This window comes from Cottoperca gobio, chromosome 23, assembly GCF_900634415.1.
Source record: "Cottoperca gobio chromosome 23, fCotGob3.1, whole genome shotgun sequence".
In the NCBI taxonomy this organism is placed as follows: domain Eukaryota; kingdom Metazoa; phylum Chordata; class Actinopteri; order Perciformes; family Bovichtidae; genus Cottoperca; species Cottoperca gobio.
In genome coordinates, this window is record NC_041377.1 from 849094 (window position 1) to 993272 (window position 144179).

At 42.1% G+C, this 144179-nt stretch overlaps 8 protein-coding genes and 1 long non-coding RNA gene across 18 annotated transcripts in view; 4 read left to right on the top strand and 5 right to left on the bottom strand.

Moving 5' to 3' along the window:
* Positions 1 to 18274: 18274 nt before the first annotated feature.
* On the bottom strand, positions 18275 to 21987 carry atp5f1c (ATP synthase F1 subunit gamma). Of its 2 annotated transcripts, XM_029462100.1 has the most exons (9): positions 21872 to 21987; positions 21284 to 21318; positions 20432 to 20563; positions 20094 to 20301; positions 19662 to 19805; positions 19482 to 19546; positions 19226 to 19381; positions 18800 to 18896; positions 18275 to 18399 (listed from the first exon to the last, which is right to left on the bottom strand). In XM_029462100.1, the coding sequence occupies exons 1-9, from the start codon at positions 21910 to 21912 to the stop codon at positions 18396 to 18398; spliced, it is 882 nt and encodes a 293-aa protein (XP_029317960.1). In that variant the 5' UTR covers positions 21913 to 21987; the 3' UTR covers positions 18275 to 18395. The 2 variants fall into 2 exon arrangements, with proteins under 2 accessions (XP_029317960.1, XP_029317961.1); XM_029462101.1 differs by lacking the exon at positions 18275 to 18399 and having other exon boundaries at positions 18796 to 18896.
* A 736-nt stretch (positions 21988 to 22723) lies between these two features.
* kin (Kin17 DNA and RNA binding protein) lies at positions 22724 to 26788 on the top strand. The gene is made up of 12 exons (XM_029461919.1): positions 22724 to 22989; positions 23069 to 23163; positions 23245 to 23288; positions 23364 to 23486; positions 23629 to 23813; positions 23910 to 23958; positions 24090 to 24141; positions 24825 to 24945; positions 25024 to 25143; positions 25243 to 25342; positions 25462 to 25562; positions 26458 to 26788. The coding sequence occupies exons 1-12, from the start codon at positions 22876 to 22878 to the stop codon at positions 26515 to 26517; spliced, it is 1164 nt and encodes a 387-aa protein (XP_029317779.1). The 5' UTR covers positions 22724 to 22875; the 3' UTR covers positions 26518 to 26788.
* Positions 26638 to 35412, bottom strand: itih2 (inter-alpha-trypsin inhibitor heavy chain 2). Its single transcript, XM_029461918.1, has 21 exons — positions 34536 to 35412; positions 34056 to 34088; positions 33740 to 33778; positions 32895 to 33067; positions 32709 to 32813; positions 32060 to 32222; positions 31878 to 31985; positions 31178 to 31306; positions 30977 to 31093; positions 30721 to 30889; positions 30511 to 30636; positions 30181 to 30362; positions 29101 to 29286; positions 28842 to 28981; positions 28573 to 28745; positions 28200 to 28355; positions 27910 to 28023; positions 27594 to 27792; positions 27339 to 27511; positions 27116 to 27227; positions 26638 to 27041 (listed from the first exon to the last, which is right to left on the bottom strand). The coding sequence occupies exons 1-21, from the start codon at positions 34629 to 34631 to the stop codon at positions 26894 to 26896; spliced, it is 2841 nt and encodes a 946-aa protein (XP_029317778.1). The 5' UTR covers positions 34632 to 35412; the 3' UTR covers positions 26638 to 26893.
* Positions 35413 to 35613: 201 nt separating this feature from the next.
* itih5 (inter-alpha-trypsin inhibitor heavy chain 5) lies at positions 35614 to 49101 on the top strand. The gene is given in 15 exon segments (XM_029461917.1): positions 35614 to 35904; positions 35984 to 36028; positions 36580 to 36743; positions 37982 to 38083; positions 38983 to 39242; positions 39601 to 39770; positions 40089 to 40205; positions 42083 to 42254; positions 42624 to 42933; positions 44742 to 45288; positions 45290 to 45416; positions 46269 to 46322; positions 47231 to 47347; positions 47434 to 47811; positions 48655 to 49101. Coding segments are annotated over 15 exon segments (2934 nt in total). The 5' UTR covers positions 35614 to 35793; the 3' UTR covers positions 48915 to 49101.
* On the bottom strand, positions 38331 to 40834 carry LOC115028270 (uncharacterized). Its single transcript, XR_003834552.1, has 3 exons — positions 40363 to 40834; positions 39581 to 40191; positions 38331 to 39221 (listed from the first exon to the last, which is right to left on the bottom strand). It is a non-coding gene; the product is annotated as an uncharacterized LOC115028270 (long non-coding RNA).
* A 479-nt stretch (positions 49102 to 49580) lies between the features above and the next one.
* tmem110l (transmembrane protein 110, like) lies at positions 49581 to 58723 on the bottom strand. Its single transcript, XM_029461674.1, has 8 exons — positions 58297 to 58723; positions 55896 to 55944; positions 55656 to 55751; positions 55447 to 55568; positions 54107 to 54219; positions 52971 to 53054; positions 52758 to 52886; positions 49581 to 51297 (listed from the first exon to the last, which is right to left on the bottom strand). The coding sequence occupies exons 1-8, from the start codon at positions 58484 to 58486 to the stop codon at positions 51169 to 51171; spliced, it is 912 nt and encodes a 303-aa protein (XP_029317534.1). The 5' UTR covers positions 58487 to 58723; the 3' UTR covers positions 49581 to 51168.
* On the top strand, positions 56938 to 96524 carry sfmbt2 (Scm like with four mbt domains 2). Of its 5 annotated transcripts, XM_029461671.1 has the most exons (22): positions 56938 to 57047; positions 57703 to 57830; positions 67802 to 67982; positions 68285 to 68379; positions 73284 to 73524; positions 75798 to 75818; positions 81736 to 81824; positions 82405 to 82654; positions 82848 to 82945; positions 83506 to 83607; positions 84105 to 84335; positions 85898 to 86024; positions 86160 to 86273; positions 86386 to 86428; positions 88548 to 88615; positions 90686 to 90819; positions 91283 to 91392; positions 92914 to 93089; positions 93247 to 93416; positions 94388 to 94636; positions 95059 to 95190; positions 95710 to 96524. In XM_029461671.1, the coding sequence occupies exons 3-22, from the start codon at positions 67892 to 67894 to the stop codon at positions 95848 to 95850; spliced, it is 2682 nt and encodes an 893-aa protein (XP_029317531.1). In that variant the 5' UTR covers positions 56938 to 57047; positions 57703 to 57830; positions 67802 to 67891; the 3' UTR covers positions 95851 to 96524. The 5 variants fall into 5 exon arrangements, with proteins under 5 accessions (XP_029317531.1, XP_029317529.1, XP_029317532.1 ...); XM_029461669.1 differs by lacking the exons at positions 56938 to 57047; positions 57703 to 57830 and adding an exon at positions 62157 to 62289; XM_029461670.1 differs by lacking the exons at positions 56938 to 57047; positions 57703 to 57830 and adding an exon at positions 62415 to 62565.
* A 24809-nt stretch (positions 96525 to 121333) lies between these two features.
* prkcq (protein kinase C, theta) lies at positions 121334 to 137554 on the top strand. Of its 2 annotated transcripts, none has more exons than XM_029462111.1 (18): positions 121334 to 121384; positions 124249 to 124592; positions 127739 to 127938; positions 128518 to 128578; positions 131080 to 131260; positions 131350 to 131381; positions 131474 to 131559; positions 132863 to 132992; positions 133372 to 133481; positions 133621 to 133747; positions 133850 to 134010; positions 134588 to 134761; positions 134844 to 134935; positions 135402 to 135464; positions 135544 to 135682; positions 135880 to 136068; positions 136265 to 136393; positions 136705 to 137554. In XM_029462111.1, the coding sequence occupies exons 2-18, from the start codon at positions 124475 to 124477 to the stop codon at positions 136861 to 136863; spliced, it is 2151 nt and encodes a 716-aa protein (XP_029317971.1). In that variant the 5' UTR covers positions 121334 to 121384; positions 124249 to 124474; the 3' UTR covers positions 136864 to 137554. The 2 variants fall into 2 exon arrangements, with proteins under 2 accessions (XP_029317971.1, XP_029317969.1); XM_029462109.1 differs by lacking the exon at positions 121334 to 121384 and adding an exon at positions 123937 to 124043.
* A 3264-nt stretch (positions 137555 to 140818) lies between these two features.
* Positions 140819 to 144179, bottom strand: part of tbc1d30 (TBC1 domain family, member 30) — a 19022-nt gene continuing 15661 nt past the window's right edge. For 2 of the 4 annotated variants that reach the window (XM_029461847.1, XM_029461849.1), the window contains 2 exons: positions 144127 to 144179; positions 140819 to 142651 (listed from right to left, as the gene is read on the bottom strand). The exon at positions 144127 to 144179 is cut by the window's right edge and continues 34 nt beyond it. In XM_029461847.1, the coding sequence (XP_029317707.1) occupies positions 141450 to 142651; positions 144127 to 144179 (1255 nt within the window). In that variant the 3' untranslated portion in view covers positions 140819 to 141449. The remainder of the gene's footprint in view (positions 142652 to 144126) is intronic. The other 2 variants (XM_029461848.1, XM_029461851.1) reach the window with 1 other exon arrangement.

Genomic DNA, 144179 nt, shown 5'->3' on the forward strand with positions numbered 1-144179 from the left:
ATTCCTTTTTAAAACTTATAAATATGAATATCTTGGGCAGTGAGACATACTGCAGGTGACTGTGTGGAGGTGTAACCTGCTGAAGTGGACCGGACGGAGCTTTCCTTGCATGTTTTCCTACAGGTCGGGACACGGAGGCCAAACCAACACACTGAGGCCCCTCCGACGCTCAGAGCCAACACCACCTCGGGGTCACGACCCCGGCCAGAGTGTCTCAAAGGTCGCGGGGTCGGGTCAATCAGAGGGGAATGTTATCCGAAGCATCGCAGTTTATTTGTTTAATTTTCTTTCAAACCCTGGAGTCTGCCTCTGATCAAGATGAACGTGGATTACTTGGAAGAGGAGGAGGAGAGTGAGAGCGGGAGAAAGCTGGAGGAGAGAGAGCCTACTGCTTCAAATTAGGCTGCAATAATAATCCTGCCTTACCTCAACTAAACATCGTACTTTAAACTTATTGTCAAAAGTCAAATAAGCTTTACAAACCACAAAAACAGAGCGAGGCTGTGCAGCCGGAGGAGGCTGCGCTTCACATGAAGGTCACTCCAAGTGTCAGGAACATTTCCCACTTTTCTATTTTCTCGCTCGTTCAATCTGCTAAAGCGCTTTCGCACAAGACAAGTGTCCGATTCATAAACACCGATCTGATCGTACGCTCCAAAGGAAAAGCTCGGAGAAAGACGAGTCGTACAGGATTTCACTTTTTAATGTCTTTAAGAGGGTTTTCCACTTCACGTAAGGTTTGAATACTTGTTTTTATTATATAAACTATTACCTGCTAATAAAAAGTTTAATCGCCTCTGCAGCTGTTTTAGTGATTTTATCAGATTGAAAACATTTGTTCCGTATTTGTTTTAACAATGTATCAAGTTAATTAAATAAATATCTCTATAAAGATGCAAAGTTCTCCATTACAAGTAACAATACTACATTCATTCATTCATCTTCATACGTCTGTGAATTAAACGCATTCAAACGTGTCTGTGTTAAAACACGGAAGGATAAGGAACCTTCTGGAAGTCAAACTCTTTACACGTGTATTTCACTTTTAATAAGAAAATAAAATATTAAGGACTCAAATCTCTTCAAAATAAAGATTTATATTGTGCACAATGTGTAAATGAACCAAATGAAGCACACAGTAGTTTATGCAACACATATTAAATCAGGAGTGTTTAATAAATCATTTTAATGTGAAGTTAAAGTTTCATGCACTGCTCAATTTTATTGCTTTACTGCTTTATTTTACTAACTTTGTCCATTTGCATCAAAGGAAAAGTAAGTAATCCACTGGGTAAGTGTCCTGGTGGGATCTGTTAATACCTTTCTCACTAATAACTGATGAATTGTGAGTACAACACATTTCTCTCTCTCGTTATTGTCACTTTAACCAAACCGGTAAACTTCCCAGACCTCGGCACAAAGAGAAATAAGTCCTGGTGGCATGAACTCTGTGTGCTGCGCTGACAAAACCTCTGAATGACTTTTCACCCCCTCGACGCTGGAGGCAACGCAACAATGCGCTTAATTTGCTGTGTGAGTACCTGTGTACCTGCTGAGGTGAGTGTGTGTCTGTTTGTGTGTGTCTGTGTGTGTGTGTGTGTGTGTGTGTCGAGATACAGCAAGAGCCCAAACAGTGCGGCGCCAGCAGTCTGCCCTTCCCTTGAGAACGTAACGGCTGAGTGCCATCGGAAAGAGAGACGGGGAGGAGGGGGAGGGTTGCTTAATATCTGTACCAAGGGAAGCAGCAGGTAAAGGCTTTCAGGTGAGGCTGGTGATGCCGCTTTGTCCTCATCAACACGCCAATGAAGCAGTTGAAATAGTTTAAAGTGTCGCCGTGACTCAGGTTGACAAACACCACTTAACCGCAGTTACTCACCGGGTATGCAAAGTTCATTCTCGAAAAACCAGCCACTTCCTGTCGTTTCCCTCGTCTAAAAGAAACACGATTCTTTGATCTCGTACGAGAGAATGTCCAGCACTTCAAAAATGAATTCACTCCACATTTCTACTTCCAAAAAACCCCTCCATATGATAATCCTACTGTGCAATGCCAACGCAGAAACGCTGTCTAAATTCTCATTTTAATCTGTAGAGAGAATATGAAAATAGGGTGAACTCCAAAGCCCCCTGTGCTTACTCCTTCAGAAATACATTTCTGCTGCGCTCGGCACAAACCTAATGCCAAAAACATTTACCCGCAGTCCTGCCGGCCTCCCCCGACCAGGTTCCACTTCACTTCATTCGTTTTTAAATCAAAGGTTTGTATGTCATGTTTTAAAAACAAAAGAACCGTAACGGGCCGAGTTCGGCGAGCAGGAGGACTGGGGGGGAAACGTGGTGGAGGAGCCAAAGATGACTGAAACTCAATCTGGTTATGGAGCGCTCTTTGTTTTCGTTGACTCACGACTGACTCTTAAACACTTCTCGTGCACTAACGAGTTACACAAATACCAAAACCTTTAACAAGATGGACGACCGCTGCAGCTCTCTCCACAGGGGGTTAAAGTTTCTGCTCTTTCAGTATCAAGACTGTCAAACTCAATTTTTAAAGGGGGGGGGGGGGGGTTGGATAACTTAGCGTGGCCCGTCGCCGTCCTCCCCCTTTCTCAAAGCTACGCCTGTCAATATGATTTTTCCCCGTTAGATGGAAGAAGAATCCATGTCAAACCTTTCTGATTCAAACACACAACCCTAATAAAAACAAAAGCTCCGTTCAGACGGCTCTAATTCCCTTGACAGCCTTCCAGCCAGTCCCACTTAAGGTTATTATGGGCTATAAATACGTCGGTTACCAGGGCTAGAATGTCAACGCTGTTTGCCCTCGTTAAGACACATAATTACCTCATTTACATCTCGTTTCCTCCCCAAAATTGGAAGCCATTATGCGCCTCCGCACTCGGCTTCCCCTCCTCCTCCTCCTCCGCCGACGATTAGCGCCGTCATCCAATCAGCTTCCGAGCTGCGCTTTGGGAGAGGAAAGGCTCCCATGAGTCGCGCTGGGACAGAAAACCGACTCATGGGAGAGGAGAGGAGATGCTCAGACAGGAAGTGCAAGTAGAGGATGTTTCCTGTCTCAGTGGAGCCTCCACACAGTTCAGGGACGGAGGACTTCTTTTCGAGAGTAAAATGAGCAGATTGCCGGTTAGCTTAGCATAAAGCCTGGCTCTGTCCAAAGCCTACAAAATCTGCGACTCGCACCTTTATGAGCACATTAAGCTTTCTTTGTTTAAGGTGTTCAGTACATTCCTTTAACAAATGGCTAAGCTAACCGGCCGCTAGCTACAGGTTGTTGCTGTTTACGAGCATCATGACCTCTCACTTACATATTTCAGTTTTCGAGACATCGAGTCTCAGTACAGAATGTGCCACCGTGAGCTTCATACCACATGCATCAGGATAAATCAGACGTTATGACCCGGCAGTAACCTTCAGCTCCGAGCACGGAGACACACAGACACAAAAAACCTTCATATTTAAAGACACCACAGACAAAACAACACGATGTGGAGCGTGCAGGGAGAGATATATGTGTCAGAGGACACAATAATCTGCAGAGGAGATCAGAGGGACTTCATTCCTCACATCGTTGACAGGTTCCAGCCTCTGTCGGTCCACATCAGCCGGCAAAATCAACAACAACGAAAACAGCAGTGAGATAGAGGCTGCTTCCCTCTTCCTTCTTATCCCTCTCTCAATGCTTTCCTCCCTTTGCTGTTGCCTCCTTTCTCTCCTTTACTCCTTCATTCTCCCTCCCACAAACTATCTTTACCGGCTTACCGTTATATGGTGGGAGTCTGGTATATTGTGTGTGTGTGTGTGTGTGTGTGTGTGTGTGTGTGTGTGTGTGTCTGTGTGTGTCTGTGTGTGTGTGTTATAACAGTATTACAGCAGTTGTGTATGAAAACAGCAGATAAGAGCGCAGGATGATGAAATGTGAAGCAACAACACATGACCCAGCTTAAAGATCTCTGATAAAAACAAACACGCTATATGCTGTATACACACACACACACACACACACACACATAGCCGCAAGAGCACACACGTCTGAATACACGTGTACACACACAAGGTATACATACATTTTAACAGATAAATACACAGTATGAAGCGTTCACGAGGACAGAAAGCCTCAGTGTTTGTGATCGTGTGTGTTTCTCTGCATGTGTGTGTGCAGTAATGACACATGGAGGCCAGTTCAGCATTGTAAATGAAAAAGACTTGATAAGATCGGAGAGACGGGCAGAGTGACTTGGGTTTATGTGGTGGGCAGAGGGCGGGGAGGGGTTAAAGCAAGGGATCATGGGAAGATGTGCACTAATTTTCACTGCTGCAAACTGCTTAGAGTCCCAACCTCCAGTGTCGAGAGCTTTCGTTACAGGTGGAGAAGAACGAGAGGTTTTACAGCAAGCAAAGAGCGGAGGAGGACGGTAGTGTGCTGCAACATCATATACATCATATAAGCATATAGTAACTATAAATGTAGTCAAGTAAACATATTATAGAAGAACGAAGTTTGTCGTCATGCGACGTTTGTCTTTGTTTTTTGCTTCCTGCAGACGGAGAAGCGAAGGATGAGTGAAGATGAGCAGAGATGCAGCACTGACAGATCCTCGTCAAGTTTCAGGTATTTACAGCAGGACGCACCTTGTGTGGTTATTATCAGCTGAGTCACAGCGACACCAGTCCGTCTTCTTCATCCCAAAGTGGTATTTTGCATGTTTCTATCTGCTTTTCTTTGAATCATCTGATACTTTTTGTAGTCGAGTCTTCTGACACACACGGTCCACGCTGCACCTTCACCAAAGGTTGACTTCAAACTCGGCCAGTTTGTTATCAGCGCGTTTATCAAAACTGTTTTCATCCTGCTTCCCTTTTGTCTCCACAATGTTCTGTATCAGAGTGAGGAAAACACACACACACACACACACACACACACACACACACACACACACACACCAATCAGTGGCTAGTTCTCTATCTGATGTGGACTTGATCATGGTGCCATATTGAGGGTCGCCAATGAATTCCCGCACGCATCCACACACACTCAGCCATTCGGTCTGATAACAGCGGTTTGGGGGGGAAAGGGGAAGTAGAGGGACAGATATGTTTTTTCCGGATGGACAGGTATGGTTTAGGCCACGCTCCGCTACTCCGGGACACCTCTGTGATTGGCATGGAGGCTGGGTCGCCTCCTCCACTGACAGATTATTCATATCACCTAGTTAGGTTTCATGAAGCAATTATATGTCTTCACACTCCGCCAACTTTGGGAATGGCAGACTATAGAAACACACACTATACGGCCTCTGATGGTGGGAAACGCCTGTCACTGAGGAAGAGGGCGGTGCTTTGACGGGGTTCAAGCTCACATCAGGGCATTAAAGTTAAGAGTTATTTTAATACGAATAAACGTCTGTTTTCATTCTCTTCGTCGCACATTTCTGTGATTTGAACTAAGATTTTCTATTTCCTGCTTGAACCGATATTTATTGGGTCTTTTATGGGGAAGAATAAACAGGGAAGTGCTGTACAGCTCCAAGATCTTTGAAATGAACTGAACACGATCAGGGTGAAGCAATAACCAGAAAACAAACTTGTTGAACCGGAATTATAAGAAAGTTGTCACATTTATTTGGTCAGTGGTTCTTAGTAAGTGAAGCGCAGAAGAACCGTGTGAATCATTTGTCACACTGTACACATTTCACTTTTCTATTCATTGTTGTAGTAGCAGCACTGTAGGGAGGGACGTCGCTTAGCTACTTGAAACTGCTGTAAGTAAGTACTTTCTTAATTCAAATTCAAGGCTTTAAATTACTTTAACACGTTGAGTTCCCCTGAACCAGTGGTCCCCAACCACCGGGTCATTTGGTACCGGGCCGCACAGAAAGAAAATATTTTATTTTGAAAGAGGTTTTATTTTGAAAAATCACCGGATGCATCTGTCTGTGCGTCTGTGTGACATATGTCAAGACACTCGTCTGTCACGTCATACTTTACTTAAAAAAAAATTAAGCCCACAAGCAACAATGAGTCTAAACAAACGTCTTTAAGGAGCTTTGAAAAGGGAAAAGACCCAACGAGGAGACGACATCAGGAGTCCACCTGTAGCGATAGACACCTCGATACGTGTTTATCTCTACAGGTGATTCTCATGCACCGCTCTGCATAATACGCAGGCAACGAAGCCTTCATAACGCCGGCACCTGGCATTAAAAGACAAGCACTTGGAGTAGTTTGAAAAAAACAAACATGAACAAGAAGGACATAAAGAATGACTGATGGTCACATCAACACATGCGAGTGCACGGAGAACGTCATACTTTTATGCACTTTATATTTGTTTTTATGCCGGTCGTATCATTTTATTCCATCATATTTAATCCCCCGCTGCACTAAACATCACCACAAGGTTCATTTAATAATTGTTCTGGAGGTCGAATCACAGTTTAGTTGTCATGGAATTAGAGAGTTGTTTCTCCCCCTGTGCTCTTCAGGGACGTCTCGTGCACGTAGGTTTAAGAGCTGTGGTTTGAAATTCCTTCTTGACATTGGAAACTGGACTTGAGAAAATAAGATCCATTTAGTGGCTTTTGGATTCTTGTTCCAACTCTTCATTAAAACTATAAACTGACAGCACTGAGGGAAATCTATCGAACCAAAGACGTCTTATCGTTAGTTTTTAAGGCGATCAAATAAAATGTATTTCATACAGTATATCCCCGAATTCAGCCTAACGTAGTCACCAGACGGTTAGCTTAGCTTAGCATAAAGACTGTAACCCTAACCCTAACCTTAACCCTAACCCTAACCCTAACAAGGGGGGAAAAACCTTCAACGTCAAATGGTTCGGTGTTTAACCTGTACAAAAACAAAAGTGTAAAAACAACTAGTTATGGTTCTGTGCCGTGCCGTGCCGTGCCGTGCCGTGCCGTGCCATACCCTGCCCAGGCACAGTAACTTCCTGGAGTGGTTTCCTACCAACCCAACGTCATGAAAATACTTCATTTCCTAAAACTGTTCAAGTTCACAAAGCCCAAATTGTTTTGATAGAGCAAGAGTAAAACAAGTTTGAATTTGCAACAGCTGCGACGGCGTACATGCATCCATCCACTCGTTCATGCATTAACACACACACAACCTCACACACACTTGACCTCCGTGCCAAAGTTCAGCTTATTAGGGCGAAAACTGGTGGGGCGCCAGAGGGTGGGGTCGTTTGTGCCTACAACAATGACTATAGTAGCTATAGCTGCAAAAGAAAAAGAAGAAATGATTAACACGAATAAGATATTATAATGAAGAACCAACCCTAAGGAACCTTAACAATAATTAAATATTAATTACATTTCCATCTTGCTAAAGAGGGTGCTGCAAGTTACACTAAAAATAAAATACGGTCAGTTTCCACTGAAGTTGCCAAAAATAGACTTAACTCCCTGTGAATGCCCTATTACCCGTCACACGCAAGTGAAAAAGTTAAACAGTTATAACTTGCCTTCATATGTGTCAGCGTTAGGAGGGCGTGAATCAACAGAATTGAGCTCTGATTACTCAAGCACTCCAGCAGAAGATCAGTGGAGCCTGACTGCCTCTGAAAACAGAAGCAGACGCTGCTGAAAGACGTGAACGCATCGACAGGACCAGCACGTACGCCATGCCGCTCCGACCTAAGACACATACAAAATAAACTAAATAAACACGCAGAAACGCTGCACCTCTGCACCTCTGCAAACTGTCAGTGACTTCACGGGAAAACTGTCAGGTAGCAGGTTGTTATTTTGGTAGCAGGTTGTTATTTTGGTAGCAGGTTGTTATTTTGGCAACACACCTCAATAAGCACTGATATGTGGAAGGTTCAACGTGGTTTGAGCTTTTTCTCTCTTCTTCTCACACACACACACACACACACACACACACACACTAAACTGTGCACAGCACCGGTTCTCACACCATCAGCTGTGACCTGGTTAGCTTTAAGCCGCTGTTTGAGCCTGGCCCTTAGTTGAGGTTGGCTGCTCAGACAGGGCAATAGTTTGCACTCACACACACACACAGGGAAACACACACACACTGGCCACTGTGGCTAATTGAATGGCCAGGGCAGGAGGTCCAGGTCTTTATGCTCATGGAGAGGAGCCATGAATATCTCTGTTTCATTTGGACTTCACACACGGAGGCAGTGGGAAAAGGTAATGAGTGTGTGGGAACGAACGGCTTCAGGCTCTGAATATTTACCTTCCTGTGTGGGGCGAGAGGACGGAGACTACTTGTGTTCCCGAAAACAAGATGAAGGCGATACATTTAGTCTGTGGGAAGCTCTTAAGACGTGATGTTTTTATTATTATCATCATCACTGTTGTATTTCTTCTGCTTTCTTTGACCGATGACATTATACCCAAAAAATCGATACCAAGTCCACCATCTTACGTTAGCGTGTTAGCATGCTAATTAGCACTCAAAGAACAGCTGAGGCTGATGGGAAAGTCAGTCGTGTTGCAGGCCCTTGGTCATATTTAAATGGATTTAATCAGAGTTTGTGTTTCACAGTCGATTTATACAATTCCAGCAAATTCATGATTCTACAAAAAAAAAAAAAACTACATTTTGGTCAACATTTAAAAAAGGTTGTTCCCCTTGTAGTTCTCAAACAGCTGACATTTTAAAGAAAAAAATTCTCACCAAGCCGTGACAATATGCAAGTGAATGTGAAAAATGTAATGGGTTTTCATGTCAGGCCTCGAGGCGATCCATAGCTTCAATCGAAAGAAATGTCGCATCTATGTTCTGGTTCAACGCCACTATCGGTTCATGTACAGTATACATCTTTTAATCATGGCCGTGCATGTGTATGTTTTGTGTCTGTAAATGATTATGCACGTGGTGTCGTCACTTAATCTGCATAAGGAAAGGAAGTCAGGGAGAAAATGGAGTCTTATAGAAGGAAAATGAAACCTCGGAGCAGGAGTTGAGGCCGAGGTGAGAGGACGGCGGCAGAGAGACGGCGCACAAGAGGAGCGGGAAGGAGATTGAAAACGGAGGGGAAAGGGACGAGTCGGCCTTTTTTGATGCAATAATGTGTTTGCTGAAGTTCAGCATTCACACAAGTCAAGTCACGTAGTGTAAAATCAATGGATGAGTCCCTGCATCACACACACACACACACACACACACACACACACACACACACACACACACACACACACACACACACTTGTGTAAAGGGTACATGTCAGATAATGTGCAGTAATGTTGAGCTTTTATTCTGAAAAGAATTTCATCAATAAAGGTTTGAGTAGAGTCACGTTTACACCTCAACAAGGATTCAAACTGGATCGAGTTAAAAGTGATAGAAAACATTTACACTTCCTTGTAAGGAAGATATCAGCACTTGTTTCTAAGCAGCAGGATGACTTCTAACCTCATGTCCGATCACCTTTCTTATTTCATGGTGCGGCAATACTTTGGAAACAGACGAGCGACAACTTTACGCGTCATTTACGTAACAAACTTATTTTAGCCCAAAGCGTGGCGTTAAATGAAAAAGCTTTAAATGCGCAGACATGACTCGCAAAATGTCCTTAAATGGTAGCCGTACTATTTGTACAACTTCCCATGAGATCACATTGTCTGTCAACACACACACACACACACACACACACACACACACACACACACACACACACACACACACACACACACACACACACACACATTCTACCAGCTCGGAAGAAAAACACTCAACTCTGTGTCACACACAAACTCATTCCATTATGATGAGACATGGCTCATTATTACACCAAAACCAGTCGTGTTTGTCTCCGCACACACACACACACACACACACACACACACACACACACACACACACACACACACACACACACACACACAAATAAATATCTGCTCAAATACCTTTGTACATACTGTATAATGGCTCTTATAAGGGCAAGGAGGGGCCACAGCTTCAATTATGGCATAAACACTGATGGGAAAACACACACACACACACACACACACACACACACACACACACACACACAGAGTCACATATAAACAAACACACACTCAAATAAGGGGGAAGTGAGCATCATTAGCGCAGGACTCCACTGGAGCCATGCTTGAACATGGTCCGTTTGCACTGTCTGTGTGTAGTTGCTCTGTGTTACTCAGCCGCCTCTGGTGTTATGAGACGATGGCGTTTATCTGATATGGACATCACGGTAGCGTTGGGATTGTAATATACGTACATTAATGCACAGCGACCAAATGCAGGCTTTTAAAAGATAAGAATACATACACAGACTGCAGGTGTGGGAAGAATATTGTTTCTCTTTCAGCGATGCTTTAATACCTTAAAAACTTCAGTTAGCAGTATTTTGTATTAGCAGTCTTAAATGAATAGAACTATGACGGTGACTATTGTTGTAGTATTAGTATTGCAATAACTATTATACTAATATGTATACGTTTAACTGTATAAGCAACATTAGCGTAATAACCTTTGTATTACTATTAATATTAGCGTTACCATTGGTAGTACAGGACTTGTTTAGCGTTAGCGTTAGCTTTAGCGTTAGCGTTAGCATTAGCGTTAGCATCAATATCGATGGGAGTTGCTTTTCTAAAGATATTGATGTTATTTAACAAACTATAGTACATGTACAAGTCACGTATTAGAGAAATGCAACTGCTTTATTTGAGCTGAATTTAGTCTCTTGTGTGTTTGATGATTGTATTTCCTGTTTTATTTCTATTTTAGGATTTTATAGTCCTGTGGCCAAAATGTTTTTATATCAATATTAAATATATAGCATAGCAGCACACCATATATATGTTGTTATGCTATATGTTTAATATATATATATATATATTTAATATGTTTTAATTTCAGCAGCTTCAGTCCAAAACATATCAGCATCATATGAGTCCTCAAACACTTCATCACGTGTTCGACAATACGCACATGCAACACATGTCATTTTAAATGACGGTCTGGTTGAGGGTGACAGACTGCATGAATAGTACATATATGAGGGTGACATCAGTTAGGAGGGTATAAAAGGGGTGAGAGAGGGTGAGCTAGAAGGGTGAGACAGCTGTGAGGAGGGTGAGACGGAGGTTGGGAGGGTTAAAATTGTTAGTTTAGCCCCTTATGGCTATATTTTCCCTCCCCTGGGCCTATTATACGTACTTTTCTTTTGGACCCAATAAACAAACATGGAGCACAATTAGTGTGTTTGTGTGTGTGTGTGTGTGTGTGTGTGTGTGTGTGTGTGTGTGTGTGTGTGTGTGTGTGTGTGTGTGTGTGTGTGTGTGTGTGCGCACATGAATTAAGAGCGTGGGAGCAAACTAAAATGATTTTCTGTCTAAAAAATTGAGTTATGTGGACATGCACACACACGTTTAGGGCAATGCATGTCCTCTCACACACACACACACACACACACACTAAACATAATTTTTCATAACACTCTAATATGGTTCATTTTCAGCTATCAAAACACACATGAAAAGAGCGTTAACGCTGTCAACAAGCGAGCATGGGATGTGGAACCGTCGTTTTCATTCTCAATATGTCAAGGTTAGGGTGTATTCCAGCAGAGAGCGAGGGAGAGGGGGGAGAGAGGGAGAGAGAGAGAGAGAGAGAGAGAGGGTTAGAGGGGGAAGGAGTGTCGTTCTCCATCCTCTGCTCTCCAGAGAATCCCATCATGAAACGCCAAAGCACAAAGAGCTCAGAGCCTTCGACTGAAACCGAGGGACCTTTAATCCAAAAGCGGGAGCATGGCTGGGGCAACAGCGCCACCCAGCACGCCACCGCCCGAACTACACCTCCTCTTCCTCGTCTTCTGAATCCTGACCTGCCTGTCTCCATATTGGAGGGAGAAAAAAAAGGAAAAACAAAGGGACGTTTTTGCCATCCCACATTAATTCAATGATCAAAATGAGCGACTGTGAAACAATTCAAGTCAAATCCACGCCCGGTTTTGAGCAAACCGTCCCCCCCCCCCTCTCCTCCTTCAACACATGAGAGGTAATCAAAGCCACCGTCTTCTTTCTGTGTGGGAATCTAACCCTTAATGGGCTTCACCAACCTCACAGCCAAGCACACACACACACACACACACACACACACACACACACACACACACACACACACACACACACACACACATAAAATCAAACTAATTACAATTTGTCCTTTCTCTTTTGTCCTCTTCACAGTGCTCCCTTTTAATTCCCACCAAGAACACACAAAAAAAAAAAAAAAAAAAAACAGAGCGAGAAGGGGGTCCTGGGTGTGTGTGAGGAGTATAGTGGGGGGGGGGGGGGTGTACTGAGGGATTTTCCAAAGTGGCACAGTAAAATAACACACTGGAGTGTATATCGGCTTCCACTCTCCCTCATTTAAATAAGCGCCAACACTGATTTTCTAACAAAAATATGGTACTAGTATAATAACAATGAAATAAGACCCTGTGAAAACTCGCAGCCTGCAGCAAGTATTTAAAATATCATTTAAAAGGGGCTGATCTGTAATTCAGAGCGGATATGGTATCAGACGGCGTGCTTGTCATTCCCGGCTATAATCTCCAGTACGCTGAGAAACACACTGTCTGCTGGCAGCACTGGAGAGAGGGAGGAAGAATAGGGAGGAAGGGGAGGGGGGGGGGGCAAGCGGGATTTGACTACTTATTTCTCCTCCTCCTCCTCTAGGTGCCGTTTGTCTCATATCTGCGGCGAAATCTCAGAAACCTATTTTAAGAAAAATCATAGATTGTGGAGAGAAGTTGGAGCGAAAAGAAGTTTTTTTTAGAATTAAATTATTAAAGACAAAAAGGTTTTTAATCTTTAGTGTGGAAAGTCTGCTCATTCTTCACCGCCTGGCCGTTCTGGAGCTGTCGATCACATCACATGGTCTTCCTCGAATTTCCCTTTTGTGAGAACTTTCCATCCATATTAGTTCAACAAATTAGGATTGAAAGTTAATTCTTGACTTTTCTAAATGAACTCAAACTAATCGCACCACAAGGACCGTTTAGTAGCTGTTCTGGAGCTTTCAGTCGAGTCCCAGGATGTAGTCCAGCATGTGCTGAGGCACGGATCATAAAGAAACAATTAGTTGAAAATACATCAACAATTCGGACAATTAATTATAAAAATCCTGAATTTATTCCCGCAAAAAAACACTTAATATTAAAAACGTTCAGATTTATAAACCTGATGGTTTACAAAAAGAAATCTTAAACAAGGAGTTTTGGGATTAAAAGTTCATTCAGTTGACAAACAAAATCCCTAAAAGGTCCATTGAGTAGCTGTTCTGGAGCTTTCAACTGTTTTACACAATCCAATAAATGTTTTGTTTTTAAGTTAATAAATGTAAAATATGAAGATTTACTGCTTTTGTTCAGATAAAACTCACAATTTAAAGATTTAATTTCAGAATAAGTTCTGGGAAATTGTTAATGAATTAATCAAAGTCATTTGTTTGTTGGTCGAAACAAAACAAAGAATTTAAAAGCATCACTTTCACAGATCTTTAGCTTTTAAAGATTCAATGATGAATCAAATGATCAGGAAGAAATAAGATGAGTCATGAGAATCATGAGTCTCAAATGGAATTATGAATGATTAAGACTGTCCTGGTCACACACACACACACACACACACACACACACACACACACACACACACACACACACACACACACACACACACACACACATACACGTAAACACACATTGGGTTTTGGTTAGACGTGTGGTCTGGACAGGAAAGGGCTGGGGCCGCCACACTCAGCAGGACACGGACCTCAGGCAGTTCACACTACACACACACACACACACACACACATGCAAACACACTGCCAGGCCATAGCTTACCCACCTATCCTGTTGCAGTGGGGGGTCGGAACTGGCCAGACACACACACACACACACACACACACACACACACACACACACACAGAATCATAGACATCCTCATATTCAAACACACACACTCAGTCGGCGGAAACTGGCAGTGACATGCTGTCCGGCAGCTCAGGCTCGTGGCTCGGAGGTTGGGCTGAGCCATCTATCACACAGCCAGAAACACAGTAACCCAAGACATGAGTGGCAGGGGATCACACACACACACACACACACACACACACACACACACACACACACAGTGAACAAACACTTGCTCACACAAAGCCGGCGACACGCTACATCATGAGAAGCTGAATCTAATGAGACGTTCTGATCAGATTCCACACACGTACACGTTTCAGCATCAGCGTTAACCTGGAGAGTTTCGATGTTCTGTGCTCTCCATGAGAAGGACTATTTCTGCTCTGACAAGATAAAAAAACACACTATCCTTGTCATTTTGGGGATTTTTGGTCAATATTTAGGACTCAGATTCTGCAACGTGAGCTGAAAGTATTCGCTGATCGACGGAAAATAAATGGGAAACTGTTTTGATAATCGTTTCGGTACAAAGATGCTAAAGATCTACTGGATGCAGCTCCTGAAATGTTCATGATCATGATGGTAGATGGAATATCAATGAATGAGTTACGTCAGTTGCACTTTGACCTTTTGATTCCCCTTGAGTTCCATATTTATTTATTTATTGCGACATTGTTTCTTCTGCCACGCAGGAAATGATACATTTGATGTTGCAACTTGTTTGCTATAAAGAATGATGATGTTAGCATTAGCATTTATAGCTAGGTGGACTCTCGATGTACCAGCGAGCTGGTCACATGACCCGTAGTTTGCTTATTGATGGTGAATGATCATTTCCTTCCTAAATATTAAGATTGTTATGATGTCGAACCTTCAGCTAACTCTGTGCTAACAGTGTAGTAACACCAGGCGCTACTTAGCTTAGCTTCCACTGTCGGTTGTTCTCTTGATGGCTAAACAGACTAAAAGCACGTCAGCAGACACTCTGAATAAAAGCAGATTACCGTATAACAGACGCTAAACAGTCGCACTAAACATCAGCTATCAGCAGCTTTGACCCTAAATATCCGGCTCTTTATTGGCCTTTGAAAAACCCCCATGTTCTTCTGTCCCACTTCCCAGCCCACTTCACAATCAAGCCTTCAGCCTGAGTAAGTGCCCCACTTCATTTGTAAAACACCCCTGTGAATGATACAAACCGCCACTTCCCCCGTCTAAATCTCTTCCCCTCTCTCTCTCTCTCTCTCAACAGGCCTCACCATTCACGCTGATCTGAAACCCGAGCCGCTCAGATTGATGGGAGGGGGGGAGGGGGGGGGGGGGCTCTCATTTGGACCGGGAGAAAAGTGGCCAGTTTAAGAGCTGCTACTGTATTTTAAACGCCACGGGTGTTAAAGAGACTGATGAGCCTTGGTGGCGTCTGCGGCAATGGTGACCCTCCTGCCTGAAAACCCCATCGAGAGAGAGAAGAAGGGGGGAGTGTGGGGTGGGGGGGGGGGGGGGTGTGGCGGGGAATAAATCTGCGTGGTGGCGGGAATCGATCGTTTCCCCCTCTTTCCCGCGCTATCTCATCTGCAGGGGCTGAGAGAGGCAGAGCGGTTTAAACGATCCTGACCTTGTCCGACATAAATAGTCAGAAAAGTCCACAGAGCTGATAGCTTTGTGTAAGGCTTGGGGGGGGGGAGGGGAACGCATTGAGATAAGAAGGGGGGGTTGAATGAGATAATGCCCTGGCGTTACTACATCAGAGTCCATGTCGCTCACGCGCACAGACGTCGCCGCGGGAAACAGCCTCGGCCTCGCTTCCTGTCTCCCCTCCCTCGTCGCTATCTCTCCCTCCTTTTTCCTCTCGGATCAGACAGAAAAGAAGGGAGCTGAGAGCGAAGAGGAGGAGTGGGAAGTCCTTCCTCTCAGAGCCCTCATCTTTCCCTCTGTGATTACCTGAGAGAAGGATGGAGGAAGTCAATTGGCTCCCATGAAGAAGACGTGAGTGTTTTAAAGTAAGAAAGGAGCTCTTTTGTGCGGCGCCCATCTTCCTTTTCTTTTGAGTGTAATGCCGCTGTACCTGACAGGAGCGTTGCCCCGGGTAAAGGCAGAAATCTCTCCCTCCATTGTCACCTGTTCCTCTAATCATTTCCCGCCCTTCATGCCACAATGGAGGAGGGCGATAACGATAACGAGGTGAAGCTAATACAGAGCGGGGCGCCCGAACACAATGTTCAGATGTCTTCGTTCTGCACACTCACACACCTTTATACCTCTATACAGCCCTTAATGCACACACACACACACACACACACACACACACACATTTAGTCTTTTTTCTTCAGTCAGTCACACGCAGACGTTGGAGCCTCACACTCCAGCTCCACGCTCTACACACAGTTTAATTGTAAAACATAATGACAGAAGAATAAGCGTGTGTGTTGGCTCATAAGTCGCTGGGTTGAGTCTTAGTATTGGGTAATTTGTCCAAGTTGTGGCCATCGTTCCTTTGGGTTGTGATAACATTATACTCACAAAGTTAATTGCAGCAACATTACTGGATTGTGACTGGTGGAAAAAGAAAATTATTAAACATTAATCAAATTTACTTGGAAGAGAAAACAAAGGCAAAACGTAAAACTATTACCCAAACTGTTCTAAACATCCATCACGCTCCGCACACAGTTACAGGAACACAGCAACACAGATGGAGCAGATACGATGATGATGACGGTTCTTTATTAATGATCATCAGTGTGTTGTTGTTGTGGGCAAGACATTAAAACCAGCTGTGATACCAGGTGGAATACACGAGTCCATCGGGCCTCCCGCCTCAAAGAGAACACACCCCTGTGTGTGTGACGACCCTTTTAACTGCACTTCCTGGTTCCTATTTCTCTTCCCCTGCACCGACATTCCACACATTAAACATTAAAAAAGACAGAGAGACGCTTCGCTCTCAGCTTTCACTGTGATTGTGACCTAGGCTCTGCAGAATTCCCAAAATGATAAAAAACCTCACCCCCCCCCCCACCCCGATCCCTCACCCTTCCTCACCCACATCAATGTGATGTTGGATTGCGGGGCCTCGGCAGCGAGGGGGAGATGAGAAGGCTGCTGCTCTCCGACTGTGTTTATCAGAGTCTGGCATCGCTGTAATTTCAGTGTTCAGATGCAATCGCTCCCCACTCCCCTCAGGAGTAAACAATAACAAGCACAAATACAATAGACAAACAAGGCCTGCAGGACATGTATGCACACACACACACACACACACACACACACACACACACACACAATTGCACGAATGCATACGCTTTGGACGATGCAAACCACAAGCCTTGCTTTCTTAATTTAACAGTAAGTGTTGTCAGAAACCTTAAATCATTAATATTTGTGCGTGCGTTGGAAAGAGAGGAGAATATTTATCCAGGAGAAGCTCAGAAGAGATATCTCAACGCAGAGGATCAATTGACCAGAACTAAACCCTTTGTCATACACAAGACTGTGTTGTGTTTCACGCCGCTGGTCCCTTTGAGTTGTACTTACATGCTGCTGCAACACTGACAGCCCTGCGTTCCTGAGCAGACAGCGCCGCCTGGTGGACACGTGATGAACTGACTTTAACTGATGAATACAGTCATGTCGTTGATCCCTGTGTTGAAATGTGATGACTTTCCATTTGCACAACAGTCAGAAGTCATGATCAACTGCCCTGTTTTACTTTTAAAGACAACACGTGTGCTGCAGAGCAGCTCAGACACTGGACACAGTATTTCAGTGATTGTCTGATTTAAAGGAGTTCTCCTCCTCACATCCTGCGCGTGACATCCGGGTCATTTTGTTTTTAGAAAGCTAAGTTAACGTTTCAATACAGGGGGGCAAGCGCTAACAGGTCAACTGTTTATTTTATGAGTTACAAAGTTTTTATGCTAAACTATAAGTTTGTATACGATTGCATGCAGCAGCTTCACTCGTCCTCCCCCAACACTGACGTTAAAGATTCTTCCAGGAGATTTGTTTTCATTATTTTGTGGTCAATAAAGTGCTTTATGTCCTAAAATAAGTCGTATATAGTATATCTTTATAACGTTATAGTATATGTAAAAACAGGCAGAAAAGTTTCAGTATAGGACATTAAAAAAATTAATTATATAGAATTTAATTTATATCATGCCATAACAAAAGATATAGTATATTATGTCAAACACAGGCATAGTAAGCGTGTAATAAAGTCATTTCCCCAAAGGTTAAAGGTGAAGAGCCAGCGCTGCTCAGTGGCTTCACATTTCTTTATTGTGAGACGGATACAAGGACTGACGGAGAGCATGAAGGTTCTGTAAGAGGTTTATTTTTCTCCATATGTTACAAATATAAGCACAAATGTTCATAGACTGTCGACAACCACGTCTGAAGTACTTTGAAGAGCTCGGAAACGAAGATCTGGCTCGTTTATCTGCAATGAAAGAAGAGAACAGTAAGGACGCTGAACATACACTCGTCTGAGGACGGGGTGAAACTCTGACACTAGAAGCTAAAGGTCATCTAGACTATCACACTAACTAGCCCAGGAGGGATCCTCACGTTACACCTACAGCGTTACCTCCTCTGTTCAAACAAGCCTCAAGTCCTGAGTTCAGCCGAGGGAGAGGAGGAGCAAGAGGAGGAGCAAGAGGAGGTCAGAGACCAGAATTAGTCACACGAATGGGACGGCTTTCAGAAATGTAAAAGAGACATGAGCGAGCGAAGCTTCAGCGGGAGTCTCCAAAAAGGTCAGAACGGTTAGTGAAGTGGAAGAATATAAAGAGTCGGTGACGGGAGGGAGACACAAAGACGCAGACGGGGAAGAGACTTACAGAGCGGCGGCTCCAGAGATGATCTCAATGAGCTCCTTGGTGATGACGGCCTGTCTGGTGCGGTTGAAGGTGAGGGTCAGCCTGTCAATCATCTCAGCTGAAAGGAAATACGTCAAGACATGAAAACTTATCACAATCATTTTTAAATACCAAACTGTTCAATAAGATTAAACACTATTAAATAAAGCTATTGTTCTTATGAACAAAAGAAATCCAAACATTTGGATAATAAAAAGGTTTAAGACATTAAAACTGTTTTTATTTCCTAACACGACAAAGTTAATATATTACAATGCGTTTCTCTTGATGGGACTAATAATAATAATAATAATAATAATAATAATAAAATAATAATAATAATAATAAATCAGAGCTGAAACAATGAGTTGATTCTGCTTGCAGCTTCTCAAACATCAGAAGTCTTACAGGCGTTCTTGCTGGCGCTGTCCATCGCAGTCATCCTGGCGCTCTGCTCGGCAGTAGTGGACTCCTTCATGGCCAGGTAGATGATGTTGACCATGGCGAACTCCTGGTAGTTCCTCAGCACGTCGGCGTCGATGTCATCATAGACGCTCATGCTCTCTGATGGCGAGGAACACAAACGTTCAGTTTCTCTTTTGGGGGGGGGGGGGGGGACCTGAGCAGAACTTTTATTTTGAAATATAAAAAACACCAACAATACCTGCATTAGCAACGGTGTCCGTGGTAAACAACGGCTTCTTGTCCGTCTTGTACGAGATGACAGACCTGCATCACAGGAAGGTATGTTTAGCACGTGTGTGTGTGTGTGTGTGTGTGTGTGTGTGTGTGTGTGTGTGTGTGCGTGTGTGTGTGTGTGTGTGTGTGTGTGTGTGTGTCGTACTTGAAGCGGTTGAAGATGACGGTGCCTTTGTCAAATTCATATCCCAGGTTGAGCAGCTCGGAGGCGATGATTGAGGCGTCACCAAAGCTGGGGGGCCTGCGGCCGACCTCCTTGCAGCTTAGGATGACGTGTTTTGCATGAGTTCTGAGGAGGAAGAGTGAGCGTCACTTACCCAGTAAAACAAATCCCTTATTCTTTGATCTACATTCAGATTGTTAAGAGTCCCCTGTTGGTCTGAATCAGGCGTTCAGGCCCAGAACCACATTAAATGTTAAAGTGCTTCAACGTATCAGTATTAAAGTAAACGCTGCTTTACATATGAAGGGAACTGAATAATAAACACAGAGTAGTTACAAAACAGCTGCTGAGAACAGGTCAACACTGACTCACGTCTTCCATCGATGTTATGAAGGTTAACATTTCCATGCGTACCTGGCCAGCAGGGCTCTCAGCTTGTCTCCCACGTTGATCACCACGACCTCCTTGCCAGCCTCGGTCATAGTGGCGATCTCGCTCTTAATGGCCTTGCCCACGTTGGAGTGGACGGCCCCGCAGAGTCCACGGTCGGAACTCACACCAATAATCAAATGCTTGTTGACCTTGTCGTCATCCACTTGGATGTTGGCCTTCTCATAGAGGGCTGGAGAGCAGACAGGGAACAGTTCAAACTTAAGTCACCGGGGTCATAATTAACTTGAAACACACCATCAAGAGTACAATCCTTTTCATACAGAGTGTGAGATCACGTGGAAGAGGCAAGGTGTACGTACCCAGAGCACCAGCACCGTAGATTCTGGATGGCTTCAGCTGCCTCTCAGCGCGGGCATACTTGGCAGCAGCCACCATTTTCATGGACTTGGTGATTTTCTGGATGTTCTTGATGGACTTCAACCGAATGGTGACTAAAGAGGAGAGGACATTACTCAGTCAGGGCTCGTACAGCTTTTTAAGAGTACAATTCAAGCACTTTCAAGCACTTTCAAGCACTTTCAAGGTACATAAACCAACATTTTCCAGACTCTCAAAGCTTGTATAATCACATCTAAAATTGTCACTAAAAATCCAATTGCACTTTGTTCATTTTACCAAGTATTAATTTGACCTTTGACTGTTTTGATCATGATTATTTAAAGCTTAGCTAATAAATACAGGACACTTTCATTTAAAATATTTAAAATGTTTTGATTTTATAGATTAAATAGAATAAAATGTATTTGAATTCAAGCATATAAACGTGTGATTCACCAGGATGGGTTGTGCACTTCAGCATGTTTAATTGTAAAGTTGTTTAATGTGTGTAATAAATGAGTTGTGCTCCTGTTGCCTTCATAATAACCTTCAACCAAAATAGACCACACACAGTGGGCATGATAGAGTTACAATCTTTTTAGCTGTAAACTAATATAATGCATGTAAAGAGACTCATTCCAAATATATACAAAAACATATTTTGCAGCTTGTGTTTTACAGCAAACTTGTGAATTTACACAATTTAATCTGACACTTCCCTCATAATGTATGAGACTATTCAGATGTTGCATCTGGAGTGTCAGTGTGAGATATTAGTCTGTAATATGTTGTTGTTTTTGAATATTAAGGGAGAAGTATACTAAAGTACTTACTGTCCTTCAAGGTAGCCATGTTCCTGACCTGCCCACTGTGAACACAAATAGTGCATGTGAGCTTAAGCTGCAATCAGTATCAACATGGATCAGCGTTAGTAACAACGTTTAACATCAACTGTAGCTTCTTGTCATGTTAGCATACACTCATTTCAACTGATACTTGTAGGACATGCACTTTGTTGATTGCTAGCGCTGCACTGGTGCTAGCAATGGTGCTAGCATCAGTTAGCTTGACATTTGCTTGAGTTAAGCTCAGACAGTTAATCCTAGCTAACAATATCACTGTTTAGGTCATTCATTGGTGAAATGTTTACTCTCTTTGCTAGTTTCTGGCACAATGTCAGAATGTTTAAGCTAGTAAATGTCAGCTTAGTTAGCATTAGCTTGTCTGAACTTGTCCATTCAGTCTCTTCGCTGTCATTCATTAGCCGCGGCCTCCACGTTAGCACGTCCTTGCATTCAATAACTGCTTGTATTACAGACCAGAAACTACACACTCTCTCTAATCACACATCACATATAGCATATACAAAGAAGATAACATTAAATATTGTTGTGAAATGACTTAAATAGCTTTGACTTTACCATTGTGGGGAGAACACCAACGCGCTAGTCCTGGCGAACATGGTTACTGCTATGAAGGTCAGACACACAGGACTGCGCAGGCGCAGGCTATAGGCAAAATGGATGAATGCTGCCTTCACGGACTGCCAGAAATATCGTTAAAATGCGATCCACACACATGCGCACACCTTTTTTGAGAGTTGGAAGAAGTATTTAGAGAATTTACATAAGTAAAAGTAGCAGTGTAGAATATTCATATTGTAGAAATACTCTTTTACATGTAAAAGTCCTGCATTGGTCAACATATACTTACCTACTGAACGTAAAAGTACTCATTTCTGGGCCATAAAAAATAATAAATTATGGTAAATCCGTAAAATAAGAAAATAAATGTGCAATAAATAAATAAATATACGGAAATATTTTAAACAAACAAATGTGTAAAATAATTTTAAATGCTTATAGTAATTATTTTATATTTGTCTGTATATTCCCACATTTTTAATTTACTTATTATATATTTTATTTATTACTCTTTATATTTCAATATTTATTTATTCTTTTACGGCGTCAATCTTTTGCTATGGCACTCCTGTTACTCCATACGCATTATATAGAATTGCCAGAATCCTATATATTATATTACCGAATTCTAATTATTGATGTTCATCACTTAAATGTTGCAGCTCGTAAGGAATAAGCTAATTTTAATATTATTTAATAACCTAAATTTGCACAGTAACTAAAGCTCTCAAAATAAATGTAGTGGAGTGAAACGTACAATAATTCTCTCTGAGTTGTAAGTGGAGTAGAAGTAGTCCCTGAACGCAGCTGCAGTTATCGCGTGTTTTCATCTTTATCGCGAGGTTATGACGTTAACATGCGGAAACTGTTTACGTTAGCGGCGAGCAGTTGTTGATGGTTTAGCTGCGATTCGAGCGGACTTTGTTTTGTCAGTTTGAGAGATATTAATCGATATTAATCGATAAGAAGCGAGTGTTTTATGTTTATTGTTGCTGATCACAATGGGGAAGGCAGATTTTCTCTCCCCCAAGGCGATAGCCAACCGGATAAAATCCAAAGGTCTCCAAAAGTTGAGATGGTATTGTCAGATGTGTCAGAAACAATGCCGAGATGAGGTGAGATGACCGTTTAATCCGGGTTATTTAGTGTATTACTTTAGTTTGATTTCAACATACTGTATTTTAATCTTTCCAGAATGGCTTCAAATGCCACTGCATGGCTGAGTCCCACCAGAGGCAGCTGCTGCTCGCCTCAGAGGACCCCAACAAGTTCATGGACTACTTCTCTGAGTAAGTTCCTTTTGCATATACATTTAGCATGTTAGTGTTCTTCAGATGGTTGGACTTCATTCTTGTTTCCTTTCTTCACAGTGAGTTCAGAAGCGACTTCGTGGAGCTGCTCAGCAGACGTTTTGGTGAGTCCAAACAGATGATCCAGATGTTTGCAGCTGTTTAATGTCAGACAACTGATTTTAAATGTTCATCCGCAGGGACCAAGCGAGTGCACAACAACATCATCTACAATGAGTACATCAACGACAGAGAGCACGTCCACATGAACTCCACACAGTGGGAGACGCTCACTGACTTCACTAAGTGGCTGGGCAGAGAAGGTAATGTGTGTGTGTGTGTGTTCTACATCCTACACACACCTTGGAACATTTAGGAACAACATATGAACACTAGCTTCCATCTTTACAGAGTAGAAAGAAGTTGCAGCGGACTGTGTAATAATAAGCTGAACGTTACTGCTAGGTTTCTGCAAGGTGGACGAGACCCCTAAAGGCTGGTACATCCAGTACATCGACCGTGACCCGGAGACCATCCGCCGCCAAGAGGAGCAGGCCAGGAAGAAGAAGCAGGACCTGGACGACGAGGAGAGGAGCGCCCGGTTCATCGAGGAGCAGGTCCGCCGAGGCCGAGATGGCAAAGAGATCGAGGTGAGGACGGAGCGAGGACGGACTTCAGCTTCGCACATGCTCAGATCGGCGTTTCAAAATCAAAATAATATTTTGTTCCTGTGTTTTCCTCTGTAGGAAACTCCCGTTTTCACAGAGCTGAAACGTGAGAGTGAAGAAGAAAAAGGTGTGTGTGTGTGTGTGTGTGTGTGTGTGTGTGTGTGTGTGTGTGTGTGTGTGTGTGTGTGTGTTTGTTTGTGTCGGTTTACATTTCCTTTATGCATTTCTTTCCACTCACGCGCACTCGTTTTTCTGCAGTTGCTTTCAACCTGGGCGCCTCCTCGTCTGTAGCCGGTCCTTCCAAATCAAGGTACAGAGATGTTCACGTTGCTTATTCTGCTGCCTAATGTCTTAGGAAACAATAACTCTGGGTGTACACAAAACAATTATACATTTTCTTTTACAGAAAGTATGGTATTTAATATTCTCTTTTACTGTAAATGGTATTTTTATTTGATGTTGATTTTTTATTTTACTTATATTTGTATATATATATTTTCTTAATGTTTAGTTGTATTTATTTATTTCCAATCTATTTATTTTTATTTAATTTAAATTGTATTATTATTTATTTATTTCCCATCTATTTATTTTTATTTTATTTAAATTGTATTATTATTTATTTATTTCCCATCTATTTATTTTATTTAATTTAAATTGTATTATTATTTATTTATTTCCCATCTATTTATTTTTATTTATTTAAATATTATTATTATTTATTTATTTCCCATCCATTTAATTTAATTTAAATAATATTTATTTATTTATTTTAATGTTTTTTAGTTAATATTTATTATCACTATTACTTTCTCCATGTTTCTCCGTATTTACCTACGTATATTTAAATGTGCAGTAAAGCTTTAAAACTGAACTGCTGATCGATGCCCTGAAGATTTCAGTAAACGAAACAGTGACAAATAAATTCTGCTGCCTAATTATGAAGCTCGTATAATTTAATAATATTAATGATCTGAAACTGTCTCCCTGTAGTTCTACTTTGGGTGTTAGTGCCCTCAAAGCAGCAGCATCATCCTCAACCAAGAGAAAAGACACCAGTTCAGACACCAGGGGGGAGAAGAAGAAGAAATCTGCTCTGGAGGAGATCATGGAGGTAGAGGAGAAGACGTCGTCTCTTCTTCTACACGTGTTTGCTTTCAGTCTGTATTTAATGCGATGCTTTTTTGTTTAGATGGAGGAGAAGAAGAAGCAGTCAGTCCGAACAGATAACTGGCTGAGGCCCAACATTGTGGTCAAAGTGATCACCAAGAGGCTGGGAGAGAAGTACCACAAGAAGAAGGCGGTCATCACGGTAACAGCGCTCGTGTTGCGTGAGAGTCTGTCTGTGTGCGTGTGGAGCGAATCAAAAAAAGATATCCTTAAAGAGAAACTGTGGATCCGTTTGTTGTAGGAGGTGCGAGACAAATATGGAGCTGTGGTGAAGATGATCGACTCTGGAGACAAACTGAAGTTAGACCAGAATCACGTGGAGACGGTGATACCTGCACCAGGTAAAGCAGCACACGCTTTAACCCCGAGCTCTGCAGATCAGTGAGTTCTACAGTAACTGCGTGTTCCTCAGCTGAACGTCTCGATCCTCCTCAGCATCATGTTGTCAAACTCCCTGCAGGTAAACAGGTGTTGATCCTGAACGGCCCGTACAGAGACACGGAGGCTCTGCTGGACGGGATCGACGAGAAGAACTTCAGCGCGACGCTCACACTCGCCTCTGTGAGTAATTCTTCTTCAGGCTTCTTCTGTACCCGGCACACGTCAGTCGTCGGTCGATCATCGTTCGTCCGTTTCTCCTGGAAAGTGCGACACGTATCCAGCTTTCTCTGTTTTACACTCGCCACGCTGCGTTCACTGACGTTAACAGTCTCGTTTAATATTGAAGTTTTGCATGACGCGACCACGTGATGACACGTTCTGCTCGTGTTGTGTTCAGGGACCCTGACCGTGGCCAGGAAAAACAGTCAGTCGCCCGTTTAAAATATTACCGTCTAGTTTCTTTTGCTCGTGGATTCCACCAACCCAGAACTAAATGTAGTGTTCACAGCGTGTTTTATATCCTGCAGCGTGTTTAATAACCTGCAGCGTGTTTTATATCCTGCAGCGTGTTTAATAACCTGCAGCGTGTTTTATACCCTGCAGCGTGTTTTATACCCTGCAGCGTGTTTTATATCCTGCAGCGTGTTTTATAACCTGCAGCGTGTTTTATATCCTGCAGCGTGTTTTATAACCTGCAGCGTGTTTTATATCCTGCAGCGTGTTTTATAACCTGCAGCGTGTTTTATACCCTGCACCGTGTTTTATACCCTGCAGCGTGTTTTATAACCTGCAGCGTGTTTTATAACCTGCAGCGTGTTTTATATCCTGCAGCGTGTTTTATAACCTGCAGCGCGTGTTTTATAACCTGCAGCGTGTTTTATAACCTGCAGCGCGTGTTTTATAACCTGCAGCGTGTTTTATAACCTGCAGCGTGTTTTATAACCTGCAGCGTGTTTTATATCCTGCAGCGTGTTTTATATCCTGCAGCGTGTTTTATACCCTGCAGCGTGTTTTATACTCTGCAGCGTGTTTTATATCCTGCAGCCGTCAGTGAAGTGTCCTCTTGTCTCCCCAGGGTCAACAGAAGGGGAAGAGAGTGAACGTCGCCTATGAGGATTTCTCAAAACTGGCCTGAACCAACGACCTTCCTGTTGTAACCTTAGGGACTCTACTGTGTCAGAGATATTTCCCCAAGATTCACACACACACACACACACACACACACACACACACACACACACACACACACACACACACACACACACACACACACACACACACACACACACACACACACACACAGAAACTCAGAGCAATGTGTTCAATTTGGTTTTTATTTTGTATTCAAGTTGATCTTAACATTGCACATGTACATTTTTGTTCAAATAAATTCAGCACAAAGTGACTTTCTGGTGTTCTTTGTAAAATGATTTGGACACAAACACCGGTGAGGGGTAAAGGTCGTTTCCCCTTCGTCCTTCTCTGTGAAATGTGTGTGAATGTCTCGCCGCTCAGAGCGCCTGCAGGAAGCTGTTGAGATTTGGGACGATGTAGTCGGTGTAGTGGCCGTCGATGAAGCCCTTCCCACTGTTGTGTATGAACCAGCAGTAGACGTTTGAGCCGTGCTTCTTATCGTGCCTGTAATCCTTCTGCCAGCCCCTACACACACACACACACGAAGTTATGAGTTTGAATAAGAAACGTGTCCGTTGTCCACACGAGTTGAGACGTACCTGGTGACCGGCAGCTTGTTGCCCTTCACCTCCATGGTGGCCTCCTTCTTCAGAGGGTCCGGTCCTTCGTGCACGTTGTACACGCTCACCTCAGGCTCTCTGGAAAACTGCCCTGAGAGATCACACACACATTTTGGAGATTTAGGAATTAGGAAAGGCTGCCCCCTATAGACTGGTATCCACACACACACACACATACACACACACACACACACACACGTACCGATGAGCCCGTGGACCAGAGGGGAGTACTGGTTGTCGTTGGGGATGTAAAGACCGAGGAAGTCCACATTGGCCGGATTCTTCTTCCACACTCGGTGAAGAAGCACCGTCACCTGGACGTTGTTATTTATGACGATGGAGACGTGAGAGTCCTTCACGATGGAGATCCTCACCCTGAGACAGAAACATGAGGTCAAAACAAGCGATGTCAAGACGATGCAATGAAGGACGACGACGGGGGGGGGGCGAAGGTTACCCATCCTGCGTGATGTGAGCCGTGGCCCCCCAGGTGAAGGTGTGGTTGTTTGTGCCGTCCATCAGGGCGATGCTGTCGGTGCCGACGGTCACGCTGACTCCGTCGGGCTGGTAGTACACGGAGATGGTGCCGAAGTAGGTGCTCAGTTTGCCTGCGTGCGCCTGCTTAGAGCCGACCAACTGACCGTTCACCACCAAACCTTTGAGGGGGGGGGTCACACTTCAGTTAGACAGTCCCACACCAAATGTGCTGTTTAAATAAACACGCCTGATCTCTGGTACTAAAATGCTGCACATCTGAATGAAGCACACGCCACCTGTCCCACTGTCGTCCACCAGGCTGAGGATGTGTCCCGGCGTGGAGTCGATGTTGAAGCAGACGTCCATGTTGCTTCTGGGCAGGTGGATGATGAAGTGAGGGTCGCTGTCCACTGGAGGAGAAACACTGAACACTGAGTACCGTTCACATCCAACACTGCAGCTGGAGAGCGTTTAGGATTTCATGGAAGTCATCAGAAGTGTGTGTGTGTGTGTGTGTGTGTGTGTGTGTGTGTGTGTGTGTGTGTGTGTGTGTGTGTGTGTGTGTGTGTGTGTGTGTGTGTGTTACCTAAGGTGATCTGCTGTGGCAGGGTCCACTCCTCTGGGCCCTTCGCAGCCTGGCTCGGAGGGGCCTCAGTGGTCATCTGGACCCAGGGTGGAGGCTGGTAGACCACGCGCACCGGAGCCAGGCCTGAGGAAGCCGAGCCCCCCCCGACTCCTGCTCCTACACACACACACAGACAGACAGACAGACAGACAGACAGAGCGTTGTGATTTTGAAAGCATTCGATCAAAGTTTCTGATTTGGTGTCCAACATAAAGTTCTGAATATGATTTGGAGCAGAAATCTGAAGAAAAATGTAAAGAAATTATTAAGATTTCATATAAAATCTAAATCTCGTTGAAGATCTGCGAGTGCGAGTGCATCTCCCGGCACGCACCTGAGCAGCAGCCGTGCTTGGGATCCTTCGGGGAGTCGGCCAGCAGCCTCTCGTTGGTGTCCTCGCTCTCCACCAGCAGGGCGGTGAGCGGAGTAACAAACTGATGCTCCACGGCCAGCGTCATGATCCGCTGCGTGATCTTCCTCTTCTTCACGGCCGTGGGAGCCAGAGACCTGCAGGAGAGCCACACGGCGGCCGTCAAACACCGACTCATGCGACAACATTACCTCGTTTATTTGCATTTATGCACTTGTTCATTCTCCGCTCACCTTTCAGAGATCAGCTGTTTGATGGTGATGTAGGCCCACATTTGTCTGGCGAAGCCCGTGAACGAGTGCTGCTGCTTGGCCAGCGCCGTGTCCAGCTCCGTGAAGTCCCCCTCTGTGTGCAGGGTGATGTCCAGACGGGCCTGCAGGACGAGACGGGACACTAATGGTACTAGTTTCCCTTTGCTTCGCTTCACCCACGACCTTGAACCCTGATCTTCTGCGTGAGTGTTAACTCCTCTCATCGTGTTATTCTACTCACGGCAGACGCCGTGGTGAAGCTGGTCAGGGTGTTGCTCTCAGACGGCAGCACCTTCCCGGCCACCACCAGCTCCGACCCGCTGAAGTATTTATCAAAGCGGTTCTGGGTGACGTCTGACACGGAGTCCTCCAGGAACTGAACCGTGATCCTCCTCAGCAGAGGAGAGGAGACCTGGCTGTAAAACATCTGCAGGGGGGAGAGGAGGGAGGAGAGGAGGTGAGAGGAGAGGAGACCTGGCTGTAAAACATCTGCAGGGGGGAGAGGAGGGAGGAGAGGAGGTGAGAGGAGAGGAGGTTGAGAGGAGGTGGGGAGAGAGGAGGGGTAGAGCTGGAGTTCTCCGTAGGATGTTAGATTAGATGAGGGGAGGCAGGAGGTTGGCGGGATAGGAGGAGAGAGGAGGAGGAAGTGAGACCTGGCTGTAAAACATCTGCAGGTGGAGAGGATGGAGGAGAGGATGTGAAGAGAAGTGGGAGGAGTGAGGGAGTGGAGAGAGGAGGGAGAGAGGAGGTGAGAGGAGGTGGAGGAGGAGGGGGGGAGGAGGGTGGAGGGAGAGAGGAGGAGGGGAGAGAGGGGAGAGAGCAGGAGGGGAGGGAGAGAGGGGAGAGGATGTGGGAGGGAGAGGGAGGGGGGAGAGGGAGGGAGAGAGGGAGGAGGGAGAGAGGAGGGAGGAGGAGAGGGGGGGAGAGGAGAGGAGGAGGTTGAGAGGAGGAGGGATGTAAGAAGCTGCTGGACAGCTTCAGGAGCATCAGGAACAGAACCCTGGGCTCCTGCATGTCACAGTAAAAAGTTCATCTTGTATCCTGACTTTGTCTTCTAGTTATCGAACAGCTCGTTCAGCGACACTAAACTAAAGACTGTAGTATTATATTTATATATATAGTATAATATATATAATATATAATTATATATTTATTATATTATATTATATATATCTAGATAATTTATATATATATATATATTATATTATATTATATATTATAATTATATATATATAATATATATATTATATTATTATATAGAGGTTTTCACTTTGAACTTTTAGGACTTTTATGAATTCGTTAAGCGAGTCGTCTCGTGTACCCGGAGCTGTTCTGCAGCATCGTGGTTGGCGTAGATCCTCTGAGCCATGCCCCTGTTCTCCATGGCGATACGCTCCAGGAAGTCGTAGTCCACGTCGAAGCCGATGCCCAGCGAGAAGAGAGAAAACTCCTCCCTCATCACTCGCTTCACGTTCTTCTGGATGGTGCTCAGCTTGATCTCACCTGCAGAGATCAGCATGTCACGTTATTGTACCCACCTCCGTCTTCCATTGGAGAATGCTCATTTGTATCTCAGTTACTCGCCACGTTTGCACATTCCTTCACTACTTCTTAAACTCAGGCATTTCCTTGCTCGTATTTTGCACCTTACCCACAGTGGGGTCTCCATCAGACACCAGGATGATCATGGAGACGGAGCGAGGGTCGATGAGCCCCTGATTGGACGCCTTCACCAGCATCTGGACGGCTCTCATCAGAGCCTCGTTGATGTTGGTGCCTGTGGTCAGTGATGTTTAAGTTCAGCAGGTTATAAAAGCTTTTTAAAACCCTTCCTACTCGATTACAGAATATTCTCTCACACCTCCGTTGGGTTTGATGTTCTGGATGTATCTCTTGGCATCTGCGACCTGAATGGTGGAGCCAGACACCAGCTCCTCGCTCCAGCAACGCACGTTGTGGTTGAAGTCGATGACGCTGAAGTGATCGTCTATGGTCAGGTCGTCCAGAATAGCCTGCATGGCCTCCACCGTCTGTGAGGAAGGGTTGGCGTTAGCTGCAGCTCTGCAGAACGCCCACATGGTGGCAGTGTTTCACAAAGAATAAGCAGGATAACTCACCTGCTTCATCTTCACGCCCCACATGGATCCACTGACGTCAATGACGAACACGATATTTTTAGGGAGAGGCGAGAGGTTGGAGGGAGCGAAGAATTGGATAAAATGGCCGTCTGAGACCTGGAAACAAGTACGTATTTAGCCGTACGTGACATTAAACAAGTTACTAAATGAGGCTTTTTGAAGAGTAGACGTGGACGATACCTGTAGTTCTCCTGCATTGCTGTCCCGGGTCACGTCGTATTTGACAGTGAAGACGCCGTCTATGGCGCTTCCGGTGCAGTTGTCACACTTTCTCTGCTTCTGGAGGTTCGGCTTGAAGACGATATGAGCCTGGGGACAAAGACAGCGCCTCAGATTAAGATTCCTGCCTCCACATAACAAATACACTCTTATAATCTCTGCCAAGCAAGGGTTGGTCTTGTGTGTTCTTTAAATATTTCTTCATTTTCCTGATACCTTAAATAACTAGTGACTAGTGAAAATGATGCGTCCAAAAGTCCCCACATTGAATTGATTGTCTGATGTGTATATGTGTATTTTATAAACATATTCCATACTTTACCTCACAGCACAGTCTACTATAAACTCTCCCATAACTTTTGAATTCGCTGCATAAGTACAAATTCAGCTGTATTTCACAGTTTGCACGACTGCAAAATGATAATATTTATTTAATTTTGGAGATTCATTCTTGACTTTTGGGATAAGTAGACTGTGCATTAGGAATATTGGACTTTGCTTTTTGAATAAACACAACAGATACGATTACTTTCGCTGAATACAAAGCTCTAATAGTCCCAGACAGGCTTCAGGTTCTCTTCAACAATCATGGCCCCATCCTCCCAACCTCTAAACATTTTCTATCCCTGGTTCCGCCTCTCTGGGTGTTTTCCAGTCTCACCTTTTCTTTGGACGATGTGACTTTGATAACATCTGCAAACTTCTCTCCAAGCGTGTTTGGTGTTTGTACCGTGGAAATCCCCTTCGGCTCAAAGATGTACACATCCACCTAAAGAGAGACGAGGTCAGACGTGACTGGTAGATGACATACAGACACACTGACATATCTCACGATGATCTCACCTGGAACTGTGGCACCAGCCTCCCAGGCTGCAGGTACAGCGAGTGCTCGTAGAAGCCCAGCTTCCTGTGCATCATCTCCTGGTAGTGGAGCTCAAACTCAATGTTACTGCCGGGAGGAACATGGACTTCTGTCTTAAACGTCTCCATGTCCTGGGAATTCGCCCTGTAAAGCAGAAGCATTTCAGTTTGGACAATCATGGATTGTCGGCCTTCACCTACAAAATGTCACTCAAAGAGACACGTACGGACCGGGAAGAGAATCAAAATGACCAAAAGAAACATTAAAGAACTACAAATAGAGAGTAAAAGACTACAAGGAGATGCAAAACAACACAGAGGCATAAAATGACTTCAAGGCAACGACAAAGAGACTTAAAATGACAACAAAGAGACACATTCACTACAAAGAGACAGAAAACAAGTACAAAAGATGCAAACAGAACAAAACAATTATAAAAAGACACAAACTGACTACAAAGAGACAAAAGAACAACAAAAAGAGGCTGAACAACTATAAAGTGTGTGTGTCTTGCTCCTATGTAAGAGACGTGGTGGGGCCCTGTTGCATGCCTGTGCCCGGGGGCCCCACAGTCTCACAGTCCGCCCGTGTGTAAGACGCTGTGGAGCTCTACAGAGGCCGGTCCAGTACCTGACGATGCCGGCCGCCTTGCCTCTGGCTCGGGCCTGGGCGTACAGGTTCCTGGCCACTGTCTTCTCCTTCACTGAGCCCACAAATATAATCCCGTTCACGTTCCTGCAACAAAAAGAGCGAAAGGTTCAAACTCTCCACGCTCTGCTCGAGAGGATGTTTGGACGGATGTGAAACTGGCCTCACATGGTGAAGTTGGTGATGAAAGCTCGTTTGGGGATCTGGACGTTAAAGCCGATGCTTTGGGCTTTGGAGCCCGAATTGACCACCGAGCTCCTGACGGTGGTGTGGGCGAAGCGCGACGTGATGCGGCTCTCCACCTTGTAGCTCTTGACGGTGATGTCTTCTCCGCGGATGGCCTGTGGAGGCAAAGTGAGGAGGGATATTAAGCAGAGAGAAGGCTCTGGGAGTCTGGGAGGACGTTTTCTGACCTCTGTTTACTTTGTGCCAGAACTTTATGAGATATCTTTCTGATTTTATTTTGAAAATCTAATCTACACCATTGACATAGAAAAGACAAGAACACTTTTGTTTATTGGGTACTGATTTTAATACTTATTTTATCAAGTGTGTTTTTTATATTGGGTCTATTTTCTCTCCTTATGAAGCATGTTGTGCTGCACAAATAAAGTTTATTGTTATTATTATTATTAATCTCGAAAGTGTCCAACTGTGCACGATACACAACTAAAGATTTTACTGTTATTCCTCCTTAAACATGCGACCACGTTTGTTTAAATTGAGTTTAGGAATGAGGCTTAGAACAGGTCAAATGTCCAAACACAAGACTCCACATGAGGATGTGCATTATATTTCACACACTTCCCCGAACACACGACTGTCCCACTGATGAGATTTCTTTAGGAAGAGAAAGACAGACAGAAAAAGGGAACGAGAGCAGGATTAGTGCGGAACAAAGTCAATAACCCGTCAGTCATGGGAATCTCTTCAAACAGCAGCATGTTGACTATCAGATAAGAGTAAACTCTGTCACAGTGCAGAGGGCTCCAACAACAAGCGGGGAGTCATACCTCAAAGTCTTCCTGCTCCTCGCTGGTCAATATCGCTCTCTGAAACACACACACACACACACACATCAGATCCCTGCTCTCTGAGAGAAGATTATAAATAACAAACTGCTGTTATTAAGACACAGATGACGCAGGATTACAATCAGGATCACAGTTTGTTTGACGATGCCGTGGAACATTTTTTGCGTAATCAGTGAAATGCACACGGTGGATCAATGATTGCACTTATTGCAACATCAGCGAGAAAAGTCTGTGTTCGACATGTTCGACATGTACGTAAATGAGAAAAGTCGGGTTGTGTGGGAGAAGATCTCACCTTGTGTCTCTCCCGATGATCCCGCGGATCCGACTGGTGGCAGGAAGAAAATCGGATTATTTATTATAAATGATGTATTTTGGTGCAATTATTCAAGATTGAGTTGCTTGTATTTATTTTTTATTTGTTTTCATAAATCACATTCAAATGTTTTACTTTTTAAAGGTCAAAGGTCAGGGCAGACAATCTGCAAAATATATAATATTAGCTAAAATAAGTGCTGTAACTGCTATATAAAGGGGAGTTTTTAAAGTCAAAGGTCAGGGAAAATATTTAGATTACATTTTTAACAATTCATATATACCCAATTTAAAAACAAAATACAATTCACTACTCTGGAAAGAGATTAAAAAAAAACAATTCCCTGTAAATTGAGTCTTGATTTCAATTCTCATTTTATTTTGTGATTAAATCATAAAATCCCATTCCCCTCTACTCAGTATAGTTAAAGTCTTCTCCCTGTTAACCCTCACAACTCACCGTCTCTTCCTCCCATTCTCCATCGATCACAAACTCAAAGCTGCGGCCCTGTTGGAGGAGCAGGAGCCCCAGGAGCAGCAGCAGCAGACGCCTCATGTTTCCCGGCCTGTGGGCTTCAAACACACATTCCCTCAAAAAGTAAAACAACGCTGCGAGACAGACGGTCCTTCTGGAGAAACCCTGGAGGAGACACAGCTAGGCTGAAACTGAAGGTTAAAATCCACTGACCTGATCGACTCCCAGCTCCGGTCAATATTTGTTGTGTTTGGTGAGCCAGAGAGGAGAAGGAAACTTTGAAACTTGACCTGCAGTGTGTGCTGGGTAAACACCACGAATGTGACTTATTCTTAGATTAAACAGAAGTTTCTCATCAGATAGATTGTTTTTAAGATATGGGACTCTGTGATACTTTTGTCCAAAAGCTTTTTAAACAATATAAAAAGGAGGTTAACGTTTTAATGGCACACATGAGAAATGTGTAATGTTGCATTGTGCCCACAAGGTGGCGCCAAAGTAGCACTTTGTGTCTCGTTACTTTAAAATGCTAAAAGTTTTTATTCTCAATTAGAATTTGACTAAATGTTTTTGTTACAGTAACTGAAACAATAACGTAAAGGCAAAGTGAATAAATAAAAACAGTCAATTAAAGATTATAACTCGCTAACAATGACTAAAGATTTGTCCTGCTGTGTTTCAGTGACATTTAGTTCTTCTAATTAAATAACACATACAAATAAAACCTTTTACTGTTGTGGACTTCATTGTTTATCTTTTGCCATGGATTTTTAATTACATATTTGTTTTACATTCATGCTACCATGAAATCATAATTGTTTTAATTGTGAACTGGCAACTGAATTTTGTGTTTTCCACTGGAAATTGGTGCATAAAGTTCACCAAAATGCAGGAAATTGAGTGATTGACACTCAAGTTTTCTAGCCCCTTTGCTTAAATGTGTGTGCCCCCCCCCCCCCATATGTTGAAAAGAAACCTACGCCCTTGCTCTGCTCCTCCCAGGGTTTAACTTCTAATTGCAAAAACTCCAACAGTCCCTGAAGGCATCAGTAGCAGCACATTTGCCGCTCCTTCAGTCCGCATCCCTCTCCTCCGCGGGGTGGGCGTGTCCTTCTCCTCCACCGCGCGGTGTCCCCGCTCCGTCCGGTCACTCTCATCCGGACACACGGAGACTCGGAGGCGCCGCGCGCTGGAAATAATGCCCCATTCATCTCGCTGAGTTTTACTGGAGAAGGACTGCAAGATGCTGCTGCTGACTTTACTGATAACATGCTTCAGCCCGAGTGTCCTGGGGCAACTGGGGGGATTTGGAGATGACATTGATTCTGACCTCGCAGACTTCGATTTAGACATTGTAAGACATTTAAAAGTCGAAGGTGTTGCATATTCTGGAGTTTGGATTTCTTTATTTGACTCGTTTTCCGTTCCCACAGGCGCCACGCAGAGTCCCACGGCAGGTGAAAACTATACTAACTAAGGTAAAGCCACATTTACTACACAGATATGAAGAGATTTGAATATTTGTATTGCTCAAATTGAGCTTTTACATATCATTTAATCGAACTTTTAAGTTGGTGGCACATCAACTAAATATTGATGCACCTGTGCGTCAGTTCACCATAAACTCCGAAACTCCCAGACATTAGGAAAACTTTTGATTAAACACAACTTTATATTTCGTTTGAGTTTTTTAGAAGCATATTTTCTCATCCTAAACTTGTGCGCTTTGGGCGTGACCAACAGGAGATCAGCCAAGCGCGCAGATGTGCCAGACTGCCTGTAATGCACTTAGCTCATGGGAACAAATTCCTCTGCCTCTGTTTGGTTCTTGTAACTTTGGGGGATTTCAGGTTTTCTTGGGATGAGATATCTTTGCTAATCAAAAATAAAGCTGGGAGGTTTCAACACGGACAGCAGGGATGCGTAAAATGTGCCAAATTAGCTTTTTTTAACAGTGACGTGGAAGTCCAGCTGATATTTACGGTGTTGGAGCTTCTGCAGTAATTGTGTTTTAACGTTACCTCTGCAGGAGACTAAACCTCACATCCAGGAACTCTCCATCAAGACCACCATCATCTCGCGCTACGCCTTCACCGCGGTGTACTGCGCCATGCTCAACCGGCACTCCGCCGCTGCAGAGGGCGTCTTCCACTTTCAGATCCCCGCTGGAGCCTACGTCTCCAACTTCACCATGTAAGAGTCGAGCAGGTCACCTGAGCTGCGACAATAACGCACAGAGAGGTGCAGCTGGAAATCATAACAACGTGATTAAAGATTTGTTAAGATAAAGGTTCATAAAACTCGCAGAAGAAATCGGATCTTCTTGGCTTCATCACAGGCTTGGCCTCAGTGTTGACATGAGTTGTGAGTAGTTCACCCAAAGGAGCAATCTGTCCTTCTTGAGGATTTCTAAAGACATAAGGAGGCAAAAAAGCAACCAGTACTTTCTTTCTTATCCCTTTAACCCTCTTGTAAGCTCTCAGTTTTAACTCGGGACTCCTAGAAAGGGCCTGACCTCCTTCTTATGAATTTAACCAACAGTCTAATGTTTGCCAAGGTTTAGTAAGTAGTTGTCACTCAAAGCCCGTCACTAAGAACCAGTGGCGGGCCGTCAGGGCCAGCAAGGCCTTCTCTGCTGGCCTAAACATCATCAGAATATACATTTAATTTTTAGATATTCTTTCCACAAGTATTAAATTATTCCCCATAGTCTATTCTCTTCATTTCATAGCTTTCCTCTTGGTTGCGCTGCTTCCAGCCTCAGATGGAGATTTGGAGGTCTGGCCTTTATGTTAGAGCTTTTATCCAATCATATTTCAGCCATGATGTGTTGCCAGGGTCCAAGAGATCTGCCCTGAGGCCTTCAGAAGCAACAGTGCGGGCGCCTGTAGCTTAAAGTGAACGGAGATAAAACTGTGGTGTTAGCCAATCAGATGTCGAGTTGGGGACACCGGGGCCAGCTAGTAGGCGTACGATAACGTCAGCACGTCCACGTCCTTTGATTGGATACGCACTATTGAGAGGCAGAGCTATGCAGAGCTAGCAAACTTTGAACGAGCTAATTTGTGTAGATTTCTACAAGCTGTTTGTTTTCAACCCACAATGGCTGAAGCCGTAAAAAATTCTTATCCGCATAAAATTAAGCACCAAAGTTACAACTTTAGAGCTAAAACCCCAAATAATAGCATCAACCTGTCCGGCTGGAAGGATTTATGACGCGTCGGATTCTATGGAGACGAGAAACTTTTATACCGCCGTTAACACACACAGGGACCAGAGTTCATTCACATGCACCCGTAAATAGGTAAAAACAGGATTCCACCCCCGAATTCTGTCTTTTGTGTGAGAAAGCCCGGCTGAAACGTGACAATAGGTGGTCCGCCGGAATATGAGCGGCAATCTAATCCTCGACCTTTGACCCCGTGAACCAGGATCATCGGAGGGCGCGTCTACCAGAGCGAGGTCAGGCCGAAGGCAAAGAGGGTCAAGCAGGAGAACGGAAAAGCCAGGAACAAAGAGTCAGGTGATGCAAGGTAAGAGAAACCTGAGAGTGTGTGTGTGTGTGTGTGTGTGTGTGTGTGTGTGTGTGTGTGTGTGTGTGTGTGTGTGTGTGTGTGTGTGTGTGTGGCCCCTCCCATGGTCTGGTGTCTCCTCCTAATTACACAGCAGGCACTCCCTCTAATGTTCCGATTTTGCAAACAGAGATTAATAACATCCCAACTAAAACCACAACTACACGGCCACAAAGGGCGTGTGTGTGTCCCGTGTGTGTGTGTGTGTGTGTGTGCGTGTGTGTGTAATAAGATAATTTCTCCAGAGACGAGGATTGTCGTATAAATCTGTGACCCAAGAGGTGACATATGGAAGAAGTGACTTCACGTTTCCAGCTGTCATATGAAAAGTGACATTTTATTAAATGAGATTTGGTGATTCACCGAGGGAGGGAGGATGTGAGACTCATGAAGTCACCACTCAGACTCTTTACTAATGTTTGCTTCTTCTTCTCGCTTTATATCGAATGTTTTTCTGTTTACGGCTGATTTGTTTTATCTGGTGACGCGATACATTAATGAGTAATGTCATTAAAAAAGCTCTAAAATGTATAATTCAACCAGAAGAGTCACCAGAGTAAACAAAAACAACTTCTCAATGTTTTTAAGTTTACATTTCTAATATTAAAGTTACGATGTGAAGAATTTGAATATTTCCAACTCTGGCGCCCCCTAGTGGAAGAATCAAATAAGATGCTGTGGCAGAAAGTAATAGCGACAAACTCTGGAAAAACTACAACGATGTTCACACAGAATGTCAAATCTTTGATGGAACAATATAAATATAATAAATACATTGAAAAATAAAGTGCAAAAACAACAAGGTTACATTAAAATTATAAGTAGAGTACACCGTGTCCACCTCTGTCCTCGACCTCCAGCCCAGAGCCGGAGGCCGAGGTGTTCAGGATGGCGGCCAGCATCCCGGGTCGGAACCGGGCCGTGTTCCTTCTGACCTACGAGGAGCTCCTGCAGCGGCGGCTGGGACGCTACGAGCACGTGACCAGCCTGCGGCCGCTGCAGCTGGTCAGCCGCCTCAGCCTGGACGTCACTATCGTCGACCACTCGCCCATCACGGACCTCCAGGTGCTGCCGCTCCGCAACGGCAGGAGCTCTGGACCTAACGCAGCCAAGACACCAGGTTTATATCTTATTTTATTTACATATATATATATTGTTCTGCTGTTACTTTGATCAGCACAATCAATATCCTTATTAATAGGTTTGTGTATTGTTATAGTTTAAATATGTATATTTATGATGTTCCTTTCTGTTTTAGCAACATTTATTTGTTTCTAAATGGTATGATTTAGGGAGACATCCTCGTAATAACTCCACATATCAAACTATTTTTTAGAATTTAAACCAATGTCTGCAGCCAAAGTACACAGAGATCATATTTAGAGCTTCACTCTTCGGTCAGGCTGACTTTACTTGTTTCAGGGTTTTGTTCTTGAGCCAGTTAAAACACAAACACACTTCCTGTCTTTGTGCCTCAGCCAAGCTCGATCCTCCCGTCACCACCGCCGTCAAAAACGAGAAGAACGTCTGCAAGATCACCTTCAACCCCAACATCGTCCAACAGGCCAAGATCACCACCAACGGCATCCTGGGAGACTTTGTGATCCGCTACGACGTGCAGAGAGAGATGGGGATCGGAGACATTCAGGTGCGCAACACTGCTTTCACCAACTCTGAGAAGCACATGCATAATAAAAGCAGAGATACGCGAAGGCTTTGATGGATTAAAGCAGACTGGAAAAGCATTAGCTTTCATATTTGGAAGTGTGCACACAACAATCCCATCCAACTTTACACACGCACACTCATCCACCCACCTGTTAGTGATTCACTTCTCTGGTTTCCTGCCACTGCAGTCGCTCCGCTGCCAAACTCTTCTGTCTTCAGAAGCAAACTATGTTTTGCTAAATCACACTTGACCGCTGCAACTCGCCGCCTGTTGTCTGTAAACTTCTTTCTTTCCCAGGTGTTAAACGGTCACTTCGTCCACTACTTCGCCCCCAAAGATCTGCCAGTTGTGCCCAAGAATGTGGTGTTTGTGATCGACACCAGCGCCTCCATGTTGGGGACTAAGATCCGACAGGTAAAGCAGCACACATCCAGAAAACTGTTGTGAAGGTAAAGCTGCAGGAAGTATCTCATTGATCTTTCTGTATAGAAGGTTTCCAAGCTTGGGATTTTACTCTTAAAGATCCACTTTGGTGCAAGTGTCAGATGGTGCTTTTAACTGCGTCACTTACTGGCTTTCTCTGGAGCTTTCTACTGCATCTCACAGTCTTCATCAGTGGATCTGGCTCTGAGCAAACTCCATCTGCTGATAAAGATCGTGACCGTTATGATGGAAAACCACAGGTGTGGATCTGTACATTTGGATTTGTCACTTCCTGTTGATCTGTTCCCAGTGAGCAGCTTCCTGCTAATGCTCACACCTGACTCCAGGTTGAATTTGGGCCAATCTGAGAGTCACTTTTATCTGCTGCTACCACGATTTGGGACTAAGGCCGATACATTTGGTGTATTTTCACATTAAAAGTCGCACCTATTGCTGATAAAAGTTCTAATTTACTTTTCCAGAGTGCGTCAGAGGATATACTTCCCATGCAAAACAATTGACCCTGTTTTTTAAGCAGAATTTCAATTGTATCAGAAACCTGACTCCCCACCTCTTTTACTCCCACAGTGGAATATCAATATCAGACCTTTTTCCTCCATCTGCAATAGCACGATAATCCCCTCGGCCAGACTCAGAGCTGCTCTCTGCAGCTGCCGTGAGCACAGAACCAGAGAGGAGAGAAAAAACAGATTTTCAGTGAGACAGAAAAGTGGAAACATACAGCACAAGGCCGTGCTGTGAAGGAGGAAGGTCAGTGTCTATGGGGTAATGGAACTTTTTAGACAACAGCACCATCGACCCCTTGATCCGTGCCCCCACCCATGGCAAGCCCCCAGTGGGCCGCAGGAACAGAACAACAAGTGTGTTTTGATGTGGCTCCACAATAGAGGGTTTCAGTGTGGTGCTGACCCCTGATATACAGCCCATATAGGCATCTATAACCCCCCCCCAGCGCCAAATTATATATCACACCCACGCTCAGGGATGCAGAGATGCTGACGTTGTGAAGCTCCAAATGGAAAGTAGGAAGAAGTTTTTTTTTTGTTGCTTGTCCATTTTTCTTTTAGACGGACACATTCAAAGTAAACCAAAAGGCTGGGCAATTATCCAAATGAACATTTAGTTGATTTCTTATACATGACATATTAAGTTTGTGTAGTCAAGATTCATAGTTATAGCTATAAAGAGATACACTATAATATAATGATTAAAAAGGTATAACGCTGAATCATCAGCAAACAGTCAAAACGTATGTATCAAACTATTTCCATGGACCTCTGCCACTTTTCTTCTGAGAGAAAATCAAACTATTGCAGGATTAAAACATCACTTTCTTAAAGACAAAACGGCTCTTTTCTCTCCAGAAAATGTTTATGTTTCTGATGTACTGTGTCAGCATCAATGCGAGGATTACAACGGCAGACAACCCATTCAAAAGAATGAAGAAATTGACCAAAGTCAAGCTGCAGAAAAGGGTGTTTTTAAAAAACAAACCTTTAAATTACGATGCAGTTAACTTAAGTGTTCAAATTAAGTTGTCCTCAGCATTTTCTAAACTATTGACCTCATGGGCTCGATTTATTGGTGTGCGTGCGTGCAAAGAACACCACAGCTGGTCAAAGGGCTGGCCGTTTGATTGATGGTATGCATGTTATGTTTAAAACCACCGTAGCATCATGATCCAATAAGCATGAGACCATGACCATGTTTCGTATCAAGCATTTTGTTCACGCAAGAGTTGTAAGAATTTCCACATATAGTTTGAGGAATATGATGTCAAGAAAGCCCTGGTTCTGTTTTCTAAGTGAGATTGACAAACGATTCACTTATTTCTCTTTCTTCCTCAGACTAAAGATGCTCTGTTCACCATTCTGCGGGATCTGAGACCTGGAGATCGCTTTAACTTCATCAGCTTCTCCAATAGGATCAAAGTTTGGCAGCCGAATCGTCTCGTACCGGTGACGCCTCTTAATATCAGAGACGCCAAGAAGTTTATTTACATGCTGGTGCCCACTGGACGTGAGCCATTATTATCCTTATGGATATTCTTCTTCACACTTCCTGTATTTCGATAGATAAAGATTCTGTTTGCTGGATTAATGTATTATTAAGAGTTGCTTCACTTGGACAGCGTGTATGCATGGCTCAATGAAGAGTTAAAGTACACTATGAGAAAATGTTTCAGTGTAAATATGATTAAATGTAAATGTAAAACGGTTTGTCTGCATTGAATAACATTCTGGGTTAAAAGTGGAAAAACTTGTTTTATGAGCTCCTCATCTTCTGGCCTCAGGGCAATAAAATCTATAAAGTTTAATTTATTGAGTGTATATCCAATCCTTGACGTTTTCTTGAGCAATAATCCGACATGACTTCTTCTCACTGCAGGCACAAATATCGATGGTGGCATCCAGACTGGCTCGTCTCTGCTGCGTGAGTACCTCTCCAGCCCTGACGCCAGCCCGAACAGCGTCTCCCTCATTATTTTTCTGACGGACGGACGGCCCACGGTCGGGGAGACCAAGTCCACAGCAATCCTGGGAAACACTCGCTCAGCCGTGCAGGAGAAGTTCTGCATCTTCACCATCGGGATGGGGAACGACGTGGATTACCGGCTGCTGGAGCGCATGGCTCTGGAAAACTGTGGGATGATGAGGCGCATCCACGAGGACGCCGACGCCAGCGCTATGCTCAAAGGGTGAGAGTGTGCTTTGTGTGGCCGTCATTCCAGACTATATGTGGATGAATATTTCTTCCATCTTGTGAGTTGTTTTATAGATATATAAAATAGGAAATCACGTTTTCCCAGATGCCAACATGGATTTGTAAAATTGGGGATCGCTCATTATCGCAGCCTGTAGATGACCTACACTCAAGAACCTGGTGGCTACACCTGCCAAGGAATATATCTGAAGCTGGTTCATAACTGATCTGAAACTGGTCTTAAATAGATCTAAAACAGGCGTGAAACTGACCTTAGACTGGTTTAACAATGTAGTCTGAAAGTAGTCTGGTTTTGCCCATTTGAATCTGACTCGGGTTCATTTTCCCTCCTGGTACGATTAACTTGGGAAGATCTGAAACCAGCAATCGAACTCCATAACTACACCTTTAAGTCCGGTCACAAACAAGTTCTGGAACAGTTTGTTAGTAGTGGGAACGGGATCCGACCGACCTCGATCCAACCCAACTACAAGGCACCTTAAGTTTAAACCAACAGCTGCTGTTTCAAAACAAGCCCGCCAGCATCATTTTCTTTTCTGCCTCCATCTTCTACAGTTCACTACAGGCCTTGCTCGTTGATCCAACACATTACTAGACATTAAGTGTTTCAAACGTGAAATTAAAATACAAAGAATTCTTAATTTACAAGAAGATATCATTGATTGTTACTTTAAATAAGTAATTATTATCAAATGTCCCCTTCATGTGTGTATAATCCGCTTCTTATTGAACAATTAGCTCTCTTTAATCCCTCCTCTCTACCCCTCCTGACACGTCCCTCCATCTCTCATCAAGCTACGAGGGAACGAAGACCGCAAATGTGACGGTGCTGACAACAGACCTCTTTAATCAACTTCTACATGGGACTACAACAGCCACCCTCTTTCTTTCTATCCTTTACACACAACCCTCTTCTCTCTCGCTCTTCTGCAGTCGGACACACAAGGTGTTTGTTCAGTAGAGCAGGAATGTGTGTGTGTTGTGAAACCTGCATCTGAGTATGTACGTGGGGTTAACAGATAGAGTCCTCAGATAATAGCCCTCAGCCTGCTTGAACAAACATGATGGTTAAGAGGTGAGGAGGTTTACTGCGGCTAGGGACAGGGGACCTCTACACACTCACACACACACACACACTCTTTTATGAATGCGTGAACAAACTCTGAAGTGGGGTGGAAGTAGCCTTGAGGGGTTAAACAAGCAGGTTTATGGCCGAAAGGTGGCTTGTTTGAATTAAGACATTTGATGAAATCTGTAATAACAAGCTTCTTTTTCTGCCTCAAAAACTACCGCTGATGTGCCCTCAAGCAAAGCACTAAACCTGACTGATGATCAACAGAGAAGCACAGACAGATGTCAGATTTAGATACTTTGTGCATAATGTGTAAAAGATAAGAAGGATACTAGTAAGGAGGAAAAATACAAGAAATATAATCCATAAATCCAATTTTAAGGCAATTTACAGTCTAATCCTATGAGGTAGGATTTTAGAATTAGCATAAAATTGTCCTAGCCGGAAGGGGCAAAGGGTGTTTTTGTACGGGGCATACAAGTCATTTTCGTAATCTCCTTTCCTTTGGTCCTGACTACAAAAAAAAAGATAAGAAAGGAAGCATTGAAGCACCTTTCCTTAGCATTTAGAGAATTTGACAAGCTCCACTTAGATACTTCTCAGACAGGAACCCTCCTAAGCAAGAAACACCCAGAACAGATGACGCTCATGTAGGTTGTTCTGGAAGTAAATCAGGTATGAATCCTAGATGTTTCCTCGTTCCCTTCTAGGTTCTACGATGAGATAGGAACTCCTCTGCTGTCTGACATAAGGATCAACTACACAGAGGACTCCGTCCAGTACGTCACTCAGCATCTGTTCCCCAACTACTTCAACGGCTCTGAGATCGTCATCGCCGGCAAGCTCACCAACCTCAGCGTGGAATCACTCCACGTCCAGATTACAGCCAGCAACAACGACAAGAGCATCGTCCTGGAGACCGACGTTCCCCTGCGGCACCGACAGATAGAGACTGAGAAACACGTGAAAGCAGCCACAGCAGCGATGGCGTCTGGAGCTAAGACTCCGGGTTCAGAGGTCACACAGGGATTGGGAGTTGCTTTGGGTGCAATAGCGGAGGACTTTGTGGAACGCGTTTGGGGTTTCCTGAGCGTCAAGGATGGGCTAAAGTCGCGGCTGCGCAGCCAAACCAGCAAAGACAGGGAGGATCACATCAAGCAGGTCACCAATGTGTCTCTGACCTACCACTTCCTCACCCCCCTCACCAACCTGGTGGTGGAGAAGCCTGAGGTCCTGGCTGACGGCACCATGGCTCCTGGCGCCCACCATCCCTCCATCAGCTGGTGAGGCTGCCAATGAACTGCCAGGTGACGCAGAGGACGGAAATCCACAGAAAGCCAACAAGAAGCCAGGCAGCCAGACTTCATCTACGGGCAACAAGATTGGTGAGGCTCTGTCTTGTATATTTGGTTGTAAAAGGTTGAAACATCTGTACACAAGGACAAAAAACGAGTATGAAGTGGTTCTGAGAAGTTGGTTATTTGCAGTATCTGAGATTAATGGGCAAAAAGAAGTATCATAATGTCAACTGAATCTTCTTACACCACCCCTGTACCATAATCCACCTAAACGCAGTCAATACAGTCCAAACTTCTTTCCACAATATAGCAAAACTAGACCAAAGTCCTCCGCCATGGTCCTTTCCATAAGTGAAAAAAGTCGGATCCGCTCCAAAATGTTATGGGTTCTCTCTTTACCCATGATACACCTCTCCACCAAGTTTTATGATAATCGGGTCAGTAGTTTCTTCTGTAATCCTGCTAATTTACGGCTACTGCTTGTTGATATGATGGTTAGCTGCTCACCTTTGTAGCATACAGCTATTCTTGCTAACGTTGGGTGACAAATAACACAAACACCTAATTGCGCTAGAAACAAACAGTTTATTAAGCTACATACATACACTTCTATTTTCTGAAATGTGACTATAAACAGCTTTTATTTGTAGCTGTTTACGTTCGTCATATAGTTCTTTGATACACAAGTGAAAAGCTAACACGTCAACAACTAACAGCCGTAGCATGTGACTAAATACTGTTGTTTCCTTTTATCGCTAGCATGGTTAGCGGTTTACCATGATGTATTTAGCTACATTTGACCAAATTGTGGGAAGTATTTGTAAGAAACACTAATAACTGACCCCCCCCCACCAGCAGTTTATGTAACTCATGTGGAAGATTTTAAGAGGAAGTATTAAACAGCAGCCCTCAGTAGATAAATATTTGTTTTCCTTGCAGGTAAAGTTGAGAGACGACCAGCCAAGAAATCCGTCACCATCTCCAAAACCTCAGGTGACTCCACATTCTCATGTAAACAGTTGTACTGATATACTGTGAGCACACATGCAGCGGTTACAAGGCTCCAAAGGGAGACTTGAAAGAGAGGAGAGGGGGAATGTACAGTAGACTCTCTCTCTACACTCTCTGTGTGGGCGGCCTGTAATTTGGAAGTTCGTCAGACAGTCTCAAAGATACCTCTGAACACGACCTGAAAAGAGGAAAGAACCCACAGGGTCTAATTGAAATACCAACGCAAGCACTAAGTGGCACTTTAAACATGCAAGTCCACAGACGCACACACTGTGGCCGAATGGGACGGAGCGAAGAGGTGAGAAGTGGATGTTCTTTGTGCGTGTGGTACAGTAAAGAGAGGGACCCCATCAGAGGCAGTAAGTGAGGGCTAATGACCCCGTCATTACTGCTGCTCTCTATTCATCTCAGCTGGTTCTCACAAGCCTGAGGAGACTCCAGCTAAAGATAGAAATACAGAAGTGCTTAGAAACTTTGCCGAATAAAAGACGTCACCTTTCTTTACATTAGGGTTTTACAGAAATGTCAATGCATTGTCAAGTACTACGAGACAAGTCTTATAGCGAGCTGTGTAACCAGACACCAACGAAACATCACAAAAAAGTCACATTTTATTTATATATTTAATTATTAAATTACATTTTTTGTGCCAGAAATCTAATTCTGGAGAACTCAATGAGAATCAGCCATAAAACACAACATATGTAATATATGTGTGAAGTCTTTACGTCATTATAAACCCTGCAACGCGTCCACAAGTGAGTCTGAGTCAGTCAGTCGTGCGATGAAAGTCTAACATATACTCTGCCGTATAATTACTTTCAACATCTTTCAGCACACTTTTAAAACTTCTTATTTTTCTCTCTCTCTTGACCTTTAACCTCCCTCAGCGGACGGTGACCCCCACTTTGTGGTGGAGTTCCCGCTCAGTAAACTGACCGTGTGCTTCAACATCAACGGTGAGCCTGGACACATCCTGCGGCTGGTGTCCGACCACAAGCACTCTGGTAAGACTCGTCGTGCGCGACACTTAAACCCTCACGATCGACGTTATTGAAGCGTTGGGTGAGTTATTTCTGTCTCGTGTCTCCAGGTGTGACAGTGAACGGTAAGCTAATCGGCGCCCCAGCTCCACCAGGCAGCCACAAGCAGCAGCGCACGTACTTCAGCACCGTCACCATCGTGGTGGATCGTCCCCGACGCGCCTACATCGAGGTGACGCCTAAGAAAGTCATCCTGGACGGGCTGGACAGGATGGTGCTGCCCTGCCACTCCACCGTCACCGTGGACAGCGGCGCGTTGTCAGTATCCATCGTAGGGAAGTCTAACGTGACGGTGACGGTCGGAGGAAACATCGTGTTTGTGATCCTGCTGCATCAGTACAAGAATCCAGCCCCCTACCAGAGAGACCATCTGGGGTTCTACATCGGCGACAGCAAGGGGCTGTCGCACAACTGCCACGGCCTGCTGGGTAGGTGTTCACGAGCGGGAACTAGGTCCTGACTGAGGGTGAGACGGATAAACTCCATCTTTATTAGTCATTAAACAATAAAACCATCAGCTTCCATGAGCAACAATACATCACACAATACATACAAGTGCTGTTACACAGTGGGGGGGGGGGGTGTGAAGGAGTATTACTGTGCAGCAGCTTGCACAGTTCTCACAATAAAAGGTGCAAATACAAAATACATACAATGTCAAAACCAGGTTAACGGTCTGGATCCTAAGATATAAAGAGGTTAATGTACCGATTAGTGCATGTGCCGTTATTAATGAGGCTGCTTATAATACAAAAGTATTTTTTAAATAAATAAAATGTACTTTTAAACAATAAATCAATTTATTAATATGAATGATAATAATAATAATAATAACAATTAATACTATTAATAATACAATTATTATTATTATTTGTATTATTAATAATAATAAATAATTATTATTATTTGTATTATTAATAATAATAAACAATAATAATAATATAGCCAGGCTGAGTTTCCAGGGAAGTTAAATTAAAAGGTTTTATCCCGTGTGTTAAGTATAAAGCGAGGGTGGTGCCTCGTCATAAAATCATTACGGATGGAGGATCATCGATATTCAGTGAAATTCGTGGATATTCAGCAATTTGTTTTCAATAAATCTGAATCCAAATGTAAAGGTAATCTGGGCAGTAGGTAAGTGTGGGACAAAGAAATGTTCAAATGTTGAGTTTCAGAGGAGTAATAATCTAAAATAAAGATCACTTGACTTAACTTCAACCCCACATATTGTCAAACTGAGACATCTCTTGAACCTTTGATTCTACTCTCAGGTCAGTTCCTGTATGAGGAAGTGGGACTAGCAGAGCTTCCTGCGCAGGCAGACATGAAGCCCTCGTCCGTCCTGAAGGTGAAGGAGCGCTCAGTGCCGGTGGTTCAGAAGAGCAGGAAGATCTACAGCGGGACTCAGAGCGTGGACTGCTGGTTCGCCCGCAACAACGCAGCCAAGCTGATAGACGGACAGTACGAGGACTATCTGATGTCGCACATGTTCGACACGGGGGACTGGCCACACGGGACCAACGGCGTGTGAGACCCCGAACTGCAGCCGCGGCATTTATGTGACTTAAACCGTAACTCGTGTTTTACTTTGTATCCACATCACCAAACCTTCACACTCCTGTGTTCTTGTTTTGAATATATTTTTGTACTATTTCTAATGAAAATTAAACGTGTCGTTTTATATTATGTGTATTATTTTGTAATTGTAAATAAAACATTTAAACACACTTGAGTTTATTTTATTTTATATATATATATATATATATATATATATATATATATATATATATATATATATATATATATATATATATATATATATATATATAAAAAAAAGACAACCATTCATTTTGCACCCATCTGGGAATGCATGCGTTTTCTCACGCCACAAATGTGTATGTCAACATGTCTTAAACATGGCGACCTCAGGCTGCAGATCACACCTGGTTACTATGGAGACACTGGCAACTAACCCCTAGTCCCAGCGCCAATGACTAGATGCACGTCTCTCTCTCTCTCTCACACACACACACACACACACACACACACACACCTCCCTGTCATCAGCTGGAGGTCACAGGGCTGCTGGCCCCGCCCACACAGGTGTGCTCTGACCAGGTCCGCGCTCAAGCTGTCCGTCGTCGCGCTGCCTCGCCCCCGCCCCCCCGCCCGCAGGAATTCAAACACCAAACACCAGTTCATGTGTCAATCATCTTTATTCATAGTACAGATTAAAGAGACGTTGGGTAAGAAGCACCGTGATACTTTAAGACGCCTTTTTATACACACGTTATACAAAATACAAAATAAAATACAAAATAAAACATTATAGTGACGCTGTAGACCTTTTGCCTTTTAAAAGCAGAAACGTTGCAGGAGATTAGATTGTTTGGCAATTCTCCCATTTGCTATAATTACAAGACACTTTCCATGTTGTTACCACATGTTGGACGGCGATATATATATATATATATATATATAAAGTCAAATACATATAAAATATGAACAGATGAAAGAAATGTGCCATCAAGTTTAATACACAGCTACCGCATCATAGTGTCAGGGCGGGAAACAAATCTGGCATTAAGAGAATAAAGTTATTATATCTTGAGGAAAACAAAAAGTTTGGAATGTTTTGAAGTTTGATTTAAAAAAAGAAAAAAAGCTTAATTATAAAAGGTTTAAGACATAACATTGAATATTGTTTTATTTTGAAAAATATCAGTAATAAGTCAGTTCTCAATAGTTTTCGGAAATATGCTTATTTGCCAACTGATACCAGGAGAGGGTTAGCTTAGCTTAGCTTAGCTTAGCACAAAGACTGGAAACAGTGGGAAACAGCTAGCCTGCTTCTATACAAAGGTAGAATGTACATGAAGTGTGCAGATAAAATGATTAGATATTGTGCTAATATAATATTATATATCATAATACCAGCTGTAGGTACATTTTGTTACCTTTGGACAGAACCAGGCTAACTGTTTCCAGTCTTTATGCTAAGCTAAGCTAATCAGCTGCTAGCTGTAGCTTCATATTTAGCGTACAGACATGAGAGTGATCATTTATCTCTCTCATCCAACAAGAACTGCATTTCCCAGAATCCCCAACTATTCCTTTATAAAAAAGGACACTGGAATATTAGTTATTCTAGAAACATTCCTAACTAATTTCTGTCTCGTGAAATTATGACTTTATTCTTGTAACTTTATCTCTTAAAATTGGGACTTTTCCCTCATAACAGTTTTCAGATTTTCAAAATAAAATCTCACAATCTGAGGGTTTTTGTGGCCCCAGTATGAGTGTGAGTGTGACCTGGTCCTTTAAACCATGACATGAAACAACTTCCTGCCCACATGTATACATTTCATTTAAAAGCAGCTTGTTGCAAAGAATTCAACGTTTCCATATAATCGCTGCTTTCAACATGTTTGGTCCTTAAAAGATAAAACTATTAACTATCTTTCAAACTTAAAGAAAGCTGCCAGAGGGAGAACGCGCCAGAATGACTATAATTACCCCGTAATTAAAAAAAAAAAAGTGGATTTGCCGTGATTATATTTGGCGGAGTAAAATCTCAGAGCACTTATATATGAACACTTTACTCGCTCGCTCTTTGGAATATGATACACGAGTCTCCAGTGTAGTCAGTGCAGAGGAAGCTCACACTCACAGGCTAGAAGAGCTTTAATTGTGCCTTCGCTGAGCTGATAGTTAGACCTTTGAAGAGGAAAGGAAGAAAGGTTTGTGTTGTGTGTGGGTGGATGGACGGGGAGCATCACCTGGGGTTACACCACCACCCAGCTGGGTCTCAGCGGTCCTCCTGAATACTGCACATGAGCGACAGGTCCGACGTCACCGGGGTCTTCTTCCCCCTCCGAAGCGTCGTCCGTGTCTGTGTCGACGCTCAGCAGCACCTGAGAGAAGAGAACCGGTGTGATGAATGCAGGTCACGGCACCATAAGTGTTAATCCTCTTGTTCACGTTTGGATTCCTCAAAGAAAAGCTGGGAAATATCTCAGTTCTGCATTCCCATCCTGAAGTGGAAAACATCCCGTTTATTCGCAGCCTGGAAGACGCTCCGCTGCGGCAGCGGGGTTCTAATCCCAGAGGAGCAGAATTCCACAACTTTATCACATTTACGGCGTTATAAACCTCCACGTGCTGCGTTATGTTGAGGGCTGACATGTGGGAACGCTGATTCAAGTGCAATGCTCTCTTTATGTTGCTCGCACGAGGGACGCAAGAGTAGCTTTAAATAATTAGAGAATATTTTATTTTAAAGTATTATTTATATTTGATTAGTCACACACACACACACACACACACACACACACACACACACACACACACACACACACACACACACACTTCTGACCTCCAGCTCAGCTGTGGACTATCATGCAATTATGGGATGTATTTAAGCACCGTGTCGCTTCATCACGTCTTTCTAAATAAACCAACGCATTTGACTTTTTTTCCTCACAACCGGCCACAACAACAGCATTGTGCCTGGCGCTTCGCCCGCGGCCCCCACCGAGGCCTGGTCCAAGTCAATGCCTCTCTATGTGTCGCCCTCCTCCACTTCACTCCGCTTTCCATAACATCAGCGCGTGGAAAACGACTCCTAAATGTCACTTTTATTCCCGGCATGAAGGCTTGATTTTATGGCCGCCTGGCAGATGATGAGGGAGAAGGAAGAGGAGGGCGGGATGAGCTGAACACGAGGGTCGTGCTCCCAAACGACGTCTGTCAGTTACATCTTTGCTTAGAGATCATGTGATGCATTTCACGCAACCGCGATTTCATCCATTTGATTACAGCAGAGGACGTTTGTTGCATTTCATTCACAAACTTTGCATAAATAAATTCCAGTCGTGTGAGAAAACACTTCTTCCATCACAATAAGAAAAGAGATCCGCAGTAATGAGGGAGAACAGTGTGACTCACTATTTCTTGGACTGAATTCATGTGGGTTTTTTCCTCATTAGATCAAGCGTAGAGAGAGAAAATGTGTGTGTGTGTGTGTTGTGTTCATCCCCCCCCCCTAAAACAACAGGTGCAGTTGACACCCGGCGTGACCGAGTGGGTGCATCAACTATCGACGGTCATTAAAGTCTTAACAGTAAAGATAACAAACCACTCGGTCACGCCATTCTTGTTTGGGAACGGGCTTCTGCAAACGTTTCCACAACACCAACAGTAAGTGAGTCACTTCCAGAGCAGATGTGTGCGTCTGATTTCTCTACGCGGTATCTTACGGGTATTTAAATGCACAATGACAATAAATTGGTTTGAACTGTGATTCTGTGTTAAATTACAGATCCCATGAACTGCTCTGATCTCTAGAACGAAGCAGCTGTTCCTGTGTTCTCACCCGCGACTCCTCACCGCTCCAGGGCAGCGAGGCGGCCTTCTGCACCGAGCTGTCGCAGGAGTCGTCCAGGCTCTTCATCGTCTTGTACTTCCTCATCATCAGGCTGTCCACCACCCAGAACATGATGGACTGCAGGGGGGGCCAGAGAGACAACGCGCTTTAATTTCAATAAAAATAAAAAGACCGTAACAATATAACGAGAGTAATACTCACGTTCACGATGAAGGGCACGATGAGCATGACCAGCACCAGCTCCAGCTGAGGGTTAGCAATGTAGCTTAGCATCACCTCCTGCAACTGGAAGGGACGAGAGTTTAACACGCTGACATCAGCAGGATGCTACTGTTATACTGTTATGTAATATTTAAATTAACACTCATATGAAAATGTGATCATTTGTGCATTTATGTATCGACAACTGGACAAATTTTCCCTTAAACTTTATTTAATTTATATATATATATATATATATATATATATATATATATATATATTTAAATATGAATATATAAATATATATTCTATTTTTATTTGATCGTGTTAAATATTTTTAATAATATATAACTTGTGATTTATAACTATATAACATGTTTATAAAAGACTATATATTGCTATTGTTCCTTATTTTGAATAAACTCAGATTACTTTGTTCTAAGCCATAGAAAAAACAGATAAAAATGTACAAACAAACCAAACATTTAAGTTTTACTTGATAATAATATCAACAGTATTAAATCTGAAGGAAATGAGCCGTAACCAAATGAAGTCCAGAGAGACGACCAGAACAAACAGTTACTATTAATAAACAATATTTAAAAGTGCACGGAGACAATCTCTAAACAAGTCGTCAAACAACACAGAGACTCCTTCTATCTGGAAATAAGAAATAAACAAATAATCCTCTTTTTATTCCTTACAAGGCTTCTGTTGCCATGGCAAACGCTCTTTTAAATAAACAAATATGCTCCCTAATGTCATGCAAACCAGCTGTCCTTCAAATACATTAACATCGCCTTGATGTTGCCATTTGATTCAAAAAGCAAAACATTTTTTATCCCACACTTCAAACGACAAACAAATCCAAAATAGAAGCGAGTTTAAATCTGCTGATTTTCTCATGTAGTCTGGTTGACCTTGCCAGCATGAGTTTGGGATGTAAGATCCTCCATTAGTCACAATAAGAGGAGTGAAAAGGAGTTTCAGCTGAAGTAAAGTGAGATTCATGATCATATTCTACCATTTTCTGTGCTTTTGGCAGAAAATCTACAAGATTGGAGCGATAATGTCACAGGATGGCCTTTTTCCCACGGCACCTGAAAGCAGCACAGGTAGCTGCATAATGTCCTTACTTTGGACCATCCGGGGACGAGCAGCACCAGGCTGATCACACCTTTCTCCAGCACCATGATGAGCAGGTAGATGCCACACTGCCCCAGCCATGCTGCTGCCTGGGGAGGGTCACCTGGGGGAGACACATCAGTGTTCATCTCATAAAAACACGTCATTATATTTCAAGCAAAGCCAATAAAAAAATGCATATTTTAATATTAATTTAGCTCAAATTAAAAATATTTTCTTCCTCATTTCAATGTATAGTATTTATTTTACTTTACTTTTATGACAAACTATAGTAAAATATATGTATTATTTCTCTTTATTGTATTATTTACTTTGACCCACCAGAATTATTATTTTTTTAATTTTATTTATTTTGATAAAAAGAAACTTCTATATATTATTTAATTTTATTATATTATTTATTATATACATTTAATTCTATTATACACATATATATATATATATATATATATATATATATATATATATATATATATATATATATATATATACATATACATATACATATACATATACATATATATAAAATTTTATTTTCTTATATTATTTATTATATATATATATTATTTAATTTTATTATATTATTTATTATTTTATTATACATATTATTTAATTTTAATGCATGTCTCATGTGCAAATATCTTGGCATTAAATGTTTGCATGACACATTCAGTATGAATCGAGGCTGATTTAAAGCTTATGTCTAAATCAAAGAGATAACTACGTAGCTTTAACATAATTGCACTTATTAAGATACACGTTTCAAGAATGCATTTCCATGCTCTATTTAATACAGATCTTAGAAAAGTAACTAATGTGTTCACTACGGCTGCAGCTGTCCACTCGCTGAACTCTTGCTTGTACAATAACTGCATCTTGTGTGGGATATAAACTTAAGCTTTCCAAAAGGTCTGTCACACAGGTGTTTCAGCACAGCAGACACAAAGGAGGACAAGTCTGTCATTAGGACAGGAAGAAGGGAGGAGACAGACACAAAGACTGACAGACGGAGAGAGAGAGACAAGAAACAAACAGCTGATCAAATATAAACATGACCCTGATCGAGTTGCTTCAGTGAAATCTTCCAACACAGAAAGGAAGGAAACAACAGCAGTCGAGTGAGTGAGTGTAATAACTGGCGTGGAGATAATCCCCCTCTGAAGCCACTGGGAATGTTTCCCGGACCAGAGGTTGCAGCTGGAGACGCTGGCTCTCCTCCCTGAACACCTCCAGCGGGGCTCCAGCGCCCTCTGGTGGCGGAAACTAGAGCTGCACCTGCAACCGCTCTCACGCTTTTAGACGAAGAACATGGAAAGTGTTTTTCACTCACCATACTCTCCAAACATGAGCAGCGCCCACTTCTTGCACTCGACTAGTTTGGACGCCAACTTCACGGCCAGCCAGATGACGAGCATCCCCAACGTGGCGTCGAGCAGGAAGTTCATCAGATACCTTTGGGAAAAATAGGTTCTCAGTGAGACACCTCTGACAGCGAGACTGCACGTCATCGTGCATCGTTGGTGCTGATCGGTTACTCACAGGGAGCACGGGTCCTCTTCAGTGAGCGTGGACAGGAAGACGTTAGCAAAGTGGATGAAGAGAGCGCCGATGGCCTGCTTAGAGGTGTCAAAAAACCTGGAACAGAAGTAAAAAACACTTCTATGAAATGTCCGGATTGGCTCATTTGAGACATTTCCTTTCCTTTAGTACGTGTGTGAAATGTCAGAGTGTAGAACCGGATAACGTAGAAGGAAGAGAAGTAAAATGAACATTTCTGACCAGATCCTCCAAGGTCGTCTGACCCCGACAGGCTCCCGGAACCTTTTCACTGCACACGAAGAAAGAAAATCAATTAATCAATAACATTCCCACAAGACTTGTGTTTATCCAACAAAGCCACGACATGTAACGCTTTCTTTGGGTTTCTTTGACCTCCAGCACGAAGCAGAGGGGGAGCGAGGACAGAGGAAACACAGACTTTTCACGTATCGCTTTTCTTAACGCCGCCACAACACTTCATTCCTCCGCACCGGGCTCAGGGTGAACAGACGCCCACTGTTCCTCTATCTCGCCATCTAACAAGGTCAGAGAATGTGACTCGGCATGTGAGAACAGGAGCGAGGCTTCCTGCAGACGTGCTTTACATCTGTAGACTCGTAATAGCACTGGTTTACAGTGCAAGGTATGATTACTTGGACTTTTTCAAACTTCTTAAGCGACTTCAAGTGGATTTCTTTAGGCCTGAAGCAATAAGCCGATTGTTCGTCAGCAAGGTTGATGATCAGTGAATCATTGAAGTCATTCATTAAGCTCCACAGTCGCCGATTCCAGCATTTCACAAAGTAATGATTTGCTGCTTTTAGATCCTTGTAGAAGGAAGATCTTTGAGTAAAGGTTGTTCACAAGTTATGTGAAGATGTCCCGTTGGGCGCAAGGAAATTTCCTTTTCTAATCTAGACCATTAATCTCGTAATCGTAAAGATATTGTACGATATTATATGTTTTTCATGCTTTGGAGGATGTTTCTCTCAAACACAAAGCAGACATCAGTGATCTGAAAGTCTCTCGGCTAACAAGCGTCTCTCTTTAAATATAAAGCTTTGCGTTAAAGAAGTGCGTTAGCCATCCTGGATATTCTTCCTGGTTCAGGGTTATGCGAGTGCAGGAATAATGACGAGTCCACGGAAGGAAACTCACCAGAAATAGCTTTGAGGAAGAGCACTCTAAACACAGATAAGTAAGGGGCATGCATGGAGCGGGCTCGGCTGTGACTTGGCATACCGCCACCGCGATCATAGCTGAAGGGCTCTTAATGCTGTGCTGCACACAAATACTGCGCTATAAATATTAACAGATGTATGTGCTTTGACCAAGAACGACACTTGCGAGCATGCTGAGAAAACAGCAAAGAGGACGAAAAAGCGAGGGGAGGTGGGTATCGATTTCTGCACTAATAAGTAACTGAGTGGAGGTTAGAGCTCATTGATCTCACTCCCCCTCAAGGCCTGGCCTAATTCTGCAACACTTCACTGCTCCGAGGCTTCAACCGCTCTGAACCCCAGGCTGCTTAATCAGCTGATGAAATTACCATGACTGCATCGACCTTTTAAAATTGCACTCTAATTATCAGATCATATGCAGACACACTCGTGAAATAAGTGGATGCTATGCAAAAAAAAAGCCCAGGCATTTAAATGCATGTCATTCAAAGTAGCATTTTGGCAAATTAGTGGTCATTAATACACACTTTTATGACAATATAAACATTTTACAGGCTCTGAATTCAAACAACCGAGTAAATAAAACATAATTCAGTTAGTTTATGTAAGAAGTAATTTGCAGACGTATAAAACATTGCCTGTGGTGGCAACACTTTCTCCAGGTCAGCTGCCACAGTCACAAGATATTCAGCAGTTAATAGCCATTGTTCAGAGTGAATCCACAGGCTGTAAAGGAGCATCATGTTGTGCTGTTATGGCAGGCACTCAAAAACACTGAGAAAGTGGCTGAAATTCTGATATATGTGTGACTATACTGTGACACTAGTTACAAGGCTGTATAATCATTTTTAAAATATTGTTGGCAGGCAACAACAACAAAACCCTGGATCCAAAAGCTGCCATTCTGCCACAGGGAGAGACCATGACGACACTTCCCTTAAAAAACATGGCAATTTGTGATGCTGCTTTGCGCATAGGCTCACACATCGGTGTGGTAGGTATACCTTATTATTTATGCTTAACTTGGGTCATAACGTCAAATTCGGTGTATACAAATTGCTCATTATTGTATTAAAATATGCATCTCATAGCAACTGTTGTGTGGACGTGGTAGATATGTGTGGCAATCGCAATTAACAAAGAAGCTGGAATTTCTTCATAATGCGTTATTTTTACAGCACCTTATTCATGCCGAATTTAACAGAGAATCCTTATTAGTTGTATAAGGATTCAGAAGTGTTCAATTTGGGTTTATATTTTGGTCGAAAAGCAAGGAAATATTGAATTAGCATATTTCTCAATGGAATTTGGTGCAAAGCTAATGAAGGCTCAAACGTCAACAAATCGCCACGTGGACTAGTTTAGCCTTTTAAAAAGGAAGTTTCTGCACTTTTTCGCGCATCCTCTCCCTGAATAAACACAACATGGCTGTGATATTGAAGATGTTTTAAGATACTCACACATCAGCGTACTGAAGGCAACGATAGCCAGGAGTCCCTGGATCAAGACGCCGAACCTGTCCGTCAGAGCTCCGTTATCACAGCCGTGGGGGTTCGCCTTGTTGATGTCAGACATGTTTGTGACTTCAAAAACGCCATTGTGCAGGAACCTCTTCGCCAAGAAGTCCCCGCTGTATCCGTACATGTCCATGTTGACGATACAAACAACACGGAGACAAAAGGAGCACTGCCTCGGTGGGCTAAGAAGGACTTAACCTTTCTTCACTCGGGGAAATCAATCCGCGAGATTTCAACTTCCGGCTTTTGCGTGAAGGTAAAGTTGTCCTTCAATGTTTCCAGAGGCTGGTGCTACATCTCATGATGCCAAAGCAGGCAAGACAATCGATTATCTGACCCACATCCATGTTTATGACAACGAAAACACGAAATGTCAAGAAGCGAAAACGGAAAGGTGAGCTTCCGGTTGAAAAACTAATTTCAAAATAAAAGGATGAAATTTAGAAAAAACAAAGGGATGGGTTATACACACTGTCACAAGCTGTTTTTAAAGGTGTCCTATGAATATCACATATTACAATTTCAACTTTGTATTAAGCAGAACTAAATTGATATTTCTCTTCATGCAAGTAGCATTGTGGCGTGTCCACATTTCTTTTTATGTCAATGTTGTATTAATAATTCAAATTCAACCAGACAGACAGATAATAGGCCAAATACAGGCTCAGTAAGAATGTTAAGGGCAGATAGTGGTTATGAAGTAAATGCAGTCCTTCCTAAATACACGTGTGGAAGCCTATTTGTTTAAAATATATTTTCACAGATCACAAGACATATGTTTTGTCCTTTATGTATGGCCAGAGATGGGAAAAGGACTTCATCTTCTAGCATAGTTCTGCTCTAGCCGCTTGGACTAGTTTGCAAAAGAAATTAAGGAATCTGATACTTCTTGCTATTGAAAATGTTTATGGTAAAGCACTCCTTTTTTAATGTACCCTGTTCTTCTTAGTATGCTATTATCTATTGTTAGTATTTGTATTGTTTTGTCTGCAGCTGTGTACGCTACTGTCTTGCCTATATAGATAAAGTAGCTACAATAAATACAATTTGATAAACCCAATTAACTCCCCAAAAATCCACCTATTCCTATTCTTTTGTTCCCTTCTTGACTGCTTTCCACCTTTTATTTTGAAGGACAATTGATCTAACTTCCGGTTGCGGTTCGTCTAACTTGCCGCAGGTCTGTGCGACTCTCGCAGCAGAATTCCTTGAATGTGCGCGAGGCCGCTTCTGAGCCTTTTGGTCTGTGTCAATGCCTGCGCACGAGAGCCCACGCACGAGACAAATCGCTGCCTCACATGAAGACGTAATGAAGGAGATCTTTAGATTGCCAGGTACAACTCTTCCTGCTCTATAGAATAATAATCTGAATAATCCTGGCTGTAGATATGAGATTCCTAATTACAGAATAATCTAGTGTTTGTCAAATGATCGGATTATATATCTGAAGATGTGCAGGTAGGAACATGGCCTACATGTAGCTCCAACTCACAGAAGACTATAAGGTGTAGTACAAAATGCTCTGATTTGTCAGAATAAGAAAGAGTTGAATAATAAATAAATAAATGTCTTTTGAGTTGCACCATTCCCCACACACATTGAGATTATATTATTTAATTATATCTATATATTTGAGAAGAGTAAAGGTGTAAATAAATAGTCTACACCCATCCATCTCAATGCATAACACTTGAAGATAAATATATTTCTTCTCATTATTGCAGTGGCCTCAACACATACTTTATTTATTTTAAAACACTGCTTATGTTTTTCCTAAATTAAAAAACTTTTGTTAATTTCACGTTTTACTCTTCAGTTCATTAAAGGTTCAGAAGATGATTTCGAAACATGAATCTTTTATATTTGAAGCCAAAACAAAAATAAAGATCCTCTGCCTCGTGCAGAAAGGCTGCGGGCTCATGCAAAGGTCGGTGTGTGTATGTGCGCGCGCGCGTGTGTGTGTAGCCTATATAAAAGGGGGGCATAATCCCTTCTCGCGCGCGCTTGTAAAAGCCTCTTCTCTGGCAGATTAATGGAGCAGGGCGCACGCTCCAACCATCTGCTCCTGCAGCCGCATCGCACCGACACGAGCGCCTCTTCTCCTGTCTTCATGGTGCTTCATGGTGCTTGTGTGGCTTCATGGATCAGATCTGCAGCAGCAAACACAACACTGAACTTCCCGTCACAGCTTTCAAAATAAAATGCTTAATGCCGTTATGAGCAATTGTGCCACTCTGTCATAATATCCGACACTTATTTTCTAACCATATGGAATATTTGGCGACTTTTGGCGTTTTTAGCCTTCATGGCTTGTGGTCCCTTAAAATTAAGCAAGAGAGAGGTTGGTTGTGTCATTTGAAGATTTTTTTTTGGGGGGGGGTTAAGGTATCATTTAACATAAACAGAGCCAAAAAATGTACAAAATCTGAACATTTTTACAAACATTTGCAGAAAGAAACTTTTATTTGGTCATTTTTGGGGACCCTTGAGGGTGCCGACCCACAGGTTGATTACCGCATGTCATAAAACCATAATTTAATCAAACATACCTTGCAGAGATATCTTTACTTTGATATCTCACACGTACCTGTAGGTTACTCATGGATCTTATATAAAGCTGCTTCAGGCTTTCCATTTTAAAGATGTACTTTGTCAAACATGTGTCTTCATCACAGTTAAGATATATGGACTAAAGACAATTATATCTACGTGACAGCAAGCCACAGTTTACTGTACCAGGTCAGGAAGATCAAGCCAAACTAAATGTTTTGCATATATGACTTATTCATCATCCATCACTTGTGAACTCGCGTGTAAGTGTGAATGTCGGGGATTTCCAGCCACAAATGCTGTGCAACAAAACAATGTACCCTGCTGCTGTTCTAAAATGTCAACACTGAACGTCCATGCCTAAAGAGGAACATGCTACTTAAATTTCACGGAAGCCTAAATTAGAAATGCCCCTGCACCAAACGTCGTGTTATCGTCGGTGATCATGGAGCCCTGCAGGTTTCACTTTCTGTTTCCCCATGTCTTCATCTCACCGGGACTAACTTAACTGGTTGAGGTGGTATTATTATGGATATATGTTCCAACCTTTGAACCAAAGGCATGACTATTAAACGTGGAGCAATGCGCTCCTACCACTAGAGGATACTGTTGACTTTGATAAGATATAGTCCCATTAAAATAACAACAGCTCAAAGTATTTCTGGAAACAAAAGTGATTGCCAAAACCAAAATAAAGAAAACCCAATGAAGCAGAATTAGGTGGTCAAAAGAGCAAATGGTTATAAGAGGTCATAAATGATTTACTTTGCAGGGTTATTTGTGCACATAAGCAGCTAAAGTTAAAGGAAAGTTGTGCTGTTGTCAGTTCCTCCTTAACATATTACAACTTTTATTGTTTTTTTTATGATTATTCATGTTTCTTTCTCCCTGTCAATAACACAACTGTACAGTAAATGAATTAGGGGTTATTGGATTAAATAACTGCATGTAAACACTAAAAAATGACAGATTTAATTAGATTCGAGCTGCAAACGATGATTAATTGATATATATCGAAGTAGATATTTATATGTTACATCAGAATAAGCTTTGTTGTGCATACACATAACGCCTCGTTGTGTAAAACACAGTGTTCCTCTGTGTGTTTGGTTTAGTTTGCGTCTGATATTTATATATTTATATATATATAAATATGTTTTTGTGCAGCTAAACTAAAAGCTCTATGAAGGAGTTGGCTTGAAAAATATCTGTAGATGTTTTTTTTGGGGCATGCGCAGATGGGAGATGCCATATTGAAACGGGGGCAGCAGCAGCTGAAAGACGTCGCTCGCGTTGCTGTGCTCGGGCTCACGCGAACGAGGAGAAGAGAGAGAGAGAAAACAGAGGGGGTCTCGTGAAGGAGAGGCGACACAAAAACTTGGACAGGTAAGACAGGTGACCTCTCCGGCGGTGCTGGAAGGCTTTCCCGTGGTTGCTGCGTTTGTTATTTTCGTTATGTCGACGACATAAACACAGGGGAGAGTTATTTCTCTCCTCCTTCGCTAAAAAAAAAAAAAAAAAAAAGCACCGAGGCAGTTTCTGTAGAAACGAGAGAATAGTCGCGAGCGTTGGTTCACGAGCCCAAGTTGTTCAAAGTGTCTCTCACGCGCTGTAATTAACAGCTTTCACCGGCTGGGAGGACGCTGTCTCGTGGCACTCGCGGTAATATTGCGTTGTTTTTCCCTCACTGTTTGTCTGTCATGTAATTAATGTTTTGGGGAAATAAGGTGAATTTTAATAATCCACAGGAGTCACAGTGGAAACGTTATTTAAAGGTTGTGTTTTAAAGACAACGACGCATTTGTGTTTGATGTTTACACTAAGTTGATTCACGTCACAAATGACTTATCGCAGTTATTCGCGTAAACATGAGTCATTTGGGATTTTTTTCGTCCCCCATAGGTGCGTAAAAGCCATCGGAAAATACCGGACACTGCCAAAATGTCAAAGCACTTTCAACATGGCGGGTTATATGGTGTTCAGGGGGGGAAACTGCGCCTTAAAATCTTTGAACGAGGAAAAAATAAAACGATGGCAGATAACGCGCCCGGTTCGGTTTCTTTTGATGGACAAGCACGAGGGTTAATCAATTAAATTCAAAGTGTGCATTTGGCAATTCCGTGGGAGTTTTTTTCCGCTGCAGTTTTGAGTGTGCAAAGTACATGACCGGAGTGCCAGGCAGCCTGCTGGTCGGCTACACCCCTCACAGCCTCATCTTCCTCATGTGCACTTCACGTTTCCTCTTTCACTTTTATCCTAAAAAATGCACGAGCTCATGCGACACGTCTGTTTGTAGACATTACACTATATCAGATTAATCTTCCCCCAAATAAAACCGACAGCAGGAAGATTTAATTCAACCTTTTTTGCCTGTAATCTCAGATTAATATGTTGATGATTGCACAGTCGGACGAGATATTTTCCCAGTTTATTGTTCCCCTATGGGTGCATTTGCAACGATTAAGCAGTTAATTGGGTTAAACCGCGCGTTGCCTATCTGTTTAATTATTTCTCTTTTGCGGTGCGGTCTGCAAATCCGGGGTTTACAGCTTTTGTATTATTCGAGGATTCCTCCCCCAGATTAAATTCGTCATCATAATGAACAGAAACAATAAAAGGCTGTGCGTTATGGAGCCGACGTTGAATGAATAAATCATGCTTTTAGACTTCTTGTTGCTCCAAAGATATTTTTCTGCGAGTGGGGATGGGTGAGCACTTTTCAGAGGCTATAGATGTAAAACTATAGGATCTATTTTCTCCATAGGGAGAGATCAATAAGAGTCCCGCTGCATTTATACATTATTGATGGTTTGGACTGTTTGAACCCCCCCACCCCATTTACCATTTAGCTGGTTTTGATGAAGGCATTGTATGTGAATGTTTCCACACAAAGACTCTCGGTAAGGAAGTCGGTTTTAAAAAGGGAAGGGAAGATGGAGAGAAACAGAAAGAGGAGACTTTACAGGAAATACTGAGGTCGGGATCTTTCGTTCGTTCGTTCTGCAAACAAAATCTCCACCTGAATTTGAATAAAAGGGGGGGTCTTAGGCAAATCTCACATTTCCTGTTTTTTTAAAGACAAAAAAGTCTCAAAGCTTCAGTGTGTGTGTGTGTGTGTGTGTGTGTGTGTGTGTGTGCTGTGTGTGTTGTAGATCATTGATGTTGAAATAAGAAAGCTCCAGTTCTTTCTGCTCCACCAGGGGCAGTTGCTGTTTACACATCATCATTTTATAGTTAGTTTATGTCAGTGAGCATCACAGGCAGGCATGACACACACACAGGCGGCATTGTGTACACATTAAAACACTGTAGGAAGCAAGAGGAAGAAACAAAGGGCAAGTTGTTATATCAAAGCCTCCCAGTTGCTAAGAGGAAACAACTCTTGGATGGGTCTAAAAGAGGAGAACCTAATAGGGAGTAATGCAATAAAACCCAAACTCGTGCAGTGGTAGTTAATCTCCTAAATCCTCCATTAAATCTTTGGCATGGATGGGTTTAGGGAAAGGCAGGAGGACAACATGTGGATGCCCAGCGACCCATCAGGGGCTAATCAATAAAAAAAACCTCTCAATCTGGGACCACGGGGGCACAAATGTCCAGAGATTAACTCTCCCAGACCACTCTAATCCCCCGGTGCCCAATCTGGGCTGTTTCCTCCGGGACGCTGCAGGCCAGGAAGCTTAATCAAGTACAAATGCTCCCAAAAAGTCTGCTTGTTTCAAGGATAAAGACCCTAGTCAGATATTTGACATTGACGCCGACCTTCTGAACAAAAAGGTTTTCTGCTCCTCGAGTTATAAAAGTAGTCGAACCAGCCGGGAACAGAATTAAGAAGCAACTCGACGGGCTCTCACGGGGCTGAGACGGATTACAATTCACCTTTTAATGTTGTTTTCTCGCTGAATATATCATTTTAGTTTGTTTTGACTTTTAAAACAATCGATTTATTAGGAAAAGAAAGTCTAAATTCTCTAAATCCAGCTTCTTAAATGTGAATATCTTCTGGTTCTTTACTCCGATGATAACAAACTGAATATCCTTTGAGGCGTGGACTAAACTAGACATTTAAAGACGTCATGTTGTGCTTTGGGAACCCTGATTGACATTTTCTACACCAAACAACTAATTGAGAAAATAGGACCGATTATTCGACAATGGAAATAATCGTTAGTACACACACACACACACACACACACACACAATCTATTTCACTCGCCTGTGTGTTAGAAAACAACGGTTTTAACTTTGTAAGAAGAGTTAAATATGTGACTCTTTAAATACCAGAGAGCATCCGAAGGTTGGCTTCGATGTCGGGGTGGATTTTAAGGAAATGAGCAATACAGTCAGTATTTGGGCAATGACACATTTCCTGTTTTCTTTGGCTCTTACGTTCATCCAGCACATTGGATTTGAAATGAAACAACTTTTAGTTTCGAGTGTTTGTGTTGAGTAATCAGTGTTGGACAATGGCAGGGCTTCAGTTCCTGCACTTTTCATGTGGTTGTTAAAACCTGGTAATTAAAGCCGAGCGTCACCACTTTAACCGCAAAGTCTTTGTTTCATTTTAAATGCAATGGGCTGGAGTTTAGAGCCAAAACAATACACACGTGTGAGTAAGAGCTGCACGGGCAGTATGGCTGTTTTAATCTTCATTTTCATCCGTTGGTTGTGTAAAATATCAGAAAAATGTCTTTAAATTGCCAAAAAACCCTAAAAATATTTGATTTACTTGCGTAAAATGGGGAAAAAGCAGTAAATTATATTTTAAAAACATTTTTTTTGGTTTGCTAAATAAGTTGATAAATGAATTTCTGCCTGATGCAACTTTAAAAAAACATCTCGGGGTTTTAATGTCAGTCGGTCTTCAAATAGCTTTTCTGAAGTGTTGCAACGAGCAGATGCAAAATCTGTGATGCAAGTTACACTGTGGGGAAAAACAGTCGCTTACAGGGAATTTATAAGGGGGTGTGGGGGGGGGGGGGACAGTTTCAAGAGCTGCTGTGAACTAGTCCTCGCTCTGCCAGCGTTTGAGTGCACTTTAATGAGTTTTAATGCAGAGGACTGCGTGCTGACGACAGCGAGAAGATTGTCGGGCTCTTGGGTAAGAAACACTGATAGTCTGTGAGGGGGGGGGGGGAGAAGGGCAGCGAACGGCGTCATGTGAGCCAAATTAGCTCAGCTTGTTGTTTACGCAATGTATGTTTGCTTGAACCACTGTGGGATGTCAGGGGTGTGTGAGGTGGAGGGGGGGCTGGCGCACACACTCGGGTGGCTGTGGAGACTGTCCGCTGCCTTCGTAGCCTCACAGTTCTGCAAATACACGGACGACTCCAGCATTGTCTGGATCTTTAGTTTTTTTGGGACGCAGGATTTCAATCTATGAGGGGCTTGTTGGATTCTCACATTTGTCATCTTATTCGGGGTTCCCCCCCCTGCCGTCTCAGGATGCGTGGCTGTCCTCATCGCAGGATAAGGATATTTTCTGCTCTTCTGGATATTGATTTCAAAGTTGCGAGCGACACACCTCATCCTGGAGTTGTTTTGTTTTGGCGTGATTGGGGCACCGCTGTGTGACGGCAGCGTGCCTCGCCGTTAATTGCCAGGTTGATGAAAGTGGGTTGAAGTGAGTCATTGGCGATGTTACCGCATGACCTACTGCAGGACAACCACCAGGCGAGTGACACACAGGGAGCTGGTGTTGTTGTGAAGATGATTCTCTCGGATGATTCAGAAATGTTTGATTCGTGCGTGGACTTTTAAATTGTTCCTTTTTGTTCCCAGTAGAAGATATTTTCTGTGGTTTTCATATTTGTTTTTAACATTTTCAGACATTTTATAGACAAAATGATGAATGGGTTATTGTGGAATCTGTCTGCAGATTATGAAAATAAGACTCCATTATATTTCTTAAGGGATCTTTTCTATCATTGACTCTCAATGCATAACAATAATCGTGCAGAACAACTGATAAACTGAACGTTATATATCATTTTAGGAACGTTTAATACAATTCTGTCTGTATTATGTGAAGTCTTTCCTTTTTTAACAATCATACATACTTAATCGGCGTGTTTGCTTGTCCTTTACCGTGTCTTAATCTTAAATTATAATCTCATCTTGTTAATATTAATAAGATCAAATGCATCATCGTCTGTCTGATTCGGCTCAGTTTCATGTTCAACAGTTTAATCTTGACGTGGCACAAATCAGGAAACTTCACACTTTTAGACTCTTACCTTTTTCTTTGTTATTTCAAGAGACATTTTACAAAGTAACATATGCTAATTGATGCATTAATTAGCATAACTAATGACCTCATTAGTGCAAGTGTTTAATTTATAATGCTGATTACATTAGGATCTAGTCTCTTGTAATACAAACATTTGAAGTTGTCGGCCTGTTGTCTCGCTCCTGTATTTCCAGTTGTTCTACTTTGTTGACTGTCTATCTGATGCAGTTCTGCTGCGGTATGTAAACGCTGCAGCCCGGCAGACAATATGCATAACCTTTCTCTAATGATGCTTAGTTTATTTTCTTACACTTTGGCTGCGTGCTGCTTCCTGCTGCAGAGGTTTTGCTCTGGACTTCCCCAGCAGTCAGCTGTCTTTGCTTTGGATCTTATGTCGGTTCACTTAAGGTTTCTTAAAGCTCTCTCAGCCCCGGTGGCCGTCACTGTTCATGCTAACCGCCCACATCTTCTGTTTATTCTGTTTATTCTTCTGAAACAGGAAATGCAAAGTGCATCATTTCCTGTTTTATTTTAGTAAATGTCAGATGAGTGTCGATCGTTATGTTACTGTAAGGGGATTTCTTTCTCTCAAAATGTCCCAGATTGTTTGTGAACAATGGACATTATTTGATAAATCGCCACATTGATTAAAAATGTTTTCTGCACCAGGGCTGTCGAGGAAAGTGAGCGATGCAGTGAAGAATAACCAACACGCCTAAGGTCAAAGGTCAAAGGTTAACCAGGAAGTGGAGGTGCAGGATGCAGTCTGTCGCTCAGGAGCAGCCGTTGGCCCTCGCTGCAGTGAAGTCGCACTATTCCACCAATGGGAAAGAAGAAGAGGTGAAAACAGGTGAGGAGGCTCTGAAGCTCAAATGTGTCCGAGTCGGTTCCTCGGGCGGCAAACGGACCGGCTCAAAGTGCATCCGAGGAATGTGTTTATTATTTACCTATAAATTCACTGTTATTCTGACGGTTGTTAAAGTTTGCAGTAAGAAGCGTTGCTGGCGTTACTTTAGACGACTCGCCCCCGACACACACTCGTCTCCTGTCGGTTTAAAAAGCATTAGGACTTTTAATTAATTAACATTCAGCCTCAGGATAAGGCGGCGCTTCTTGTTGCCGATGACTGATGTGCGGTTTTTGTTCCTCCAGATGCAGATTCCATGGAGGAAGAGGCGGAGTTCAACTGGGAGGAGTACATGGAGGAGACGGGGGCGATCGCTGCCCCTCACACCACCTTCAAACATGTGAGTGACTCCACCTCACACTTTTAAACCCCGTCCCTCGGTGATCCTTTAAATACAGCCTCATAGATAAGTACCATATGCAGAAATCCTTTAACGACATATTATAGAGAGCCAGGCCTTGGCATCACAACACTGACGCTGCTCATTAGAGCGCTCTGATTGGCTCGGTTCCCTCATGACGCACAAGTTGTCAGACGGCCTTTACCGTTTCTTTTTTTATAAAAACAAGTGAGGGTAATTACCGAGGCACAAAAGAAAAGTGTGTGTGTGTGTGTGTGTGTGTTTGTTTCTGTTTCTGGGGAAGGTAATTTAGAATATTCTCACAAAACTAATTGTGATATAAATGTAAAAAGAAAAGTGTGTGTGTGTGTGTGTGTGTGTGGGAGGGGGGGGGAAAGGGATCATTCTGTCACACACACATCCAAGCATACACACACAAAAATCATTTCTGTCTTGGTCTCTCTAAAGCCTTCATACACACACACACACACACACACGTATAGACAAACACATATACACACACACACACACACGTATAGACACACACAAACACATATACACACACACACGTATAGACAAACACATATACACACACACACACACACACACACACACACACACACACACGTATAGACACACACAAACACATATACACACACACACACACACGTATAGACACATTTATACACACACACACACACACACACGTATAGACACACACATATACACACACACACACACACACACGTATAGACAAACACATATATACACACACACACACACACACACACACGTATAGACACACATATACACACACACACACACACACACACACACGTATAGACACACATATACACACACACACACACACACACACACGTATAGACACACACACATACACACACACACACACACACACGTATAGACACACATATACACACACACATACACACACACACACACACACACGTATAGACACACACACACACACACACACACACGTATAGACACACATATACACACACACACACACACACGTATAGACACACACATAATTCATAAAAAAGAAAATGCAAGTTTAATTTCTTTCTTTGTATGTTTACAACATTTTTTTGGGGGGGGGGGGGGAATCTATATCCAACAAGTGTCGAACTCTTTACATTTGACCTCCATCTTGTCAACATTTTGAATCGACGTGTGGATCGAAGTGATTCTGATGAAACATAATTATTTTAGGATTTGGTTATTCTTCCTGACTGAAGCGTTCGTCACACATGATCCGTTCAAAGACTGTCGGAAATCTGAAACTCCAACACAAATGTCTGTTTTTAAAGTTTCTGCTGGTGGAGTTCAGAGAGTTACATGATCAGGCCTGATGCAACACACACTCGAGCTAACGTGTCGTACGTGTGCTGACGAGCCCGCTGAGTTCAGACGGACGGGTCAGCTGAGCGGTAAGCTGAGCTGCGTGTTGCCATCACCACCTGGGCGGCTTGTTAACATGTCAAACTCACCTGCTGCAGGGATCTCACACGTCTAGAGTGAAACTAAATCTGGTTTGTACTCCGTCTCTGATTTGATTGGACGATAGCTTCTGTATGTTAACGAGACATGTGGCTGCAGCTTTGTTTCTCTGCAGAGGATTTTCTTTAGCTTGATTTTAGTTTATTGTTGAACTGTTCTGCCGTATTATGAGCTCGTCAGTCACCTGTAAGGAACAGTAACCTTTATGAAAGGTGCTTTACAAATTACCTTTAGTTCAAGCGCTAACGAACAGCTGGAGCTTTTTATAATCGACAGCTTTCAGCACGTTCCAGCAGCTCGTGCAGTTTCTATAAGAGACTGAAACACAGGAATATTACTCAGATATCAGAGGTTTATGTGACGACTGGATGTAAAGCAGAGGTTGAGGAAGTATTCTGATCCTTTACTTTAGTAGTTTAAGTGTTAATAATACCACAATGTGTGTGTGTTTGCATGTTCCTGCTGCAGATGTGTTTACATCCTGTCGGTAGTTTAATGTCCACAATGCATCAGATTCTGTAAGATTATCATATGATTGATTTTTCTAAAAAAATTCACATATTTATTGGAAATATTTAACATATTATTCGGAACATTTTTCACATTTTTATGGACATTATTTTCCTACATTTTCTACATAATTTTCCAACATTCTTCACATATTTCTCAGCATTTTCCTGCTGCAGATGTTTCAGATTGAGCTCCTTTATATCCTGTTGGTAGTTTAATGTACACGATGCATCAGATTCTATAACATCATCATATGATTGATTTTTCTTAAATATTTCACATATTATTTGGAAAACTTTCACATTTTCTGGGATTTTTCACATAATTTTCTGAAAATTCTTCGCAATTTTTAGAGACATTATTTCCTAAACCTTTCCTCTTTTTCTTCCAACATTCTTCTCATATTTGTCAGCATGTTCCTGCTGCAGATGTTCCCTCCTTCACATCCTGTTGGTAGTTTAATGTACACGATGCATCAGATTCTATAACATCATCATGTTTTGTATCTTTGTCTCTAAAAAGTCAACTCTTCATGAGTTCCTCAGAAAAACAGTTTCCATCTTTGTGACATCATCTTCCAGCTGATCGAGAGGCTTTTTAAACACTTTATTTATCTTCTCAACACACAAAGGAACATGCATAAAGTTATATTTACTTTATATACTTTATACTTTATCTCTTTTTCATCCCCTTTACTGTTTTGTTTTTCTGAGACGCGTGGTTCTCACAGGACAAAGATACAAACATGTGATGATGTTATACAATATGATGCATTGTGGTTATTAAACTACCAACAGGATGTAAAGGAGGGGAACATCTGCAGCAGGAACATTTTCTGCACACTTTTCGCTTGCAATCCCCCCCCCCCCCCCCCCCCCCCCCCAAAAAAAAGCTCAGCCTGTTACCAAACAATTACAAGGCGCTGCCTCCATTAACGTGTTACATCACAGGAAGTGGGCCAGATGGGCGAGCGCAGTTCACCGTGGATGCTCGGTCTTTATCCACCTCGGCTGACTCTGTGTTTGTGCGGCGCAGCTGTCTGCCCCGATGAGGCTCACAGGCGGGACGGGCCCGCTGCAAAAAGGTGGAGACACGTCTTCTGGTAATTTTAAGATTTAAAGGAGCGTGTTGGCGTTTCAGTTTCTTACATCACTGGGAGCGATGAATGGTAATAAGGGCGAGATTAGAATATGTGAGGTTTTTATGAGCGAGCCCCCGATGTCGGACAAACTGTCTGTGTGGTGATTTGGAGCGGGCGCGCTCTCTTGGGAAGCTAAATTGCCTTGTTGGTAAGTGGATTGAGTCGCTGGGAAACAGACCATGAATTCCCCAGAAAAATGTGATTCAGTAAAGTGCAGCCCTCATCTCTCTCTCTGTGTGTGTGTGTGTGTGTGTGTGTGTGTGTGTGTGTGTGTGTGTGTGCATGGACAAATTGAAACAGTGATTTCTCTTGGGCCTGGTCACACACACTCTCACACACACACACACTCTCACACACGCGCGCGCACAGTGTTTGCTGCCGAGGCTGCCCCGTAGCTCTCTTGCATAAGCCAGCCAGAGTGATACAGCACGTTTGCATTGTTGTAGCAGGAAGTCACAGGGACATTTGTATTGTGTTTATTTCTAAGATGTTGGCTTTTTCCATTCACTTGCGAGTGTGTGTGTGTGTGTGTGTGTGTGTGTGTGTGTGTGTGTGTGTGTGTGTGTGTGTGTGTGTGTGTTTGTGCGAGTGTTGAATGTGAACATCCTGTTGGGCTTGTAGTGTTCTCAGGAGTTGTATAGCAGCCTGTGGCTATGGTGGAAACGCATTATGCTGCGCTGCATTCACCGTCGCACAGATTTATCGCTTTCTCTGCACGAGGACGAGCGCAAAGGCTGTTTAGTGCAGAGGTTTTGTTTCAGGCTGGTTTGTTTTTTATTTCTACTTGTTTTTAATTAAACCTCACCTGTAAATGTGGAACTTTAATCGCTTCTCATCTGCTGCTAAAGCTGCGAGATGTACGGCACCACTTATAAAACAAAAATAACAATTATATAGCAGCAAATCATATAACTTATTTAATTTAGATTAATTGTTGTTTTCATAAAGTTCAGGGATTGACATGGAGCTGAAAGATCCTACAAGTCCCACAATGCAACTCAATGGCATCTTTCCTGCTAGACGCCCGGCGCCTCCACGCGCTCATCTGGTCCCACAGCTGTCGACGTCCTCCGTGTTATTGCTCAGACGTTACAGAACTCCTGCAGAGACTTAAAACAACAGTTCACAGGTTCATGTTTTCCCATCAACTGACCTTTGATGTGTGATGTTAGCGGACTTCCCCTTTACACTCAACACGTCATATTAATATATTCTGATGCACCGATAGTGTCAGATATGAAATGATTCATATCACCTGCTTTTAGTTTCTTAAAGATCCTGAAAACTTATTTTATAAATCAGCTTTTGACTCTTTTTCTGCCAAAGTTTTGATTCTTCTGCATGAGATTCTTCTGTATTTGTGTTTTTGAGCTCTTAATAAACGGAAACTAAGGATCTTTATTTCTCTGTTTCTTATTTAGTCATGAATATTTCATTTAATCAGAAAACTTTAAACTAAACTTTTAGTTTTTGGGTCAAAAGTTCAAAGTTTGACGATGATTCCTTCTGCTTTTAATAACATTTACTCACCAAATTGGATCCTGAGATCTGCACCGACAGAGCGAGCGACACAAGAAGGTCAGACGGGCTGTAAACGAACCAAAACAAACATCAAACTTATTACCCAATCCGTCCATAAACGTCCTCGCTGGTTCACCTTTGATCAGGCGTACTTACTCTAGTTGTGTGTTTTATAACCGACACCTTTTTAATGTGGCGTCCCTCTCAGGTGGAGATCAGCCTGCAGAGCAGCTTCCAGCCGGGCATGAAGCTGGAAGTGGCCAATAAGAGCAGCCCGGACTCGTACTGGGTGGCCACCATCATCACCACGTGCGGCCAGCTGCTGCTGCTGCGCTTCAGCGGATATGGAGACGACCGCAAGGCCGACTTCTGGTGTGATGTCATGACGGCCGAGCTGCACCCGGTGGGCTGGTGCACGCAGAACAACAAGACCCTCATGCCCCCCGAAGGTAGGAAGACACACTGACGCACCTGAAGCTGGTCAGATCAGAAAACAGCTGTTTCCTGTTATTATTCGTTTAGAGATGACAGTTCAACATCGCTGGTCGGTAACACGTGTTTTACATGTGACCTGTTTTACCTGCTGGACTTTTAGAAAGTGCTTTGATCGTGACGGCGGCTCAACTGCCATTTATCTCACGCACACGTCGCACCCTCACGCAGGCTAAGCGCAGGACGAGTCGCCTCTCGTCTCTCGTAGCATCTTTTACACGACCTTTCCAAAACAAAGCGTCCTGCTTAACCTCTTCGCCAGCCATTCTTCCCGCTGTCCCTTCCACCTGCAGCGGCGCTATCACACTTCCACCTGCAGCGGCTTCTCTCGCCCTCAGATGGATGACTCGCCTCCCCAGCTTTGTTCAGACCATTTATTTTTCCCGACACTTCCCCGCTTGATGGATGGCGTGCGCCTCCGTTGTTGTGGAGATGACCTGGATATGTTTCCGCCTGACTCGGGTGTCCTCGCCCTCACACCGGCTCCATATGTCCTTTTCACTCGGCGCTGGTTTTTGCACCAACTTCCTCTTTTGCATTTTGCAGCGGCAGGCGGTTTATTAAATGTCTGTGTTTATTATCAAGCAGAGTGAAGTCGCTTTCTCAAGTCACAAACGAGACGCGACTGAAGACATTTATTATTATTTATCGAGCAATCCGTCGATTACTTTCTGGATTAATCGTCCATAAAATGAAAATAGAAAACGCCCGTCACAACTTCCCAAAGCAAACATATTAATATTACTTGTTTGTCCAACGATCCAAAATATATTAACATTTAAAGAAGACGGTGAAATCTAACGACTACATCGATTACAGATCAGATTGTTTCTTATGCTTTGTGTTTTCTCTAAAAATAAATAAGAAGTTTTTAGGAAAACTATTGTCGTTAAATATAATAAATATTTATAATAAATAAATTGTAGTTTTTAAACCTGCCTTTTTAATAAATTACATTTACATTTATTTCTCTAAAAATAAATAATAACAATAATAATAATAATAATAATAATAATAATAATAATACTAATACTAATAAATAATAATAATAACAATAATAAAAATAATAATACGTTTTTAGGAAAACTCAAATTTTTGTAGTTAAATATAATAAATATTTATAATTAAATTGTAGTTTTTAAACCTGCCTTTTTAATAAATTACATTTACATTTATTTCTCTAAAAATAAATAATAATAATAATAATAATAATACTAATAAATAATAATAATAATAAAATAAATAATAAAATGTTTTTAGGAAAACTCGCATTTTTGTAGTTAAATATAATAACTATTTATAATAATTATAATAAATAAATTATAGTTTTTATGTTTTTAAACTTAGTTAAAAGCAAACTTGCTTTTTTAATTTACATTTATACAGAATACTTTTTTGTTTGCAATTAGCCTTTATTCATAGCAGCCATATTGTTTTGAATATTACTGTTCTTATTAAGATAACAGGTAAAGGTTTATATTGAACGCACCTGATAAACATTATTAGCATAAACACATTGAACATGTACGTATGCGCTCGTGTGCGTTCCCCTCCATCAGAAGCAGAAAGTCATGAGAGCGGCTGAAGTTCATGAAGCCATTGATACGTCACAGTAATAATTCAGAGACCACTGAGCTCGGCTCTTATTAACGTCTCTTCCTGTGCCTCTCGGAAAGCTCGTGTTTAAAAACTCTTTGCGTTTTCTTTTAATAATGATGGACAGCTGATGGTCTGCATGTTTAATGATGCAAACTGAAGCATAAATCATGTAATGACGGCAGTTTCTATATTCCCTGTAGAGGCTCCTGCAAGATGCTGTCAATTTGTGAATATGACCAAAAAAAGAAAGTACTTTGCTGCTTCATTTCAAGGCTTTACATCATGGTGTGTGTGTGTGTGTGTGTGTGTGTGTGTGTGTGTGTGTGTGTGTGTGTGTGTGTGTGTTGGGGACAGTATAGGATTGTATCACGGTGCAAAAGACTCATAATAAGTTGATTGTGGTGAAAAATAAAGTTTAAATAAATACAGGAAGAACATATTTCTGCAGGGGACCTTATGATAAATGATTTCCTTATTTAAGAGTGTTTAATTGTTTGTTAAACTAAAGTAAGCTAAAATGATTCCAGTGTTTTTTTAAGCATACTCAGGATAAAATCGTAATTCTTTTGGACGGGATAATCAGCGTGTTGTCACAGTTTCCTGTTTCATTTGTTCCCTTTTTGTTTCTCAGATAACATTTACCTGAGAAAAGGTAAGCAGCTCTCACAGGGCCTCTGACTAACTCGCCTGCTCACTAGTGGCTAACATGAAATCAACTGTGTGTTAGGCCTCAGAGCTGCATGTACCGCGTGCTGCTTCTTCCTCCTCCTCCTCTACCTCTCTACAGGAAGTGACCTCACAGCTCAGTTGCCTTGCCTCCTCTTGCATGTGACTCCTTTTCTAGCTGAATGAGTGTGTCTTTGCAGATAACACACACACACACACACACACGCTGCTGTTTGTGCCAAGCTGTGCTCGTATGATAACTAGTGCAAAACGCAGCAGCTCAGCGAGAAATGTGATGCTTTGATAAAGAGGCCTCGTGTCATGTGCGACACACAAACTGTCCTGTATCGGGGAGAAAACATGTTGCTGGTTTGTGAGTCGAGTGGGAAAAAGGTCAGAAGCGAGTTAAATGTGTCAAAATCAACCTGCGTCACCAGGACTCCTGGATGTAACCGTGTGTTAGACGTTCATGTTTAAATGTAAAACTAGATTTAGCACAAATTAGTGATTTTTCCACCCTGAGATCTGAAGACAGTCGCTCTGAATATCTCCCCAACAGGTGTCTAATTGGCTGCTCTACATAAAGCAGCAGCAGCACAGTGGTTATTAAAAACTCCCTCATGAACGTCTACTTCCAAAAATATTTGCCAAATGTGCAGACGTCCCTCTTTACCCCCCCTTTTGGTTGAAGGTGTAAAACCTGAAAAAGAAACGCTCCTCAAACTCTCTTACTAACACACACACACACACACACACACACACACGCCCTCTCAGCTCCTCTGCTAACTGATGCGTTCAGCAAAGCTTTTGTGCTCATCAAATCAGCGCCCGCATTAATCAGCGTCTCCCTTTGCGAGAACAGCGCACGAGTCTGCACCTCTTCTGTTGCATCATTTGCTCATTTTTGGAAATTAAAAAGTAATTTGAAAGACAGTTTTACAGGATGAACATTGTTGGTTACTCTTTACAAATGTACAGGTCTTTAGTGATGATCTGTGTTTGTGATGAATATCAGATTTTAAAGTTGCACGAGGAGTAGTGTGTGTTCTTCTTCTGGCAGGTCAGACAGTTAACATGTAATTCAACCTACTATACATATTTACGGTGCTTCGACTGTGTGAATCCTCGGGTCGGGCTCAGGGAGGGAAGCTTGTTTAGTCTTGTGTGCATGAGCTGTGTGTGTGTGTGTGTGTGTGTGTGTGTGTGTGTGTGTGACATTCATCCATTCATGTAAAGCGCTTTTTAAAGCTACATCACAAGTTTGGTCATGTGGTAAGGTAGCTGCTCTCTGAACAGATCCTGACAGAGGTCATTTGCATAATGAATTCACCACACTGCTTCCTGCCAGAGCCTGCTGGAGATGATGCTCTGAGATAGACCCGTGTGTGTGTGTGTGTGTGTGTGTGTGTGTGTGTGTGTGTGTGTGTGTGTGTGTGTGTGTGTGTGTGTGTGTGTGTGTGTGAAAAGAGGCTGCATTCAGGCATTGTGGCGATAAAAGACTTGGGGCTGCTTTAGTTTGAGCGGGACCCTTGTGAAACATTTACCAACTCTAAAGGTTTATGCTTCTGGACAAACGTCCCGCCATATCTATCGTAAAAGAATTCATTTATAGTCGAGTGTTGAGTTTTACTGGAGAGCGCCACCACAACGCTGCACGTGGAGTCTTTGGGCAGTGCTTTGCTTTAATTATGACTCGAGGCTCGAACTGACGATTATTTCGTTATCGATTAATGTGACGATCCCTTCCTCCATTTGCTCTATAAATACACACACACACACACACACACACACACACACACACACACACACACACAGTATGTGCGCCTCCATCACTAAGGTATTTCATATTTACACAGATTGCTCTGACACCCCTCCCTGTCGTGAAGAAGGCTGTAAAGATGTCAACGACACGGCGTCTGAAAGTGTCCTGATACAACAACAGTGAACCGTCAATAAACAAACAAATTGCGAGCGTGTGACATTTTACATCCGCGCGTCGCAGTCCGTGCGCTTCAGTTGAAATGAAGCAGGTAATGGTTTAAATTGACTCCGTGCGTTCAGGGCCGTTCATCTCCACGCCGGGCGGAGTGACGGCAGAAGACCGAGCGGGGGAATAGAGCGTAATTTGCTCCCATTAACTCTGATTAGAATCTGTTGCACGGCGAATACACTGAGACGATTTCTCTTCTTTAATTATAACATTGATTATCTAAAGTTAAGGTTTTAAATAAGCCCCGTGCACAACGCTGGGATTGTGTGTGTGTGTGTGTGTGTGTGTGTGTGTGTGTGTGTGTGTGTGTGTGTGTGTGTGTGTGTGTGTGTGTGTGTGTGTGTGTGTGTGTGTGTGTGTGAGAGAGTGAGAGTGAGATTTGTTTTTTAATGCTAGATTTTTGCATGCAGACTTCAGCCAGCTTTGGTGCAGCCTGGGAGGAGGAGGACGAGGACGAGGAGGGAGATGGGGGAGGTTAGCTCTGCGATAGTGTAGAGGAATGGGGGAGGAGGGGGATGTTTTGAGGATCTCTTCCCTCAAGGTTAATTATGCACTTATTGTTATGTGAAAGTCAGGCTTTCACCTCTACGTGTCTGCTGCCTTTGGGATGGAAATGAAGGAAAATAGATCATTATTTATATATTTAAAAAGAAACGCTAAAGTATAATGAAACTGCGTGCTGGGGGAGGGAACATGGGGGAGACGGGAAGAAAGGGAGAGAGAGAGAGAGAGGGGGAAGTTTGCATGTTTTAGCTTCTGCTACTACCGTTTGGCTGAGCTCTAAATGGCTTCATGACTAATCTCAGCAGGATCTGTAAAAATAGTTTATCTATTTCTGCACACCCGAGATCAACAGAGGAGTGTGTGTGTGTGTGTGTGTGTGTGTGTGTGTGTGTGTGTGTGTGTGTGTGCTCTTACACACACACACACACACACTCACACACACAAAGTCCAGCAGTAGCAGCAAGGAAAGAAAAAGGTCTATTACGCTATTATTAAACGTGCGTACAGAGACGCTCTCTGTTCACCTTTTTATTTGCCAGCAAATTCCACAGTTGTCTTCTGGAGCCACGAGAGGATTTATTGATTTGGTCTCATAAGGCAAATATGTATGAGTGCAGCTATCGGTTATACAATCTATAATAAAGTATCATACGACGGTTTAAAGCTCTCCTTTAAAAGTAAATTACAAAAAGGCAAAACCGTCTTGTTTAAAGGAAAACATTGCATCACTTATAATAATAATCGGTGCTCTCTGCAAAGTTCCCGTTTAAAGTTAGCGGCTGAAAACATTTTGTTCTCGTCATAAAACGTCAACTTCTCACTTCGCTGATGACGACACTCACTCCACCCTTCCAGTAAACCTTTACAGGAACTAAAAACACAGAGCAGCCGAGGGGGTTCAACTAAAAGATCTACACTGACGGGAAAGAAGAGACCTCTTTGTTTTTATTTGTGCTGGAAGTTGCAGACACTATAAATACGTTTGTTTTAGCGCTGCATGTGAACGGTGTAACAGGTGTAACAACATCTCCTGCGACCTGATTAGGAGCTTCGCCTCTCTCGCCACTGCAAACCTTTTGATCACATTTAGATTTGACAGCTGTGAGATGATAATGAAGCCGTGATTAATTGTTGGAGAGATCAAGGCTCTGATGCCGTTTTGCTCTTTTGGGGCGTGATTGTCAGACTCTGATCGTTACAGAAACATAATGAGCACTTTGTGTGAAGCGTTCTTTAAAATGAGCTCTCTGAAGTAAAAGGGCTGAAAGTAATCAGCTGAAGTGTAATCACTGCAAGGAGCTGAAGTGTCCTCCGCACGGACGACGACGAAGCGTTAAACATTTGAAATAAGAAAACAAAACATGATGCAGCAGGACAGTCTCGGCTTTTCCCATTTGGAAAACGCAACAAAAACTCTTCACTCAACTCAGAACCTATTTATCAGTTCCAGTGTGTGTGTGTGTGTGTGTGTGTGTGTGTGTGTGTGTGGACTACATTTCAGTTTCACATCAGCTTGATGCTAATTGCCGCTGCGGGGAATGTGCGTTCACACAGCGCGTTGTAGTCGTGAGTCATTCTGCAACGTTTCAGCGACTCCAACAAGTGTCTGAGGTTTTTGTTGTGTGTAAGTGACTAACAGGGAAAACATGCAGGACTCTGAAGGCCTCTCAGCATCTTCCCTGGAATGTGAGCTCTGTATTTGGGGGGGGGGGGAGAGATAAACAGGAGGCTGATATCAGAGGAGTCAAATGGAAAGCGAAGATACACGAACGCAGGAATTATATAACACTGTTGCACTGTGGGAAACAGGAAGCAGACGAGCACAACTCTCTGTGTGTGTGTGTGTGTGTGTGTGTGTGTGTGTGTGTGTGTGTGTGTGTGTGTGTGTGTGTGTGTGTGTGTGTGTGTGTGTGTGTGTGTGTGTGTGTGTGTGTGTGTGTGTGTGTGTGTGTGTGTGTGTGTTACTGGTCACATTGTAGGGACACACATCTGTTCAAAGAGTCATATTGTGGAATGACTCCACAGTTAGATGAATGAAGGCACGCTGCTTTGCTAAAGCACTGCAGGCCTCCACAGGGACAAACACACTATATATATATATATATATATATATATATATATATATATATATATATATATATATATATATATATATATATATATATATATATATATATATATATATATATATTATATATATATATATATATATATATATATATATTTTAAAGGTCAACAGTTTGCTAGAATTAGACTCAGTTTTAAGTTCTTAATCACAAGTTCAAGTCTTTATAGCAAAGTCTCTCTGGATGCTGATGAATGAAATGAACATTGTGTTATTAAAGTAACATAACTTCATTACTTTGTCACTTTGAGATTAACTCGACACCAAATATGCAAAATAAGATGAGAAAAAAACAGAAATTACGGCAATATTTAGGATGTAAAGCAGAAAATCTCATAATGCACATTAATAATTAAATCGTCAAGAACTTTAGTCTGGACTATTTAATGTTTTTCCACAATTTAACACATCAAAAACGTGTGTGTGTGTGTGTGTGTCTAATTTACGACCCAGGAAGAGAGCAGCTTGTAGTTTAAATCGTGACACCCACACAGGTGTTCTCACTTATCTTGATTCGGTTCAAGGCCATGCTTGATTGACACGTCCCTCCCTCTCCTGTCGCACCTGTTCAGGTGTTACGACGACGCACACACACCGTTTATTAGACACACCGAGCTCAAACTAACGCGTTCTGATAGAAAAAGGATTTACTGTGTGATCGCTTTCTGCAGGAAGTGACCTCGGCATCAACAGTCTCTTTGAATCATGCGACCTTTGAGAACTGGAACCTGGTTTCTGATCTCACGTCTGTGCACAGAAAACAAACTTCTAAAGTTTTATCTTTTGTTTTGCTTAATTACCCTCCAGTTTTATTTTATTCTTAAATGTGCAGCTGTTATTCTGCACATTAACATTTAAATGAGTCTGTGTTCCTCATTTTAATGTGTTTACTTTTGCAAAAACAAAATCAGATCTCCGCCATAAATCAGAATTGAGCATTAATGTTTGTGAATCACTGAATGTGAGTTTGTTTCTCGCTTCTTTTGCATAAACCCGATCAAACGCTGACTCACATCTGCAGTTTTAATTAAAAAGAAATCAGTTTACAGTTCTTTTGTAAAACACAAACATCAGTAGAAGTGCTGTTTGTGTTGTATGCATGCACTAACTCATGCATGCTGTTCTCTGGTGACTACACTTCACAGTTCAGCGCAGTGGCTCCCAATCAATAATTCACCGTGACACAACAGAACAGTGTGCTCTCTTTCCACTCACTTTGATTGCTTGTGTGTTTCTCAGTCTCCGCTCTGTGTGTGTGTTTCTTTTGTTGTTGTCTCTTTGCAGCCATCAAGGAGAAATACAGCGACTGGACAGAGTATCTCGTTCAGGATCTGACCGGCTCCAGGACCGCACCGGCCAACCTGCTGGAGGGGGTGAGCGCTCTTTCTCTGCTTAATATGCTGACGGAGAGGAAAATGCATAACTTTAGCAGGTGTAGAAGAACTAGACGCTGCAGAGGAGGAACTCATGTGAGACGACGTTGGTGAATATCGCAAATTACGACGAATAAACGGAAACTAAAGTGCTCAGTTCTGCTGCTAAAACACAACAAATGACTTGTTGCACAAATATTTACTTATGATGCTCACTTTAAACTACAATATCAGCGTATAGGTAGCAGTGAGATGACAGGAGCAGAGAGGGGTTCATATTGGGCGATCAGATGCTCCTTTCTGCTGCAGCATTAGATGAGAAATTGATACGACTCTCATGTCTGGACAGTAAATATGAGGCTGCAGCCAGCAGGCCCCTCGTATATAACAGATATGAGAGTCGCATCAATCTTCTCATCTAACCCTCGGCAAGAAAGCGAATGAGTGCATCTCTCAGAATGTCAAATGATTGTTTCGAACTGAAAGAACTCAGAAAAAGGAGCACGAGGAAGCTCTTAAAGGGTGCATGACATGTATGTAGCACGTTAATGAAAGGTGTTTCTGTGCTCCTGTGTCGCAGCCTCTGAGAGGGAAGAACACGGTGGATCTGGTCGTGGAGGGCTCCCTGCTGGAGCTTCAGGACGTCTCGGGCCCGTCGCTTTACTGGCCCGTCCGAGTCATCCAGAACGTGGGAGGGAGGCTCCGCCTGCGCTACGCCGGCCTCTCCGACGACCACCAGGCTCAGGACACCTGGCTGTTCTACCTGGACGTCAGGCTCCGCCCGCTCGGCTGGGCTCTGGAGAACCGGCTCGCTTTAGAGCCGCCGACAGGTGATGACCACGGCTGCTACTGTTTAATAGTTTGGTCTATAAAATAGTGAAAAATAAGATTTTAAATGTAAACGGAAACTCTGGAGTTAATGTTTCCTAAAGTCACAGCACAGGAAGAGTCGTCTTTAAAATCCTTTCTGTGAAAAGGAGCATCGACTTTATGCATCTTCACTTGAACTTATTCTCTCCTCAGGGCTCAGGACTCTGAAGAGCGCCGCCGCCTGGCAGGAGGTTCTGCAGGACGCTCGACTGGACGGACAGAAGAGCTCGCTGCCGCTGGAGGTGTTCAAGGTGAGTCGATTAAAGACAATAACTCGTATTATTTGATGATCGTCACCCTGAATACCTTTTTAAAGGATGAATTATCAAGTTTCTGATAAATAAAAAAGCAGCTAGCTTAAGTTTACAGGCAGGATTCTTATTTTTATAACTTGAACTCGCTGATAAAAACTAAAATAAAAGCTAAATTCGTGCAAATTTATCAGGAAGAAATGTGACCTTTTGTTTAAGGTGTGTTTGCATAAGTTTCCCAAATATAAAAACTCCATATTATACACACTTTACCATCATATGCGCACCACATTTGTTAGCGGACTGGAGTAGATCCTGAAATGAGCTCCTCTACGCTCTAAATGTAGAATCGATTTTGAATCAAATCCCCAAGAATCCACCTTGAACTGTGAGATACTGAGACTTTTACTTTCCATTAACTGCTGAAGTGGGTTTAACATTGTGCCTCACTCATTTCACGCCCACCCAGCAGGTTTTGCATGACCTACATTGTCTTGCATGTGTGCACGTTAACAAAAGTGGAGCACATTTGTCTGAAAGTGTTGACTTTACTGTGTCAGGACCACGTAGACCTGCCCGAGCACTCCTTCAACACGGGGATGAAGCTGGAGATGGTTTCTCAGTGGCAGCAGCTGCAGATCTGCCCCGTTTCTGTCACCAAGGTGAGTCGCACTGCAAACAATGTTTCATCTATTATATATATATATATATATATATATATATATATATATATATATATATATATATATATATATATATATATATATATATATATATATATATATATATATATATATATATCAAGCTCTTCTCAGCCTTTTATTAACGTGGCAGTGAATATTTAACATTCTGCCAAGAAGGATTCCTGTTACGCAGGTTTCTGGATTCAAGTGAACGGATATATAGATGATATATCTATATATCTCTTTTCATTAATAAAATGACCTATAATGTTCTGTATTTATAATGTAGAGATATGTGTTGCATTATATTACCAGGAGACTCTCTGTGTCGAGAGGCTGAGATATTGAAAAACACTGGATCCTACATTTCCCATGATGCATCTCCATCTTTCTTACATTTGTAGTCTCCAAACCAAAACAAGCCCCTGGAACATATCCATATTAAAAGTGTCTCCGCTTGTTTTTGTTCCTCTCAGGTCTACAATGAGATCTACTTCCAGGTCACGCTGGACGATCTCTCCGTCGACACTAAGCCGCGGTTTGTGGTGTGTCACGCCAACTCGCTCGGCATCCTGCCCGTCCAGTGGTGTCTGAAGAACGGCGTGGGTCTGGAGCGGCCCCCGGGCTACGAGGGCCAAGACTTCGACTGGGCCGACTACCTAAAGCAGAGCGGGACAGAGGCGGCCCCCGACGCCTGCTTCCCTGATGTAAGACTGTCAGACGCCATTTTAATCGGAGAAAGTCAAATAAATAAAATGTTTGTACGGTATTCTAACAGAAATGATCAATTTAATGTGATTTCTTTACTTTATCACTTTTTTTAAGTGATAAACAGACAAAAATGCAGAACATGTACCCACCCTCAACATAAAACAAGTTTACACCCCGAAGCATCTCAGTAAGGGATCTTGGGGAAGCCGCTCCTCGTGGGAGGTTAACCAGACGCCAGTTTGCCAAACCAACCAGTTCGTCCTCATCCTTGACATTTTTCTCTACAATCAAAACAAACTGTATAAAGTGCTTCTGCTGAAGAAGAAGAGTAGAATGTACTCGTAGTGAAGAAGCTGAAGGCTGCACAAAGTATCCACTTTAGATGAAGTTTAAACTCATCCAACACTTCTACAAGAGAAAAGGCTTCGAAAGAACTTGTTGGTTTGATACACGCATGTCCCGACAACTTCCCCACCTCCGATAAAGAGCAGAGCGTACCTGTTTCCAGAGCGTACCTGTTTCCAGAGCATACCTGTTTCCAGAGCATACCTGTTTCCAGAGCGTACCTGTTTCCAGAGCGTACCTGTTTCCAGAGCGTACCTGTTTCCAGAGCGTACCTGTTTCCAGAGCGTACCTGTTTCCAGAGCGTACCTGTTTCAGAGCGTACCTGTTTCAGAGCGTACCTGTTTCCAGAGCGTACCTGTTTCAGAGCGTACCTGTTTCAGAGCGTACCTGTTTCAGAGCGTACCTGTTTCCAGAGCGTACCTGTTTCCAGAGCGTACCTGTTTCCAGAGCGTACCTGTTTCCAGAGCGTACCTGTTTCAGAGCATACCTGTTTCAGAGGAAACGTACCTGTTTCAGAGCGTACCTGTTTCCAGAACGTACCAGTTTCCAGAGCGTACCAGTTTCCAGAGCGTACCTGTTTCAGAGCGTACCTGTTTCCAGAGCGTACCTGTTTCCAGAGCGTACCTGTTTCAGAGCGTACCTGTTTCCAGAGCGTACCAGTTTCAGAGCGTACCTGTTTCAGAGCGTACCTGTTTCCAGAGCGTACCTGTTTCCAGAGCGTACCTGTTTCCAGAGCGTACCTGTTTCAGAGCGTACCTGTTTCCAGAGCGTACCTGTTTCAGAGCGTACCTGTTTCCAGAGCGTTGGGAAGCCTCCAGGAGGAAGACGGTCCAAGATTTAAGACCAAATTCTCAAGATTTGACTGCAAATGTCACTTAAAGTGTGTGTGTGTGTGTGTGTGTGTGTGTGTGTGTGTGTGAGTGAAGAGGCTGCATTCAGGCATTGTGGCGATAAAAGACTTGGGGCTGCTTTAGTTTGAGCGGGACCCTCGTGAAACATTGTGTGTGTGTGTGTGTGTGTAGCATTTTAATTGTGTTTTCATGAGGGCTTTTACACAAAGGAGGAAAAACCCTGATTAAAACAATAAATAAAGAATACCCGTAAACGTGTGGCCTAGGCTTTAAAATAAACTTTACCTCTCTCCTCTACCCTTCTCCTCGTGTGTGTGTGTGTGTGTGTGTGTGTGTGTGTGTGTGTGTGTGTGTGTGTTCAGACATGGCAGAACAGAGGCTTTGCCAAGGACATGTGGCTGGAGGCGGTGAACCCTCACCAGCGAGAGGAGGTGTGTGTGGCTCAGATCACGCAGGTCAGAGGACGCCTGCTGTGGCTTCGACTGGAAGGTACAGACGTGTGTGTTAGTGTGTGTGTGTGTGTGTGTGTGTGTGGAGGATTAAGTGTCAGAGGACTCCTGCTGTGTGTGTGAGGGTGTGACAGCTCCCTCACCCCTCCTCTCTCTCTCTTCTACCTGTCTCCAGGTGTGGCGAAGCCCCTGTCAGAGTGTATCGTGGACGTGGAGTCCATGGACATCTTCCCTGTCGGCTGGTGCGAGGCCAACGCTTACACTCTGACCCCTCCTTTCAAACCTGTCTGTATGTACACACACACACACTCACACACACACTCACACTCACACTCACACACACACTCACACACACACACTCACTTGGGAGTGACAGCTAAATGCAGACTCTTTTTCTGCAGGCCAGAAGCAGAAGAAGATAGCGGTGGTGCAGCCAGAGAAACAGTAAGAAAAGACTTTTATCTCTCAACACTTAAAATCATTTGATGTTTCATTATCCTCAGACGGACGTCAGACAGACAGACAGACAGACGGATGTCAGACAGACAGACGTCAGACAGACAGACGGACGTCAGACAGACAGACGTCATACAGACAGACGACAGACAGACGTCAGTCAGACAGACAGACAGACGTCAAACAGACAGACGTCAGACAGACAGACGTCAGACAGACAGACGTCAGACAGACAGACGTCAGTCAGACAGACAGACAGACAGACGTCAGACAGACAGACGGACGTCAGACAGACAGACGACAGACAGACAGACGTCAGTCAGACAGACAGACAGACGTCAAACAGACAGACGTCAGACAGACAGACAGACAGACAGACGTCAGACAGACAGACAGACAGACAGACGTCAGACAGACAGACGACAGACAGACGACAGACAGACAGACGTCAGTCAGACAGACAGACAGACAGACGTCAGACAGACAGACGTCAGACAGACAGACAGACGTCAGTCAGACAGACAGACGTCAGTCAGACAGACAGACGACAGACAGACAGACGTCAGTCAGACAGACAGACAGACGTCAGTCAGACAGACGTCAGTCAGACAAGACAGACGACAGACAGACGACAGACAATCAGACAGACGTCAGACAGACGTCAGACGTCAGACAGACGTCAGACAGACAGACAGACGTCAGACAGACAGACAGACGTCAGACAGACAGACAGACGTCAGACAATCAGACAGACGTCAGACAGACGTCAGACAGACAGACGTCAGACAGACAGACGTCAGTCAGACAGTCAGACAGACAGACGTCAGACAGACAGACAGACGTCAGTCAGACAGACGTCAGTCAGACGTCAGACAGACAGACGTCAGACAGACAGATGTCAGACAGACAGACAGACGTCAGACAGACAGACAGACAGACAGACAGACAGACAGACGTCAGACAGACAGACAGACAGATGTCAGACAGACAGACAGACGTCAGACAGACGTCAGACAGACAGACAGACAGACAGACAGACAGACGTCATATTAAAGGTGCAGATTCTTCAAAAATGATCAAACTTGTTCTTAATTGAATTGTTGACTAAAGTTAATCGCTGCATCTTTGCAGCTGCATCTTTGCAGCTGCAGCTGTCGGCACAGATACGTCTTGTGCAAATGTTTCCTAGTTATGAGGATAATGTTTTATCACATAGTTACTAAAGCATGTAAGTTATAAATGAAACTATTACCTCACAGTTATTGAATAATGCACAACTAGATTATATCCTCAAGCTCTTTAATATTAATAAATCAAAACATTTACATGTTGTGGCAGTAACCTGGATATTTAACCTCTTTGGGCCTCAGAAGTGGATTTAAATGAGACGTGACGAAGGTCAAAGGTCAAACAATAACCTGCAAGTTAATGCATCATAAATGAAATCAGCTGCAGTAACAATGAAGTAAAAGAAAATAGTAATTAAGTCGGTTATTAGGCTAAAAAAAACTTGTTTTCCTCCTTGAATGTCCAACATTCATTCAAACGGCTCCTCGAGGTGTGAAAGTGAGATATTGTGCAGATGCTTCGCAGATGCATCACTGTACCTTTAACCACCGTCACCATCTGCGCCCCTTCAGCGCGGCGTAGAAACGCTTTCATTCATCCTGCGAGCTAAAAGACTGAAAGTAAAGGTTTCTTCAGGAAACCCTGGAGCTTTCTCTGCCTACGCCCTCCGTCACTCCAAAGACATTAATTGAAACGGTCACTTTTCAGAGCAGAAATTGCTTTCCCCCCCGGGCCGCTGATTGATTTTGTTGACAAATGACAGGTTACACCGTCGGCTGGCAAACGCAGCCCGGGGAGAGCGGGAGAAATATGAGGTCTTCAGCGGCACTTTGTCAGCTCTCTCATCTAACCACTCATTCCTCACCTTCAGGGGAATCCTTCCCCCCCCTGCTGCTTTCCAACCCGCCCGCTTCCCAATCTGACGGGAACCTTAGTAGCCGTGTGATCCATCGGCTCGATGTCCGATCACCTGATTGTTTCCCGTCTGATTTAGATCTTTGTATTGATCAGTTTGACGGTTTACTGCCTTCTCCTGCAGGCTGGCTCCGTCCCCGCCGCCAGAGACGACACCTGTCAACCTCTGCCAGCCCGTCGCCGTGGATCCAGGTAATCAACCGCCACGTTGCACACGATTTATCTCCAGTAATTAATGCTAATGAGCTGCTGTGAGGAGAGTCCTGCTCGTCAGACGCTCCTGCGCTCCTCCTGCGCTGTTGTCTTCATGTTAATCCAGTCGAGACAAACTTGCGCCGCAGATATTTAGTCAAAACGACTTAAAGCGACACCGTGTTGTCTTCATGTGGGAGTTATAAAGTGTGTGTTATTAGAACAAGATGCAGTTTGTAAACTACACAATCCTGGTTTATCAGTAAAACATTAGAGCTTTGTCCGGTTTCCAGCTGGAACCAGAACAATAACTGATAAACATCGTTTCTATGTTTAAAGACGTCTTATCTTTGTAGTTCTGTCCAGTTTCTGTTGTTCCTGTTGCTCAATTTACTGACTGATATCACTTTCCCACTTCTTTGTATATGCAAATGAGACATTATCTTATTAAATTTGTGCTAATTTGCTAAATTCAGGTTCAAAATTGTTTAATATTTACATTTTACAGTCAAAGGTTCTCAGAGTTGATCTCTTTCATCACTCCTTGTAAAAACATGAATAATTTCCTGCATGTAGTTATTAATAAGTGTATAACATGAGCTGTGAGTGACATGTGAACAAAGCCCTCTGCACAAAGCTTCAGAATATAGAGAGGAATGGAAGTGGAAGGTTTGGTGCATGTAAGTGCTACTGAAGTGGTATAACATATACATATATAACATGTTATATATGTAAATGAGGCATTATGTAATGACATCTACACACACACACACACACACAAAGCTTTGAGTACGAAGACTTGATATGAAAGCAAAATAGCAAAAGCATCTCAAATCTGACCCGTGCATGAACGAGCCTTCAGGTTAAACACATTTATTTAGCGGTGACTATAAATGCATACGTTGACAACGTCACCTGTGACCTTTAGCGCGACCTTTGCACACAGTTCTACAATGCAAAGGTCAAATACACCAAATCTTTGTAGAACTAGTTGATGATAGAAAGGCAGGCCTTGTGAAAACGCTTAATGTTCATTTAAAGCACGGTGATCATATCAGACTGAGCTGGAACATGTGTGTGTAAACAACATGTGTGTGTAAACAACATGTGTGTGTAAACAACATGTGTGTGTAAACAACATGCGTGTGTAAACAACATGTGTGTGTAAACAACATGTGTGTGTAAACAACATGCGTGTTCCGGCGCAGAGAGAGGCGGTGGGCTAAGTGTTGTTTGCAGGAGACCCTTGCCCTCTTCTCCCAAGTTCCCCGTTTATAAACCGCCCACTCACTCATGCATATTCATCCCCTCACCTAATTACTATTCACCCCCTAGTGGTGCGGTTCCAGGTGCCGGCGGTAGTCGGGGGCTGCAGGAGAGCGGAGTGCACGTTTGTTATGTCGACCCTCATTTATCTCCGGGGGGGGGAGGGTTACAAGAACAGTACGTACTCTCAGACCTTCAGTCACATCCGACTGACAAACTGCTTCATGTTATTGTAGCACTGCTCCAACTGCACGCCCGCAGAACAGCTGAACACACACATCTGACTGAACACACACATCTTGATTCTTCTCGTCCTTTTTTAAAAAGGTCTTTTTAAATAACCGCACGACAAACTGAAAACAAGCTGCAGAAACTGTCGGATTCAAAGTATTTACAACTTTCGCAAAACACACATTTAAACTCTGACAGACGCTTTGATGCATCTCGTCAACAAATCACATTCATTCATATTCAGTGCAATGTTTTTTAATGAGCTGCAGGTTGCATTGGGACTTTTTCTTCTGGGTTTTGCAGTTTTAGATATAAACATATTCTGCACTGATCGACTCGGCTCTGGCCAGAAGCTGCTCAAACGTCTGCAGTTCAACATTAAAATAAGGAGTTTAATTCTGCTTTTTACTTTTAAAACTCGTCAGTTTAGTCGCTGACTCAACGTAGTGATGATTCATTCCCTAGAAAACGTGTTGGGCTTATAGGTAAAGAGATCAAATGTACTTATTAAATGTGTGAGTTGTAGCATCGTGCGCGTCACTTAACATTCCTGTTTGTGGTTCTTTATCTCAGCCAATGGCAGATACTGCTGCTCCAAGATTTTTGTCAACCACCGCTGCTTCTCAGGACCCTACCTCAACAAGGGACGCATCGCGGAGCTGCCGCAGGCCGTCGGGCCTGGAAAGTGCACGCTGGTCCTCAAAGAGGTGGGCTGATGTCAGGAGCAGTGGGGGGAGACGGAGAGGAGCAGGTTTAATCAAAGAGTAACACACTTTCAAAGAGAGAGGAGGGCCGACACAGATTGAAAGGGGCGAGACAGCGATGTCTTGTTAACCACCTGCAGTTTCCCAGCAGTGTCTTCATTTTAATGTGTGGAGCTGTCAGTCAAACGTGTTTACACACACACACACACACACACACACACACACACACACACACACACACACACACACACACACACACACACACACACACACACACACACACACACCGCCGCTCACAAAAACAGCCTCTTAATTTCTCCAGAGACTTTCTGCATGTGTGTGAGCGTGCACGCCATTTGTACAGACGAGCGTGATCTGCGTTCCTCCTCCGTGTTTGTGCAGTTACTCTGATTTATTCTTGAGAATTGTTTTAACCAGGAGTTTTTTTATTTTGTTTGGCCTCCAGCTGCTGAGCATGCTGATCAACGCCGCCTACAAGCCTGGACGAGTCCTGAAGGAGCTGCAGGACCTGGAGGATCCGAGCTGGGACTGCCACGAGGAGACCCTCAAAGCCAAGTGAGGAAAACAAAATACAAAGACGTGCAGGAGAACGTTCAGCAGAACAGATTCTCCGCCTCTTATTTGCTCATTTTCTGGCTCTGGTCATTTTCAGGGCTAATGAAATCATACAATTACACAGCTTAATGTATTATACAGCACAATAAATCAGGAGTAGTCCTCACAGGACGAGTCCATCCAATGTATATTATTGTTTTGTTCCTGCAGTGGTTTGTGCGAGGGCTACATGTTCTTCCACTGCTGGCTGCACACAGTCACATTATTCCACAGCTCCAGGCTGCGTGTTCTGCGTGCGTCTTTTTGGGGGGATTTCTATCTGAAAGGAGAACTCCTCGGCCAGTCAGAGGCTGCAGCGAGTCACCGGCGCCTGGCTGCAGAGTGTTCACATTCGTGCATGAACGTTTGGACAACTCCACAAAAGGAGTAACTTCTGCAGCCCAGAGAGCCGAGTGGACGCACGTTCTTCTGTAATCCAAGATCTATTAAAAGTTCAAGTTGTTTATCCAGCTAACATTTGCTGCTTGTCGCTGTTTTTATATCCGTGTAAAGTTAATATCTTTGGTTTTTCACTGCGGGAACTTGTGATGGACGTTTCAAACGCTAAATTGTTAATCAGCTTATTGAACAGCGCAGACCGATGAATCAATAACGGATCACTGGCTGCAGTCCTGACATGTCGGGCTGCTGCCAGTCTTCTGTTCGGATCTAATTATCTTCTCTTTCCGGTCTCTGTTAGAGAAGCGCTGCTTCTTTTTGAAAGTGTATTAATGCACGTTGCTTTTAGAGCTTTTCCACACCAACGAACATGAAAGGTTCACGTGTCTCAACACGGACGTCAGGTGGTCGTGTGAAGGTGTTGTTTGCTGTAATCATCCCTCTTGTTCATACTGGCCTTTAAAAGATCCTCTAATGCAGCTTAATGTGAGTGATGGAGACGCATCCAGAGTTGATCTGGAGCTAATGTGAGACTTCCTATACTAACATCCTCTTGATGTTACTCCCTTCAGATCAACTAAAGGCTGACGGCTGTAGATCTCCTGTCCAGAGTGAAAGAGTTGTGAAGTATGAGCAAGCAAAACCTATTTAAACGCTCGTATGGGCACCTGGATGTTGTTTTATGACCAAAATAAAAAGTTTAAACTACATATTACTATATCCGTGTCTATTAGTGACGTTTAAAATCTGAAAAATAAAACCTAATCTGAGTTTAAAGAAGAAGTGAGTAACATCAGATTCGTCCTTGAGCTCGGGCTTCCTAACCTTCGCCATTAGACGGGAGATTGTATCGCCGAGCCGGCGTCACACTCGGCTCTCCTGGTTGATCCTCATCAGCCGGACCGTCTGAATTCCCTAAAACAGCCTAAAACCGCCCACTTTCACATCATAACTGCGCCGGCAATCATCATTCAGGGTCGACCACGCTGATGGATTACACTTCCCATCATGCATTGTTCTCATAAATAAAAGTGTAATCACTGGCTGACAATGTCACCCCCCCCCCCCCCCCCGCCCCTCCAGATATAAAGGGAAAACTTATCGCTCCACCATCCGGATCGTGCGCCTCGCAGACCAGATCCCAGACTTCTGCCGTAAAGTGTGCGTGAAGCTGCAGTGCTGCCCCAACCTCTTCAGCCCCGTCCTCGTCACAGACAAGTGCCCGGAGAACTGCTCCGTGCAGACCAAAACCAAATACAGTGAGTGTCTGTCATTAAACGCATCACTTCCTGCACCACAGCTATGAAGGAGACCCCAAATCAAAGAGTGCACAGTGTGTAATTGCCTCTGATGAGTAGCTAGGATTTGTTTTTTGGGGGGGGTGTATTGTTTCCAACATCTGCTCTGCGTCCGCAGCGTATTACTACGGCAAGAAGAGGAAGCTGTCCAAGCCGATGGGAGGAGAGGAGGCGGCGGAGGGGGACCTGGCCAAGCCGGCGCGGCGCAGGAAGAAGAGGAAAGCTATCTTTGTGCAGAAGAAGAGACGCTCGTCCGCTGTGGACTTCACTCCTGCCGGCTCACCGCAGGTTAGATAACACTCCTCCTCTTCACTCTTCCTCTCTGGTGTTTCATCAGCTTCTGCTCACGCAACAGACGAGTGTAATCCAGCGTATGAATATAAACATCCCGACATGTGACGGGAAGAAGAGTCATTTACATCAATTACAGGCCTTCAATGTTTAATAAGTGCTTTGTTCAAAACCTTAAACGTATAAAAGGACAGAACGAGGTCATCTTTGGCATTAAAAGCTTAAATTATTGTTTAATTTTCTGTCAAACTAATGAATGAATCATATGGTTGTAGAGCTCCTGCAGCCGTACAGCTGAGGATTTAATTCTTAAACTGCATTAAATTAGCTTCAAATGGATTTATGTTCAGGATTCATACCTAAACTTTACATTTAAGAACTACAACTCTAAGTTTTTACACGCATACATTTGCTCTTTATGACACGTTAAGATTCAATAAGAGACTCGAACGTATCTAAACTCAGTCGTTCCTTTAAGGAACTTGAGAGTAACGTCACTTCTGTTCCTGTGTGACGCCAACGTCTGCAGACGGTTCACGTTTCATCATTCTGATGTTTGACTTGTGAAATATTTGAGAAAAGATAAAGTATTGCGAAAGCGTTATGGGACAAGGAACAGCTGGATAACCTCGTGTACCAAGTGAACAAGAACGTATTTAACTTCACATTCTATCAACAGACTCGACTGCTCTTTGATTCCTGGACACTAATGTTGCAATGAGGATTTAAAACGTGTCCATCTGCTTCTTAAAGGTCCACAGTTCTACTTTGATGTGGTTTCAGTATCATGTAGTTTATATATTCAGTGTATGTGGGCAGCTACATTAATTAAAGGAGCATTACACACACGTGATCCCTTTTTTAAAAGTTTCTCCAACTGCCAGAACATGACGTATGGATCCAAACAGCCAACATGTTGAAAGATTAGAAAATAGAACGCGTGAACGTCTCGTTTCCTCCGCCCTCAGGACAGCGAGGAGGATGAAGAAATGGCGTTGCAGTCGGGCAGTGAAGGCACCAGCTCGGAGCCACGCGAGGACCACACTGACGCATCCTCGGTGGACGTGACCAGCAGCCGCCCCCGCCGGGCCGCCACGCTGCGCCGAGCCTTCAGCACCACGGGCAGCCAGGAGACCCCCGAGTGCCGCCGGAGGTCGACTCGCTCGCTGTCGGCTTACAGCAACAAGTACCAGCCTCCCAAAGGACAAGACATGCAGGTACACACACACACACACACACACACACACACACACACACACACACACACACACACACACATTAATAACAGACATGTGACACAAACTAATCTCAAGTAAAACATGATTCTAAATGTTATTCTTTAACTTCTGATGGAATTTGGTTCATTTTGGGGGAAAATCTAATTCTTGCGATGATAGATAGATAGATATATATATATAGAGATATATATAGAGATGGATAGATATAGATATATAGATATATAGATATATATATATATATATATATATATATAAAAATCATTGATTATAATCATTCCTTAAAGTTTATCAGATATAATGAAGCCTGTAAGAGACATATTCATGTGCAGTGGATTAAATGCATCTACAGCATCTTAATTGATGATTCCAGCTTTAGACTGAATAAGTTGTGTGTGTGTCAGATGGAGGAGGAAGAGGAGGAGGAGGGTCAGCTGGTTTTGGACAGGAACCCCCTGGAGTGGAGCGTAGACGAAGTCGTTCAGTTTATAAACTCTACGGACTGTGCCTCCCTGGCCAACATCTTCCAGGAGCAGGTACACACACACACACACACACACACACACACACACACACACACACACACACACACACACACACACACACACACACACACACACACGCTTAGCCCCAAACTCTTCCATCACAACTTCCTGCCTAACCCTCTTTCTAACCAGACAAAAGGACCAAACTAAGTATCTGCACACTTACAACGCGTTGAGCCAATATTTGTATGTTATTGCGGCCTCAGATATCCAGTCAGTCTCCACCCCGAGCGTTTGAGCAGATCTTTCTTCAGCTCACGACAACATGCCGACAAAATCCGTTCTCTTTCTCGATGGTCAGGCTTTATTATTTACAGGTTTCCCTCCTTCTCAGTACTTTTCATGACCAGCAGAATTTGTAAGGCTGGACTAAATGGCAAGAGGGTGCAGTAGTGACATCTTCCTGTTGAAACAGTCGGTGTTGGAGAACAGTAGTTCCTGTTGGCGAGTACAAAGCTTCCAAATCCAGAATCAGTTGAATTGTTCTTTAAATATATTCTCTTCTTGCAGGACATCGACGGTCAGGCTCTGCTGCTGCTAACTCTGCCCACCGTACAGGAGTGTATGGACCTGAAGCTCGGCCCCGCCATCAAACTGTGTCACCAGATAGAGCGTGTCAAGGTCGCCTTTTACAGACAGTACGCCAACTGATCCAGGAGCAGCAGCAGTCAGACGTGTTGGATTAGCTGCCTCCTGGTGGGAAACGTTGGAGTTTTTTATGGATTTCCAACTTCCAGGACGAAGGGATATTTTCATGGGATTGGATTAGAGAAGCACAAACTAAGATGCAACGGGAGGTTTCCCTACGAGACGCTGAAGGATTCATTTCTGGGATACTGTCGGTGTGAAGATGTGACGCAGTCGATCGGTGTGCTATGAAGTTATTATGAGAAGCTGAAGACATTCGTGTTTATTTCTTACTTTTCATTTTATTTGAGATGGGAGCATTATAGCGTTCAAGTAAAAAAAAAAAAAAAAGAAGAGTTTTCCCCTTTTTGTGTGACATGATTGGATATATTTGAAAGTATTTAACAAATCAAGAAGTAATATATTTGAATATTTATTGTTATCCTTATTTATAAGGCGTAATGCATCTGGATTGATCAGTTCTATAATAATGTCGACATGAACTCGAAACAAACAAACCTAAAAGATGTTATTTCAGACGCAGGATCTGCATTTATTTACAGTCGCACTTTGTGTTGCTCACTTCTCATCGTTAACGATCACATGAAACAATCATGGAAGTCATTTTGTTTCCGTCTATGCAAATGTGTTGCAGATATTTTTGATAAGTAAGAAAATAAATTTCTATTGATTTTTTATTTCTTTGGTACGAACTTTCTTTCACAATAACAAACCACTCGTCAGGTCACTGCTACAAGATCCTGTCAAAACTCCATCACAAGTATATTACTTAAAGTATCAAGTCATAATTGGTCATTTCAGAAACATATCTATATATGTTACATTATTAGAGTATTAAAATGTGTTGAGATATGCTGTATGTAGTGGAGGATGGTACTAGTATATCTAAGCGTTATACTCGAGGACATGCCTTTCGTTACTTCCTGCTATGATGGATAGTTTACTGAAAAGCAGAACCAAAATATTTATATTCATGTTATTTTCCCACTTGACCAGTGGACAGAGACACTGAATGATGTTTTAAAATCCTAGATAAGCGATGGATAATAAAACAGCACTCATTAATTTCACCTTTCAGTGCTTCAACTTCAACTGACACTTCAACTGCTGCAAGTGCTTCAATTTGAAAAGCAACTCTCACAATATCTCAAGTGCAGACAATTAACCTTTTAAGACATGTTATCTTGTTTGCAGTATTTGCATTCTGCAACTTACAGAACACACAAACGTACAAAAATAACCTAGTCCCTAGTTGATCCTGAACTCTGTTTACAAATGCTCATTAACAGTAATCCATTTGAAGTGAATAACCTTGCCTCTAACAATATGAACACATTTCTGTGAGAGCTCTTCACATGTGAAGCCACAGTTGTGAAGAAGAGGATCAAGGGTTAACTGATGCTCCTTATACATGGTGAGAATAAAGGAAGTCAGACCTCACTGTGGTTACCAGAACAAACGCAGTGATGCACAAAGTCAGTTAAAGAGGAACCACAGTCCTCTCTGCTGCTGGGGGAGCAAGCAAACACTGGCAGCCGTTTATCTTCATTTAGACGTTACAACTGAATTATTAAGTGATACTTATTAAGTAATACATAGCATTGGAATTACTTCAGAAAATGCATATAAAACGTGAAACTGTGCTTGTACCAGTATTCAGGTTGTAATAAGGTAATACGTGTAGTGCAGTTATATCAGGGATTCACAACCAGGGGGTAGGCTACTTCTGCAGTTGTTAAAAGTAAAGGATAAACAGTAATAGTTGGACAACAAGTGTAATAGTTATCTTAAAGTAAAGGATTTCAACTGTAATAGTTAGCTTAAAGTAAAGGATAAACAGTAGTTAGCTTAAAGTAAAGGATAAAGTGTAATAGTTATCTTAAAGTAAAGAATAAATAGTGTAATAGTTAGCTTAAAGTAAAGGATAAACAGAGTAATAGTTGGACAACAAGTATAATAGTTAGCTTAAAGTAAAGGATAAACAGTGTAATAGTTAGCTTAAAGTAAAGGATAAACAGTGTAATAGTTAGCTTAAAGTAAAGGATAAACAGAGTAATAGTTGGACAAGTGTAATAGTTAGCTTAAAGTAAAGAATAAATAGTGTAATAGTTAGCTTAAAGTAAAGGATAAACAGTGTAATAGTTAGCTTAAAGTAAAGGATAAACAGTGTAATTGTTAGCTTAAAGTAAATAATAAATAGTGTAATAGTTAGCTTAAAGTAAAGGATAAACAGAGTAATAGTTGGACAACAAGTGTAATAGTTAGCTTAAAGTAAAGGATAAACAGTGTAATAGTTAGCTTAAAGTAAAGGATAAACAGTGTAATAGTTAGCTTAAAGTAAAGGATAAACAGTAGTTAGCTTAAAGTAAAGGATAAACAGTAATTGTTAGCTTAAAGTAAAGAATAAATAGTGTAATAGTTAGCTTAAAGTAAAGGATAAACAGAGTAATAGTTGGACAACAAGTGTAATAGTTAGCTTAAAGTAAAGGATAAACAGTGTAATAGTTAGCTTAAAGTAAAGGATTACAAGTGTAATAGCTTAAGTAAAGGATAACAAGTGTAATAGTTACCTTAAAGTAAAGGATAAATAGTGTAATAGTTACCTTAAAGTAAAGGATAAATAGTGTAATAGTTAGCTTAAAGTAAAGGATAAATAGTGTAATAGTTAGCTTAAAGTAAAGGATAAATAGTGTAATAGTTACCTTAAAGTAAAGGATAAATAGTGTAATAGTTAGCTTAAAGTAAAGGATAAATAGTGTAATAGTTACCTTAAAGTAAAGGATAAACAGTGTAATAGTTAGCTTAAAGTAAAGGATAAATAGTGTAATAGTTAGCTTAAAGTAAACATAAGTAAATGATATGGTAACAGTAGTATGATTGCCAACTGGACAAAATACCCTAAACACTGAAATTTCAATTGTATGTCTATCCACTTTTATATGATGAACAGTGTGAAATAACCAAGTTAAAATCAATGTAGCCTATATGAAGTCATGGGACATGATCTTATATGTGCAGTCTTTGAACATGACATGTGACACTATGATGGTGTACTCGAGTTCATCTCACAGGCTGTGGTAACATCCGGTGATTTCTGACTAATATCTGAAAGTGGAACAAAGACCTAGGTCATGAAATCTGTCATAAAATCATTATGTTTTTGAAATCTATTTTGATATGTGAGCAGTGGGTAATAGTGGGAGGTTGATTAATATAAATCATGAGGGTTTAATGTACTTTTCATAACTTATTCCGTGGTACCAAAATAAACAAGCAGCCTTGACAGACACTAATGTATTCAACAGAAAAACAGACGGAGCAATTACACATGAAATGAGACGCTGTTTTCAAATCAAAACAAAGCAAAATGCCACCAAGAGCAAAAGCAGAAATGGAAGTGTGTAAACAAAAGCTGCAATTTATCTCTTTCCCTTGAAATAAAATGTCTTTTCGTACAAAGGGGATCCGTGCGAGCTCTCATAAAAGCCATCCCTCACTTTAAATATATTTTTTTAATCCTGCCATGAAGTAACAATCGTACAAGAATATCTAGATTTAGTCATGTTTATTTGAGCTGTATTTATACAGGGTTGGTTGGCAACACCCTGTTAAATAAACAGAATAATGTAACGAGGCCAGCCAAACAGCTGAATGATACAAAAGGAAAGCAGTTACAGGCAGGTATGAGGAAATTACACCACGATGCTCACAGAAAAGCAGTCTTTTCTGGAGCTTCAACACATCAGCTCTAGTAGAAAAATTCATTTAGATTATTTTCTAAATTATAATTTTTAAGGTCAAGAATGAAATATCACACTCCATTTCCTAAATACGTTTTGGTTGGAGGTTCCTGGAGTAGAACTGATATTTTACCTGATATAATACCTGACATTTGGTTACTTAGAGGTTTGATATTCCCACCTAACATCAGCCAATCATTAGAGCGAGTTCAGAGGAACCATGACGTGCATGTTGTCTCGTTTGTACGTCATTTTGGACAGAAGCCAACAGAATAAATGTTTGTTCTTTGAAGTTGGAAGGATTTAAAACTATCCAGTATTTCACAAGAAAAACATTAATATATATTGTTCTTCTTTTCTGTCATTTTTAAAGCCTTTACACACGTGACGCATGAACAACACGCAAACTATTCATACCGGCAGGGATGTGGATTTGCACCAGCTAATTTTTTATTAAAACGTTATTGTCTAGGGCTTTTATTGTGAAAGGTAAGAATGGAAGGAATGGATCTGGTAAGTAATAAAGTTTGCCGACCATGTTGTCGTATTTTTATAATCCTCATAGTTACGGCTACATACGGCTACACTACTGTAGTGTACGTGTTGATTGGTTGACACCTTTATTTGCAATGTGAAAGCTCAGAAGAACGCCACTTTTCCGCCATGTAATTTTCACATTCTGTGTGAAACAAAAACAGCAGTTGGATAAAATATATTGTCATGCAACTTAATCCCAACAAAAGAAACGTCCCCGGTGTGTAAAGGCCTTTTTTTTAAACATTATCTTTATTGGTTTTGTAACATGCCTTTAATCATCTTGCGACCTATAAGATTTATCTCTTGACCCCTGTAGAGGTTGCCGACCCTTACGTTGGGAAACACTTTATTAATCATTAATCATCAATATCATTGGCTGATTTATATATTTAAACATATACTTAATGTTACATACAAATAATCCCGATCACTTCTCTGCAGCGAGGTTCACATATGTGAGTATCCAGTTAATAAATGAAAACCAATATTCAATTATAACAATGACATTTCTAAGATCGGATTCACACACGCGTGCTAATCTTTTTAGGAGCGATCTCGGGGCAAAAGTGATAACAGAAAATTACATTATGGTGGTGAATTTGACTTTATTGTGACGGGCTCTAGTTATCAAACAAAGCGAAATGGAAAACAACAACATTAAGAACTCCACATTGGAGATGCAGGAGCTATTAGGGTGTTTTTACTGGCAGAACCGTTCCTGGTGGCAAAATAAAAGAAATGACTAACTCTATGTGGTGATGATAGCCGTGTCATTCAGCAACATAATTGAAGGTAATGCTGTGTTAGTCATGCATGCAGCACATGGCCTGATATGCTGATTCATTTGCACTATTCCCTGTGTAACATTAGCGAATGGGAACTCATAACAAGGCGGTGATTCACATTCAGAGTGTTTGCAGCGGCGAGCTGTGTCGTGCCTCGCCAGCTCTCCGTACGGGTGCAGCTGAATTAATTTAATAGCCTTCTCTCACGCGCACACACACACACACACACACACACACACACACACACACACACACACACACACACACACACACAACTCTGACACTTTGCATTGAGTCACTCTGAGAAGCTGCTACCTTAATACTGTTGCCTGGCAACCTCGTATCAAACGTCCGCTCTGCATGCTTTTCTTCCCGCCAGTATGTGAATTCAGACTCAAGTCGTGACGGCAGAGGAGCAAACAGACGTGTGATTTACAGGGAAGCCCTGACCGAGAGCCGACGGGGACTTTTACGTTTCATACTCAGCTGCTGTGGCGTCAGCAGTTTCCGGTAAAGGTGGCGACGGATGTAAAGGCTCACTAGGACTGACGGGAGATCAGGTCTCTTTGTAAGTCATGTTGTCACACCGACTGATCAAAGCTCGTCTTTGTTAGAGCAACAATCCGTCAGTGAAACGATGTTTCACATCCATTTTTCTTATTCCTGCGGGAAACTTGACAATTCGACATAATGTCAAAATATTTCCAATATTTCTGTGTTTGCACAATATTACAACTTGTAGCTCTTTCCCTTTTAATTCAGATATACTGCACATATGCTTTTTGCACTTTTTATTCTCCAATATTTGCCCTTATTCTTCCATTTTAATTTATCTTACTGTATTTATGTATGCACAATACACCAGAGAATTATTGATTATAGATTCCGCACCACAAAGTATATTTCTGAAAATATTTGGGGTATTTATTTACTAGAGAGACATAAATCTCTCTCTAATATATTGCATTGAGAGCCATGAAGCAGGTGACAGGGATTTAGAAACAGCCAAATACATCAGAACTAAATTCATGTCTATCGACAATAGAAAACATTTTGCACATGGAAAAAACAACCTTTAGAATCAGAGATCACATAACATAAAAATGTATATAGGTTAATCCCAAAGCTGACTATAAAATCACATATGAGCTCGAGGAGGGGGGGGGGGTACTCTGGGAGGGAAAAATCGATTTATGAGATTAAAGTCGTACATTTACGTTAAAAAACCCACTTTTTTCTGAATTTATTTGTCGTAAATCTGAGATTTTTTTCCCAAGAAAACTTCAGATTTTTTTCAGATTTATGAATTTATAATCTCTGAAAATATCCGGTCAGAGAAAAATAAACCTCACTTTGACAAAATAATGAAAAGGCTTTTGTCCAGAGCTTTCAGCCATATCTCATGGATGGAGTTAGCTTAGTGTCACATGACCTTAGTATGTAAGTTCAGTGTCTTGATAACACGTGGATACTTTGAGGGGAGTTCATTACTCTCTGTTCAAAGGTAATATTTGAAAACAATAACTGAGTGATTCCTAAAAAAAGATTTATTGTGAAACTTTATTGAAACACAAACTAATCACAAACCACAGAATCATGGAGCCAGATGTGGAGGTTGTGTTGTGAGCAGAATGCACCGCAGTCAGAGGACATGTTGTCGTATCTATGACACTGTTGTTGCTTTTGCTTGACTGGAAAAATAGTTTGATGCATCGCTCGCTCCTCCTACATACTGAACCTACAGCTGAATGGAAAAAGCTTTCCCTCTCTCTGTGTCTGTGGGCTGCGGACTCACTCAGTAATATAGGAAGTCATATGAAAGACTGCTTGTGCCACAGAGTACAACTGACTCCACTGTTAACACTTTAGTTTACTCTCAATAAAAGTCTATTCAAGAGGAGACGCTGCAGGTGAATAGGGCAAAACATTTAACTAATAGATATCAACGTGAAACTTCCCGATATAATTACTCACATTAACACGATTACTTTTGTATTACAAGTTTTCTGAAATATTGGTTTTAAATATGCAAATGAAGCATTATGTAAAGCTAACTTTTGGTGAATGTAGGAGAAATCTACAGACAAAGGTAGTGAAATAAAAACCTAAATGTGTTTTTTGGATGTTTTCTTTCACGTCATGGAAGCAAAATAGTCCAAACTCTCAAAATTAGATAAAAAACAACAATGTTTCTCGCCCTAAATGCAGTTATTTTAATCCTTCAAACTGCTTTTCTTTGCTAATCGATAATATCTGCTTTCAAATCACTTCTAGTAAAACGGTATCACAGTACTGTTTCTTTCACCGCTCCAGCTCAGCATTGTGCTACATCCAGAGCTGCCATCAGGTCATTATCCTGGAGCGGCTCAGTGGAAAGCTTCAAGGACTCGGCTGTGGGTGAGTCTGAGAGGAAAAAGGTGGGAGGAGGTTCAAGAAGGAGAGGAGGAGTGCACCGGAGGACGAGCGAGGGGGAGGGAGAGCGAGCGAGCTGAGGTCTGGTGGTTGGAAAGGAGAACGATACAGGAAAGGTTTAGACGGATGCATCAGTTTGTAGACGCTCGACACCAAATACAACTTATTCAATTAGACTTCATGACTCGTCTGATACCTCAAATAAAACATAGGAACATTTTCTAGAATATGTGTGCGTCAGTCTACGGTATTTGATAAATGTGTAGAAAAGTGTTTTACAATGCTTGTAATGCTAATGTTTGTAGCATTCAGCTTGTTTATTTACTGTAGCCTAAATATAAAGTTGTATTTGAATGTGCGGCTGCTATCATGCGGTTGGATGCATAAATTGTTGCCTTGCTTAGATTGCTTGCTCTAAAGTCCACCGACTGTATGAGTGTGTTGAAGACCATGTGTTAAGCCCAAAGGCTTCAGAGCAAGCGAGCAAACGGACCCCGAAGCAAAGACTAAAGTCTTTGTTAGTTTACCGGGATGGTTTCAGCTCAAGAGATTGTTTACTCGTGGAGCCTTCGCACGCATCACAAGGTCTTTAAAGCTCTTCTACGGTAATCTCTTCTTCTACGCACTTTAACATGTTGGAGTCTGATGCACAAATAAAACCTGTGGAAGGGTTTTCATTCATGCCAGTCGTGTGGAGAAATACATGCATGTCCAACGTACGGTTTCACACACAGCATGAGATCCATCACTTCTCTGACATCGTCTGAAGGACAAAAGGTCGTCGCTTTAACAGATAGATGAAGTTTTATACGTCTGGAAACGCCTGAGTGGTCGAGAAGGTGAAGCTCGAGTCAGGATCAACCTATTCATATAGAAAAATACAAAATAAAAAACAATATAACGCTGGTCAGATGCCAGACATGTAATCATGACTCTGTGTTATCATCACCAGCTTAGCTTTCAGCTTTAGTACAACATCAACAAGTACTCAGGACGTTCTGGATCATTTGTGACGATACCATTAAATATGCCACAGTAACAAATCTGCAGCCATATTTATATTAATTTCCTTTAAATCTGCTCAAACTCAACATTAACTTCCCTGAAATGTGTTCAAATATATTAAAAAAATGTAGCCAGTATCAGGACAACGGTCCAGTTTCAAATCAGCTTGCAGTGTTATAACTGTGGGTAACCATAGCAACAATACTTTAACGCTTCACACATCATCACCAGCTCAGTGGTCAAACTGACCCGGAGCGTTAAATGCTCTGCATAATCAAGCATGGCCATGAGGGACCATGTATGCAATCATGCTCATATATATATGTATATAAATAAATATATGCACACACTATATATAGATGACCTGATATTACAAATGCATTTCATCTTGATAATCTCAGAGAAGGTCATAAACTGAAACTTGGTGCTACAAGTGTTGCAGGAAGTTTGAGCTTTTCATCCTGTTAAAACCTGCCAGAGCTCCGTGTAAGATATTAAAACCTGTTCTACCTGCGAGAACTTGTTCAAGCTCATTAAAATCTAAACAGCCTCCAGTGACAACCCACGAGGGACTTAAAAGCTTTGCTACAAGGGAAAGTTTGTTGTACAATTCCTCGAATTCATAGGTGAAATAAACAAATAGAATACGTTCCATCAGTTTCCCATTGTTTGAGGTTTGACTGGCTTTTAATTCTTTTAATTACATCTTCTCGTTGGTGACGGCACCTCATGTATCAGGATGAACCGACTCCTAATATTTATATAACAGCAGAGTGGAAACGCACATTGATTTGATTTTGATTTGATTTGATTCCTTTACACTTTACACTTTCTTTTGCCGATTTTCTTGAAATTCGGTTACAATTTGCGCTTAATTTTAATGGAAATTTGCCAACTGTCAAAACTAATATTAGTAAAAATGCAACATTTGGGTCATATACCACAGACAACATTATATTTGTACGAGAGCCACAGGCTACTAGAACCGGGTCAAAACGATGAGCCAAATGGGGCGAATATTAAAGTGAATTTACATTTATCTTATTCCCCTTCTCTCTTTCCCCACATTTAAAGTCATAGAATGCCCCAAAATTGTCAATATTTGATCGAATTCACCCATAAAATGAGACGACATACATCTCTGGACCTAGAAAACAGGAAATAATGGGTGAGCAATGCAACTTAAAACACACACGCTGGCAACTAATTTACACATGAAGCTATGCAAATACATCAGTCCACAGATCTATATATCTATATCTACTATAATCAATCATCATTAAATCGCTCAATCAGGAAGTTAGAGATCAATAAATTGTGACGGTTTGAAAATCATGAAAACAAAAAAGGTAAAAATTGATATCAACCAACAGACAAAACTAAATGTACTCTGAAAATGTGTGTGACACAGCTGGATGAAGGTAATTTCAGTGTGTGTGTGTGTGTGTGTGTGTGTGTGTGTGTGTGTGTGTGTGTGTGTGTGTGTGTGTGTTGTGTGTGTGTGTGTATAAGGCGAGGTGTATGGTTAACCATAGACTGAGCTCTCTGTCTCTTTCACACACACTCACACACAAACCATCACTTGCATTGCACTGCAGGCTTGAAATCTAGGTCACAGTAACACACACAGAGACACACACACACACACACACACACACACACACACACACACACACACACACACACACACACACACACACACACACACACACACACACAGTGTTTAAAGGCTAGACAGAAAGAGAGAACAATCAGATGTGATGAAGACGAGGCTCGATCTGGCAGCTCACCACTGAACTACTTCAATCCCTTAAAGCAGAAACACACCGTCTCTACAACACAGTTAGATTTCATCAGTGTTTCAGTTTCACCGTTCTTTTGTGTTGATACTCTTTTTCTCTCAACGTTGTTTGTCTCGATGCCTTTTAGCACGAGACGGTAAATGTGTGAACTTGTTGCAGTCAGCTGCGGGTTAGAAGTGTGAGCAGATGAAGAGAAAAGTCTTAATGTTCAAGGCGTAATTATCAATATGCAGACGATACAGTATTGTATCTTTCATTTATAAAAGATATCTAAAATCAGACCAGCTGGAAGTGAAGATTAACATATATAATGTGAAGGAGTGGCTTTTAATTTCTATCAAGACTATGTCAAAACATATTGATTGTTTTATTGATTATTGATTATTGATTGATATTGAAACGCGTGAAAAGTCACAAATGTGTGATGGAAACAGAACTGCCCAATTCTTGAAGAGAATATACTCTACATATGAATACTTGCTTAAAATATAAATCATTTGTTTGCCTGGGACTGGCTTTGATAATACTTTTATGAAAAAGTGAGGATAATGGTGCGCAAATAAAAAAGGAAATTCAATATGCTAGTAAGTAGATAATTTTTCTCCACCTGCTTTAATGTGCATTTTCAATTTGTGCATTAAAAACCTAAGCGGAAAAGAAAATAATGTTGCATAAAAAAAGGTTTGAGGCTCATTTGAAGTGTGAAAGTTATCATATAAAACAGGGGTGTCAAACATGCGGCCCGGGGGCCAAAACCGGCCCACCATAGGGTCCAATCCGGCCCGCGGTATGACTTTGCAAAGTGTAAAGATGAGTTGTTTTGATCATAAAGTAAAATAATGTTCCAGATACCTGTGACTAAATGTTTTGTGCCTTTGTAGACACACTGATCTGTAAGTTGTAACACACATGTGAAAAGATAGTTCATTAAATCTGAACATTTTCAGAATGTACTTTAAAATTTGGAGTTGTGGTTATTTACAGGTCATCATGCTGTGATGTTACTGGTCCGGCCCACTTGAGATCAAATGTTGCTGTATGTGGGCCCTGAACAAAAACAAGTTTGACACCCCTGGTATAAAAGAAGAAAGAATGCGATTAAGGCTGAGAAAAACTTTATATGTATCAAAGTAATCAAGGATTAAAGGTGTAGGCGCCATGTTTTTGTTCTTTCCACTGCATCTCTTAGGTCTCAGGTGTAATTATAAACCTCTTTAACCCTCTTCAGTACAAACTCATGCTGTGCAGCCAAAACAATATTCTTTATTTTAAATACTAGTGGGGATCCAAAGGTTTCCAACACAACGAATATCAGGTTAAACATTTGTGTGTATAAATTATACAAATGATAGCTAGAACATTTCCTTTTGGTGGACGGGGGCAGACATTAAAAGGGTTAAATATTGTACTCACTGTAAACTTCATCGAGCTCTAACGAAGAGCTGGAACGCTGATAAAGAAGAAATATGTTATACTGTCAGACAGGGATCTTTCTTCTAACTTAAAGCTACTTAGAGGAAGAAATTAAGGAAACTATTGAGCTAAATATGTAAAATGATCCTTATATTGATTTTTGATTATTTAACCAAGCCTCAGTTTTTATTTTGTGCACAACTTTGGTATTTCTTGCTATGTTCTAACTTTCTGGTGGAAGTCAAGGAAGGTCAGTTGGTGTGTGTGTGTGTGTGTGTGTGTGTGTGTGTGTGAGTGTGAGTGTTACAGTTTGTCTTTTCTACCCGCCAGCATGAAATTCAAATGCAATACAAATACAAATTTAAATGAGAGTTCAGAATGGCGCCTCATGTGGGAATCCCTCGCCGTTTTCTGCTGAGGGACAGACAGTAAAACCTCACAGTTACCGCTGTTTCACAGTACACTGCGAGCAAGCTGCATTATTCAGTAGCTGCAATGGAAATCTCTCCATGTGACCCTCTACATTTGGCCTGTATCCACAGGAATATAACAAAAACACACAAACAAGTTTTTAAAAAATGGTCTGAGAAACTCAAAAGGCATCCCCGGCAGCGGCGTCTTCTCACCAGTCTGCTCTGCACGGCTAATTTCCACTCTTGCAGTCCAAACTTCTCCACATTCCTGCCCTCTGGGAATACTCTGTCTTTATTTCTAATGAATTGCACTGAGAGATGCATGTATCCCCTGCATCAACAGATCGCAATCTGAATCCAGCAAGGCATGTCTCATGAATTATGCGCTCCCTGTATCAGCTAATAGACGTCTGAGTGGAGGCAAATTGATGCTGCGCTCATGTGATTCAGACACAGAGACACGATTCACTATTGATTAATGTTTAGTGGCAACTGAATGGTGGCCTATCTTGAACATCACACCTCTGTTTATAGGACAGAGCACTTTCCTCTCTATTGTTCATTATTCATTAGTCATCTGGACTGCCTTCGGGACTCCCTCCCATCTGCTACGGCTCCATTTCCATATGCCTAGCTCGACCAAGCGAGGCATACATCTGATATGTCGAGAGAGAGAATAAATTCAGCTCTTTTTGCCCCCTTCATCTCTCTTTCAAAAGGTAATGCATTCATTGATGTTATCATTGGGGGAATTGATGAAATGATAAAAAAACTGGAAATAAATTGCTGCTTTGAACAGAGACAGCAGAGGACTGGGACACAACAGGGCTGGTGTGGGAAGAAAGAAGTGTGTTTGAGTGCTGCGGGTGGGCGGCAGGGGAGGGAATTTAAAAAAGAAAGAAGAAGAAATGTATAATTAGGAGTTGGCCGAGCACTCTGCCTACATGGAAACATTCAGATTGAATGATCTGACACAGGAAATGCTAAAAACCAAAAGGATTCACAGAAGTTTTCTCATGTTGCAGTTTCAATTTAAGCGAAAAAAATAAACTGGAACTTTTTAGTGCCTGTAATATTTAACATATTCATGAAACCGTAATAGACTTTCAGCATTCCTGCAGAGTGTTATACTAATTAACTCAATTTGCAGCAGAGCTTCTCAGTGTGCAGCTGCTGGATGTGTAGATGGAGCCGAGACTTCAGTGTTTGATACCATTTGTGCTTGAAAATAGATTACATCTTTGTCCCTCCACGCTCGGTGAAATGTAAAGCAAAAGGAAGACATTCTTCGATTCACATGACAACTTGACAGCTTGCTGAGAGCTCGGGGTTTTTCCCCCAGTTTTCTTTTATTTATTATAAGAGTGGAAAATTGTATTAAATGCTGATGTCGAACATGGGACAGTGAACGCCACAGGGACCCTGAAAGATGTTTAAAGAATGTGTTTTTTAAAAAGGGTTATAATAACAACGTGGGCTGGTTTGTTGTCTGCCTGAAGACTCATCATTCAAGTCTGAGGAGAGGAAGTGGCCGAGGAAAAGATCACCCTAATATGTTATCATGAACGACGTGGGAGACGCATGCAAACAGCAGGACGTTAACGCTAACGTTAAAGCAGATATCACAAGAACTTAATAAATACATTCAGGAACTTTTAATGACCCATGTCTATTTAAGGCCTTGATTCCCCCCTCAAATTCACAAACTTACAAGGATTTCAAGGACCAGTGGGAACCATGTAATCCAATGTGGGAGCATGAAAGTGATCAGGATTTTAAATGCAAATCCTACCATTCTAATCAACGTTGGCATTTAGAAGATGTTGTGCATGTGCTGGAGTTAGCTCCACAGATCAGCTTTCTATAAAAAAAAAAGCAACATTGCGTGTATTTGTTGCAATCAGGGGTTTTGTGAAAGGCGGAGAAAGTATTGAGTTGATAAGATGTAGAAATGCAAAACGTAGAGTCAGCCCTGATCCCGTAACAGCGTCTGCACACTTCGGTTAAATTGTATTGACATTTGTAATAGACTCCAGGTGAAGGTTTTTCCTTTGCCTTCCTCCGGTGTAATATTGATCTGTATGATACATATATTCTGTATTCAATCAAACTGCCTCATATCCATCATATCAGGGGGGGAGGGGGGGGACTGATACCAGATTTGTAATCAAAGACAAAATTGATCCCTGTTGTTGTTGTTGTTTCGCTCGTTGGAATCTGAACACCTACACACTAAGTGCAATGAGCAACATCTAAACGGAAAAGTACTAAAGAAAAGAAGCGTTATCAGTACGGTACTGGTACGTGTTCATGCATGAAGAACATCATTTAGATTTAGAATCAGAGACCTGATGACGTCACGAAGATGTAAGGCTTCTTACTCGACTTTTAAAAAGGTTTGGGGTTTTCATCTTGCTCTAAAAGGTTGAAAAGATCTTAAGATAGAGTTTGTGAAAAGCTGACATAAAGGAGATCCAGACATATTTTATGAGTTTATCCAACATTGTAAATAAATTCAAAGGAAGCAGTAACTACTGCAGTCACATAATCTAGTGGTGGTTCATAATTAGGTAAGGTCACCCGTCATTGAGCGGATTATCAGAGGTGGTAATCTCATGTTGTCCTGTCGTAGTAAACTGTACCACGGAGGGGGTTTAGCGCTGTGTGTGTGTGTGTGTGTGTGTGTGTGTGTGTGTGTGTGTGTGTGTGTGTGTGTGTGTGTGTGTGTGTGTGTGTGTGTGTGCTCTCAGTCCTTAGGGGCAGGGCTGTCAGTAATGCGAGACCCGGCCCGTGTTGATAGTCGGGGGGGTCCGCAGCTCTCCTCCTCCTTCACTCACTGCGTCAGGGAAATTCAAACCCTCGCTGGAGTCACAGACGACATATTAGTGAGCACAACAAACTAAAGGCCGATATGCATCTGCCTGATCCTGGACGTTTAGTCAATATTAAATATCATCAACGTCTGATATGAAGTTTCTCTCTGAGGAAAAACTGCAGAAAAGTCATTTTTCTTTGATGCACCAGATTTTCTTTCTGCTTTAACTCTTCACGTTGACACCGTATCTCACAGATGTTCCTCCATTTTCAATAAAAACTTTACTTTTCAGTGTCTCTTCACTGACACCAGACTGAGATTGAAGTACAAATGTAAAGTTTGGATCAATCATCAAAACTCCAACAGTCCGCCAATCATTTTTTGATCATTTCACCATTTGAGTGTTTAAAACGTCGGAGAATAATGTAAAGTGGCAAGTTTCCAGAGTGACTTATTCAAATGGCTTGTTTGGCCCAACCAACCTTCAATTCACAATTAAATGAAAAAGCGAAAAGCAGCATATCCTCAAGAAGCAGGAACCTCAGATTATCTGCCTTTGTTCCCAAATCGACGACACAAAAGAGTTGATGAGTAACGTTCTGACGATCGACTATCAGTGCTGCCAGAACACAGAACACATTATGAGTCTACTGTAGACACTAAAGCTTGGACATCTTACATTCATATCACACTATATATTATATATTATACGTGTTACTCTGCAGATTAAACACAATTCTTTCTTAATATCTTTGTACATAAACTAGTTAAAATCAGCTATCAAGCTCCTCTCCAGTGGAACCAGCTTCCAGTTTGTGTTCGGGAGGCAGACACACTCTCCACATTTAAGAGCAGGCTAAAGACTTTCCTTTTTGATAAAGCTTATAGTTAGGGCTGGCTCAGGTTTGCCCTGGATCAGCCCCTAGTTATGCTGCTATAGGCTTAGACTGCCGGGGGACACCTCCCTGCTCTCCTTCTCTTCCTCTCTCCTTCCCCTCCCTCTCTATCTGTATGCATTTATGTAAATCTATGTTACTAACTCATCATCCGGGGCATCATCCCGGAGTGTCTGTGTCTCATGTGGCAGGTTGCCACTGATAAAGTTTACGTCAGGATCAGGAATCGTGGCTGCGCCTGCTGCCCTGGTCTAAGGACAGAGGGTCTAAGGACTGAGGGTCTAAGGACAGAGGGTCTAAGGACAGAGGGTCTAAAGACAGAGGGTCTAAAGACAGAGGGTCTAAGGACAGAGGGTCTAAGGACAGAGGGTCTAAGGACAGAGGGTCTAAAGACAGAGGGTCTAAGGACAGAGGGTCTAAGGACAGAGGGTCTAAAGACAGAGGGTCTAAGGACAGAGGGTCTAAGGACAGAGGGTCTAAAGACAGAGGGTCTAAGGACAGAGGGTCTAAGGACAGAGGGTCTAAAGACAGAGGGTCTAATGACAGAGGGTCTAAGGACAGAGGGTGTCGTATCCTGTACAGTCTGTAAACACTGAGACAAATGTATAATTTGTGATATTGGGCTGTATAAATACATTTGATTTGATTTAAAATAAGCTCTTTTTCAACCAGCAACAACATTAAATACTGCTTATAAATCAAAGCATTAATATTGAAAATAATCCATATAATAATGTAATATTTAATACAGTTTATAATGTAATTCAGCATAATAAGATTTTACTTTTGATACTTGCAGGACTTTTATTTGCAATTGAGTATTTTTCCACTGTGTCACTATTTCTCATTCTTTTCCTCAAATAGTTTGTTTGTGTTGCTCGACACATCCTCCTTCCTCTTCGCACCGCCGGTTGTTCTCGTATTCCTCACAGCGTAGACTGCCCAGATGTTTCACACAAGGCGTTGCAATTATCATGCTCTATTTCCGTGCACGTACTGTACAAGATATGCACATATATTTCTGTGTTCGAGAGCTGGCCTGTATCTTCACCTGACACAATTTAAATTAAAAAACGAATGCAGCTCGTGGCAGGTAAATTAAATTTCACACTTTAAACGTTGTGGTTATCTTTTCGCTGACTCATTTCCTGTTGTGTGTCTCTATTCTGTATCATCCACCGCTGCACGACCAGCTCAGTTATGCATCAGCTCTGTGCACCGCAAGTGTGTGCAGAGGTGTGTGTTATCGGGGGGGGAAAGGTGTGTGTGTTTTTTAGTTTTTGTTTTTTTACTGCAAACTCAAAGTGATCGGATTATAATAATCCATGTGCTGGTATGCAATATGAATGTGCAGAGAAGACAGGGGGGTTGTGTGTGTGTGTGTAAAAGATGGGTGGAGGAGGCGTGTGTGTGTGTGTGTGTGTGTGTGTGTGTGTGTGTGTGTGTGTGTGTGTGTGTGTGTGTGTTTGTGTGTGGTGGGGGGGTTCTCTGGATTGTTGCAGCAGCTGGTTGGCTGCTGGGCTGGTTTCCATGGCAACGTGTGTAAAAAGAGTACAGGCTCCGTCCCTCAGTCCCGTATTGATGCTCGCTACAAAAGAATAACATTTTACAATTCCAAGCCGTCCGCTCTTCTTCTGTCTCTTCTTCTCTCATTAACCCTCAACCCAAAAAAACACTCAAAAAAAATTGAAATTGAAAGTAGCAGATATTAAAATATGTGATTTATTAATAGACAATATGCAGACTCTCATACTGCGGGAAGAGGAATGTTTTTTTTGGACTGATCTGCTCATCTAAATTCATATTCGCCACAGAAAGAGAAACAGATTACTAATTCTCTTCTTTAAAGCCCTTCCTGGATTTGCTGCTGCTCATATTCAGTGGGAGGATTAATTTAGTGCGTTGCACGGGGAAACCCAAGAAAGAACTCTTGTGGTTCTGCTCACAAAAATAGTTCAGTAGGTTTGAAAACCACCTACAGAGGGACTTTACAAGGAAGTGACACCACGTCACCCTCAACCCTGCAGACACAGAGATATTATCTCTGCCTGCGAACACAGTGAGACGGTTTGTGTGGAAATCATTGATTTTATTATTCAGACTGACTGACCCTTTGACAGGCCTCGCTTTACAAACTCCAGAGTTCTTCAAAAGCACAGAACAAGAATTTAAATTCCAGCAGAGAACTCACCACAAAGAAACTACAGCACATGATTGTTTAAATAGGACCTGACATGTTTTTGTCAAATGTAGTTTAAACAGTTGTAGTCCTATTTTACTTATATGTGTGTGGTTTTTTTTAATTGTTTGTTTGAGGTTGACGCCTGTCAAGGGAGAATTTATGTTGCTTTGCAAATAAAATGAAGCTCATATGAAAGTAAAATGATGCAAGAGATGTTTGAAGTTTAATTAAATCAGGAAATGGTGGATTTATCTAATTGTGAATGCACTAAGTGAAACTAAAACAATTATGGTTCAAATAAATTAGAAGATGTCGGGGTTCAAATGTTGTTTTGAGATTCTCTTTGGATATTTTCTAACATCAGATCTGCTGGTTGGCAGTTTCTTTATGATTAACTGGGAGCAGACTGGATGCAAAAGCTTCTTTGCTAAATAGAATAAAGGTTTAAAGACAGAACAGTTAATCGAATGAGAGCGATGTTGTGAAGACTGTCAGCCTTGAGCTACCTCTGCACTGCATGCAGCAGGTTGCTTTTGGCAGGAGATCTGATGGATTGCTTCACATTGCAGGAGAGAGAAAGGGGGCGCTGATCTTTGCAAACAAAGCAAACACCTGCAGATCTTTTTGGTCCAAGTTGGAAGGATCGAAAGGCCGAGTAAACATTACTATTACAGATTGTCTTGCTTGATAAAAAATTACCAGAAAACAACTGGATTCATGGGAAATGTGGCAGAAAACAGAGACTGCTAATACGGTTTCTGGGAAGTTGTTCCCTTCCTGCTTTAACTGTGTTTTACAGTTCCAGGGAAATGAAATGCTGCAGCTCTTCATTTAACATGTAAGACAGCGTATAGACAGCTGCAATACATTCACTGGCAACATTATTATTCCTATAATCCTGTGTGTGGTTACTTAAGATATACATGTGTCTTTTAGCTTGTAGTTGTGCTTTTTGAAATTCAAAGCAGTTTCAAAACATCGAGTACACGACGGACAACAAGCAAAGAATAATATTTGGCAGTTAAAGGAACTACTGTACATGAAACACTGCTGTAAGACCATTGATACAGCACAGGACAGGACATGAGAGGAGAGGACAGGAGAGGAGAGGAGAGGACAGGAGAGGAGAGGAGAGGACAGGAGAGGAGAGGACAGGACAGGAGAGGACAGGAGAGGACAGTACAGGACAGGAGAGGACAGTACAGGATAGGACAGGAGAGGACAGCACAGGAGAGGAGAGGAGAGGAGAGGACAGTACAGGACAGTTAAAGACGGGACAGTTAAAGACAGTACACTATGGGACAGTTAAAGACGGGACACTATAGGACAGTTAAAGACAGTACACTATGGGACAGTTAAAGACGGGACACTATAGGACAGTTAAAGACGGGACACTATGGGACAATTAAAGACGGGACACTATGGGACAATTAAAGACGGAACACTATGGGACAGTTAAAGACGGGACACTATGGGACAGTTAAAGACGGGACACTATGGGACAGTTAAAGACAGTACACTATGGGACAGTTAAAGACAGGACACTATGGGACAGTTAAAGAGAGTACACTATGGGACAGTTAAAGACGGGACACTATGGGACAGTTAAAGACAGTACACTATGGGACAGTTAAAGACAGTACACTATGGGACAGTTAAAGACAGTACACTATGGGACAGTTAAAGACGGGACACTATGGGACAGTTAAAGACGGGACACTATGGGACAGTTAAAGACGGGACACTATGGGACAGTTATAGACGCGACACTATGGGACAGTTAAGACAGTATACTATGGGACAGTTAAAGACGGGACACTATGGGACAGTTAAAGACGGGACACTATGGGACAGTTAAAGACGGGACACTATGGGACAGTTAAAGACGGGACACTATGGGACAGTTATAGACGTGACACTATGGGACAGTTAAAGACGGGACACTATGGGACAGTTATAGACGGGACACTATGGGACAGTTAAAGACAGTACACTATGGGACAGTTAAAGACAGTACACTATGGGACAGTTAAAGACAGTACACTATGGGACAGTTAAAGACGGGACACTATGGGACAGTTAAAGACAGTACACTATGGGACAGTTAAAGACAAGACAGTACACTATGGGACAGTTAGACAGTACACTATGGGACAGTTAAAGACAGTACACTATGGGACAGTTAAAGACAGTACACTATGGGACAGTTAAAGACAGGACACTATAGGACACTATGGGACAGTTAAAGACGGGACACTATGGGACAGTTAAAGACGGGACACTATGGGACAGTTAAAGACAGGACACTATAGGACAGTTAAAGACGGGACACTATGGGACAGTTAAAGACAGGACACTATGGGACAGTTAAAGACAGGACACTATGGGACAGTTAAAGACAGTACACTATAGGACAGTTAAAGACGGGACACTATGGGACAGTTAAAGACAGTACACTATGGGACAGTTAAAGACGGGACACTATGGGACAGTTAAAGACAGGACACTATGGGACAGTTAAAGACGGGACACTATGGGACAGTTAAAGACGGGACACTATGGGACAGTTAAAGACAGTACACTATGGGACAGTTAAAGACGGGACACTATGGGACAGTTAAAGACAGGACACTATGGGATAGTTAAAGACAGTATACTATGGGACAGTTAAGACAAGACACTATGGGACAGTTAAAGACGGGATACTATGGGACAGTTAAAGACAGTACACTATGGGACAGTTAAAGACAGTACACTATGGGACAGTTAGACAGTACACTATGGGACAGTTAAAGACAGTACACTATGGGACAGTTAAAGACGGGACACTATGGGACAGTTAAAGACGGGACACTATGGGACAGTTAAAGACGGGACACTATGGGACAGTTAAAGACGGGACACTATGGGACAGTTAAAGACGGGACACTATGGGACAGTTATAGACGGGACACTATGGGACAGTTAAAGACAGTACACTATGGGACAGTTAAAGACAGGACACTATAGGACACTATGGGACAGTTAAAGACGGGACACTATGGGACAGTTAAAGACGGGACACTATGGGACAGTTACAGACAGGACACTATAGGACAGTTAAAGACGGGACACTATGGGACAGTTAAAGACAGGACACTATGGACAGTTAAAGACAGGACACTATAGGACAGTTAAGACGGGACACTATGAGACAGTTAAAGACGGTACACTATGGGACAGTTAAAGACAGGACACTATGGGACAGTTAAAGACGGGACACTATGGGACAGTTAAAGACAGGACATTATGGGACAGTTAAAGACAGGACACTATGGACAGTTAAAGACGGGACACTATGGGACAGTTAAGACAGGGACACTATGGGACAGTTAAAGACGGGACACTATGGGACAGTTAAAGACGGGACACTATGGGACAGTTAAAGACGGGACACTAAGGACAGTTAAAGACGGGACACTATGGAACAGTTAAAGACGGGACACTATAGGACAGTTAAAGACGGGACACTATGGAACAGTTAAAGACGGGACACTATAGGACAGTTAAAGACGGGACACTATAGCGACAGTAAAGACGGGACACTATGGAACAGTTAAAGACGGGACACTATAGGACAGTTAAAGACGGGACACTATGGACAGTTAAAGACGGGACACTATAGGACAGTTAAAGACGGGACACTATGGAACAGTTAAAGACGGGGACACTATAGGACAGTTAAAGCGGGACACTATAGGACAGTTAAAGACGGGACACTATGGAACAGTTAAAGACGGGACACTATAGGACAGTTAAAGACGGGACACTATAGGACAGTTAAAGACGGGACACTATGGAACAGTTAAAGACGGGACACTATAGGACAGTTAAAGACGGGACACTATAGGACAGTTAAAGACGGGACACTATGGAACAGTTAAAGACGGGACACTATAGGACAGTTAAAGACGGGACACTATGGAACAGTTAAAGACGGGACACTATGGGACAGTTAAAGACGGGACACTATGGGACAGTTAAAGACAGTACACTATGGGACAGTTAAAGACGGGACACTGTGGGACAGTTAAAGACGGGACACTGTGGGACAGTTAAAGACGGTACACTATGGGACAGTTAAAGACGGGACACTGTGGGACAGTTAAAGACGGTACACTATTGGACAGTTAAAGACGGGACACTATGGGACAGTTAAAGACGGGACACTATGGGACAGTTAAAGACGGGACACTACGGGACAGTTAAAGACGGGACACTATGGGACAGTTAAAGACGGGACACTATGGGACAGTTAAAGACGGGACACTATGGGACAGTTAAAGACAGTACACTATGGGACAGTTAAAGACGGGACACTGTGGGACAGTTAAAGACGGGACACTATGGGACAGTTAAAGACGGGACACTGTGGGACAGTTAAAGACGGGACACTATGGGACCATAGAGAGAAGAATTAATATACTTAGACCACGATTTACTATGTTTACGCACAAGATATAATTCATTACCTCAATTTAATTAAATCATTACCTCGTTGGATTAATTCATGGGGATGAATAAAATCATTTAATATTTTTTGTAGTACACAAGGCCAAGTCCTTCCTCGCAGTCAGCGGCTGCTTGAGGCGCTCCTCTTTGGTTGTAGATCAGTGTAGATATGGAAACACACTCTCTGAACGAGCTTTACTTTAGCTTGAGGATGAGTTATCCAGACATGTTGACAACACTTGCTCTGCAGGGGATTATTGTTCATAAAAGGCAATTAACGAGGATATTGAGAGGATTACATCGCCTGCAATATGACGACTTGGAGAACGCGATCGATTTCACAGTGGGTCAATTGGAGGAGAACTTCATTATTACCGGTGGATGATTGAACTTGAAGCAGGTGAAATGCCCGTCATGCTCCAGGGAGAGAGGCTGGTCTTGTGCACGTGAAATTAAAACTAAATAAACCAATTGATAAACTGTCTGTGGCCTCGATTTCTTTATTGCCACTCTCTTGCTCCGCACATGAGACTCCTTGTCACACATTGCAGATGTTTATGAGCTGTGAGCAGTAATAAATTATCTTCTCAGGTTTTTAGATTCATTTTAGAGCCCTAAAGCGGCAAAACTCTACAGTATGTCACAAGAGAACTGAGAAACAAAAGAGAATCTGTCTGGCAGAAATGTATTTCTTCTTATCTTGCAAATCACCGCAGCCGCTCAGGACGGTAGAAGATGTTAAAAGTATTTTATTCCTATTAATAATCCAATTTAACAAGCTGTAGTCGGGCAACATGCACCAGGGTCGGGGAGGATTTAATGTTAATTCATAGACTAAATATCTCTTCATTATTAATAGATGATGGTTGCTCTGTGTTTAAACTGTGTCTACATTATGTTTATTGTTTTCTTTGTCTAAACTATTCCAAGTCTTAAAGTAGAGCACTATCAGCATGTGTTCAGTAAATACAGCGTTACACACCAACATGGCCGCCTGCTGTTTATATAAAGTGTAGCATAATTCTTCCCTGTGTTTAATGTAAATAGTGTTCATGACTGTGTGTGTGTTTATGTGCAGAAATGAACAATTACACCCTTAAAGGTGCAAAACAAGAGTTACAGGAAGAGGAAGTTACCCCCCACACACACACACACACACACACACACACACACACACACACACACACACACACACACACACACACACACACACACACACACACACACACGCACACACACTGTCTTGTTCTACTGTACATTTCAAATTTAAAAAAGTAAATCAAGTACTTAGTGAATGAGAAACATGATAGATGTGATCTGCTGCTGTGTTATCTGCACTTAAGAGTTTCTAATCTCCTGATATGTGATTGGCTGCGGAGGCCGACAGGCTGCATGGATGAATAAATGGATGGATGGAGGGATGGACCTTTAATCATGCTCCAGATAATGGACACAAATTAGTGACATAAGTCATATTATAAACATAAATTAAAAATATATCACTTTTATTCTGAACTATACTTCAATTTGGGACATTAATCTCAATCATTATTACTTATTATTATTGCTTTCTCCAAATTCATCAAGCTAAAAGTATTTGGCCTGCATGCTGCAAACACAAAGGACATTACATGAACACTGGCACCTCCTGGTGGAGACAGGAATACATCTTTATAATAATCTTTCTTTTGACTGCACAAAATCAAAACAAATAATCAGACAAAAATGCTTGTTTGAGATTATTTCACCTGTTTATTTATGTAAGTATTTTCCTAAATTAAATGTAGTTTTCTTGACACAGCACTGTAATACAAAAACCCACGTTGAAGCTTAATGTTTTATAAGTAAGGATGATCGTTTGTGTATGTTTCAGAAGGGAACAATAACTCAACGTTCCACTGTAATTCATCTTAAAATGACAGAAACCAAAACCATTTTATGACTCAGCATCAAAAAGCAGAAGTGATCCATGTGTTAGTTGTTCCTGTATTAAATGGTCTACTTCACCGAGTAGTTACATCTCACAGTGGTTCATAGTAATACTAATACTACTTATTATAATACTATACTTACACGTGTTGGTACGGTGAGTTCTGCATTATACAGATCCTCAAAACTCGATTTATGTTAACACAATCTCCTCCAGAGTTTCTCACACATCACCCTCAATCCAAAAGCTCAATTCACTGGAAAAAGAAAAGCAGTCAAACCAACTCTAAAATTAAAAACATTACTAAAATTGCTGCTTTTTAATTTATATGCTGAATTGAGAATTGCATTAAAAACATGTGTCCCCCCCTTTAAACTCACTGAACGTGTCCTATAAGTCCTACTTCTTTGTTTTGTTGTTTCAGAAAGAAGTTTCACTTTGTATGTGGGTGGATCGACGCTACGTTCAATGTCTCCTCGGAAATTCAGAACTTGCTAGTGCACAAAGAATATTGACCCTAAAAGGGACATTTAAGGTCTGTTAGAAAATCTAATAGCGTGGAGCTTTAGCTAAAGCAGGGTTTAGGCTTAGAACATGTGCAACAGGCATATGTGTACCTAAATGTATCATCTACTTAATTTAATAGGCAACATAATCCTAATAAAACTCCCTCGCCTGAGGATTTGCAGAATCAGTAACATATTTTTATTAAACTGTCTGTATTTCCAACATGTCTTATTGTTTTAATGTGATTAATTTTGGTATTCTATTTCCATTTTAACTTGATTTTATTTCATATCCGTCCTGAAATGTTTCCCTTTTTTTATTTGATTTTTTTTCAGTATTACCACAATATTTATTATTATGCTGTCTGACTCCTTAAATATGTTCTGTCTAGCTCAGATTCTGTTGGTTAAACAAATAAACAAAAATATCCCTCTTTCTTTATTATTTATTTTTATTTAACACCAAGTTTGAGCAGCGGTTCCAAGAATCCACAATATTCCTACAGTCTTTGAACGCCTCGTGGCATCACGGTTAAATGCACGGTGCTCCTCCGGTGCGTTTAGTTCGGATGGAGAGCAGCCAACACTAAACTTCAGTGCTCTTTTACAGGTTAGTACGACTCTTTTTTAATAGTTTCACAAAGTTTTACCGGAACTATTCCTGTAATTTACCGGATTATTGACCCACTTTGTTTGTACAACAGAGCACTTCATGCATGACACTGTAGTAAAGCTGCACGTGCCTATAATAGAGCAATAAGTCTAAATGTCACTGGTCGCTATTTTAGTGCTCTCGTTTGGTTGTTCAGTGTGAGCTTGTTTAGCTACATTTAGAAACACATGAGTCATTTTAAAAAGAATTGGGTATTAATAGTGTTGTGAAGGTTTATATTCTGACATAATCAGATGCTATATTTAAGAAAAAGTACCACAATGTTAAAATAATCCATTACGTGTAAATGACCTGCATTCAAAATCTAATTTTAATTATGTGATCAGCTACTTGTACATCAAAAGTACAAGTAAATACAGCTGTCAAGTAAATGTAGTGGAGTAAAAAGTGCAATAATAATAATAATAATAATAATAATCAGACTGTGCAAAGTAACTAGTAACTACTATTGTTTTGTAATTGAGAGGTAACTAATATAGCTGTTGTGAATGTAGTGGAGTAAAATGTATCTCAAATGTTGTGAATTAGAAGGATAAAGTACTTTTTATTTACATTCCCACATCGGATGAAAAGTCTGCAGGTACAGAATCTCATTTTACATTAAATGTCCTCTTTCCACTGTGCAGTGTGACGCAGCGCTAACGAGCAGGGTATTCATTAATGAAGACTGCAGGGAGTCACTTCCTGTGTGTGCACCTTGTTCTACCTTTCAATGAGGGACCACTTCAGGGACACTTGGAGCGTCTGTCAAAGTGGCCGCTTTAGTCAAAGGCTTCTGTCACACACATGGACCTCCTGTCAACAACAACAAACAGCCCCCTCTCTCTGTTGGCTACTTCAAAAAGCTTTCACACACACACACACACACACACACACACACACACACACACACACACACACACACACACACACACACACACACACACTGTGCTTTGATGGCGCCCGGTACACAGGGGTCAGGTGGGAGGCTCGTTTGACCTCCCTCATGAAAGCTTTGTGAAAGGTCTCTCTGGTGCTTGACCTTCCCTGTATCTCCATCAGTGTGTGTGTGTGTGTGTGTGTGTGTGTGTGGATGGGTGGGGTGGCATTTGAGCACCCATGGGTGATTAAAGTGAGACCCCCACCTCAGATGGCACCCTGTGTACTCAAGAGAACAACACAAAATGATAAAAGTGTGTTTATTCTCTGTGGAGCAGATATTAATAATAAATAACCGACTGGAACATTAAAAGGAATTTAAAGGCGTGTGTTTCTGTCCTCTCGAGACGTTACACTTCACCAGCTGCTGTGTTCAATGACCTCTGTGTTGGTACTGTCTAAATCCTCTTACATTTAAAGCAGAGTTACTTCACGAGGAAGAGAGAGGGCATAGATGTTGTAATCCCACAACAGGCTTTGGACTTCAGCTCTACAGATAAACTGTTCCTCAAACTATTCAACCTCATTTCATATTGCTTTGTTCTGAAGGATCTAACCCGAACCCTTGAAGAGCAGGAGACAGTAAACATTACGTTTAAGAAGGAGACACAACCTGCAGTGACATTAGATCGTTGTGTAGTCAGCGAGGAGCAGCTACATGTGAACTACATGCTGCACGACGGGATGATTGATGGAAGGTGATCAGTATTTATACATGAGGTGTGATCAGGTCAACGTGGCTTAAATTACTCCGCACAAACAAGTCCTGGCCAATTAAAGAAACGCGAGTTTCTAATGCGAGGAACTTTAACATTCAATCTGCATTTTAACATTTGAATTACAAAATCAAGGAATCTTAAATACATTAGGATGATCGAGCAACGATGCTAACGTATGTACTGAGCAGCCATGTTGTGCAGCCCCACCTGCGAACATTCAAAATGAAAAATAAAAAACCGCCCGAGAGAGAGACAGGAAGTGTGGTTACATCGCTGTAACTTACGCACCGGACGTGAACTCCTCCTGCAGCGAACGCTGTATAACAGCGTCAAACTGCAGCTCTGCAAAGGTTTCAATCTGTGTGTGTGTGTGAGTGTGTGTGTGTGTGTCAATATCAGGATCAGTCTGTGCACATGTGCATAGTTATATGCAGATTTACATTTGTGATACGGCTGCTCTGACGCAAAGGGTTAGGAAACTTACATTTCTTCTGTATGTTAAGATGTTTAGTGACTGAACTTCACATGTTTCTGTGTGTGTGTGTGTGTGTGTGTGTGTGTGTGTGTGTGTGTGTGTGTGTGTGTGTGTTCACACGACCTCACTGACCGGAGTTTTACAGTAAAGGACGTGACTCGCCGCTTCTGACGATGACGATCATGACAACAAATATTGCCGACTCAGGCGCATGCGGTCACGTACTCCTGATCTGCGTTTAGTATTTCAGCTCTATTAATAGTCACCTCCCAGCCTCCTCTGGACTGACACACACACACACACACACACACACACACACACACACACACACACACACACAGCCTCAAATATCACATCGACCGTCACCAAGTCAAAGACTTTGCAGTAGAGGCCGGTGACTGTAGTCATGTCTGTGCTTCTTTAAAGATTGTTCTATGAAAGCTGCTCAAACAGTGTGTGAGGTGTGACCGCTGCTGTCCTGAAGGTATGGGGACTTTTATTTTACCTGGTTTGTTGTGGTGCTTTGGGTTTCGAGGCTCCTCAAACAGAAACGTTGAATGTAAGGTTCTCCCTCTGCAGGTGTGCAGGTTGTGATTGAGTTGACAGCCAGCTGCAGCACAAAGTTGTGCAGGGAAACTCGCTGGTTACGGTGTCACAGGTGATGAAAGATCTCTCTCTTCCTCTCACAGGTTCTTTAAAGCATCAAGGGGCAGAAAACAGCCCCCCACCCTCCTCCTCCTCCTCCCCCTGCCAGACTTTCTTTCTTCCTCTGGAGTAAAAGGGGCAGTCGGCGTGTGCTGCAGTGCAGGAAAGGTGTCTGACAGCACCAAACCGAAGCTGTCAAATCTCATCTCTTGAATCTGCTGCAACGTTTCCTGGAGGTTTGTTTGGATATTGGAGTAAAACCCTGCAGCCATGTCTCCTTTCCTGCGGATTGGGTTCTCCAAGTTTGAGATGGATCCCGGTCTGGCCTACCACGAAGAGGTGCTGAACCCGTACTGTGTGGTTTACATGAAGGAGGCCGTCGACACAGGTTAGTGAGCGCTGGGGTTCAGTGGGGTTTGTGAACAGGTGGGTGCTATCAGTGGTTCTTGTGATGTAGCTCATCAAGGTGTCGTCTTCTAATGTTGAAAACCCAAATGCACACACACGACAAGGATCTGAAACCAACACAGACCCCAACAAGTCCTGCACTGATGGGGGTGGACACTTGTAAATACATTTACGTGCTTGTGGACTGAGCGCGGACCGGTCCACCTCCTGGGCACTGATAGTATAACGAGTGTGTGTGTGTGTGTGTGTGTGTGTGTCCATCAAAAGAGGATTTCTTGCATTTGCAGCTGCTCCATATGTTCCCCGACTCTTTAAACTTTAATTCCTCTGCCACTCAGGAAGTGATGCGTTTATGTCGAGTAAAGCGACGACGCTGGGCGATGTGATGAGTGTGGTATAAAGTAAAGTCTTAGAGATTATCTTTAAGTCAATGCTGGCGGTCATATAGTTGTAGAAACTGGAGCTTACAGGACGCCTAATGCTAATGCTGTATAAGTACATACACTGTATACTTATACACAGTATGAGTTTATCTGGCTCCATATAGTCGCACGTGTTTAAGAATCACATAAAGATGTAAATGCGAGCAGGTTCATACGTTTCTTTTCATTCTTCACGATCGTCATTGCCGTGTCGATTCACATTAAAAATGTCACAACTTTGGGAGACTCGCACATATCTTAGTTCTGCATCTGGCTATCTTTAACCGCTGGTGAATATGAGTGTCACTGAGAGGAAGGAGGAGGGCGCTGATGTTTCTTTTCCTCCTTCAAAACCACAAGACTGGTGACATCTGACGCCGCAGTGCACCGAGAGGCCCGAGCATTTCATTTACACTGAACTCACAATGTCTTTTAGTTTCACTGTCACTATTACCTCAGATTAAAGTCTCTTTGAAATATGAAACTACTGGAGACAACCAGCTCCTATGATGCTTTTACATTTACAATGCAATGATCATTTAAACATATTCAAGTGAGAAAATACACACAATACCAGATTATATGTCAGTAGCAGTAAGTACTCAGATCTGCGTACTTAAACGTAGCACTACTGCGTACTTAGAAGTAACATTTCTGCGTTAAAATGGTACTTAAGTAGCATCAACGTGAGTTCAAACCACCAAAAGTAAAAGTAAAAAGGATCATTTTAAGTATATTGCTGAGTCATTTATTATATAAGTGATTTACTTTTTCTTAAATCTGCAAAGGAACTCTTAAATAAATGTCACATCAGGGCAAAGTAAATATACTTAGTTACTTCCCATCACTTCTTTGGCGGCCATGTTTGCTCCCTCATCACGCTGAGTGTGTGACGATGAGAAACTCTCAGCCCGGCCAAAACAGCAGAAATCTCCCATCAGGCACTCTGGCTCACGGCGGCCGACTCATCTTCAAACAAAAGTGATGGGAAGCTTCAATAAACAGATTCTCCTCTGAAGTATCTCCAGAGTTGGGAGTGTTCAGAAGCTTTTAATCTTTGTTTGCCTCTCAGCTGAGCAAACACTTTGTCGCGTTCAGAACTGCAGCGTTAAAAACATCTTTTGTTTTTAAATATAAAGTCATGATCGGGCAAAAGTCGAATGCCTTCATCGAGTTCAGGACAAAGAAGATTAATATGGTTTAAAATAAGGATTGTTTTCATTGTTGTCATGTCATCGCTGTAGTTTTTAGCAAACGTAACTCAAACAGGAGTAAATAGTGCATTTGTTTGGGACTATTTACTATTTTCAGCGGCGGATTAATCCACACTTGGTGCTCCAGTGAGCGTGTGTGGCAGCAGGACGTGTGTGTGTGTGTGTGTGTGTGTGTGTGTGTGAATAAACTATGCTACTAACAGACTTTATTGAGTGAGGGTTTAGTAATGAGGAGGAGCCCCGGCTGTATTTATACCCGAGCTTCTGATACCGAAGATGCAATAACTTTGAATTTAACGACTCAAACAAGCTGCAATATAAAGTCTCCATCAAACGTCTTTGATGAGACACCTGCAGGGCCTTCAAAGAGGGACATGTGAAGCAGCAGAGACGTGAGAGGACACTTAAAGCTAAATGCCACCTTGTTACGTTTTCACAGAATTACACAGGAACTGATTTGACACCAGAACATAACGCTTCTGTCTTTGCATAACGCTGGAAGCAAACTTTCTTTGACACAGAGTCTGGTGCAGCCCAAGTGTCCCATGAGATAAAACACACATATTATCCTATCTGGGTGCTTTAATCGGCACAGACAGCAGCTGGCGCACAGACAGGCGATGAGCCGATGATGGAGAAGGCCGCAGATCACTTTGGGAGTAGAAAGCTTAGCGGGCTTTATTGTCGAGGCATGTGGCGGTTACGCAAGTGGGAACATGGGAGGTTATTGCAGAGAGACATCAGCACATGTCAATTATGAAGGCACGGAGTGTTTTGACTTTATATTCGCGCCGTGCGATGCGATTGAAAATCTCTCAACACTGTGAGGCGAAGGTATATCCAACATCCTGCAATGCAAGATAAGTGTGTTACTAATGGCAGCGCAGGATAGTTTAAAGTATATTTGAATGTAAAGAAGTCACAGAGTTCAGCTGTAAAAGAGCATCTAATCCCAGATTAATTCCTGGTGTCTGTTTCCGTCACTGGGAGGAAGGTTTCTCCATCTTCATCCAAACTTTAGAGTTAAATCCCTAAAAAAGGATACAGCTGGTGATATTCTATACAAACCCCAGAAAAGTCTCTCTATGCTTTCTTACCCTGTGACCCCAGAAGATGTTACTTACCCAGAAGTTGGGGACTATTTTCTGCGGCGGATTAATACACAATTGGTGCTATCGTGAGTATTTGAGGCAGCAGAATACTTAAAAAAGTAAAAACATTAGATAATGCCTCATTTGCATATTTAAACATAGCATTTCAGAAAACGTGTAATAAAAATAAATCACCTGAGGGAGATATAGATATATATATATATATATATATATATATATATATATATATATATATATATAAGACATTTAATTTGCTGACACAGGATTTCTAGGTATAGCTTTGCTCTCAACCTATTTCCTGTCTGTTACTAAGTACGAGTCAAAGTAAAGATCCTGCCGAACGAAGAAGCGTCTCTTTATCGCGTTTTGTTTTCCCAGAAAAGGGCCAAGAGTACAAGCAGAAGAAGCCCACCATGTACCCGCCCTGGAGCAGCACGTTCGACGCCCACATCCACCGCGGTCGCATCATGCAAGTGATGGTGAAGGACCGCACGGCGGAGCTCAAGTCCGAGGCCATCGTGCCTCTGGACTCGCTGGCGACGCGGTGCAAGAAGGAGAACGGCAAGATGGAGATCTGGGTGAGTGCAGCGTGTGTGTGTGTGTGTGTGTGTGTGTGTGTGTGTGTGTGTGTGTGTGTGTGTGTGTGTACTCTCGGACCAGCTGTTTGGCAACTCCTGCAAAAGAATCCAGATGGGATGACTCAATTTTGGGTCAGAAGACCAAATGTTTAAATTCATAATCGTCCTTTTAGTCATTAACTAAATAAACAAACAGGCTTTTTTCCCGTTTAATTTATAATAGAAATAGCAGGAAAAGCACAGGAGTCATTAAGAACATTACTGATTAGCTACAACTGTGCTACTCCTGCTGTGACGCATGAAGATATTCAGTGGGGAAAGTCTATCTTGTACATTTTGTATCTTCTTCCTCCTTCAGCCGGAGTTACATCTCAATTACATCCACGTAATGGAGGCCGCTCATGCTCATGCTCATTACCCAGCTCTTCCTCAATTTATTTGTAACCAGTCAGAAATCAGAAGCAGATCTTTGCTTTGAAACATCAGCACATTGTAAAGTTCATGCGTTCACATCCTTCCCTTTTCATTCTCCATGTCGATCTCAGGATCTGCCGTCCTAACGTGCTGCTTTACTTTCAGCTGGAGCTGAAGCCACAGGGCCGCCTGCTGATGGAGGCTAAATATTATCTGGAGAAATGTGGTGAGTGTTTCTAACCTGTAACTCCACCTGCTGCCCCTCCATCTACAATACACCGCAACACGCACACCCTATCACCTGCAGCAGAACAACAGATTGTATCTGTGTAACATTTTCTCCATCTTTATGTGCTCTTCCCAGAAATAACTGCCAGTCAGGTCTTTCAAACTGCCGTGTCGTAGGTGTGTGTAAAAGATATTGATAGAAGCAGCAAAACATGTAAACAGTACGTCTCACTTCAGACAATTCTCCACATTTTATTCTTTTAAATGCTTCCAAGTGAGTTTGTTGAGGGAATACTTTGTATTTTGGGGTTGAAAGTGATGAAATACTGTATAAATATAGTGAATGTGATCATAAAACAGTGACATCCATCTGTACAGTCCTTCAAAACGCTGCCTCCCCTTCACTCGTGTGTGTTTTAATGAGCCTTAATCGTCCCAGCCTAATTACATTTTCTCAAACTAAAAATAACGACTTTGAGTCTCTGCCGGCTGCTGGTCCTCGTCTGTGTGTGTGTGTGTGTGTGTGTGTGTGTGTGTGTGTGTGTGTGTGTGTGCTGGCTCCCTTTCACTGGAGCTTTCCTGACATTAACACCATGCCAAGGCCTGAGAAGTCCCTGTCAACTAAAAGGAAGAAGCATTCTCATGTTTCTATAAATAGACGGAGCAAATAGGAAATCGCTGCTCAGAACAACAGGTGGTGAAGCAGCTGGTACACGGTGACAATTTCATTCAGGGGACTTCCTCCTGAACTACATACAAACACATCATTAATTTTCTTACTGTGGTCGAGCTGATTGATCATCTAACAAATGTTTACGAGAGCTGCCAATTATATTATGTTATATTCAGCAGCATACAGACTCTTAATCTATTAACAGCAGTACGGATAAAATGTGGGGAAATTAAATCAAATGTATTTATACAGCCCAATATCACAAATTATACATTTGTCTCAGTGTTTACAGACTGTACAGGATACAACACTCTCGGTCCTTAGACCCTCTGTCCTTAGACCCTCTGTCCTTAGACCCTCTGTCCTTAGACCCTCTGTCCTTAGACCCTCTGTCCTCAGACCCTCTGTCCTTAGACCCTCTGTCCTTAGTCCCTCTGTCCTCAGACCTTCTGTTCTTAGACCCTCTGTCCTTAGACCCTCTGTCTTTAGTCCCTCTGTCCTTAGACCCTCTGTCCTTAGACACTCTGTCCTTAGACCCTCTGTCCTTAGTCCCTCTGTCCTCAGACCCTCTGTCCTTAGACCCTCTGTCCTCAGACCCTCTGTCCTTAGACCCTCTGTCCTCAGACTCTCTATCCTTAGACCTTCTGTTCTTAGACCCTTTGTCCTCAGACCCTCTGTCTTTAGACCCTCTGTCCTCAGACTCTCTATCCTTAGACCTTCTGTTCTTAGACCCTTTGTCCTTAGACCCTCTGTCCTTAGACACTCTGTCCTTAGACCCTCTGTCTTTAGACCCTCTGTCCTTAGACCCTCTGTCTTTAGACCCTCTGTCCTCAGACCCTCTGTCCTCAGACCATCTGTCCTTAAACCCTCGCATCGCACAAGGAAACACTTCCTAAAAGAAACCCCACAATTAAAGGGGGAAAAATGTAAGAAACCTCGGGGAGAGCAACTGAGGAGGGATCCCTCTCCCAGGACAGACAGACGTGCAATAGATGTTGTGTGTACAGGATGAACAACATAGTACAAATACAACATTTGGCAGAGAATGATAAGAGAAAGTTTACATAAATGCATACAGATAGAGATGGAGAAGAAGAGAGGGAGGGGAGGAGAGAGGAAGAGAAGGAGTGCAGGGAGGTGTCCCCCGGCAGTCTAAGCATATAGCAGCATAACTAGGGGCTGATCCAAGGCAAACCTGAGCCAGCCCTAACTATAAGCTTTATCAAAAAGGAAAGTCTTTAGCCTGCTCTTAAATGTGGAGAGTGTGTCTGCTGATATGTTTCTGAAATCTAATACAAGATTTGTCTTTATGAGCATCGATAACAAATCAAACAGTCTGAAAAACCACCAATAAGAATCAGAAGCTGTTTCTAGTTGCTCTGTTCACAAAACAGGGACAACGAATCTAAAATAAAGAAACTTAAACATGTAACTTAACGTACATTACACTGATTGTGAGAACACTCAGCACCTCTGGTAATCAGTTTCCTGGAGTAAACCCCAAAAGCTACATACCATTTAAAAAAACAAAGTCTTTCTACAATAGTGTAAGTAACACTGTGGTCGACAATCGTTTTAATGTTTAAGGTTTTTATATTAAACGGCACAAACGAAGTCACAAAGTGAGTGTGCAGCAGACACTGACTCATCCCTGTGAGATGGTAAAGACAACATGAAACTCCTCTCCCTCCACAAAAGGTGAGAAATAGAAATGAAGGTGTGAAACCTTCTTGGCAGTAAGCAATCGCTTTGTTCCGAGAAAGCTGATCTCTACAACAAAGTCTCTTTTTGCATGTTTGAATAACAGGTTGTTTGATGCGTTTCAGATGCTGCGGGTCAGACTGAAGGAGACCCAGAGTCCGAGCTGGAGAGAGAGGGTCTGTTCGCCCTCCATGCCCGGCGAGGTGCCATCAAACAGGCGAAGGTTCACATTGTTAAATGTCACGAGTTCGGCGCAACGTTTTTCCCTCAACCGACCTTCTGCTCCGTCTGCAAAGAGTTCGTCTGGTACGCAAACCGAGATGTCAAAGACCACCAAATGATCATTTCCCCCATTATCATATTAGTCATTTTGACCGTGTTTTTATCCACCACAGGGGTCTTAACAAGCAGGGCTACCAGTGCAGACGTGAGTGATTATTCTTTTCCACTGACTTATTGGAAGTTTGAGTCATGCCTTCTTTGTTCCTCAATGTCTAACCGTCTTCTTTGTGCTTTCAGAGTGCAACGCCGCTATTCATAAGAAATGCATAGACAAAGTCATCGCCAAATGCACCGGTTCAGCCATTAACAGCAAAGAAACAATGGTGAGTGTCTGCCGCACACTGATTCTCATTGTGTCACATAAATGCGTCATGACTTCTGAGCAGTTAAATCTGCCGATACAGTATGTGTAAGAGATTTGTAAACGTGTGGTTGTACTGCTTACTAATCACCGCATGCAGAGGTATCATTACACCAGACACTCTCGTCTCGTCTGCTGCTTTTATCTACGTTTCCCTTTTCCTCCTGAAAAACCAAAAGAGAATGCACAACATCATGTTGTGTTACGCTGTATAAAAAAGGACAGAGCTGCCACCCACTGTTTGGATACAGGAAGTGCTTCTACTACTGCTTCTGGTTTTGTTTGCAAACCCTGTTACTCAAATGCTTAAAAACAAGGGTTCATTTCACCCCCACATCAAAAGTACATGTTTTTCCTTTTACCTGTAGTGCTGTTTAGCAATCTAGATCATTTGGTTGTGAGTTGCGCCATCTAGTTCCAATATACTGGAGAGAAGGCAGACGTCAGCTATGGAACACTTTACCTGCAGACATTAGGGAGGCAAGCTCGCTCAATATCTTCAAAAGTAAACTAAAAACATATCTCTTTACTTTAGCCTTTTAATAGTGATATTTTATATCTCTTTACTTTAGCCTTTTAATAGTGATATTTTATATCTCTTTACTTTAGCCTTTTAATAGTAATATTTTATATCTCTTTACTTTAGCCTTTTAATGGTGATATTTTATATCTCTTTTCTTTAGCCTTTTAATAGTGATATTTTATATCTCTTTACTTTAGCCTTTTAATAGTAATATTTTATATCTCTTTACTTTAGCCTTTTAATAGTGATATTTTATATCTCTTTACTTTAGCCTTTTAATGGTGCCATTTTAAACTAATTTAAATTATTTCATAAATTCTTGCTATGCCTGGTTTAACATTGAAACTGTCTATTTTAATTCTACTATTTTTATACGATTTTAATTCTGTTATATTATTTTAATTCTGCTATTTCTATAAAGGTACTTCAGACTCATTTACATCAATACTGTGATTATTGTACTGTAAATGCTCTTATTCTAATCTTCTACTAATTGTTAGGTTTTTGCTGTGAAGCACTTTGGGCTGCAATTCTTGTATGAAAGGTGCTATACAAATAAAGTTATTATTATTATTATTATTATTATTATCTGTACGGTCAATATCTCCAATAATTGGCAACTCACACCAACAACAATCTAGATAAACAGAAATACAGGTTTTGATTTGGGGGGTGAACTGTCCCTTTAACTTGTCCCAGCGTCCTCCATAATGAGCCGTGTGATGTGATGTGTGTGCCGCAGATCCACAAGGAGCGCTTCAAGATCGACATGCCCCACAGGTTTAAAGTCTACAACTTCAAAAGTCCCACATTCTGTGAACACTGCGGTACTCTGCTGTGGGGGCTCGCCAAGCAGGGGCTCAAATGTGAGGGTGAGAGGCGGGAGTTTTATGATTTCTGTGGTTTTATGGATCTTGTTGTGCTAAGAAACTGGACTTGTGTCCAGAATTACACCTCGTACACACTGACGTACTTTGCGTTAACGCATCTGATGACACTAATTGAATAAAATAAACGTTTACCCCTTTTGTTATGAAGCATAACTCCATAAATGTTTCTGGGTTTTGCTGTCCTCTATGTTCTCACACTGTGTAAAGTCATTAGATAAAAACAGCCACAAATAACTAACTATATGTAACTATAACTATAATCGCAGAATTGTTTTTTGACACGTCCATCATAGAAACATAACTGTGTTCTCAAATGGCATGTTTTTATTACACGTTTGTTAACGCTGTGTTTTCTGTACAGAATGTTGCATGAACGTCCATCATAAATGCCAGAAGAAAGTAGCCAACCTCTGCGGGGTCAACCAGAAACTGATGGCTGAAGCTCTGGCCATCATCGAGAGCAGACAGCAGGTCAGACAAACTAACGCTCTTGTTATGAAGGTCTTTGTTCCCCGGAGACATGTTGTGTGTAAATGCTGTTTTCAGAGGCTTTTCTGCAAAAATGTTTGGATCAAACCCCCCGAACCTCAGTCCTACCTTTTGCCTTTAGGCCAGAAGCACCAGAGAACCCGAAGCGGAGATCATTGGCCGAGAGGGTCCAGTCGGTGTCGGACAGCCGGGAATCGTCCGAGCTCTTTCTGGGTTAGTAACGGCCACAGCGACGCCTGCAAACAAAGGTACACGACCTCTGACATCTCCACTTTCATCAAAGTCATCTCTTCTTGATATTCGTTTTAATATCATGCATTCGTTTCTCATTCCTGCTTCCTGACCTGCAGAGCTGCAGGGCGTTTCATGGGACGGGCCGGCGGACGGGTCGTTCACCGAGGTGCTGACAGAAGAGCCTCTGTACGCCGTTCCCAAGAAGGACCATCACCCCAAACTCAACGTCGATGACTTCGTCCTGCACAAGATGCTCGGGAAAGGCAGTTTCGGCAAGGTACGGGAGCGGACCCGATTCAAAGAAAAGCACAGAACATGATTTTACAGCATCATTTCAGTAATGTCCGCCTCATTATTCTTTCTGTAACACGTGCTTGAAGTTTATAAATATACAACAGGGGATTGCAATCATTGGCAATTCACAGTATTAGATTGTGGTCATCATTTGTTGATGTTCTAGATGGAAGAATAAACTGCATACAGAAAAATGTTCAAATACGTTATTCACATCAAGAGCAAAGGGGAAATGCAATAAACACAAAACACTGTATTTATTATTCTAATTTCTTATTAAGACTTTTCTTTTGAATAGGTATTAGAAATGAGGGGAAGACGTTTTCTGTTAGTTTGTCATCAGTGATATTCTCGTCCTACGTGTCACCACAAGGCTTTCACACGGCACACTATGACTCTTGTGGTCGACACTTCTCTCTGCAGCCAGTTACCACAGAAAACCACCGACGTCTTGTTGCTTTAATGTCAGAAATCACAAAGGTCACGTTAGAAGTGTCACTGGCAAAGTATGACAGCTGTCCGGCCGCAGCAGTTCTTACACGTTCTCGCTGCGTTTCCAGGTGTTTTTAGCAGAGCTGAAAAAAAGCGGGCAGTTTTACGCAATGAAGGCTCTGAAGAAGGACGTGGTGCTGATGGACGATGACGTGGAGTGCACCATGGTGGAGAAGAGGGTCCTCTCTTTGGCCTGGGAAAACCCTTTCCTCACGCAACTTTACTGCACCTTCCAGACCAAGGTAACCACCATGAACACCTGGACTCATCTGCACACATTCACTCCAGCTACAGCTCTGACCTCTCCGCGTTTCTTATGTCCAGGAGAACCTGTTCTTCGTGATGGAGTATCTGAACGGAGGGGATCTCATGTTCCACATCCAGAACTGCCACAAGTTTGATGTGCACAGAAGCACGTAGGTGTCTCGTCAGAAGGCCAATATGCTAAATATGTGTGCGTTGAGGCGCACATCTGTAACTTTGTACTGTTTGGGTGGGATGCTTCACTTTTCTTGTACTTCTTAGCAAGACTTTTGGAGTATGAGATAGGCATGACACGATAAAAAAGTCCTCTAATATCTATTTTATATTCCTGTAAAAACTGCATTTATACAGATTTTTCCCAAAAACTATGTTTTACGAGACTACATTTGAACAGATCACGACAAAGTAACTGAAGAGAGCATGAACGCACCAAAGTGCAACTCTATCAATCCTCGCTGAGTACGTCATGTGTTCTGACTGCATAGGAGGGCGATTTTGAGTACGAGAGAAATGCTCGGATGTATACTAGATAAGCAAGAATGTATGCAATTTCCAACACAACCTGAAGGAAAGACAAAAGTAACACACCATATTTTTACTCTTTGTGTCTTCCTGCAGATTCTATGCGGCTGAAATCATCTGTGGGCTCCAGTTCCTGCACTCCAGAGGAATCATTTACAGGTAGAGTTCTAGTACAAGCCAGAAACAGAAGTGAAGCGGAGAGAACTGCTGGTGCTTATATCCTCCTGTTCCTCCGTAGGGATCTGAAGCTGGATAATGTGCTGTTGGACTCCGAGGGTCATATAAAGATTGCAGACTTTGGCATGTGTAAAGAGAACATGGAGGACGAGTCGCGGACGTCCACGTTCTGTGGGACACCCGACTACATCGCTCCCGAGGTGACCACACACACACGTTGTAATGAAAACACACATTTCCTTTTGTAGAATTCTTTAGTACAGAGACATTAATGTTACCAGCTGTTTATACAACCTTTGATTGTAAGTTTGGATCATGATTATTTAATGCTAAGCTAGCTCTGGTCCTTTAGGATACGAATAACAAAAAGTTTTAACAGTACGTGTTTGTGCATCAGATCCTGCTGGGTCAGAAGTACAACAACTCAGCCGACTGGTGGTCGTTCGGGGTTCTGCTGTACGAGATGCTGATCGGTCAGTCTCCGTTCCACGGCCACGACGAAGAGGAGCTGTTCCAATCCATACGAACAGACAACCCCGTTTATCCCCGCTGGCTCACCAAAGACGGCAAAGACATTCTGATCAAGGTCGGGCACCATGTGTGTGTATTAACTGACATGTTGTGGGATAAAATAAAATAAAGCCATACACGAAACAGAAATACATGTGCAGTACAGAAACACACACTGATGAGTGTTTAGCTAAATAAAATGACAACATTCAGAAGAAGTTGTTTGTGCATTATTTGCACCGTGTATAACCTCTGGTGCGTCTGTGCTGCAGCTGTTTGTGAGGGAGCCCGAGGAGCGCCTGGGAGTGAAGGGAAACATCAGGCAGCACAGTTTCTTCAGCAGCACCGACTGGAAGGCGCTGGAACAACGCAAGGTGGAGCCGCCCTTCAGGCCTACTTTAGTAAGTACATTTACGGTTGTGCTATTAGACGAACATTCAGAATTTAAATGGACAGATCATGGAGAACGAGGATCGATCGAGAACGATCTGTAAAACTGAGTTTCTCCACAGAGAATGATGCACAACTTTAAATCTTGTGTTTAAAGTGATGTGCTCATAAGTCAAAACAAGGACTCAAGAAATCTTAGTTGACTAAAACCAAAACGACCAATAGTGCGGGTGCATCCCTCATGACCACATCCTTCTAGTCATTGGAGTGTATTGTGCGCATCATTGTGTGTATTCACATATTTTTGCTTTAACCTTCGCAGACGTCGCCCAGTGACTGCAGTAACTTCGACAAAGAGTTTATCAACGAGAAGCCGCGGCTGTCGTGTGCCGACCGGACGCTCATCAACAGCGTTGACCAGACGATGTTCAGAAACTTCTCGTTTGTTAACCCGGCGATGGCTCGCATCGCAGCACGCTAACCACCCCACCAACAACCTACTACCTTATAAACTAGCCGCTCAAACACAACCAGCACTTACTGTAACTGAAACAAACTGCACAGACTTTAGACCGTGAATGTCACACAACTCGACCGTATCCGTAAACATGATGATAACCACTAATGGTGTCCCGGGGGTGAGGCACATACACCGCAACTGTGACGGCAGAATCGTTGTCTCATCTGTCTCCATTTCAAATGTTTTCAATAAAAACTCTTTTAATAAACAGTCAAACAACAAAAACTTCTGAGAGAAAGAGGCAAAGAACTTAAACCAAGATGTAAACGTGAACAAGTCTCCTGAAGCCACATATGATTCATCATTTATTGACAATAGAATTGAACCTTAACGTCTTAACTTGCCTTTGTGCTCGTAAACGTAAAGCAAACGTACAGTTATTGTCCCGTTAATGTTTCTTCCATAGCTTAATGGATATTTTACCTCCACGTTGGGTTCAGATGTTAGAAATATAATTCTCGTTGTGTAAATAAATGTAACTTAATTCTGTGGCTATGCTGTACGTGTCCGCTGGATGTAGATCCGTCAGCGTGTCGCAGGTTTTTGTTTACGTGCATTTTGTTATTGTACCTGAACAGTTATTTAGATCAGCTGCAGATTTTATGTTTCCCTTCATTGTGAATCATGTACAATAAAATGTTTTAGACTGCCATCTGTTTTGTTTCTGACTAAAACCAAACAAGGTCATATATAGTATATATATTATTGTCACATATAAGATAGAGACGTAGATATAGACGCACCGAGAGTAGAGGTGAAGACAGGAAGGAGAGCCAGCTCAGTTTTTCCACTTAACATAACGCTTTAACTAATAACACAGGAAACAGAGTAACTCATTAAATTAAGACTGAAAGACAAAATGACTGATAGTTAAGTTTCCTTTTACAACTGCTGACTGATTTTAATGGCACCAACACAAGGCTTGTAATAATACTACACATATTTAATAATACTACACATATTTAATAATACTACACATTGCGTTTAAAACAGGAAACCAACTTGAGCCACTTCTCCTTCTTTGGAGTATTTCTTTATTTGGAGTAAAGTGCCCGACGTTGACGTCAAACCAATTCCCATTAATCAACAATCATTTGGTATGTGACTTAGTATGTGGCATCACTTCCCTTTAACATGACACACACACACACACACACACACACACACACACACACACACACACACACACACACACACACACACACACACACACACACACAAATCTGCTATTTTATGCGAAACTAAAATCATGAACGGTAACCATGTTGGTGTCATCAGATTACAGTATTCCTGTGGTTTAGTGAGTATCAGCAGAACAAAGAAGAAGATACAACTCCGAACAGCAAGGATCTTGTAAGTACAATCGCTTCAAATAGGTGAAATCCTTTAAGTCAGGGGGGGGCAATTCATTTTAGCAGAGGGCCCCATGAGAAACTGGGACTGTTGTGGAGGGCCGGACCAACAGGCTGATCACCTGTATTAATTATGCCACGATAATTATGTATGAAATCTGATATATTGACAGCCCGATATAAATGTTATATATATATATATATATGGTATATATTGTATATATGATACATATATATATATACATTATATATATACATATAGCTATATTATACTATATGAATATACAGACATATATATATATACATATATATATATAACATATATATATACATCTATACATATATGATATATATATATACATACATAGATATATATACATATTATATATACATATATAGCATATATATATACATAATACGATATATGAGACATATATCTATACATACTATGACATATACATATATTATATATATATATATATAGATACTATATAGTATAATACATATATATATATATATCTATATCTCATATATCTATAACCTATATCTACCTGATATATACATATCCCTATATATCTATATATACCTATATATACATATATATACTACATATCCATATATATACATATCTATATACATGATCAATATAATAGTATATATATATATATATATATCTAGAGATACATACGACACATAGATATATATATACAACACCTATATATATATATATATATATATATATATGTGTATATATATATATATATGTGTAATATATATATATATATATATATATATATGTGTATTATATATATTATCTCTATATGTGTATATCTATATATACTATCTATATATGTGGTTCATATATATATATGTGTATATATATATCTATGTGTATCTATATATATATATATATATATATATATGTGTATATAGAGATAATATTATATATATATTTTATATATATGTGTATATATATATATATGTGTATATATTATAATATATACTATGTGTATATATATTATATATATATATGTGTATTATATATATATATATATATATATGGTGTATATATATTTATATATATAATATATATTATATTATCTATTTATATATATATATAATATATATATAATATATATATATATATTATATATATGATGGAGAGCAGTGGAGCAGGGATGGAGAGCAGGGAGAGGATGGAGAGCAAGGAGAGGATGAGAGCAGGGAGAGGATGGAGAGCAGGGAGAGGATGGAGAGCAAGGAGAGGATGGAGAGCAAGGAGAGGATGGAGAGCAGGGAGAGACTCTTCTCTCTGCTGGAGACACTTGTTGACAAATGAAATGTAAACGAATTGAAATAAATAATATTTATAATGATGAATATACCGTTTATTTAATTTGCATGAACTATAAATGAAAATGAATGAAAACTTAGCAAATGATTGATTAATTGATTTCAAGAAGAATTTAGTTAGTACGCATGTTTTATTAATTTAGAAAAGGGATTATTTAATTAGAAAATGACCTTTCAATGAATGATTGAATTATTATAAACGATATAACATGTACAGTATATACAGATAAGGTTTGCTGCTGGACTTGGACGGGCTGCAAAAATACACAATTATCAGATTCACTTGGGTTCAAACTTTACTGAATATTAAAACTTTTAACTAATGATTCTTTATATTTGTATTGTGTTCATGTGTCGTCACTTCCAGCTACAATCGTTTGCTTTATTAACTTATAAAACCGGTTAAAAATAGTCGTTGTACAACAAACTGAATATTTGGGTCGTATCTTTGTGCAATCTGGAAATATTCAAAACAGTAATAAATATTATCAGAAGCAAAGTTTGGCTCGTAATTATGAATTTGCTCACTTGGTCTCAATTACAACACAGCTTCTTTTCTAATCTTATTTACTCGTATTGTATTTTTTCTTTGTTTTACCATCCATTCATCCATCTACCTCTTATCCGGGGTCGGGTCGCGGGGGCAGCAGCCGCTCCAGTAAGGACCCCAATCTTCCCTTCTCCGGGCCACATCCTCCAGCTCTGACTGGGGGGTCCTGAGGCGTTCCCAGTGAGGAGATATAATCTCTCCACCGAGTCCTGGGTCTTCCCCGGGGTCTCCTCCCAGCTGGACGTGCCTGGAACACCTCCCTAGGGAGGCGCCCAGGTGGCTCCTTACTAGATGAACCACCTCAACTGGATCCTTTCAACGTAAAGGAGCAGCGGCTCTACTCCGAGTCTCTCCTGATGGCTGAGCTTCTCACCCTATCTCTAAGGGAGACGCCACCCGTCTGAGGAAACACATTTCGACCGCTTGTACCCGTGATCTCGTTCTTTCGGTCATGACCCTTCATGACCACAGGTGAGGGGAGGAACGAAGATCGACCGGTAGATTGAGAGCTTTGTTTTAATGTCTATATTCCAACAACGTGAGCAGGATGTTGCTTCTCCAGAACACGACATGTTGCGATGCTTTCTGTTAGGTTTCAAAGTAAGAGTTCTTTCAGTGCGGTTGTACGAACATAATTTATAATATACTAAGAATCAACGTCTCCTTTTAAATGTTGTGCAGGTTTATTTTATGTGAACACAGAATAACATTCCCACTTACTTCATTACTGACAGATATTACATGCCTCGTGTTCAACAGTTACAGACAGAGAATAAAGAAAACATTTTGCTTTATCAAACATCTTAAGATCTGGAGTTTCTTTGGGGGGGGGGGGGGGGGGCACACACTTTATGTTTTATTATTCTTCATTTACAGCAATTAGGTATTTATTTTAAATACTTGGCATAGAAACAACTGGATGGCTGTTGTGTAAGAAGGTACGTCATCATGTTACCCCTACGAGTTCGTCTTGGCCAGTCGGTCACTGCGAAGGTCTCGACACGGTGACGGTCCTGGACGCTCCTCAGATGTGCGGTACTAACGCGGTTGAAATAATAAGAAGAAGCTTTCTTCACAATTAATGGTCAACTACTTCTTAAACGTGTGTCTGTAATAGATTTCAGGATGACCCCTTTATCAGGTGAACTACAATCTTCACATTTTAACATCCATAATCGAGCCGCAGGCGTCTGAACTTTACATTTCTACAACTTTCAACCTCCTTCAGATAAGATGTGGGTTATCTCTTGATACGCAGGAGGCAACAAGGTGTAGTTAGATATTTCATATCTTCATCGGCTCCCGGTGGTGCCCGCAGCGCTACTGCGGTTGAGGTTGCGGCTGAGCTGAGGGAAGTGTACTGTGGGCGTTCTGGATGTAGGACCATAGAGACCAAGATTTCTGGCTGCCGCCGACTTCCTGGGCTGCTTAACGCTCGGGAACGGGGAATAGACCGGCTGCTTGGGGGTGGACGACAACGCTGGGGTTGACGGGGAGGAGGATAAATGAGATCTGGACGATGAGGCGATAGAGGAGAGCGAGGGAGTGGAGGGGGAGGACGTTTTGTAAAAGGACGCGGCAAGAGAGGAGAAGTCGTTAGCTGATTGGGACGAAGGAAGGCAGGATGTGGTGCTTGGCGTTGGGGTGGAGGGTGGCGTAGGAGAGGACGAGCAGGACGGAGCTAGAGAAGCCGATGTAGGGACCGGAGAGGGTGACGGACTCAGGCGGGAGGGGGAGGAGTTAAAGTGGTGAGGTGGACGTAAAACGATGGAGGAAAAGTGTTCGTCAGATGTTCTTTCAGAGGAATCAGACTCTTTGTGTCTGTTTGTGGGCGGTGGAGGAGGCAGAAGAGGAACCTGGGGGGCAGGTTTAGACTGCGGTACTGGGGGTTGTGTGTCTGCGTCGTTGGGGGAGGTCAGAGTTGATTCGTCCTCTAGATCCAGGGAGCTAAGCTGCACCACCACCTCTAAGACTTCTGTCTCATCTGCCTCCTGCGGTTCATCTTCACACTCCGTCGAGAGAGGAGGAGACACAGCGGAGTCACTGCCCTGTTTCTGCTCCTCATCATCATCTCTCGCATCTTCCTCAACCTTCCTCTCCTCTTCACTCTCAAATATAACCGATCCTTCTTCCTCCTCCTCCTCCTCATCTTCCCTTTCCTCCTCATCTCCAAAGCCCAGCTGTGCTCGGGCCCTGGCTACATTCCTTCGATGTACCCGGACATGAGCACGCCAGGGAGACCCCGCGCCGCCTCCAGAGCTCCCTGGAGATCCAGTACTAGTAGAGAGCAGCGAGCCACAGCGCTGGCTGGCCGGGGAGCCCTGACTCTGGGACAGAGAAGCAGGTCTGGACCCTGGTAGGGTGGATGTGCTTGGGTAGGTGGGTCTGGAGCCCCGGGGATCTCCGCGTGGCTTCCGACCCAGAAGGAGGTGGTTGATTACGGTGCTGGAAGGGTTCAGTTGGGAGGGCAGGACACGGGTGGCGGGGCACTTGTCTGGAGGGGAGGTGAAAGGAAACAGGACCGTCACAAAAACACATGAAAACAGTTGTTTCATGAGTGTAAGTGAATTTGTATGCTGACATTTGAACCCACAGTGAGATACATTTGTCTGGAAGTAAAGTTACAGCGAAGTGAGTTTCACTGTCACTTCAGTTCATCAGAAGAAGCTAATGAGTTGTTTGTTACCTAAATTAAACATAGTGCCTTATTCTTAAAATGTTTCTCTGATGTCCTGAGAGAATAAAAATGCCTGTGTCAAAATAAACTTCCATAAAACTATTATTTTTATTTATTTATTTATATATATATATATATATATATATATATATATATATATATATATATATATAATATATATATATATATATATAATAGATATATATATATATATATATATATATAATATATATATATATATATATATATATATATATATATATATATATATATATATATATATATATATATATATATATATATATATATATATATATATATATATACACACACACATGCATATATATACATACATACATATATATATACGTCATATATACACACGTCAGATTGCTTCTGTTTCTGGTCGGCAGTCAGCTGTAGGAGCGACATCAGACACCAGAGGGCGCCAAACTATTACTTCTGCAGGATTGATCACAGAATGAGATAGTGTGTTGGACCACTACACATTCATTCTCCAATATTAAATAATATGTACAGTAATAAACTGTATTTTACAATGTTAAAATAAACATGGCTTCCTAAAAGATGATAACTTTCGTTTCAGCAGGTGTACAGTATGTCAGCAGGACTTGGGAGGAGCGACAGACAGAAGGAAGTCGAGGTTGTTCACATGATGTTGGCGATGGGACCAGAACATACCTTCAGGATGTGTTTTGTTAAATGAAACATAGCTCTCAGATCTTTTACTTAAATAAAAGTAGTAATGCAGTGTAGAAATACTATTTGTTATATATATTTTATATGTATATTAACTGTAATTGTCTGACATTTTAAATTAAGTTATAAGAAAGTTGATTCATGCATCCGGTGACTTGTCTTGTGTACAGTAGTGACAGGCGTCTCCAAAGAAATATTTCGTACAGTTTACTGACTTATATACCATCTGCAGAAAGAACAAACCCATCACCAGCTGTCCCAGGCGCTCCCACAAACATTATATACATTTAATTAAAGCAGCGTGTAGTGCTTGTTTACAAAATGCTCTCAAAATGCCACACAGAGTCTACAGCGCTCTACACATGCATTACATTCACACACACCGTATGCATCCTCTGGCGCTTTGAGAGCATTACAGTATTCAAGCTAGAAAAACCCAAAACCTGATTTAGTCAGAGTGTGTTTATGGTTTTACATCCTGGAGAGGATTATTTCCCTGGTGAGTTAATCATTAAAGAGCCTTAAAATCAGCACCAGAACACCCAGTAGCAGATTAGTTTCGACAGCTGTACCGTCAGCGTGTTGGTCGGTACTGTCGCCGTGTGTGTCGGGACGTTCCTGCAGA

What these genes read in the sequence shown, in the direction of transcription:
- atp5f1c (XM_029462100.1), bottom strand. Translation starts at nt 21,912, where the DNA reads ATGTTCGCCAGGACTAGCGCGTTGGTGTTCTCCCCACAATG. An exon ending in TTGGTGTTCTCCCCACAATG is followed by an intron (nt 21,319 to 21,871) that starts GTAAAGTCAAAG and finishes TTGTGTTCACAG; the next exon opens with TGGGCAGGTCAGGAACATGG. An exon ending in GGACACCGTTGCTAATGCAG is followed by an intron (nt 19,382 to 19,481) that starts GTATTGTTGGTG and finishes CCTCGCCATCAG; the next exon opens with AGAGCATGAGCGTCTATGAT.
- itih2 (XM_029461918.1), bottom strand. Translation starts at nt 34,631, where the DNA reads ATGAGGCGTCTGCTGCTGCTGCTCCTGGGGCTCCTGCTCCTCCAACAG. An exon ending in AAACAGCTGATCTCTGAAAG is followed by an intron (nt 28,746 to 28,841) that starts GTGAGCGGAGAA and finishes GCTCTCCTGCAG; the next exon opens with GTCTCTGGCTCCCACGGCCG. An exon ending in GGTGGACGACAGTGGGACAG is followed by an intron (nt 27,793 to 27,909) that starts GTGGCGTGTGCT and finishes CCCCCCTCAAAG; the next exon opens with GTTTGGTGGTGAACGGTCAG.
- prkcq (XM_029462111.1), top strand. Translation starts at nt 124,475, where the DNA reads ATGTCTCCTTTCCTGCGGATTGGGTTCTCCAAGTTTGAGATGGATCCC. An exon ending in ACGGCAAGATGGAGATCTGG is followed by an intron (nt 127,939 to 128,517) that starts GTGAGTGCAGCG and finishes CTTTACTTTCAG; the next exon opens with CTGGAGCTGAAGCCACAGGG. An exon ending in TCATCGAGAGCAGACAGCAG is followed by an intron (nt 133,482 to 133,620) that starts GTCAGACAAACT and finishes TTTTGCCTTTAG; the next exon opens with GCCAGAAGCACCAGAGAACC.
- tmem110l (XM_029461674.1), bottom strand. Translation starts at nt 58,486, where the DNA reads ATGGACATGTACGGATACAGCGGGGACTTCTTGGCGAAGAGGTTCCTG. An exon ending in TGCCTTCAGTACGCTGATGT is followed by an intron (nt 55,945 to 58,296) that starts GTGAGTATCTTA and finishes CTTCGTGTGCAG; the next exon opens with TGAAAAGGTTCCGGGAGCCT. An exon ending in GCTCATGTTTGGAGAGTATG is followed by an intron (nt 54,220 to 55,446) that starts GTGAGTGAAAAA and finishes TGTCTCCCCCAG; the next exon opens with GTGACCCTCCCCAGGCAGCA.
- sfmbt2 (XM_029461671.1), top strand. Translation starts at nt 67,892, where the DNA reads ATGCAGTCTGTCGCTCAGGAGCAGCCGTTGGCCCTCGCTGCAGTGAAG. An exon ending in AGAAGAAGAGGTGAAAACAG is followed by an intron (nt 67,983 to 68,284) that starts GTGAGGAGGCTC and finishes TTGTTCCTCCAG; the next exon opens with ATGCAGATTCCATGGAGGAA. An exon ending in GCCCGTCGCCGTGGATCCAG is followed by an intron (nt 88,616 to 90,685) that starts GTAATCAACCGC and finishes TCTTTATCTCAG; the next exon opens with CCAATGGCAGATACTGCTGC.
- kin (XM_029461919.1), top strand. Translation starts at nt 22,876, where the DNA reads ATGGGGAAGGCAGATTTTCTCTCCCCCAAGGCGATAGCCAACCGGATA. An exon ending in GAGATGGCAAAGAGATCGAG is followed by an intron (nt 23,814 to 23,909) that starts GTGAGGACGGAG and finishes TTTCCTCTGTAG; the next exon opens with GAAACTCCCGTTTTCACAGA. An exon ending in GACGGTGATACCTGCACCAG is followed by an intron (nt 25,343 to 25,461) that starts GTAAAGCAGCAC and finishes AACTCCCTGCAG; the next exon opens with GTAAACAGGTGTTGATCCTG.